The 144,179-nt window shown below is 45.4% G+C and overlaps 1 protein-coding gene across 3 annotated transcripts; it reads right to left on the bottom strand.

The window, feature by feature from the left end:
- Positions 1-40,804: 40,804 nt before the first annotated feature.
- LOC138260182 (alpha-1-antitrypsin-like) lies at positions 40,805-119,660 on the bottom strand. Of its 3 annotated transcripts, none has more exons than XM_069208427.1 (5): positions 119,550-119,660; positions 87,610-88,296; positions 56,543-56,813; positions 53,754-53,901; positions 40,805-41,076 (listed from the first exon to the last, which is right to left on the bottom strand). In XM_069208427.1, exons 2-5 carry the CDS (start codon positions 88,277-88,279, stop codon positions 40,885-40,887), a joined length of 1,281 nt encoding a protein of 426 aa, XP_069064528.1. In that variant the 5' UTR covers positions 88,280-88,296; positions 119,550-119,660; the 3' UTR covers positions 40,805-40,884. The 3 variants fall into 3 exon arrangements, with proteins under 3 accessions (XP_069064528.1, XP_069064527.1, XP_069064529.1); XM_069208426.1 differs by lacking the exon at positions 119,550-119,660 and adding an exon at positions 113,093-113,137; XM_069208428.1 differs by lacking the exon at positions 119,550-119,660 and adding an exon at positions 110,013-110,131.
- Between the last annotated feature and the right edge of the window lie 24,519 nt (positions 119,661-144,179).

Here is a 144,179-nt window from a genome sequence, read left to right as displayed (position 1 = left end):
TTACTATCATTGGATTCACAAGGTCAAACCCCCTTCTATGGTAAAGGCAATTTTGTCAGTGATGCTCTAGAAATACCACTTCTAAGAAGTGGAAATTTCTATGTTCTAAAAACTCTCTTTTGCTGTCTTTTCATTCCAACTTCATTTCACTGGTGGCTGGGGAAAGCACATCCATGCATTTCTCAGCAACAGCCATAAAACTTGGGTACTCGGAACAACAGACCTCTGCCAGTTCTGGACCTGACTGGATAGACTGGAGATTTGACACTTGGGCGGTCATTCTGACCGCAGCGGTCGCCGCCCGCCAAGCGGTTCCCGCCGAAAGACCGCTCTGCGGTCAAAAGACCGCGGCGGCCATTCCGGCTTTCCCGCTGGGCCGGCGGGCGACCACCAGAAGACCGCCGGCCGGCCCAGCGGGACAGCCCCTTCAACAATGAAGCCGGCTCAGAATGGAGCCGGCGGAGTTGAAGGGGTGCGACGGGTGCAGTGGTACTCGTCGCGATTTTCACCGTCTGCACAGCAGACAGTGAAAATCTTTGTGGGTCCCTGTTAGGGGGCCCCTGCACTGCCCATGCCCATGCCCAGGGGCCCACGGCACCCGTTCCCGCCATCCTGGTTCTGGCGGTGGACACCGCCAGAAACAGGCTGGCGGGAAGGCGCTCGGAATCCCCATGGCGGTGCTGCAAGCAGCGCCGCCAAGGCGGGGTCCCTGGGCCAGCGGGAAACCGGCGGGAAACCGCCGGCTCCCCTTTTCCGACCGCGGCTTTACCGCGCGGTCAGAATCGCCCAGGAAGCACCGCCAGCCTGTTGGCGGTGCTTCCGCCACACTCCGCCATGGCGGTCATGGACCGCCAAGGTCAGAATGACCCCCTTGGTCTCTTGGAGCCAGATCATAGCCCACTAAACATAATGATATGCATTCCATGACCCCATGGCAGACTGGGCTGAAATGTAGGGGAGACATCTGTGGTACAGAGGGGAAAGGGGAAAGGTTCAAAGGATGGAAATGCATGCAATGGAGTATACCCTTTGGAGAACTCCTTAGGGGTAGACGCAATTGCATCAGCACTGAGGCCTACGAGAGGGAAGAGAGTACTATGTTATGTATATTTCAGGCAATTGGTTATCTTTGTAAAGTACTATTGGCAGCCAAAGAGAGAGTAAGTACGGTTTCTAGGAAGGATCTTTTTGCTAAGAAACCTAGGGCCATTAGAGATGAGGGGAAGGTGAGACTGGTTACTACTTATAATGCAGAATCAGATGAGATCAGGAGAATGATCTCCAAGCATTGGCATTTGTTTAAGTCTGACTCTATGATTGGACACAAAGGCCTTCATTCCGAGTAGACCACCACCGGGCCGGCGGTGAGGACCGCCGTATTATGACTGCGGCCAGACCGCCAGAATGCCGGCGATACGGCAGCAGCCGTAAGACCGCTGGTGGTATTTCGAATTGGCGCACAGCCAGGCTTTTCGTGGCTGTCGCACTGCCACAAAAAACCTGTTGGTAACGCACCCGGCAACAGGAATCCCTATTCCTGTTGGCGGCACTCACACCCCCACCCGTTCACACACTTGCAAAAAAAAAAACACCCATCCACACACTTGCAAACACCCCCCCACCTGACTGCGAACTTGTAAACACCCCCCACCTGATTGCACGCATACATACAAACACCCCCATTTGCTAACACACTGACATACGTGCACCTCCACTCGCTCTCACACTGACATACACCCCTCCACTCGCTCGCACGCACCCATACAAACACCCCTATTCGTATGCATCCCAGTTCCCCCTCCTCGCTCACACCCTGAAACATCCCCTTCGGCTTCCAATCAGACACACACATCCTCCGAGCACACACACATACACACACGCACTCACGCACACCCATACAGCTACACATGCACACAACACCCCCCCTCTTTCAGACGGCTCACCTACCTGTCTGGGCGAGGTGGTCGTCCGGGAGGGAATGGGTGTCGGCGTTGCCAGCGCCGCACCACCGTGCAGGAACCGCTGTGCTGTATTACATAGTCATTTTGGTGTGGTGGTGCTGGTGGTGGAATTGCCTCTCACCTGCATCGGTCAGGCCAATGGTGTTGGATTTCCACCCTTAAATGGGCAGAAATCCTTGGGTGACTCTAAATACAGCTGTCTTCGGACCACCAACACTGGCGGTCTTTGGGCGCCTGTGACTTCGGCGGTCTTTCAAAAGACTGCCGAAGTCGTAATGAGGGCCAAATTCTCACCATATCCTGTGATCACCTACCGAAAACTGAGGTCAGTAGGAGCCATGCTGGTGCACAGTGACATCAAAGTAGATTTCATGAGTGATGGCTGGCTATCGGAACAGAGTGGTTTCTACAAGTGTGGGAAAAGTAAAGCGTGCAGGAACAGTAAAAATATTGAAACCTATTTGTTGTCCAGTGGTCAATGGTGGAGGATAAATAAATTAATCACATGCAGCAGTGATTTCGGTGTTTATGTTCTACTGTACCCATGTGGTCTTCGTTATGTAGGAAGTACCATCTTTCCTGTCAAAAAACAGATTCTGGAGCATTTAAGGGCAATTAAGAATAGTGATCACAGTTACCCAGTGGCAAGGCATTCAAAACAAGTACACTCTCAAAATCCTGATACACTTTCATTTTTTGGGTATTGACAGGGTAGTTGCGATGGCGAGATGAGGCGACAGGGAGAGGAAACATCGGGCCGATGTGTCCAACTTTGATGAGGAACTTTCTGCGCATATTGGTTGAGGCTCATTTCCCTGGGACAAATATTGGACACCAGTTTTTCATGACCTGTCTTTTATGTTCTGTATTTTATGATACAGGATTACAAGGCTTTCTCTATTTGTTGATTTTAATGTTTTTTACATTTTTTGATTTGTGTAATTCACGATTAATAACCTTATTATTATTTACATATTTTTGTGTACTGTGTTTCACTATGTACATATATTTGCGAGTGCAGTGTGAGTTTACAATTAGATATTGGGGATGTTATAGGTAGATGTTTCTTTAAATTAAAACAAAATAAAATATTGAAGTATAAAGGAGGATTGAATGGCCACTGGGCCTTGACTTGGGAGTGTTCTGAATTAAGAATGTTTATGTCGAAATTAATGATATTCATTCCTTTGATATGATGCTGTGACTTATAGGACATGCAATCTGAAACTTGTTATTTGCTGCAGCAATTTATTTCTTCCATGAGACTGTGACATGAGTATAGTCTTTCCACTATCTTTGTTGTGTTGAGTTGTTTTTGTTTTTATAGGCGGTGGTGCACTTTGCTTTTGTACTGGCTGAGAAGAAGATCTCTTTTGAGATCGAAACGTGTTGCCATCAAACTTTTCTGCAAATAATAAGCCTTGGAGTGCGAGTCTTTCAGTGTCCGTGATCCGTGACACCTTACAGTTTTATTTTTACGGGTGGCCGCGACTCGTACCGACCTCGCTATGGTGGATGTGGCCGGGTAATGCCAGAATCGATGCTCAGTGATATATATATATATATATATATATATTCGAGAGACTCCTTCATGAGCGCCAATTTAAAAATAGAGGGCCTCATCTATTACGTTTTGGCACAGGGCAGCTCTTCAAGCATTCTTGCTGCTCTGCCCTGGGTCAAAACAAAAGGGCAGGAATGCGCTGTATCTACATGATACAGCGCATTCATGTGCTTGTCCCCTGTGCTGGTGCACTAATTGCTGATATACGCCAATGCAGGTAGTCTTGCATTACAGGGATGATTGTTTTTGTGCAGAAAGGGACACCTTCTTGCACAACAACAATCACAAGAGGTGTTTTCTTCTTTCTATGTGTGCTGAAAAATGCAGCACACATAGAAAGAGGAAAAAACAGGACGGAATAAAGTTATTTCTCATGGTAGCACCTCTCTTACACCACCCTGGGGTGGCGTTGGCTTTTGACACATTCCCAGGTTTACAACACCCTGTAAATCTGTGAATGCGTCAAAATCCATGGGTATTGCATGGGAACACCCACCACAACACCCATGGAACACCTCTTTGATGCAGTGTAAGGCAATGTAGTGACTTTCACTGCGTTGCATTTCACCACATCTACAAGGCCATGAAAAACCACACAAAGTGACTTTGCGTGGCCTTGTAGATATGGGACTGCAGCCTGCGCCATAGGTGCGTCAAAAAAAGTGGTGCCCCGGTGGCGCTTGCTGGCAGTGATTACAGGACTAGGGACTTAATAGCATAAGGGGACAGGGTAAGGATACCCTGCCACATGGAGGGGACCCAGTGTGACTCACACCCCCAGGCCAAACAGAAAATAAAATCTGCAAAGAATGCCCCGATCCCATGGGACTTCCTTGGCAACGAAAAACAAAATGGGAGCTTGGCTGTATTTTTTATCTGTAGGCCCGTGCCTTTAGAGCACGGTTCTCCAACCTTTTCTGTAGTGAGAGCTACTTCTGATCAGTGAAAATCATTGTGATCTACTATAGGCTAGAGCAACTTACACATTGTTACAAGGTGCCCCCACACCCATCTGAATTGACTTTAAGCCTAATGTCCATTGAACCAGATAATATGGTTTGAGCAAATACTTTGGATAGGGGCATTATGACAGGGCTGCCATGTGCGTCAGTGAGAGCATCGTACTTGGGCATGTATAAACATATGTGTGTATGAATGGGATATATGTATAAAGGTGGTTGAGACATTGTTGTATGTACTTGTGGCACAGGACATACCTTTCACCATTTATGGCACCGTTACATGTATAACACAGACATACAACGATTTTCTTTAAATGGGAGAAAATTAAAGTGCAGAAAATTTTCTGAAAATTTTTTCTGAATATGGAACATTTTTCTACACGTTAAATTTCTCCCACTTAAAATAATGTCTGTATTTTTGACTTATAAATATGACACTGTAGCGAGAAAATTAAACTGAAGAGTTAACTTTGTTTATATGGATTCCATAAAACTCATCATTTTACTTTTTTCCTGATGTCACATTTACAAACCCCAGGCATCGTGCTACCAGTGGCTTGTAGATATGGCACCATATTTATAATAGAAAAATACATTTGTTTAAATTGGAGGAATTTTAAGAGCAGAAATATGCTTCATAAAATATTAAGAGATAATTGACTTGATTAAAATTGGATAAAGACTTAACGTTTCATAGCTAACGTTTTCTTCACTTTAAATTTCTCCCACTTAAAATAGTTATAAATGTGGCACAGTGTCTACTGGCCACTGGGATCAAAGGGCCTGCTGCTTGTAAATGTGACACTTTGGAATTGGAAAATTAAAATGAAGAATTAATCATTAAGGTAACTTTTCATTTAATGTTCTCCCTTTGGAAAGCATTCAGAATATCATTTTGTTCTCACACTCCAATATTGAGTCAAAAAATACTTTTATTTAAGAGTTAAATACTTCAGTGCTTCAGATCTTCACCTCTGTGACTCAGCCTGGCCCATAAATCTGACTGAGCACTGCTCATTATCAGACCCTGCTATCTGCAGCCTGTTGATAATAATGTAAAGTAAACACAACCTTCCCTTAACTTAATGAGAAAAACGTGACAATGTGCTTTGCTTATTTCAAAATCAACTCAAGGCGAGCTACTTTGAAGGTGTCTGGGAGCTACTGGTAGCTCGGGATCATCTGGTTGGAGGCATCTAGACTAGGGGCTCTATGACAAAGCTACCATGTGTCAGTGAAAGCGTAGTCTTTTGGGATGTATGCAACATGTGTGAATATAAATGAGATATATTCTTATGGGTGACAGAGACCCTTTTTCATATGTACTTGTAGTACCCTTCGCCATATGTAGCACTGTTACAGGTAAACATAAAAATACAATCTTTTTATTTTTTAAATGGGATCAATATAAAGTGCAGAAAAATGTTCTGCAAAAATGTTCATAATATGGAACTTTTTTTGCACTTTAAATTTCTCTCATTTAAAAAAAATTGCATTCATTTTAAATTATACTGACCACTGAGAGCACGAGGCCAGCTGTTTGCAAATGTGACCCTTTGAAAAGGGGCGTAAAATAAAATGAAGAGTTAACTTAAACATTAAGGTAACTTTTCATTTTCATTTTCTCCCATTTAAAAGCATTCAGAAACATCATTTTGTTCACAGCTCCAGTACTGAGTTGACAAGGGCCTTTATTTAACAGTTAAATACCTCAGTGCTTCTGTTGTTCCCCTCTGTGTGCCATCCCCAGACAGGGTCATAAATCTGACCGAGCACTGCTCATTATCAGGCCCTGCTATCTGCATCCTTCCCTTAACTTTAAAAAGGAAAATATGACCTTGGACTTATTTAAAAATGAACTCAAGGCTGTGAGCAAATCTTAAGATATCTGGGGGCTACTGGTAGCTCGTGATCCACTGGTGAGAGACACGTGCTCTAGAGACTTCGAGTACCCCTTCCCTTGGGCCCTATTGCTTTAATAAAGGGGAGGGGTCGCCCCCACCTTCCACAAGCCTCTAAAGGCCCCAGGAGCCCATCCCTGGGGTTGAAATTTCTTGAAAGGGGAGAGGGCCCCCCAGCCCCACATCCCTAGCCTCTAAAGGCCCTTAGAAGCCCACCCTTGGGCTGAAGTTATTGAAAGTGGGGAGGAGGGGCCGTGTGCACCCCCTCCCCAGCCTCTAAAGGCCCTGGGAACCCATCCCCAGGACCCAAATTATTGAAAATGGGGATGGGCCTGCTGTTTTCTGGGACTTAAGAGGCTTGTGGAGGGTGGCTGCGCAGCCCCACTCCCCTTTTAACTTGTATATATGGCTCTGGGGTAAGGGGTCACTAGGGCCAAATAAGACTCAGGGAGGAGGGCAGTGTCTCCCCTCACCTTCAATTAAAAAAAAAGGCCCTAGAGGATTGGGTCCCCAGGCCTAAAGAAGCTCAGGACGGGGACTGCATGGCCCTCCTCCTTTTATTTTTAGTAATGGCCCTGGGAGATGGGGTCCCAAGGGCCTAACAAGACTCTGGGAGAAAGGCCATGTGACCTCCCCTTTCTTTAAAAGAAAAAAGGCCCTGGGTGATACGGTCCCTAGGGCCTAAAAGGTACAGGAACCAGGGCTGCATGGCCTTACTCCCATGTTAACTTAAATGTAGGGCCCTGGATGGTTGGGGTTCCCAGGGCCTAAAGAGGCTAGGGGAAGGGGCCCCCACAACAGAGTGGCTCCCCCCCAAATTTAATTTAAATACAAGGAAGGGGGGGTCGCCAGACCTAAAGAGGCTGGGAGGTGGCAGGCCTTCCTTTTTATTTGAAGAAGTGGCCCTGAGGTATGGGGTCCCCGGGCCTAACAAGGCTTGGGGAGAGAGGCCATACCACTTCCTCCTTAATTACAAAAACATCCACGGGGATGCGGTCCCCAGGACCTAATAAGGCTTGGGAGACGCATAGCCCCTTTCCCCTTTAATAAAAAAAAAGGCCCTGTAGAATCGGATCTCCAGGGCATAATAAGGCTTGGGGAGGGGGGGCACGTGTCCCCCTCTTCTTTCATTACAAAATAAGAGGCACTGGGGGGATACAGTCCCCAGTGCCTAATAAGGATCGAGGGGGCCATTGGCCTCCCTCCCCTTTATAAACATAAGCTCATGTGGCCAAATCCCTGCTGCACAAGGCCAAAGGCCGTTCACGGTGGGGGGTTAGCTTTACATATGCTAATATATTACTTTATATTAAAAAAAATCGAAATTCACTGAAAGAAACAAAGGTTAGGAGAATTTGACAGTGACAATGTTAATATTCTGAACTACAAAAACCACAGAAATTCACAGGTTATATTTAGCAGACCTAACTATAACTTGCGCCCGTGATTCACTGTTTATGACCTCCCATATTACATCACCCATGACATGATCGGTGACCTAATTTATGATATTACTGATGACACCTCAAATGACAACATTGATGACATAATCCAAGCTTCTTTTCGCCACATTGCTCCATAAAACGGAATACCATTAGTGCTTTGAAACTAGATAAAAAATAGCTCAGAAGAATATGAGGCATCATTAATGCCATCACTGTCTGGGGTCCAGCAGGGAACTAGCTGGGTGATCGGTCAGAGGACTAGCTGGATGAGACTGGGACAAGACTGGATGCTGAGTTTGTGTATGGTCTCTGATGGGAAATCAAACAAGAAAGTACCAGAAGGCTGGAAAGAAAGTAGGACAGAAGCTGAGAACTGAAGCAGGTTGGGACAGGCTTTGAGTAAGGCACTGGAAGTCTGCAGGAAAAACACAAGTACACACAGCAGAAATGTAAATCAGGGAGACGATAAACAAACCATCATAAATTATAGTTTAGCTGCTCCTTGGAAATGATCTCCCTGTGAGGCGAAAAGATCTTATACAAAAGCAGGGAGCAGATTAATCTTTCAGAGTTATGGGAGACACCCAGCAGCTCCTATTGAGAAGGTGTACTGGGTAGTTCTCTGTGCCAAAGGCACAAACCTTGAGATCTAACTGGCACCCTTGGAAGCTAATAATCAGAATTACAATATAACTACAAGACAGAACAACAGGGAACAGAACCAGAAACACCAAAACAGAAACTGGGCTCAGGCAAAAGTAGTACTGGAATCAGGGCCAGGAACAGGACTGAAATTCTGAGAACAAGGCTAAGAAAGAGCTGCACTCAAACAAGGCAAGACAGAAATATGTAGACAAACAGGAACCCAGAATACAAGTCAGGAAGTCTGCATATAACATGACAGGTCAATAAGAGTGCAGACACAAGACTATGAACTATAGATAACAAAGGAACTGAGATGCAGGAAACCTAGGGACAAAAACAGATAATACAAATAGCCAAAAGCAGGACAAATGGGTACAGGGAAAAAAGGAAATAGAATCAAAGGACAAGTCTGTAATAACAGGAACACAGAGCACAAGGACACCCAACAGAAGTCAGTTACAAGCCGGCACACTGTTCTCACAGGGCTAAATTAGCTGGAGGATCAGGTTATAAGCACAGGTGCAGGGAGAGAGCCAGGTGAAAGAAATAAACCAGGTGCAAGGGGCTTGTAGGAAGGAAGACCAAGAAAACCAGGAGGCACAAGACAGGACACAGGAGAGCCTGGAACAGAGTGTGGATGAGAGCAAACATAGAGACGGGTCTAGAAAACAGACATGAAGGGTTCAAAATAACTGTGGAATCCAGGAACAAATCTAGCAAACAAGAAACCACCACCAGGAAGTGATCTAGGAGGGGTTTGAAGACAGAGCGAACCACAAGGGCCATGATGCATCAAGACAGTAGAGTGACAGAATCAGACTATCACAGAAACAACACCATTAGGTATAAAAAGCATGGGTTTTGTGCTACATTGACTTGATACAATACACTTCAAGGATAGCGTAGTTCACATTAACAATCAACCACGGATATATGAAATGCCCTAATATGGACAGCTTTTATCTGTATCAAACCCTGACAGTCACAGAACCTACATTGAGAAATGAAGTTGATATGAGTAGTGATGTGGGTACTCTAAACAGTATTCACTGTGTGGAGAGAGGTAACCCTGTATCTGACAGTGGACAAACAGTGTATTTCTCAGGAGAAATCCACTACATAGAATTAAAAAGTATCTACTAAGAACAGTGTGCACTCTAAGTAACACCTGGGCAAAAAAGACACCATTCACTTAAAATAAGCAGCGCCTGAATGTACTAAAAATGATACTACCGGCAGCCTTCATACTGTGTTCAAAACTGTGAAAACAGATAGTCAATTATCTGAAGCAAAACAAACACATGTACGTAGCTTAATATCTGGTGGACACAGTCTTATGTTAAGTAGAAATTGCCATGCTGAGACGATTCTGTCTAATAACTCAAGGCTGCTTACAATACTTAGTATGTAATATTTGCTCTGCTGAAAACGTATTCTGCAGTACCAAAAATACTTATGTGGATCATAATGAACACAAATCTTCATTTGTCACGTGCCCACAGAGCTACTCTTCATTACAAAGATTTATAGCGTGTTCAATACTTCTACACACATTTCAAGATGGAGACCAGATGGACAAAAGATATTTGATCTTGAATGCTGGACATGTTATAGTGGGGGGTTACTGCCCCACGGTCTGGGGGTGCTGATAATACCACATGGTTCAACATGTGGTAGTTTTCACTGGGAGGAACTTCTCCATTGGTAACAGGTCCTGTACTGTAGCTATTCAAGTTCACATCACAAGATAGTGACCGATCTGCACACATTTCTTCGTGTCTATGAGGGGGAAGCATTGGTCCTTTTTCATTGTTGATTGTGGCTCTTTTTTGTCCGGGACTGTTTGAATGCTGCTTCGTATGTTTTGAATTTTGGCCTGCTGTGGTCTCCAGTTGGGAAGTTGTACATTGGAGGTAAGTGCACCTATACTTCAGATTCAGCTACTTTTTAATGCTCAACAGGATTGTGAATACTGTACAATTAGTAGCACAGTGGTATACCTGTTAGGCACTGGTATTGTCCTTTTCTTTTGAATGATTTTTATGATTCTTGTTTGCATTATTTTAGCACCTGTATTGTCTTGGGTTCATTTTAGCTCCTTACTTGGACACGCTTATTTTAGCTTATGGCAGTGCCCAGTGCCCTTTTACCTGGTTAAGTACTTTATTTCATTTATTCATTTTCATTCATTTTAGCATAGCTTGTTTTAAGCGGGGATCTTTTGTTTTTGTAATCAGCTGCTATTCTGCGAATGCAGTTTTGTTAAGTTGCTTTGCACGACATTTCATGCTGTGCCTCTGCTCAGGGCTGTACCTGATAGTGTATCTAATATTACCACCAGAAGAGAGCCATGCACATTTTTTTCTTCAATAATTGAACTTATAATGTTTCATTGATATTTTTATTGACATAATAAAAGTTGTCATGAGTGCTGTTATATCTGGGTTAATTAACAGTGCATGGTGAAGGCACATGTTATAGTTACCTTACACCTCGAGTTATAGTTACTTGAAACAACTCTAATTATAACTACTGAATTTCGATGGTTTTGTGCGAGTAAATTCAGAACCTAACTATAACTTCTCTGTAACCTTTGGTTTTTTAAGTCGATTACTAAGTTTTTTAAATTCTATTTCTGAATTATAATGTCTTTGTAACCTTTGTTTTTTTTAGTGAATTTCATGTTTTTTTTAACATAAAGTATTTTTTATTACTATACATTAATCCAACCGCCGCTGTGCACAGCCTTCAGCCGTGTGAGACGTAGGTTGGCCCCTAGGCCTGAACTGCAAGCAAGCCCAGTGGCCAACAACCTATGTCGACCCAACGCAGGGCCTGGCCTGCAGCCAGTCCCTGTGGCCCACTACCCCCAAACCACCCAACCCTATGATGTGCACGGCCTTTGGCCATGAGCAGCAGTAGCTTGCCACAGGGCCTGTCTCTCTGGGTGTGAGAATAGGTGTGAGAGGGTGTCTCTGGGTGTGAGAGTGGCTGTGAGAGTGTCTGCCTGGATGTGAGCGTGGGTGTTAGAGGGTCTATGTGGGTGTGAGAGTGCCTGATTGTGCTCCAATAGATGAAAGATGCATTCACCTCCACAAAGAATTTCAGTTCATTTTTCAATATGGAATCGCAGATTAAACTCACTTGCTTTGCCTTCACCAAGCCCAGGAGTTAGGATCATTTGTCTTTTCCAAAAGTCGAGCTTCAACTGGGGCACCTGCTATTTATGTATTTGTAAGTGCTTCCTGTTGAGGTTTCATTTCTGTGAAATGAGCATCATGCCCAGAACGTAAGCTCACTTGCTTGTTTATACAAGAGTCCACAGTTTGCACAAAATGTCTATCCAACGGGAGCACTTTATAATGGTTAATTAGTAAATGCTACCCCATTGGATTAATAGCCTGTGTGGGGGAGGGGGACAATTCCATGGGGCGGGGCTGTTCTCGGCTTGGGGGGCCCAATCCCCCTGGGACCGGCCTTCAATAATTGGAGGAGGGGGCCGCGTAGCCCACCCTCCACTGGCAGATTTCGGCTTCGTGGTCCCCGTCCACCGAGGCCCAACCTTAATATAATAATTGTTTTTGCGAGGTGTGCTGCGCAGCCCCCCTCTCCGGGCTGAGCTTGGCCCTGGGGATCCCATCCCCTGGGTCCCAGCCTTCAAAAAATGGAAGAGGGGGGCACACAGCCTCCCTCCCCAGCCAATTTCGGCCCCAAGGATCCCATCTCCGGGACCTAGCCTTAATATATTTTTTTGAGGAGGGAGGGAGCCATGTGGCCCCCACTCCCCAGCTGATTTCAGCCCCAGGGACCCCATCCTCTAGGGCCCAGCCATCTGTCCTGGGTGCCCCACAGGGCATCCCATGTGGAATGGGACCACGGGGCTGCCTCAAGACCCCTGTAGTCGCAGCCGGCTCCCATCCTCCTGCAGGAGCCAGCATTGCTGTCACAGACAGGGAGCTGATAAAGATGCAGCTCCCTGTCTGTGAGAGCAATTGTTTCCTCTGTTTCCTTGTTCGCATCTCTGTAGGCAGGGAAACAGAGGAAATCTCTGCTTCCAGCAAGTGAGAGATCTTTGGCAGCTCCCATCCCAGGACATAGCGGGAGCCGGCCCTTGTGGGTGGTGGTCCCCAGGGCCATCCGTTGCCCGGCTCCAATGTTGTATTTGCCCCTTTGAGGTGGTGGTCCCCAGGTCAAGGGTATGCAAATGAACCCCTACATTCTTTTATTTCAGACCCAGGGAAGTGGCAGTCCCCCGGGCTGCGCAGCACCCCCTTTTATTTAAATAAATAGCCCTGGGGAGGTGGCAGTCCCCGGAGCCGCAGGGGGTGGGGGCGCTGGATGCCCACATTAATTTCCCATTTAGTCTCAGGGAGGTGGCGGTCCCCTATGCTGTGGGAAAGGCCGTACGGGCCACCCCCATTTGAAATGAATGTTTTCTCTAGAAAGGTGGTGGTCCCGGGGGTGTGTGGGCACGTGCCCCCCCCAATATTTATTTGTCATCGCCCCGGGAAGGGGCTCCCTAATCTTCTTGTTTACTGCAGTAGTCTCAGTAAAAAATGCTTTCCACTTTGATTCCATCAAGATGATCACCAGAGAGTTAATTGGCAGTCTGCTGCTGGTGTTGAAATTGCATGTTTCAGTCAACATGTCAGATTTTTTTAATGAAGTAGAAGAGGAAGACACTTGAGAACTCACTTAAAATGTGTTCTAATTTTATTTCTAGAGCACTACCCATAATTTCTAAGACAAAATGAACCCCCTCATTTTGTGCCTTTCTAAATTAAATGTTTCAGGTTTTACAAGTTTGATTCAATCAAGATGGCTTCAGGTATGCCACACTTTTGTCATAACAAAGACTGTTAGTGCTCTAGTTGTTCTTTAGAACACTCTGGGATGCTGCAGTAGAACACAAGGTATTCAGCTGATAGACTGTTCCTATTGGAAGTACATGTTTTACTGAGAATGTCAGACTTCCTTATCATATGGATGAGAAAGATAATGCGAATTTACAGAAAATATGCTCTCATTTTAGCTTCTATTGCACCTTCCTTAACGTCTATGGGAAAAGCATGAGAAAACAGTTTTCCCTCAAACATGATTCATGAAGTCCCAGAGGAAGGTTTTTTTTACAGGGTAAAATCACCTTAGCAACAAATTATTTATATTGTAACTAAAATCTGTTATCACCCTTTATACATTCTCCTTTTTGTGACCCTCAAAACCTGCTACTCACTACAATGCATTATAGTGGGTGCTATCATGTATATTGGTCCCATGTTGGTTGCCATCGCTTTCTGGCGGTCACCAGTAGATAGTTATAGTTAGGACTAGTGTCCATAGGAAAAGCGTTTTTTTGACTTGCCTATAACTTTGACGCCAATTGACAAATCTTCACAAAATTTTCCGAAAAAGGTGTCCTACTATGTCTTATTGTGCATGGTAAGTTTCAGGGTGTTTCATCAAGTGGGGCTGAGAAAAAGGGGAGTCAAAAAAGTATGTTTCCCATTTAATTCCTATAGGGATTTTGAACACAACTACAGCCCGAAACACTGGATGGAATTACACCAAATTCGACAGAAAGCTAGCTTTTGGTCCAAAAAGCATGCTGTTTGTGATTTGGTATAAATCTATTCAGTAGTTTTAGAGATATTAAAGGAAAAAGAAATATAGATATTTAGGGACGCGGATGCTCTGCAGATCCCGGAGATCTTGTGCTGATATCTGATTGGCTGCCAACACTTCAACCAAAAAGTGTTGGAAGCCGTTTTGGACTCCACTTCAGTTGAGCCCCAAAAGAAAACATAAAAAAAGAAAAGGGGCAGGTTAGGAATACCTTAACCACCTACCTTTGGTGCTGGGGCCCCCCTGGGATCCTACCAGGGCAAAAAAGCACTTTTTTAAACTTTTGGCAAAATTCACGAATCCCCTGGAAAAAAAGAAAAAAAGTGCAGTCTCCCATGCTTGTTCTTAATTCAGCCCCTGGCTAGGCCAGGTCCCGGGGACATACCAATTGAAAAATAAAAGGAGGCAGATGCACAGAGCCCCCTCCTAGGGCTCTTAAGAGCCCTGGGTACCACCACCTACCCTGGCCTTCATTATTCTTTTTGGAGGGGAACCGCATGGACCTTCCTTCATGGTCTCAATTTAGCCCTGAGGACCACCACCTCCCTAGGGCTTCATGTGTTCTATGGAAGGGGGGGTAACATGAAACCGCCTCCTGAGGCTGTTTAAAGCCCTTAGAATTACCACCTCCCCAGAGCTACATAAAAATTAATGTGGGGGCACATGGACCCTCCACGCCCAGGGTCCCACCACGTCCCCAAGGCCAGTTACGATTTGTAATGAAGGAGGGAGGCTGTTCGGCCCCTCTCCCAGGCCACATATGGCACTAGAGACGACCACCTCCCCCGGGTAGGCCTGTGCCAGTTAAAGGAGGGGGACCGCATGGAGCCATTACTGACCCTGGGTATCATTACCCCCCTAGGGTAGGGCCGGCTCATGCCTCCTCCTGAGGTGCCCACCTTCGGGAGATAGTTGTTTGCTTTTGCTTAACAGGAGCTGTGACAGCCCCCACTAAGCAACAGCAAACACCAAATCTGTTGTCAGCAGGTGGGAGCATAAAAACTGCTCCTGCTTGCTGGGAACAGAGTTTTAATCTACTTCCCTGCCCACTGTCATGCAGGCAGGGAAACAGATTAAATATTGCTCCTGCACTCAGGACCTGCATATTTAGCAACTCCCTGCGTGCAGGAGCAATTCGGGCTCTCGCACGAGGCGGGGAGCCAGATGAGACTGTGGGGGCCTTGAGGCACCCCCGCGGTACCCGATATAGAAATGCCTTCTTCATGCACAGGAATATGATCACATCTACATCAGACAAAGAAGCACTTACTTCTCCAAAGTACAAATCATCCAAAATTCTTGTGCATGGCCAGGGCAAGGCAAATGTGTAGTTGGATTAAAGTAATTAATTTAAAAAACACAGAAATTCACTGAAAAAAACAAAGGTTACAGGGACATTATAGTTAGGATATAGAATTTTTTAAAAACATAGAAATTCGGCGGAAAAAAACAAAGGTTACATTGACAATCTAGTTAAGCTCACATTTTAAGCATACAAACCCATAGAAATTCAGCAGTTATAGTTAGAGTTATTTCAAGTAACTATAACTTGTGCCCTAAGGTAACTATAACTTGTGCTCACAAAATGCCCTAGTTATTGCCCCAGGTATTACATCACTCATGACATCTTCTGTAACATTATTGAAATATCAATATAACATTTGCAGTAAAATGAATGATGAGATAACTGTTGAAATAACTTTAACAATAACTGCTGAATTTCAATGGTTTTGTGCGTTTAGAATGTGAGCCTAACTATAATGTCACTGTAACCTTTGGTTTTTTAAGTAAATATACACACACACACACACGTACATCAGCAAGTTTATTCCATTGAAAGATTTTGCTGTGTCTCCCAACACATTTCGGCCTAAGCCTTGGTCACCGAAAAATGGATATACATTCAACAGCAATACATATTCCAGCCATATAGAGAAAGGGCAACGAAAGCTGAAGAGCAGTCTAGTTGTACAAACATCATCATAAAGTGGCAAAGAACTTGTATACAAATGCAAGCATTAGTAGTATAAAATATATAATTCATGTGTTCTAATCTCAGATTGTGTCCCAAAGAAAAGATTAAACTCAATATACATAATTATTGTTCAGCGTATAGAAGGTTACGTAAAGTGCAATAATAATTAAATATGGACTGCCATCTTGAGGCAAGCATTATAGAAGGCATTACACACAATACGACTAAATATGCCTGAAAATAAAGATACAGGGAGATGTCTAGAAGCAATCATACCTCTGTGGGCTACATTCCATTTGCCCTTCAAATGATTATTCAGGATATCTAGTGTAATGCTCATTAATGAAAGAAAGAAATAGCATAGGAGCAGAGACAGAAATGAAAAAGTGACAATGGGAAATTAAATTCATATCACAAAAGACCACAGAAACAAGTCAATTGTTACGCTCAGTCATTAAATCACAACGGTCTATTCCAAGTAGGACAGTACAAGACTAGACTACAGAGCGTCATTTTAGGTATCAATTACCAAGATAGTTGTAGTGTGTATGGCAGCTGATAGTGTACACACTTCCAGTGACCAAGGCTTAGGCTGAAACACACTGGGGCATAGCCCATTCTTGCACTGAACTTGAGCTGCTGACGATATTCCTACTTAGAACCAAGTTCGTGCTAATATGGGGTATTATTTTGATTCCCCACTGCCATTATGTTCTTTGTGAGTGTGTTGCAGTACCTGTGAATGGCAATGTGTGGTGCTTGACTTACTCCAATGTTGAGTTGGACTACATTTACTACTGTTTTCTCACAGTTAGTGCTGTAGTAACTTTAGAAAGTAGTTTGTGAATAGCAACGGGGTTACTCTTTGGTGGGCTGGTGTTTGTAGTAGCCTGTACCTTCCTAAACCCTCCTTAGTTTTTCCTAGAGCCCACCCATTTTGTAATATTATATTCCCCATTTTTGCACCACTTCTCCTCGTCCCTCCCACATTTACTACTAAGTAATAATCTTACATGTGTGTCAATCTCTCTACAGAAAAAAAACCAGGAGGGATGGAGATTCCCACCCATAGGTTTGTTAGTTCCATTTTGTAACAAGTAAAAATTTGACCAAGAGGCAAGAAACAGCAGGCAAAACAGGTAAGGAGAAAATGAATGGAGAGAGGGTATGATATAGGTAGGGAGGGAGGTACTAGGGTATATTCTTGGTAGATGTATAGGCTGGAATAGAGATGCTAGGGTATTAAGTACGGTTAAAGGTGCTAAAGAACTGGTGGGATAACAGTATTAGTGTATAGGAGTTGCAGTGGTATAAGTAAAGATACTAAAATATAGCTAGTGGTAGATATACAATGGTACAGGTAGGGATGCAGATGAGGTAGGGGAAGAGCAATTATAGTAGATGTTTTAGGGCATAGATTGGGCAGAGTTACTAGGATATAGGCAGGGACAGCGTATTAGTTTGGAAGTACCTGTAGAGGTTTTATGTAGTGTTAGAGGTCTAGAGTATAGGTAGGCACAGAGATCACAGATAAAGACAAACATACTCGAGGGAGAAGTGTGGAGGAACTGGTGGAGTACCGGAAAAGTCACCAAGAGTTAATAAATGGGAGGCATGGACCCACAGAATTACCAAGCCAAAGAGTGTAGACATCTGTGGGAAGGACGTGTGGGGCAGGTTATTGTCGCCAAAAAAGCTTTCATAAAAAGCTTTCATTTGAATGCAACCTGTCTTGGCAATGCCATTCATTTGTAAACATCGGAGGAACACGTTTTTCTAGAACAAGTTTCCTTAAGTATTTTTTTCTCAAGAATCACATACAAACATCCATTCTTCTCTCTTTGTTCCCCTGCCTCTCTGCAGTTATCTTTTTGTTTTTACAATCGTGCCTTCCTCTTTGCAGTTGTCCTCTCCTCTCTGTAGTTCTCTCTTCTCTGCAGTCCGTACTGCCTTTTGCAGTTGCCCCTTCCTCTGTGCAGTTATCCTTTCCTGGCTACACATTTGCCTTCCTCTCTGCAGACATTTGTTCCTTTTTGCATTTATCGATTTCCCTCTGTAGTTATCCTCGCCTTCCAAGAGGTATCCCTTCCTCGTTTTACTTTTCCTTTCTGTACCTGGTTATCTTTTCCTCGCTTAATCCATCTCTTCATCCCTTGTGATTTCCATCCCTTTCAGCATCAGCCTATCTGTTCCCTCCCTATGCCCCTCTCCTCCCAGCTCCGAAAATACCTTCCTCTTTCTGTCCCTTCCACGCTGTCTTCATCTATATCCCTTCCTCTTTCTGCCTTCCTCTCCCTTTCTTCACCCAGCTCTTCCTCCTCTGCGCACCCCTTACTTTCTGCAGCCCTCTATTTCTTGCTTTGATTTTTCGTTTCAGAAAGTAGTACAGCGGCTCCGAAATTGACAATATACAATTAAGTATTATGCCAGAAATTAAACTATTTACCTATAGTTAGATGTTACTAACTAGTAGCAAACAAATATTTTCCTAATCAGAAATTAGATCAGAAGGGTGGCAAGCAAGAGTAAACAGCAAAAAGTAGGGTTTATCATGGTCTTCCAGCAGCTCATATAGGAAGGGAAAAATAGAAAGTGAAGAAGATATGCCTGCGTTACGGATGCTGCCAAAACAGTTGGATGGCCTAATTTAAGTGATGGTATCTGGACATAGTCAGTCTTTGCGCGCTGGCTACGAGTGAATGGATCAATGGCCCCGAGATCTACAGCTCATGGACGAGAAGACAGGCGCCTTTATTGTTGCAGATGCAGCACACCTTGAATAGATCTGGTAGCGTTGCGGCAAACAGAGTAAATGAATCAAAGTGACAGTGATAGGTTCAAACTTTCAGGTGCCAGTAATCAGATGGACAGCTGTGAGAAGTATGGGGAGCAGATAACCTGGTTGCCCGACTATGATTACATTTCTACTGTCGGCCTAGATAAAACAAGGGTTCGGTGGCAGGTAGAAAGTCTGAAGGAAGCGGAAAAGATTTGCAATATTTTTACGTAAGAAAGTTAGAAATGCAAGGTTTACACTGCTTTGAGATATGCGACTCAGAATTCAGATTTGAATTTAGGAAAAACCTCTTGGTGTAGGCTAAGACGCAAGTCAGGGAGCAATACGAAGAGTGAACTGTGTGGAAAGCCACCTTTGAGCCTGTTCCTTCTTTTCTCCCTCTCCTATCCCTGCCAATTTCTTACCTTACTGTCCTGTCCTTATCTGTTGGCATCTACAGCCACACCTTCATCTTACTCGCCTGCCTCTTCCACACCTTCATCTCACCCACCTGCCTCTTCCAAACCTTCATCTCACCCGCCTGCCTCTTCCACACCTTCATCTCACCCGCCTGCCTCTTCTTCCGAGACCTTTGCTTTTTCACACTTGCTAGTATGTCACAAAACAACCTGGCGCCCCACGTACCAGGAACTAGCAGGTGTCTAGAGATGACTCCTCCTTATGTATGATCTCTTACAAGCTACATAGGACACACCACCATGAGTGGATGATACTCCATCTCTGGTCCACCAATTGCCTGACCAGCACTCTTTCATTTCTTACCACAACACCACTTCTGCTGAGTATGAGCATCACATAAACATACCAGGAGAAAGGCAAAATGCCACACTCCTTTCCTATGCACAGTATACTCATACTGCCAATGAGAGATAGGGCATCCTACTGAAAAGAAGGCTCCCTCCTCCTCACCTGTCAAGCAGCCCAGTGTCCACTGAACTAAAGCCACAATCGAGCCCCACCATACTTCCACACACTGGAGTGGAGGGCTCTCAGCACCACTTCACAGGAGCATTGATCAGGCCTCCCACTGCCCAACAAAACACAAACACATTCCAGTCACTTTTGTCACACTGCAAAGAATTGTTCAGTTGTAAACTCATAACACACATTAAAGTATCTGTGTTTTGTAACAGGTAGTTCTGTATTGAATACATATCTGAGGGGCATAGGAGAGAGAGCAAATCGCTTGTAGTGTAGCCAATTTTAATATAGCTTCATGCACGTTAGTTTAACATACTAGGCCACTGTGCACTTTGCCCTAGATACATTTTATTCAGCTTCGCAATGTTATTTTACAAATAACCAGTTTTACGGTCTTGTTTTAATTTCCTTCTATCACACTGTTTAGCTTAGTTCAGCACTGTGTTCTCAAATAATGCATTCTTGATCGCCCTGTGCTTCAGTCAAGGCTACAGTCTGGTACATTGCATGTAAACGTAGTAGAAGGCACTGCACTGCACAGGGTGCCGCCTTGGTTGACACTGGGGCTCTGGAACACACCTGCTCCTTTGTAGTTTTTGGTTTGGATTTAACGGTTTTGTCATCTGCCGAGGAGGAGAATCTCCTGCTTTCCACGACTGATGCTTGATTTGGAACTATCATAAATTGAAATTTTCCTTTGAATTCGTCATTTGGCCGCATGCTCAATTTTAAATTTGCAAATTAGTAGGCTTGTGTGTCCTCTTAACTTGTTAAAATTTGAATAGGGTTTTAAATACATTTTAGCTTCGGCTTAAACCACTTTCTACTGACAAGGGGAGGGTGTAGTATAGCCATTTTTAATATAGCTTCATGCACGTTAGTTTAACATACTAGGCCGCTGTGCACTTTGCCCTAGATACATTTTATTCAGCTTCACAATGTTATTTTACAAATTACCAGTTTTACGGTCTTGTTTTAATTTCCTTCTATCAAACTGTTTAGCTTAGTTCAGCACTGTGTTCTCAAATAATGCATTCTTGATCGCCCTGTGCTTCAGTCAAGGCTACAGTCTGGTACATTGCCGGTAAACGTAGTAGAAGTTTAGTCTCCAGTATTCGTAGAAAATACACATCCTTACGTAGGGACATTTTCTTAGAACATCTGCGTGTTAGTTATAAAAACACTTTCTAGTCCTATTACACGTCAGAGGGAGATTCCGGCCAGGAACCTACAACTAGATGCTGACTGCCCGTTGCAGATGCTGATGCAGATTACAGGCCTTTGCTCAGGTATGAGGGTTGATGTCCTCCCGGGGGAACCTGAAAGGCAGGCTGAGAGCTTAACATGCTGTGCTCGAAATATTAACTTAGAGAGAACATAACCTAGCGGCACTATGATAGCTTTATTCTTGTGCTTCACTCTCATCGTTACTATTTTAATCCTACTGTGTTGTGTAGTTCTGGTTATTGCAGCTCACGCTTTGTTATCTAAAATGCAGTTGTTTTATCAAACCAATCTTTAAAACTTAAACTGCCTTTCTCATTTCTATGTGAGACCGCACTGTGAATGAGAGAACCGGTTGGGACCTGAGTGACCACGACTTCCCTGGGAAATGCTAAGATGTCATGCGCTCGGCTGCCCAATTGTCTCTTCCCTTTGGGAGAGAAAAGGCACTGCTAGTTAGCCGGAGCAAAACCCAGATTTAGAGTGACAAGGGTCCTTCACCGTGGGTCAGACTTAGTCCCCCATACTGTGAACAATCTTGCCGCTCAAAATCCAGTAGTCTCATTAGGATAATGAGAGCCTACGCGACAAGCTAGTGTGCAGGACGTGTACAAAATTTATCTAGCGTCCAATAAAACGTACATACATGTTCATGTCTCCCACCTTGACCATAAACAGGGCCTTTTTAGCGCAAGTCAACATATAAAGTAAAAAAACAACAAAAAATGCGGATTTGATCAGGCAGCCCTCATGTACATTACTGTTGATCCCTCCAAGTACTCCGGCATTAGCCCTAGCCCTTCCCGATCAGCCCCTAAGTAGTGGGGGCGCTACATGGGCTGGGTATGTTCGGGTAGCTCTTATGTGCAGCCTATTGGGGCATGCTCTGCCCCTGTTCAAATTGGTATGCAGAGTCCAGTGGGGGAAGGAGGGGTGACTTTGCAGTGTTATCCATACCTCATCTCAAGTTGGTGTGTGCTTGCCCCCCCAGCTCTTTCTTCGCCTAGTTCTTAAGCCTCACCCCCATCACCGTGTTCCACTGCCACCCAAGCAGGGGGCGGGGATGTTCAGGGTGGCATCTCAAGTATTTCCAGATTTTGCAACTACATACCAATATATGTGTCCCAGGCATCTCTAGGGCCACCCCTGACTCCCTGTGTGTGTAGGGAACACCATGAAGTGATCTCAGCAGCAGGCCATATGGAAAGGTCAAGCATTGGTATTAAAGTGGGGCTGGAGGGTATTTCCACGTCATTGCTGTCCTTCTGTTAGTAAGGACATATGTTAAATCTATAAATCTCATTATTCTATTTAGTACATGGCATTATCCCTAGCAAACATGCAAGGGGATCCGCCATCAGCGACTTACCGGTTATGCCCACTGTTGCAGCTACCATATTTCAGTGGTGTAACAAAGGCCCCTGCAGCCCCCTCAGTGCGAAGAGCCTTCAGGAGGGGCCCACAGTGGCAGGTCCCTGACTAGTTTCACAGAGGCGGCTCATCTGCAGTGGCAGAGGAGCGTCGCACCCCTGGCCAAGAGCAGGGAGATGAAAAATAAAACAATAGTGTAACTATCCTTTTATTATTCATCTGCTGGCTCAGCCAGCAGTGCAGGGAGGGGCTGGGCTGGGCCACAAGAGGGGGGAGGAGGAGACACTGCAGCTAAGTGCGCATGTGTGTTTGGCCAGCTGGCCAAACACACATGGCCACTTAAGTTTCTCCAGCACAGCTGTGTTGAACAGCTGGCCTGGAGAAACTGCACAGACCCCAGGGTTGTGTTTGAGCAGCAGTCCAAGCCACTCAAAAAAAATCCTGATGATGCTTTCATGCTAAATTTAGCATGAAAGCAATGCCCAGATTGCTGGGGAGCCTGTGCTGGTGTCTAAGTGAATGCTGTGAATGCTGGAACACCACAAGAAGAGGAGCGACAAGCAAGGTGGTAGGAATGGCGGGAAAGAGACTTTTTTTAATTTTATTTTTTATTGTTTTCCTCCGTCCCCATTGTCGTCCTCCCCGGATCCCATCTTGACATTTGCGGTGGCCACCACTGGTCCAGGGGGGAGGGAGCACCCTCAAGGTACTCTGCAGTGGGGCCCCTCAGGTTTTGTTACTCTATTGCCGTATTTCACCATAAGTGCACGACCTCCAGTTTTGTCCACACCATATGATAGAAGTCATCTTCTACACTTGGACACCTAGGACACTCAGGCGTAGCTTCTGGGAACATACAGTTAATCCACATGGGTGTTAAGTATGTTTGGTAACCATAATTGAACTGGGTGTATTTGAGGAGGAGGTTCCTCGAAACTCTTGATGTATTCCAAGGAGAACATCTATTGTTTGTCGGTCAGTTCCTGACCAATACAGAGGGCCCACCTCTCCCTAAGTCAGATATATGTGACCCCAGAAGAGTGCCATATATCACAGTGGCCACTTTCCTGTTGTTACCATGACTTAGAAGTAGGTGAGTGTATCAGATAAGAGGGTGCCCAGACCTCCCTTCTCTGAGGGGTTGTGCAGTTTTTGCAGAGCCACTCTTTTTCTGCTCAATCCCCATATTAGATCTGATAGGATACTGTTTAAGCCAGTGAAGAAGCTCCAAGACAGTATCACCGAGAGTGCAGAGAATTGTTATATCAAACTTGGCAACACCAGCATCTTGGCAATGGCCACTCTCCTCATTGTCGAAAGAGGAAGGGACCTCTAGAAGGCCAGGGAATGATATACACCCACCAGTGCTGCACCCAGGTTACCATGGTGGAGTTTGTCATCTTTGTCGTATACTTTGAGTTCCATATATTTAAACATGTCATATCGCATTCAGGGCCTATGGTCGGTGATGCCTCCTGATCGACCTCCATCAGATGCCGCCCAGGAAACAAACAGGCTTTCGCTCTATCAAGTATCAGTCCAGATTCCTTGCCAGACCGGTTCAACATCTCCATCATTTGTGGGAGATCCCATCGAACATTTCTCATATACACTAATGCATCATCTGCATAGAGCAAGACCACATCCCAGGAGTCTCCATTCAGTAATACCCAGTTCCGGTCCTTCCTGCCAGAAAAGGCCTGCTAGGGGCTCCATGGCCAAAGCGAAGATGATCTGCTAGAGACTTCTAGCTGAAAATTCCTTACCTTAGAATATTCCCCAGGCATCAGACCAGATCTGTAAAATTTCCAAGCAGTACCTCTGCACACTGGTAGGTGGCATTGATTGGCTCTGAGTCAGAATCACCACATTGTTGGCACTAGAAATGATTTGCATGCTGCCTATATAGGCGCCACCCAAGCACACTGACATCAGTTCTTTTCTCACTGCACCATTAGAGTAAATCTGGAGAAAGCTACCTCTGTCCATTTTTTGGACAACTTTTTCAATGTTTTGCTGGATCTTTTAAAAATTAGTTGCCCAGTCCGTTAGGGGTGCCCCCCCAAAAATGGTCGGGTTTAAACCCTGTGGTTCCTGTCACAGACATCCCCATCTGGTTTGTCTTTGGTGCTTGGAGCAGGACCACAACTCCAAGGTCTGTGAGGACTGCTGTGCAATTAACTCCACGGTGCTCCGGGAGCATTTCTTAAAGCTCTTTATCACCCAATGCCGGTCGCCTCCATGACGTTTTAGGTCCCAGTCTTGAGGCATGTCTCTGGCCCATTCGCAGAGCCGTTCCAGGCATGCCTGATCATGCTCTAGGTTGTCGGGTAAGTCCCACAAGAAGTCAAAGAAGTTGAAGCACTCTTTAACTTTGCCGCCGGTCCAAATCATTGGACGAGGTGTGGGAACAATAGTACTATAGGCTCCTCTCCCACACGAAGCCTCTGTGTCCACTCTGCACCTCCTTGAGTGTTCCAGAGCCGGAGAAATCCCCACCCAACTACATGAACTTTATAAGGCCAGGCTCCTCATTTTTGGGTGGGCCTACCTCTCCGGAGTGCCTTCAAGCCCTTGGGGTTCAACGGCTGCCCCCTCTGGATTCCCCCCAGTGGTCTGCCCTAGGTCCAAGTGGGGCCGCCTGGATCCAATTCTGGATCCGGAATGGTTCTGATAGTGAGACGATGACCTTTCATGAAGCTCGTTCCAGTGACATAATTCCAGATGACGCCTACGCCCCACAATGTTACCGACCGATCATCATATCCAAGTACGATATGGAGCTGGAGCAACATTGCCTGACATCAACTCCAGACGGAACTTGACTACAAGAAATTGGACTGTTGGTTGAGTGGGATATGAACCCTGGTAAAACAGCAACCACAATCCTTGTCAGGGTGAGGCACAAGTCAACCCTAAATTAATCCGAGTCCAACCCATTGGCAGCTTGGCACAGAGCAGTCAGGCTTAACTGAGAGGCAATTTGTAAAGTATTTGTGCAACACTTCAAACAGTAAAAAAGTGAAAGAAACTACACAAAAATGATCACATTCTAAGTTACAAAAATGTAGTCATTTATAATAAATAAAACAAGACCAAAACTGCAAAAATCCAAATGGAGTTATTTTTAATAAATAAAAAAAGACCAAAACTGCAAAACCCCAATCAGTAGAACCAGAGATATGCAAGTTTATAGATTTCAGTGAAAATAGCACCATAAAACACTCAGATGTGTGGATATCTGGTCGCACTGTATCGGGACTAAGTCACAAGTTCAGGCCAACCGCGATGTTAAAAGTCCCAGTTAGGCCAGCTGAACAAAGTAACCTAAATCCTGGTTTGTGGCGCGTTGCATGGGTCTGCATCAACAATGCGTTGTGCAACCGGAGAGATGTGTCGGTTCTGTGATGCAGTGAGGCTGCATTACAAGGGCCTGCATTGTCTTTGGAGATCCCGTTGACGAGGGTTTGGCACACAAAGTCCAACGTGGGGATGCATTGTACAGTCAGGGTGATATATCAGTTCTGAGGAGCTGCTAGGCTGCAATGTGGAGTCTGACATCTTCGTAGAGGCAGCAGACAATGAGGAATGCGAGGGCCAGTGCTGATGATGCATTGCACAATGGCAGGTCTGAAAAAGCATGCATCGTGATGCAGGTCTTTGCGAGGGGAATACCCATGCAGCGGTGGTGGTTCATCGGTTCTGCTCAAGGTTGCACCACGCAGTTGAGGATATGTATTGGTTCTGCTGGATCCACAGAGGGTGGCAGAGGCTGGTAGAACACCTTAGGCCCACTTCTAAGGGTCCAAGACTGAGGTGGCACTACGTGGCAGGGTAAACTCACAGATGGCAGAGTCCAGGTGTTGTGGTTGTTGGAACCTTCTGTCCCTGAGGCTGAAGTCATGAGGCAAGCCAACCAGCTCTTGGACTCTGGGGTCCTGGGTTCAACAGATGGAGGTCCAGTCCTTCTCATACAGGGAACAGGGCAGCAGGCAGAAGGTCAGCACAGCAGGGCAACAGGCCATCAGAGCATCAGTCCAGCAGATTGGCTGTCCTTTCAGTAGCACAGCAGTCCTTCCTTTTGGTAGAGTATCTACAGGTCCAGTAGTTTACAGGAGAGTTGGTGTCTGAGGTCCAATATTTATACCCAGTTCTGCCTTTGAAATGGGAGAAGCTTCAAGAGGCATGCCTTTCAAGTGCACAGGTGACCTGCCATGCTTGCCCTAGCTCCAGACTAATGAGAGGGGGTAAGTGGTGATGCACCCAGCTCCTCCCTCCCATCCTGCCCGTGATGGCCCATCCAGGCACACCTAAGCTCCTTATGGTATGTGACTGTCCAGGATGAATACACAAAGCCCAAATGTCAACTCCACCCAGTCATGTGACCTAGAGACAGACTGCAGGCACCAAATGGCTAAGGTGGAAGAATGTCAGCTTTCTAAAAGTGGCATTTTCATAATTCAAATCCAACTTCAACATAAGTTAGGACTTTTCATTACTATTCCAAAACATACTAAACAAGAAGGAGTTACCTGTTTCTATTGGGAATTTACAACTTATTAAATGTAATAAGGTAACCCAAATGTTATCCTTTGGGAGAGGTAGGCCTTGCTGTAGTGAAAAATGAATATTAACATTTTTTTACTACCAGGACATATAAAACGTAAAAAGTATATGTCCAACTTTTTAAATAAACTGCACCTCCTCCTCTGGGCTGTCTAGGGTCCACCCTAGGGATGACCTATATGTATTAAAAAGGAAGGTTTGGACCTGGCACAATATTTATTGTGCCAGGTTGAAATGGCAGTCTAAAACTGCACCCACAGGCTCTGCAATTGCAAGCTTGAAACATGTTTAAAGGGCTACCTACGTGGGTGGCACAATCGATGTTGCAAGCCCACAGTAGCATTGAATTATAGGCACTGGGCACATGTAGTGCACTTTACTAAGGACTTATAAGTAAAGTATGCCAATTGGGGATAAGCCAATTTTACCATGTTTAGGGGAGAAAGCGCTGGTTAGCAGTGGTAAAGTGTGAGGAGTCCTTAGGCCAGTAAAGTCAGCAAAGCAGGAAGTCTGAAGGCAAAACGTTAGGGGTATACCACCCCATGAATGCCAGGTCTTACATCAGCTTTCTGTGTCAGAGACAAGGCCTCCTTTCTTTGACAGGCCCTCTGAGGAGTGTGATTGAGGATGGATCTGAGGATCCTTATGGTTACTAGAACCCCTTAGAAGAGCCTGAGGATAACTGGTACGAGGAATTGGCAGATGCCAGTGGTCTGGACACCTCACCAGACATAGGCTTAGTCTCTCCTCGTAGTGTGGCTACAGAGGAAGGGACTTCCCTTGTTATGGCAGTGAAGAGGGCAGCTGAGGTCCTGGACCTTACGCTGCCCTCAGTAGGACTCAAGACAAACATCTTGACAGAGGTGCTTCACCTGGGAGTTGCCCATTCAGAACCTCTCTTCCCCTTTAATTAAGCCCTCACAGATGTCTTGGGGCATGGACCAAGCCCTGGACAGGAGCTTCTGTGAACAAGACAACTGTCTGCCGCCATTACCGCGCTCCTGGGGACCCAGCTTTCCTCATGTAGTACTCCACCCAAGAGAGTCTGGTTGTCCAGGCTTCCACCTCCAAAATTGACCCTGGCATGTTCCCTATCACACCACCAGATAGGGAATTTAAGAGGCTGGATACATTTGACCAGAGGCTGTTCTCTTCTGCCAGCCTAGCACTGTGGTCAGGGAGCATCACGTGCCTCTTGGGCTGATACACCCATACAGTTACGATTCATTTGTGCAAGTGCTGCCCATGATCTTGGAGGAGGCCCAAACCATACTGACCCAGGCCATTGCTGACAGCAGAGACACAGCCAAGTTAACCATCACTGCTGACTGGAAACAACTCACTAGTCAGAGCAATTGCATTGTCAGTGGCACTCAGATGCTACACCTGGCTGAGATCTACTGGCTTCTCGGGGATGTCCAAGCCTCCCTTATAAACATGTCTTTTGTTGGCACCCACCTCTTCAGCGATAAGGCATATTCGGTGCTGGACTGCTTCAATGGCAGCAGGGCCACTGCTTGGTCCCTGAGTCCCTCCATGGCCCCATTTAAGCCTCATTCTGCCTTTTGTCCCTTCCGTGGCTTTGGTAGGGGCTACCAGCCATGCCTATTCCTGTCCAGCCACCAAGGCCCACAGACTTTTCCATCCTTTCATGGTCACAGATGCAGCTCTCAAAAGCCTCGTGGGACACACAGCCAGAGGTCCACCCAGTATGCCACTCACCGGGCAGCTGTAGCCTCAAAACTCCTTTAGTTTCTCCTCTTACTATTACTGGAACCCAGTAGGCAGAAGGATCCACCATTACCTGCCCCGCTGGCAGTCCATTACATTAGGTAAGTGAGTACTTCAAATTGTTCACCAGTGTCACTCCACTCCTGTTTTAGAAGCCCCTCCACCCATGCCAGATCCCCAACCCAGCTGACGGGGGACCACCTCTCCCTGCACCATAAGGAAGTACAGGCCTTTTTGGCCAAAGAAGCGATCAAGAGAGTACTTGCATCAGAAGTAGGTTGTGGTTGCTATTTCCACTACTTTCTGGTGCCCAAAAAAAGACAGGTCGCCGCCCTATTTCAGAGCTGCACCCTGTCAATTTCTGCCTGAAGGAGGAGAAATTCAAGATGCTCATGTTGGCTCAGGTTTTGTGGCCCTGGATCCTAGATACTGGATGGTAGTTCTGGACTTGCAGGATGCCTAATTCCACAACCATGTCCTGCCTGATCACAGGTGTTACCTGCGTACATAGCAGACCACAAGCATTTTCAGTTTGCTGTGCTCCCTTTTGGCCCCACCAGCACCCCTTGGGTGTTCACCAAGGAGACTGCGGTGGTTGCAGCGCATCTACAGTGGTCAGGGTTTCCAGTCTTTCCTTACCGCAAAATTGGCTCTTGAAGGGGGGCTCACACCAGGCAAGCGTCTTCCACTTCCAGACTATGGCGGACCTCCTGCATTTGCTGGGGTTCACTATCAGCATGCCGAAGTCATACCTGACTACCTCTTAGATGCTTCCTTTCATCTGAGACATTCTGGACAATTTCCGGAGTGGCAAGTAAGACAATGATTCCAATGTTTCAGCCTCTATCTTGGATTTTGGTGAGACTGACTGAAGGCTGCTGGGTCTCATGGCCTCCTGCATCTTGCTGGTAACACATGCCCGATGGCATATGCATGCTCTGCAGTGGGACTGGAAGTCCCAGTGGACCCAGTATCAGGTGACCTGGTGCAGGTATTGGAGGGAACTGCTGTTAAGCAGAGGTGCTCCAAAAAGGAGGGGGTCCAAGCCACAAACTTCCTGTGTAAAATGCCTTGTCTGTAAACGTGGGAGCCTAAACAGGGAACATGGACCCTAGTCCCCCAAGAGAGATACACTAGTGAGAAAGAGGTAAGGCCCCACTGGATGAATCAGATAGTATCTGGTTATCATACAATCGGTGAAGTTCATTGAAGGAACTGCGAAGAGAGCCTTAATTGCTCTAAATCAATTTTTTATTTTGGAAAACAGGTAACTCCCAGTTGAAATGCAAACAAAGTGGGTCCCACAAGAAAGCGGAAGCTCAACCAACACGTGTTTCGCCCCACAGGCAAGTACGCCAGGGCTTTCTCAAGGCATACTGTATTGACAAGATTTGTTTTGCAAAAATTTACAGTTGTGTAAACGCTATTTACATTAGATAATCTAAAAAAAATAGGTCGAAGCCGGTCAAATATTCAGATAATCACATCCGTCGCCATAGTTTTGAACAGGGGGGAACTGCAAAAGATCTGCAGTGGTGGCTGATAAATCAAGATTGGGTCAGCGGCAGACTCCTCTCCTTTCCCCACCTAGAGCTGACTCTAGAGACAGATCCGTCACTCCTGGGTTGGACTGGCCATCTGGAAGAGGTGGAGATAGGAGGACTCTAGTTTCCAGCAGGAGCCTTGTCTCCACATCAACCTGTTAGAGTTCAGAGCGATTAACCTGGCATTGAAAGTATTTCTTTCTTCGATCAAGGAGAGGCAGATTGAGGTCTTCACCGACAACACCACCGCTATGTGGTATTGCAGTGAACAGGGCGAGGTGGGGTTGTAGACCCTGTGTCAAGAGGCCCTGCATCTCTGGACATTGCTGGAACGTCAGGAGATATTCCTTGTGGTTCAACATCTGGCAGTTTCTCTGAATGCCAGAGGGAACAAACTGACCCGTCCAGGCTTAGCCGATCACAAGTGACATCTCCATCCAGAGGTGATGCAAGGCCTCTTTCAAGAGTGGGGAGAACCTTTGTTAGATCTATTTGCCACTGCCAAGAATGCCCAATGTCAGCACTTTTATGCGCTGAAGTTTCCAAGGCGACTCTTGCTCAAAGACGCTTCTCACCTTGAGTGGAGCTCAGACCTCCTGTACGCCTTTCTTCACAATACTACTCCTGCCCAGATTTCTCCAGAAGATCAGGATTGACCGATCCTAAGTCATTCTTGTGACTCTGGATTGGGCCTGCTAACCTGAACTCTGAAGCATGAACATCATTCCTCTGATCACGCTGCCCCATTCAGAGGATCTGCTGTCACAACAACAAGGCAAGGTCCTGCACAAAACCTGAGAACACTCCACCTTCATGCATGGTAATTCAGCAGTGGCAGCTGACAGCTTTTGACCTCCCTACAGAAATCTGTGATGCTTTTTCTGGCAGCCAGGCATCCCTCAACCAATACAGTATACACCTGACTGTGGGGCAAATTTGTGACTTAGTGTGCTTCAAAAAATGTTGACCTCCTTTCAACTCCTTTATCTTAGCTTTTGTTGTTTATTCTCTCACTATCCCACCGAGGCATTGCTTTGGGCCCAGTTGAATTGTATCTTTTGGCCATATCGGCATTCCTGTGGTTGCCAGATCAGACCTCCCTCTTTAAATCAACAGTTGTGCCTTGTTTCCTCTAAGGGCTACACAATAATTTCCCTTCAAAATGCTTCATCATGCCCCAATGGGACTTGAATCTGGTGTTGACTTTCTTGATGTGCTCACCTTTTGAACCAATGAACAACTGTCCCTTATATGTTCTGACCCTCAAAAATGCCTTTCTAGTGGTCATTACATTGGCCAGTAGGGTTAGCGAACTGTAGGCTCCCTCCATGCACCCTCCATACACCACATTCTCCGAGACAACCAGGTTCTGAGAACACATGCCTATTTCTAGCTGAAAATAGTGACACCCTTCCATGTCGCACCCATTGCACACTTGGGCCTCAGATTAGCTGGATCCATTGATTGTTTTAAGGTCCCAGTCCCATTTTCTCTAGTACTTTCATTAGATAGGCCCAACCCAGGGTATCAAACGTTTTTTTGGTGTCAAGTGACAGCACTGGACAGGGGTCACCCATTTGCGGGGGTCTCTGCAATGAGGCAGATGACGCTTCTTAGGTTTAGGAACGTGTTCCTGCCTGTTATGAATCTATTCTGATCCTGTTGGGTCAAAGTGGTGAGGCACAGGATCAGTCTATTGGCTATAATCTTCCCAGAATTTTACAGTTCATTTTGAGGAGAGAGAGGGGCCTGTAGGACCGCACCTCCAGAGGATCCTGATCGAGTTTGGGTAGGACCACTATCAGTGCCTCACTCATGGTCGCAGGCATAGCTCCTGCTTCCCTCATCGCTTGAAACAGCTGGAGCAGTTTTGTAGTGATCCTCATTTTATATGTTGTGTAAAACTCCACCAGGAAGCCATCTGTCCTGGGAGTTTAGTTGCGTGAAATCTGGTCTATCCCAGCCTGAAATTAATCTATCCTGAGCATCTCTTCTAAGGCTTATCACTGGAGGGGATCTAGGCATGATATTGGTGTCCTCTCTAAGTAGCCTTGTAGTGGAGGGCCGCTGGTTCCTTCCACTCCTGCATATAGGGAGCTATAATAATTCCAGAAGAGCATGTTGATATCCACCTGCGAGTTAAGGAGGCCACCGTTTGGGGCTCTTGTAGCCTCTACTAGTCATAGTGGTGTTTTTCTGCAGAAGTCAGGCCAGTAACCACCTACCTTTGTTGTCTAGCTATCTATTCCTTATAGTCCAGCACCCCTAGTGTGTCCATCAGTGTCTCGTACTCCTTTCTAATGCTTGCGATGCTATTCTCATCCTCTGCAGTCGCACCTGCCCATACCTCCACCTCTTGGGTTGTGTGCTCCGGCTGCAGCAGCTGCACGCAGATCATGGCCTTCCCCCCTTATGCAGTTTTTATACACAGTCCCCAGATTACTGCCTTGAATGCATCCTATTCCACACGCCTGTCAGTCACTGTGCCGCTGTTCTCCTCTAGTAACTGATCAGTGTGAGTGCCTATTATGTCCCTAAGTATGGGATCTTGCAAAGCCCTGGCATGCAGTTTCTGAGTGGGTATTTGAGTACGCTGGCTGCCCCACAGCATCACTAGCTTAAGCACACTGTGGTCGGAGAGGGTGCAGCCCAAGTACTCTGCAGCCAAGTCATGGGAGACTATCTCAGAAATACAAAAGAGGAGCTATATTCTAGTAGGTAATTGATGCACCTGTGAGTAATATGAGTATTTGGTTGTCTGTGGGTTCAAGGTGCGCCACATATGCAGCAGTCTATCTCATATCAAAGCACTGAAGAAGCTTGTCGCCCTAATGCTTGTTGCGGCCTGCATGAGGTGATAGAGGGGTGGCCCTATCCAAGTTAACTTCATGTACACAGTTGAAGTCCCCACCCTAGATGCTCAGTCCCCACCCTAGATGCTCCGTGCAAACAGATCTTGCACTAATGTGGCTGTCCAGGAACTGTGCCTGTTTGCAGTTAGGTGTGCATAGTGCCACCAGTGATTAAGTACCTACGCAAAACCACAGACATGCATATGACATCTGTGTTATATGCAAGGTGTAGAAGGAAAAACCATGAATACATAGTCCCACCTCTTCCTAAAATCTTTAAACCTGTGAAACTCCATTTAATGCATTATTTAACCTTGAAATAACCAATATTCACTGTGTGCAGGAGGGCACGAAAACAGTCTCCCCCCTGTGCAGCACTCACACGATTCAGTGATGAAACCATACAGCAAAAACTAGAGAAGATCAAAATGCTGCTCACCAACACCTGAGTGCGGCTTCAGAGTCTTAGAACCTAGAATCGTCACAATAGTCCTTCCTTTATTTCCTCACCCTAAATGGTCTCACTCAGATGTACCTTCTTAGTGTTCCCCTGCCAAGCGCACCTGCAGAAGAGAAAACATTTCCAATCCTAATCTTGTACACGCTGGCTCATGCTACAGGCTAATAGCAAATATTTGTCACCGTTGCACACAGGACAGCATGCAAGACACCAATGGCTGTTATCTGTTACTACCTACTATGTACTCCAAACATTCTCTCAAACTCTTCCCTCCTTCATCCAATGTATCCAACTAACAGGTGCACATGCCCACCACTCCCAATAACACCTCAGGTCTTCCCGCTATTGATCCGCCTCAATCCGTCTATATCGGATTCCAATAAAGATTCAGTGGCGGTCCCCGGGCCCCAGTATTGATAAAGTGGGGGTCCACAAAGTCAAAAGGTTGGGAACCACTGTTCTAGAGCTTCTTCTGTCCCTGTAAATTGGTGCCCTGATAGCCAGAGGCTACTAGGGGGGCTCCCTCGCACTTTTCTTGAAGTGTGGATTGAAAATACAAAAACTAATCTCCTAGGCAGCATGAACCAGGCATGGCAGGGACACATGGGGACTGTTCGGTATTTACCTTTACTTACTGGGTATACCGGACAGCCCGTTAGGAGTGAAACCAGGTGAGAGCACATAGTCCGTACTACATATGCGCTGCTGCTGGGCTGGGCACTATGGACAAAACACACACTCTCACTCACTCTGCTACTAGCTATCTGTAATTCCTCCATGTATAGCCCTCCCTTTTCTCTCTCTCCCCTTTCTCCAGTCCTTCGTTTCTTTCACCACCTCTTCCCCTCTCTCACCATCAGCTTCTACCTTCTGACATCACTTACATATCCCAGCGCGCCTTTCCTCTATCTGTCACTCCTTCGCTCTCCGGTTCCCTAATAATGTTTCTGACCCTCTTCTGGACTCAGCACGATCCCTTCTTCTCTCCAGCCATGGTCCATCTACTTTCCCCAGCTGTTCCTTGCTCTCCCTCCTAGTCAGAGCCGATCCTTTCCGTCTACTATGTCTCCAGCCCTTCCTCTCTCCTAAGGCCGTCTCTTCCTCTCCGGTAATTGTCATCGATCTGACTCCCCTTCTTCTCTGTAGCCGCCCCTTCCTTTTCGAAGTTGTCCCCTCTCTAGCCCTATGAACATCAGTTTCTTTTTACGACCTTCCCCTTTCCCTGAATGTACTTTTTTTTTTTTTAAGCCAACCCTTCGTCTGTCCTGTGAGTGACCCTTCTTTTCTCTTTGCTGCTTACTTCTGTCTCTCACTCAGCTCTCGTTAACTCCTCCTCTCCAGGAGCAGAGTTCTACTCTCTCTGGGCATCCCTTATATCTGCAGCTGTCTCTGCCCTCTGCCATCCCTTATATCTGCAGCTGTCTGCCCTCTGCCTATCCCTTTCTATCTGCGGCCTTCTGATCTCTCACTATACCTGTATCTGTAAGCCTTTTTTCTGTAGCCATAAAGAACATAGCGTTTTCCTCTTGTTGGCTGCCCCTTTTCCTACATGGCCTTCGCCAATCTTTGATTATTCTTTTCTCTCTGCTGCCTTCTCTCTCATTGACAATTCTTTACACTTTGCATCCCTCCACTCTCTTTGAATATCCCTTTATGTCCACAGCTCTCTATCTTTGATTTTCCCTTTCTTTCTGCGAACACCTTCATCCTTTGAATTTCTTTTTTTCCCTCTACAGTTTCTGTTTCATATGGTTCTCCTTTTCTCTCAGTGACCCGACCCTCTCTCTGGGTACCCCTTTCTCTCAGCAGCTGTCTCTTCTTTCGCCTCTCTTTGGCAGTCCTTTTCTCTCTGCAACTTTCTTCTTGCTTTGATTATCCCTTTGTCTCTGCAACCTTCCCCTCTGTATATTTTTCTGCCTGTAACCTGCTTTTTGTCTCTCTCTGGCTAACTCTTTCTCTGCAGCCTTCTGCTTGTTTTAAATATCCTTTTCAGTCAGCGGCTTCTCCTTTCTGGGTGCACCTTTCTGTCTCTTACTTTCTTCTGTCTTTGACTGTCTCTTTCTCTCTGAGGCCTTCTCCTCTCTTGATGCACTGTGCATCCTAAATATCGAACCCACAATATCCATGGGACAAAATATCAAGGACAAAAGTATTAAAAGATTATCAATAGGTAAGTAAGTCTAGGTTTTCAATACCTAACTCAATAGATCTGTACATGTGCTATACATATTTCTTCAAAGTGCATAGATATGGAGTTAGAAATAGTAAACTTACACTTCTCTGTATACACTTTTCGATTTTTGGCCCTCTTTAATCTGTACTTGATAGCCTTGTATCTCGATATTATGGGTGTCAATAATCACTAGTCCAACCTTTATATACCCTTGTCTTTATGGCCTTCTTTCTGGCTGTACTTTTCTCTCTGGGGCCTTCTACGTTTGGCTGTCCCTACCCCTCTTCATCCTTCTCTCGCTACACCTTTGTCTCTGTAACTTTCTCATGTCTCGAGCTTCCCGTGGACTCGCCCTTTCTCTTGCTATCCGTTTATTCTCCTCTGCTGATTTCTCCTGCCTCAGACTGTCCCTCCCTCTGCTCTCTTGCCTTTGTCATGATTTATCCTCTTAGAGGATTTCTGCTTTTTGAGGTGGCGCTGGAGGATGATCCACCATACACACACGCCTGTTCCCTGACTCTCAGGGCCAGATGTAGCAAAGGTTTTTACCCATTCTGTGTCTATGGGAAAAAGTGTTCGTACATATGGCCCCTAATCCCGTAAACCCCCTGAAGTGGCACCACGTGCTGCAGCCACTGCTCCTAATCCCCCGCATCCCTTCACCGTTCTCAGCTGAGGGTATAATTCAATTACATGATGGAACACATCATTCCTTTCCCTTATTGTTGCGTGGGATCAGAGCTGGCAGCCGTGGTGTGTTGAAGCTGGCGTGTGAGCGGCGCCTGCAGCTACGAATCAACGTGAGGTGGAGCAGGAGGGACCCAAGAAGACCCAGGAGGGTTGGCTCTGTGCCTGATTTTCAGAACAACCCCTCACTATGCAAGAGGATCCTATTTGTGCTCACTGTGTGCACCTTTATTTTCAATGGATATCTGGAAATACTCCCACTGGTGTGAAGGGTGACAAGCAACCCTGGCCTGAGGATGGCCTCTCTCTGTCTTGACCCCTTGTGACCCCCTCAGACGTGCACCAGGGGAAAGAAAGGAAGTGGTTTTGGAATCCTGAGCTGAGGCTATCTACTGGACGCTGCTGGCATGGTGAGCGAAAGGGGAGACTACAAAGACATTGAACAAACTCTAGTAAAAGTAACTAAAGGCCTGAAATTGCTGCCCATTGTCCAATCTCTACTTCTCGACCCCCAGGGGACTATTTCAATGCAGTAGGTACTAGGCATGCAGAAGGAAGCCTTTTTAGCACTCAGTAGGTACAAATAGTTGAACCTGAGTTACTGTGTACCAACATTTAGAGCCCGCCCATAGTTCACCATTGGGTAGCTTCAGTGTGGCTCTCATTTCCTTCTTTTTAATTTGTCAGGGCATGCGTGCGTCATGTTACATCTTGAGTTTGGCCCTACCCTGGAGCAAGGACCTATTACTTGTGTCCTTCCACTGCTCCAATTTTTGGAGCTACTTTTTTTGTTTTCAAGCAGTCCATATGAGTGCTTGTGTTATCAGGCCGTCTCCCATATCCCTGTCAGTGTTGCTTCTTTTCCCTCTTTCCCTCACAATCCACTCCCCCTCCATCACTCCTGTTCATGCCTCCCAACCAAGCCCATCCCTGTTTCATCTCCCTTCACCCTCCCTCATGTCTGTTTCTTCTCACCATCCACTTGTCCCTGTTTGTTGTTTAGTCTTGCCGCTCACCACCCTTGCAACCACATTCATTCACACACACACATACAGACAAAACGTGCATACACATATAAATGGACACATACCGACATACAATGACACTTAAACATCCACAGATGTCATGCATCTTAGGCAGACACACACAATGCTCACACATAGCACTCATACACACAACTCTCAAAACACTGAGACATACATATCCACACACGCACAGACATACACAATGCCTCCACACAACATTCATACACATATGACACACAGACACATATACACAGCACTACAGGTGTATGAAGACATCTAGAGACACAAGCATTCGCTCAACCCCCTCCACTCACACATAAGATCCACACACATCCTCACGCAGAGATATGCACACAAACATGCTCAACACTGGGTAATACACAACCACACTAACTCATACACAAACATCTTTCCACATACACACACAAAATAACTACTCGCTCATTGACATACACACACATTTCTCACACACACATTCACAAACACACACTGATACATCCACGTTCACATGCACACCAAAGCAAATAGACATGGAACACTGACACACACAGCACTCACACACATCACTCAGAAAGAAACTCAGTATACCCATACTCACACAACACTGACATATATACATGCATTCACCCAGTCACCCAAACATACTCTCTCAACAGCCACACACACATATACATACACTAACACCCACCCATACACAAATTTTGATATACTTATGCAGATAAACACAAACATATACACACACATAGACGTACATAACAAACTAAGTTTTCTATTTTTGAACCAGTACATGCCGTATATGGAGTTCTAAAAAGAACCTTTTTGATTTAACTGGTTTTATAATATTTTGGATCATCTATTTTGAAGAGGCAACTAAAACACAGACATGAGCTTTGGAGAAGGGAGTTTTAATGGAGAAAAACATTTCTTCGGCTTGCATTGAGGATCATTTACAAGATTATTCCTAGTAGCAGTTCGTTTCTCTACATCTGTTACTCTACAGCTACTACTACCTTCAAGCACTGGCTTCAGTACATGAATATGTGCTTATAGGATGGAATCATGGGCCCCGCCTATAAGCATATCCATAGGCTGGGCTGTGGAAGGGCAGTGGACGAAGCATTGTCTCCAGCTTGAACTCCTGGTGCATAGCCTGATATTAAGGCCTCTTGTTTGACTTGCTGGGCTTGGTACTGCACTCTGCTTGGGCAAAGAGTCTGGGATGCATAGCCCACATATCTTTTCTCATCCCGGTTGTACATAGGGAATAGTTCTTGGCACTGCTCCTGCTAAATTGCCTGTGACAGATGTTGCATGTCACAGTTTTGGCATTAACTTTCTTTTGACCAGTTGGTATGATGAAGAATTGAGGAGTCATCCGGGGAGTGAGGGTCATTATAGGTTTTTCCTGGTGGTGATGAAATAAGACATTACAGTCCCCTCCCTAAATAGGGGCAGGTGATGTACAATTCTTACCCCAGCGACTCCTACTCCATCTGTCCATAAGAGGAAGTATTCAATCGACGGGGCCAAAGTGGTCTCTATTGACTGAATCCTTAAGGTTCGCCGATCTCTAAATGAGGTGAGAGGTCTGAGGGTTTGACAAAGTACCCTGGCCATCAAACTCTAAATAGGGCCCTACACCAAGACAAAATGACTTAGTGAATGCTTCTTTAATTTTTACATTTCATGCTGCTTTTTTTATCATGAGTGCTAATATTGTGTTTGGTTTTTGTGACCTCTGTATTGTATTGTATTGTAATAGTATTTAAATAGCGCTTACTACCCCTGACGAGGCGTCAAAGCGCTTTTCGGTGAGTAGCATGCTACTCTGGAACCCAGCAAGAATTAGTGATGGATTAGTATCAGGAAATATGCGTACAGTTTTAGTATTATTATGAGTTAATTTGAGCAGTGGATATAAGAGTTTGTTAGTTAGATTGACTGGAGAAATGGAGGGGTGGAGGAGGAAAGAAATCCAGAAGTGTTAATTGGGAGTATATCCCTCATTTACTCAACCCAAAGGCTTGTGATGAGTAAAGGGGGATGGAGGAGGGAAGAGTCTGTGGAAGGGTTATCGAGAGCATAGTAGCAGGGTGAGATAAATGAGGGAGAATTTAGTAGGGTTGTGTGGGAGGTCATGGTAGTAGAGTGAGGTTTGGTGAGTTAGATGTGGAAGCGGAGGGAAGAGCTTAGGCAGAGTTATTTAGGAGATGAAAGTAGTAGAAAGGATTTGGGATGAGTCAGAGTGGGAATGGAGGATAGTTTGATAGAGACATGACATATGGGTAGATAAGTTTGATAAGATGAGAGCAGGGATTCATAGATATCTAGTATAACAACCCACCCTGGAGCCATGCAATGACCCACGAACATGCCAAGCACAGAAACAACATATACACACACATACATATATATACATACACACACACACACATACAAACACACATGAATACACACACATATATGTGCATACACTACATTATTAGAACCATGGGTAAATATATAAGGTATAAGGTGTAAGTACCTAGGGTACCAACTACAAACCAGGCCAGCCTCCTACAACAGTACCTTCAGTTTGGTTCACAAAAGACTACCAAGAACACAGTTTTAGACAGAGGTTTAGTGAGCTTAGTTTAGAGTTTATGGGGTGCTTAAACATCAACTCCTGGCAAAAGATTTCAAAATTACAGCACATGGTGTGGGGTAGCAAATTTAGACATGCATACAGTTTACAGGACGGATGTGTAGAAGTGTGCAGATTATATTGGCAGTTCTCACATTTACAAGAGGCTCAGGGGACTGGAAAGTCTGATCAAATACCTCATACTAGATTATCAGCATTCCCCTTATAATTTTTATGTGGCTACCCATTCAAATTGTCGGCTTCAGCTTCTGGTAAGACTTGTGTAGACCAGAGTGACCTCAATCAGCTGAGTGCCAACATTTGCCCTAGTCATTCATTCATATATATTGCAGTTTTCTAGCATGCAGACAAGACTTAAATTGGGGGGCGTGAGTCAAATAGCTTTACACAGAACGTAATTACAAGTGAGAACCAACACATCAAAACGTTGGACTATTTTGTTTTATAAGGCCATTTCCATGGCTCTATATAGACTTATCACAGGTGAGTGTGATACAGAAGTAACTGATATTTTGATCCTCTTTAGAGGGTTTTGAAGAAATTCTTTTGGCACACACTCAGGCAAGGGTTGTCAAAGTGTTCTTTTCATTTGGAAAGCTGTAGCTCAGTAAGGAGGATACAATATGTTCAGTTTACCCAAGGCTAACATATAGGCTCATAATGCACTGGGAGAAAGATTGAGTCTGTAGAAGTTTTTTCAGCATTTTGTCGTGCAGTTTTCACATGCCAAAGAGAAACCACGGAGAAAAGTAATTTAAGATGATGTCATATTTTATTTTTATGCTGGTTAGTTGGTTACACAGCTGGTTTTAAATTAAACTTTGGTAGGGTTGATGACTTTTCCAATGAAGATGAGACTTTGGGTGTTACTATCAACAATTGAAAGCACAAAAGGTCTGTTAAATATTATCGGTCGGGGAATGAATCTTGGCTTGATTTCAATGGCGGTGGCTCCTGATGCCTCTGTGCCTTGTTCATCAATGCTCAGAACTGCTTTGTGGACAACCTAAATAGTAAACATAAACATCATTACAATACTGTAAGAGGTTATGGAAGCTACTGATATGCATTTGAGTGACTATGTCAGTTGCTATGAAACCAGAGATGTATGTTCCTATCATTCTCCCAGCACCCCAGATGCATTCTGTAACAAAACCAATGGGACTTAAGAACAGACTACCCCACAGTGATCACTGGAACCGAATTGTCAAGTAACTGAATAGTAAAACATGACGGGTTTCAGAAAAACCTTTCAATATGCAAATATACTCAACTGAAATAAATTCATTAAATGACCCTTTTTACTGCACGCTGTTTTTTGATGACCAGACATTCCGGTAGAGTGGTATTTAAAATCCCACTCTTACATAAAAGTTCAACTATTCGGGAGGACAGAAACATAAAAGACCTGGACAGAAGAAACATTTGGGAGCAGGAGAATGAAATGAAGACTGGAATGTACATGGACCTGAGCTGACTGGAACTACATACATGAATGCCACACCATGCCCCAAGGGAAATTGGCTAGCACAGGAAAACTGTGCAACTGTAGAGAACACTGCACTGCAAATACAAATAGACAAACAGAATATGGCAAGCCAATCCATTTTTTTTTTTTGTTTATTATATTTCCCTTTGCTCTTTCACGTTTACTCTTGCTGAACAGGGTGTGCATTAATGTCTCTTCTTTTTAAATCCATTTAACATTAATACAATCAGATATACACTGCCATTAACAGTCTGCTGTGTATTTTACCCACGTACATTTATGCAAGTCAAATGGGAAAGAAATAATAAGCATGCTTTATATTTAAAACAATATATCTATGTTATGGAGAAAGGAATACAAATTAAGCTGTAGAAACACAATTAAACACTAAAAAATATGAAAAAGAAGTCCTGAAGTTGGCCTGCCTCCCTTTGGAGAGGAAACATGCCCATCATGCACTCACCAGGACATCAGCTGCTGGTTTGAAAGTTTATGTTCCATGCAGTACACAACCCTGGGATTCCTTTGTGCCTATAAAAAAAACTAGACTAAAATCCTCAAAACAAGAAATAATCTATAGTTTTCCGAGAACTTCCTAAAACTAAACTAATTTTCTGCCAACTGGAAAGACAATGGAGCATATAATATACACAGGACTTGAACTAAACTATGTCCCCAAGGACAAAGAGCATCAATGACAAGTTAAGGGGGCAAAAATAATGTATTTCTGCCAACACCTACTAAAAGCCTGCTACATGCCAAAGGAGATCTTTAGAATAATTTACAAGCTACAATCTCCAGCAATCTGTCAATCTAATAAAACACTCTCTGTTCATCCAGAGAATGGCAAAACCATCATGGTAGAAATAATCATTAGCCAGATTGGACTGTATCTGAGCAGCAGAAGAAAGTTGTCATTAAAGCTTAACTAAAGAAACCCTCCTTGGATCTAACTGATTCCAACAATTTCCAAAATATCGCTCATCTTCCATATTTGTTGAAACGTTTATGAAAATTAGTCTTCAATCAATAGCAATAGTTTGTGAAACACCACAGCTTCCTGGACTCTTTCCAGGCTGGCTTCCACCTTGGCAGGAGTACATAAATGGTTTGGATGATTTGCGAATACTAACGGATGCCAAAAGGCACAAGGATACGTGTTCTTCTGGACTTCTCTGCAACCTTCAATGATATTGGCCAATTGGCCATTCTGTTCTTTTCTCAAGATTTGTACACACAGAGGTAAAGTTACAGCCTTGGCCTGGTTGTGTTTGTTTCTGTTGGAGCACTAACTATTGGTTTCAGTTCTTCCCTTCTCATCTCGATCAATTCAAATTAATTGCTACGTTCCTAGGGATCTATTCTTTCACAGCTAATCTTTGTTTCAAATCTTTTTATTGAGTTATATAATAATTCGACATAAACCAAACAATTATGTATATGATTGTGAGACGTGCAGAAGATGGGATCACATGTTATTTTAGCATCAACAAATCCCCATCCATCATAATGAAAAAGAAAGACAATAGCAAAGTAAAAATAAAATGAACATTAAACCCAGCCCCCTCTTCACTCCCACTACCATATAAACATAAAATCGTTTAAGGGAAAAATGGAATGAAAAGGAGGTGGAAGAGAAGGAGGGCTAGAAGACAACAACGAGGATAAGAGGGAGAATGTATGTTTCGTTGAGGGCAGGCAGGGAGGATAAATTTATGCAGACTGATAAGTCACTTGAGAGGGAGATTCAGAACGCATATCCAAAGAAATCAAGAAAGATCCAACCAGTGTCAAAAATATCTTGCAGACTTAGGTGATGAAGCAACGGTGTGTCTTCTCTAGTGAGAGTAGGGGAACAAAGTGGCAGAGTATGAATCATCTCTTTCAGGGGAGGGAGGTGTATAGCATGTATGTCGGTTCACTCAGGTCAATCAAAAAGGTGAAGTGCTCTAAGCCTCTGTGATATAAAATAATGATGTTCCACCTGGGACATATAGGGGGTGATTCCAACTTTGGCGGTCCCCATTCCAACATTCCCACTGGGCCGGCGGGCGCTAACCAAGTTAGCGCCCGCCGGCCCAGCGGGAATGAGGCCGCAACACAGGAGCCAGCTCCGAATGGAGCCGGCGGTGTTGCAGCGGTGCGACGGGTGCAGTTGCACCCGTCGCGCTTTTCACTGTCTGCTAGCCAGACAGTGAAAAGCTGGCCGGGGCCCTGTTAGGGGGCTCCTGCACTGCACAGGGGCCCCAGGACACCCCTTACCGCCAGCCTCTTCCTGGCAGTGAAAACCGCCAGAAACAGGCTGGCGGTACGGGGGTCAGAATCCCCAGGGCAGCGCTGCTTGCAGCGCTTCCCTCGCAGATTCTCCCAGCCGGGGCAAAAATGGCGGAATACCGCCGGCCCCGGCAGGGCGACCGCGGCTTTACCGCCTCGGTCAGAATGCCATTTGAAGCACCGCCAGCCTGTTGGCGGTGCTTCCGTCATTCGTGACCCTGGCGGTCCAAGACCGCCAGGGTCAGAATGACCCCCATAATCTAAGAGTGAGCCACCACTTATGGTTACATTTGTTTTCAGTATGCATTATATACGTGTTACTTTTTCCATAGCTAGTTTATACCATAGTGAGCTAGATGGGGGATCCTGTTTCTTCCAGAAGTCGTGTTTTGGTCTCTACTGCCATGTGTCTGGTAAGCAACCAGTTGGAGTCTGTTGTACCTGCCATGTCTGTTGGTCTCAGTCCAAGAATCGGATGCCCAGGTCCACCAGGATGGCCAGGTCCACCAAGGTGGGTAACCAAAAATCTATTTAATACAGTCTATTTTTTCCATCCAAAATGTTTGGCTCAGGCAACAAGACCCCTATAAAAGGAGAATTGCGCCTTTCTCCTGATTGCAACACCACTATAATGTTGAGACAGACGGATACATTTAATATTGTCGGATCTGGATTAGATACCATTGAACCATTACTTTGCATGCCAATTCTTTCCTGGGAGTGCTCTTGAGTGTTTTTTAAGTATATCCCTCTATTATTGTACTCAATTCTTAGTTTGTAATTTCTGTCCCAGACCATGTAGATGGTATAGGTGGATGGCAATGGGGTTTGAGTCTTAGATGATGCAGTAAGTTGTGGAGACCAGAGTCTTCATAACAGTGATTTGGATTTGGAAGTCTTGCTTACATTGTTCAAAAGGTTTAATTGGGGTACCATGGAATAGGCCTGTAAAGTTCAGCATTTTCCTACCACCAAATCAGTAAATAACATGGGATCCACAGCAGGAGTGAAATAAAGGTTCTGAATCATTGTTTTTTCAGGAGAGGGAAAAGTGGTAAGTCCTCTTTTGAAGACGCAATGGTCCCATATGCCAAGGTGCCAAGGACCATTTTAGGTGTGGTAGCTAAATCTATGCTTTTTGGTGTAGCATGTTGAGGGAGCCAGGCTAAGTCCCATAATAGATATATGCGGTCCAAATGAAACTAATGTTTCTTGCACTCATCTCCTCACCCATTTGAAAATGTATCAAAGGTGTGCTTCTCACTATTATTCTAGGGTATTTTGGGCATGCCAGACCTCTTTGTCTTTAGGAAGCATAAGTAGTTTGTTAAGTGTGTGTTTGCTACCCCATTTAAACAAGCATATTTGGGACTGTAGTTGGGTAATATCCAGTGAGGTAGGGGGTTGGCAAGCTCTTAAAAAAGACAAAGAAGTCTTTTTATTATATCCATTTTAATAATGTCAAGTACATCCCAGTCATAATAAATATACAGGCTCCATAACCTAATGTTTTTCAGAATGTTTTTACAAATTTCCACCCAGTTAGACCTAGTCCAACTCTCGACAAGTTTCATGGTATTAAGGTCCCTGTACCTGATTGAAGTGGTAGCCCATTAAGAGGTTACTAATGCCAGAAGGAGGGGGTGGTCAGCTGGGAGGCAGGTAGATTTAGGCTAAAGGATTTCCGTTTGTTAGGAACTGAATTTGCTCTGACTGAATTGAATTGAATTGAATCGCCAATTTACAAAGTGCTACAGCTGCTTCAAAAGTAAGCTTCCTGGCACTAGCCTGTGGGGCAAAGAATTTGCAGAATAAAACTTGTAAGTGAAAAGGAAGGTCTACAAACGTTTCTTGAATAGCACTTCTGTGTCAAGAATTCTGAGCTTGACTGGCAGCCCATTCCATAGCTTGGTAGCAAGTAGTGAAAAGGCTCAGCCTCCCAATCTGGATTTATTAAGTTTGGGAACATGGGCAAGACACCGATTGGCTGAATGAAGAGCGTTCGGAGGATACTATTTGCAAAACCTATTACTAAAGTAAACAGGAACTTTTTTATGAATTACATGGAACAATATTAACAGGGCTTTGAACTTAATCATCTCTTCAATAGGGAGCCAGCGCAGTTGCTTTAGACCAGCACAAATTAATTATGTCTTTGCAATACCATTAAGAATAGATGCCACATTTTGGACCAGTTGTAACTTCCTAATAAAGTAACCAGGGGCCCCCAAATAAAGGAAGTTTGCATAGTCCAATTTAGAGGTGACCACACTAGCACAATCGGCTTCCAAGTCTGAGGAGGCAATATAGTGAGAATCTTTCTTCAAGATTTTACAGTGCCAAACAGGTCCCCGTCCCAGCACTAATTTGGGCTTTGAAATGGAATTCTTGATCAAACTTTACTTCCAAATTCGTTTCCTCTTTGGCCGGAGCAGGATTTACACTAAAAGTGGTTGGCCATCCTCGTAGAAGGTTAAAAAGGTTGTTCTTCCCAAAGAAAGGAAACTTGGATTTTCCTGAGTTGAGTTTTAGACACTTAGCATGCGTCCAGTTTGACACCTCTGATAGGCCTGGCTGGAAGCTGTCAGTCATTTCTACATAGAGTTGTTCAAAGGAGAGCATAGGTTGCATGTCATCAGCATATGACACTAAGCTAAAAACCCTATCCTCAACTATTTTGGCCAGTGGTGCTAAATATATATTGTATAGAGTTGGTTTCAAGACTGAACCTTGAGGAACCCCATATTACAGTTCTTTATAGTCAGAACTGAACAGGAGTGAACAAAACAGCCTAAACTCGACTAGAGAGCTGTTTGTTTATCAGTTTTTCCAGCATTTTGCCTAATGGTTGGAGTAGCGAGCTAGGTCTACAACTGCTCACAAAGCAGGGTCAGCACCAGGTTTCTTCAAAAAAGATAGAGCTTGAGCTTTTTTCCCATCTGATGTGAACGTACCAGTGTTTAATGACCGATTGAACACATGATTACTTACTTGATTCACAGTAGAAGTTCGCTATTTTTAATACGTGAGGAGGACAAGGATCCAGAGAAGATCAGGAAGTTGCTGTCTACATCGCTATTTCAGACTCCATAGTAGAAATGAGTTTAAATTTTGACAGCACCGCCCCTATCAGATTCCTCTGAATACTAGAAGCCGGACCTAAAATTACTTCCTTCACCTGGATGTCAAAGGAGGTATAGATATGAGACACCTTTTTACAGAAGTAGTCAAGAAAAGCTATCACATAAGGTCTCAGGGGTAGCAAATGTCTGTCGGCTGGCAGCAGGTGATAAAATGGCTTGAGAATTTTGGAGATTACTAGAAGCCAGACCTAAAATGTCTTCCTTCACCTGAATGTCAAACGAGGTATAGATATCTGACACCTTTTTACAGAAGTAGTCAGAGAGGCTATCACATATGTTGTGGGAGGTAGCACATTTCTGTTGACTGGCAGCAGGTGATAAGAAGGCTTGGAGGATCTTGCAGGTGTCCTTAGATATATTCTTAGACATATCAGACACATCATCCAATTCCTTGGCTTTGCTGTCCTAGAGCCTGATTTAGAGTTTGGTGGATGAGGTTACTCCTTCACCAACGTGATGGATATCCTGTCTGCTGTATTATATCCTTTTGGAATCGTAATATGGAAGACGGGATATCCATCATGTTTTTGATGGAGTAACCTGTCTGTCAAACTCTAAATCAGGCCTTTAATCTTTTTATGGTAACCTTTAAATGCTGCTTCGTATACCTTCTTAGCCTCCTCATCCTAGAACTTTCACCATTTCCTTTCTAAGTTCTCACAATGTCTTTTACCTCCTGTAACAAGGGAGTACACCAAAAGGCAGTGAGTGTTGTCTTTTAATTGAATCCTTTCTTAAAGGAGGCAGTAGCTTGTAGTAAGGTTGTATTGAATATGGTCGCCTTAGTTTCTAAGCCCGCCATCTGGCTTAGCTCACTTGGATCTAAAGCATGCATTAATTCAGTCTCAGTAATTTTGCGCCAAAAGTTGTGTTGAAAGTGGAGGCTTGGAGTTTCTCTGCAATGATCCAGATAGCAACTATGAAAAAATCAGGAAGGAATGATCAGATCAAATAAGTGAGTGAGGCTTATCAACTTCTAACACTATGCAGTTGGAAAAAATATAATCTTTAGTATGCCCCCCTTTATAAGGGCCAGACACCCTCTGCTGAAGAGTAAGCTCTTCCATTGACTCTAGTAAATTGAGTGCAGCCTTACAAGAAGGGTCATTTACATGAACATTAAAGTCACCTAGAATTTGAAATTTGGAGAATTGCAGCACAAAAGTTACAACTACTTTGGTTGTGCTAGAGAATACTCTGCGCCTGATCACCTCTGATTGCCTGCAGAAGACCTTTGATAAAGCCCACAATATCTTCACTTTCAACATCCCTGGGAATGTCACAAAAGTGGATGTTGTTTCACCTGCTTTAGTTTTCCAGGTCTTGCTTTGGGTGCAGAATCAGCATTTTATTCTTTCAGCACTTGTACTCTTTGCCAGAGCATCTCTTGAGCCTCTTTTTGCGTGTCCACAGGATGTTCAGTGTTGTATACCCAGGTTCCTAGTTTGCTAATGTCTGTGTAGGCATGATGTGAAGTCTGACTTTAGGGAACCTATTTCAGATCGAATTTCAGTCAAAAAGCATTGCATGTATCCTTGGGTGATGGGTGTTGCCATAGTTCCACTGCTACCCTGGGCAGATAATCTCGTTTATGTGCCCCCTTACATGATGTTGTGCGATTCCACACGTCAACCTCCGTTTGACCTGTCAGCCTGATGGTGATCTTTCCCGAAACATTTTGCCTGCACTTGCCTCACATTTTGCTGTATATTTTTGTTGCCCTTAGGACTCTGAGCACTATACCACTGCTGCTCTGTGCTAAAGTGCATGCGCTTTTCTCCTAAACATGATAGCATTGGTGTATCCACAATTGATGCATTTAATTTACTTGTAAGTCCTTTGTAAAGTGCTGTACCATATACCCAGTGCCTGTAAATTAAATACTGCTACTGGGTCCAAACTGAGCGGACTGGCAAGCAAAATAACAATGGAATAAACCCAGATTTGTGACTGAGGGTGAGTGTTTGAAAAGTTGTAACGCTCTGTCCATCATCTTATTTGCTATGTGGGCCCTGAAGTGGCAAGGGCATGCCCAGACGTGGGTCACTTGCTCGCACCACCATTGGATTCAACTAGCCTTGCTGATGAGGGGTTATACCCCCAAACCGGTCCCAGGATGTCACGGGGGACCTGACTTTGCAGTATGGCTGGACTATTCTCATGAGGAGCAGGGTCAAGAGTGGTTTGCCTGGCTGCATCCAAACTAGGGTGGTGGGGCAAGCAAAATAAAAATGGATTAAAACCAGTTCTGTGACTGGGGCTGAGTGTTTGAAAAGTTTCAACATTTAGGCCCTAATTACAACCCTGGTGGTGAAATCCTGGGGATTACGACCGCGGAGGAAGCGCCGCGGTTGCACTGCCGGGACCGGTGGTTTCCCGCCACTTTTGTCGAGGCGGGAGTAATCCTCCAGGGAATTACGAGTCCCCCTCCCGCCAGCCTTTTCATGGCGGTTTTTACCGCCATGAAAAGGCTGGTGGAAAGGGGAGTAGCGGGGCCACCTGCCATGGCCCTGTGCAGCTTTTCACTGTGGAAAGTGCGACACCGCCGGCTCTTGTGTTGCGGCCGAGATCCCCGTTGGGCCGGCGGGGATCTCATAATGGCCCTGGCGCGAGTGTGGCCACATTGGCGGCCGCCCGGCGGTCAAACATTGGCGGGCGGCTGCGTAATGACCCCCTAAGTGTATTTTGTGGTGTTACTAGTGGGCCTGCAGAACTGATTTTGCCATCTCACCCCACACAAGTAGCCCTTCAAACATTTCTCAGTCCTGAAATTGCAGAGCCTGTGAGTGCAGTTTCACTGCTAGTTCGACTTGCCATTTACAATGTCTTTCCAAGCCTTACCCACCCCTTTTATTACATATGAGTCACCCTAAGGTAGGCCCTAGGTAGCCCATGGGGCAGGGTGCTATGTAACAAAAATGCTGGACATGTACTTTTAGGTTTTATATGTACGCGCATTCCTAAACACTATAAAGGTCAGATGCCACATACAGAAAGGAACACCTAGCCAGTCAGAAAACCGCACTCACTGTAATATGCAGTGATCACGCGTACCTCATGCTGGTCATCTGGAGACGTTATCCACTGGCCCACATTGTTTCCACACAAGGTCGAGGCTCACTTGCATTTGTTATCAGGACCTTATTTATGACCCCAAGACTACAGCTTGCATTCTTGACCATGAAAGGAATGTTTTAATGATGTTATGGCACTTATAGAAATGTACACCTCTCCAAAATAATGCATTTTGAGACAGTGCTCAGACCCCGGTTCTGTACCTGTTTTCTCGGCCAAAATGTATAATTAAGCAAACTTCTCGTCGTTTACCAACGCCTTTTGTCTTTTAATTTTTTCAAGGTAAATTCACATTTATGCAACAGTACTCAGTACAGTTGGTGGTGGAGGCTGCACTGATTACACACAGCGGGGAAACAACTCTGTTCATACGGCACTGGGTATTCCCTGGGATTAATTCTTGTGCTGCTATCGGATTAAGAGTTGAATCAGTGACTGTTTCAGGCTGATAAAAACATCTAATGTCACCTTTAAAGCAGCCTATGTGTTGCCATGAAACTAGGCAATTGCTTGGCCTATCTGCTGTGGTTCCTAGGAGATGTGGCTGAGTGGAGTGGGCCCTATAGACTTCTAGGCCCTGTAGGCACTATAGTCACACTAACATAATTGGTATTTTCCTCAGCAGTCAATAACGTTCAATTTCAGCAATGATGGCTAAGTACTTGGGTAGTGAAGTGCCTCCATTGAAAGTCTGTGCTGGGGCCATGGATGAGCAAGGCAGAGAGCTTAGACTTAGCGTTTCAGGCCGAGTGCCGCAATCAAAATGGTAGCCACTCTCGACAGAGCTCAAGGGCAGACACTGGCTAGTCAGCAGAGCAGACACAAGAGCCAAGTGCCATCCTCAGTCCAATGGCTGTCCACGCCTCACCCTTCTCAATCCACCACCAGCATATTAGCACTAAAGTTAGGATGCCTTATGGCAGTCATGCAGAAAGCTCATACAGCATCCTGGGCAGCCACATGATGATGAAAGTTTGACGCCACCTTCAAAATGGTGGTGGCAGATGCTACACCACCCAAGGCCTCTCAATAAAGCCCCTGTATGACCCAGAGTTCCAGCTCTGCGGGTGATGGCGAAGTTGATCTACAACAGCTGGGTGTGCTCCAGAGAGGGCCCAGGCTCCATGACGGAGTGCTTTGGATGTCTGATGAGCCGAGGTGGAGAGGAGTCAGAAAGCCTGCTCCCTACTCCATGCTCCGCTTGGCCATGCCCTCCACAGCTACTCTCTAATATATATATATATATATATATACCCCAACTCACCGGACTGAGAAAAACTTTTATATGTATACTGATGATACCCAATAAACTTTTGTTGTGGTATAGGAGGAGGAGAAGAGTATTGTTCCACATGCAAAAATATTTTGCCGATGAGTAAAACAGGAAATAAATTTGCAAGTTCATTGTCCCTTGCTTGATTTTTGTTGTGTGCCACAATGCACACACATCTGTTCTTGAAGGCAAAAGAAGTATGCACAAAACAATGCTAGGAGAATTCTTGGTAATCCGAAGCCAATGAATATGTCCAAGTTTAACCTCCAAAGTTTTATGAAGTCATGAAATTAGTAAATCTTTACCTATGTAAAGCCATTAAAGTACAGATATACGAATTTTTCAGAATCATGGCTAATGAGAATGAATAAGAATTAATAAACATGGAAAATGACTCCTTAAAAACTAGTATGTATCATCTTTGTAGACTAGTGATGGAAAGATTTGTGCTGTAACATTGCCAGTCTGGTCATAAATAAGACCCTTGAACCTGCTTTTTATTGATTACTCCTATAGAAAAGACCAAGGTGCAGATGTATGGCCATATTTTTTGTGACACGCAATTTGCGATTTTTTGCGAATCGCAAAACAAAAAGTACAACAGTGTCTTAGACACTGCTTGCAAATTGCAAATTAGTAGCAAGGGACCTGCCTCATTAATATTCATGAGGCAGGTTGCAATTTGCGACCCACTTGGGAATGGCCACACTCACAGGAATGGCGGCCCGCTGGGGTCAGCAGACCACCATGTCTGTGACTGTTTTTTAAAAAAAGCAGTTGTTTTTTTAAATGCAGACCATTTTCCTTAAAAAGGAAAACAGGATGCATTTCAAAAATAAAAATGAAACGTTTCAGTTTCATTTTTTTAGAGTAGGCAGTGGTCCATGGGACCACTGCCTACTCTGAAAAAACGTTGGCGCCCCCAATCCCAAAGGGGGATGGGTCCCTTAGGGACCCTTCCCATTTGTGAATGGGTCACCACCAATTTGAAATTGGTGGTAACTGTGATTGTTTTGTGACCGCACTCATGGTTATAAAAAAATCATACATGACCCTGCAAGTCGCTATTAGGAAGGGGCGTCTTGGGAACACCCCTTCCTAATAGCGAGTCGCAATCCCTATTTCGCGAGTTGGTAACAGCTTACCGACTCACAAAATAGGGATAGTACATCCTACAAGGCCATTTTGCAGTCGCAAAAGGTGATTTTCGCATTTTGCGACGGCAACATTGTGTCATACATCTGGCCCTAAGAGTGCACTTTATGCACAACCTTATACTCAAACTGCCAAGCCAGGTCCTCCCTGGACCGGAAACAAGCATAAGTCAGGCCAGTGGCTCAGTGAGCAGAGGACTCACGTCCTAAGCGGGAAGGGAATGCCCAGATGTGGGTCCCATGCTCACTGCGCCACTGAATTCAAGATAGCCTGGCTGATGAGGGGTGATACCCCGAAGCCGGTCCCAGGATGTTTCTTTCCGGTCCAGGGTGAACCTGGCCTGGCAGTTTGGGCTGGACTGTTCCCATGAGGAGCAAGGTTAAGACTGATTTGCATATGGCTGGGTAAAACTGGGGTGGCGTGGTGGACAAAAAACGATGGATTCAACCCAGATCTTTGTGACTGGAGTTGAATGTTTGCATTGCTCAGCATTCCATCCATCATCTGTTCTTTTTGCTTTTGAATAATATGTTACCACATCCAAATCAGATATCTCTGAGTAATCCTGGATCATACTTCAGAAATTACATTGGGCATGCCCCTCAGGTGAGTAAGACACTTCGTAAACATTTAAACTGTCTTTTCATAATGCACTTTGAGTTCACTTTTACTGCGATTATCACATTTCCACCTTCATGAAACTTAGGTAAGCGAGGGCCCACAATGGTCACAGATTTGTTTTTTTAAATATAATAATAGTACCTCACTTAAGGACATTTACTCACACCCATGTATCTATATGTTGTGAATTGTGACAAAAGCTCAATTATGTAGTCTTGTTTACAGCTTCAAATTGTAAAAGTGACTTTTTTGCATTTTTACACTTAAACTTGTGTTTTCCTTGAATAATTATTTGTGTTTAATAATACATATTTACATATTTTTCCTTTCTACCACTTTTATGTGCAGATTTGTATTGTGCACAATGTGCCTTTTTATCATCACCTTACCTAAAGATGCTTATGTAGCTTCCTCAGAAGGATTCTGAAAAGCTGAGGCAACATTGTTGGAATAACTACATGTGACTTGCAAATCATAGCAAAGTGTCACTTGTAAACCCTTTACTCTTCTCAGTGCCATTTGACCATCGTTTGAAGTATTTTATATTTAGAGTATTGACTGTGTCTTAACAAGTGCTAGGCATATATGACATGAAAATGTAAAAATAAAAAAGAATTTTTCCATGACAAGGGATAACTGTTGGAAAATCTTACTTTTGATGCCTTCAGATTATTATGTCCAGTAATTCCAGAAAGATTTGCCATGTCGGAGAAGACGTCAGTCATGCCAAGTTTTTCAAGCACCGCTCTTAGGTCAGTGGTTGCTGAGATTGAAAACTTTGGCAGGTGCAAGTTGAAAGTACTATTAAAAAATGAAAAAAAAGTTTAATTAAGTATGAGCTAATATAATTAACATCCACTGGAACTTTGGAGAACTTAAGCATCCGAAGGGTAAGGTTGAAAGGAGAACATTTTAAATTACCTTAAATATGTATTGCTGCATGTTAGTTGAAATGAGAATAATTGAAATATTTTTCAATAAAAATATGATTTAAATCACGTATGAAACTCTTACACAGACGTCATATTAAATTTCTTACAAAATACAATAGTTGATGTTCGATAAAATTAGTTGTAAATGCTCAAAGTACTGTATTCTAAACAAAAACTGTTGTGACTGACTGTAATGTAATGAAATGTCAGCTTTATCCCCTTCTTTTATTATTGCTTTTTCATTTTAACTTGTTGACACATTTGAGATAATCGGTGCCTACTATATTCTAAACAAATATGTATAACCATCATGGTTTGTGTAGTATTCACAGTGTTTTTCAGAAAGAGAGGAGCATAAACAAAATTCTTCAACATTTTGCTTAGCATCAGCGTTTTTCTTGCGATTTGCTACTGCTAAACACAAATATATATATTTTGATTCTAAGCAATCTGGTAGCGTTACAGGAGGTAAACTTAAAAGTGAAAATTTTCCGCAGCCCATGATGGCATGCCACTTCCCAATTAGCCTCCTTGAGGAAGACGACAAACGCATAAATGAGGAAATTCATGCGAATTGGGATTCAGCAATGCTGAATTAGGCCGGGGTGAAAAATGTAATTCCACTTGCAGAATTGGTGGAATTTGATGACTCCGTATTACTATTGTAATGTGGACTTCTGGACAAATTCTGCCAATCGCCCCATGGCATACTTTTTTCTCTCACGAGGCTCCAGAAATGCAAGCTAGCGAGCAAGAGCGAGTGAGATTTAAGACCCCCTAACGCAATTTCCGGTTCCTAGGAGGACTTCCAGTGAGAGTTTCTCATGTGGGCAGTCATGGTCATGATCAGAGGGCAGCGCTTCATGTCAATTTCTATTCGAGCAGCAGCAAAAATCAACTCAAATGGGTGTGAATTCTTGTGCACCACGTAGTGACGTTTGCGTGGATTTTTCAGTGTGGAACATGCTACTGCCACTAAATGGCAGCACGAGAAGTGCATAATTCCACCCACTGGCAGATCTTTCCAGAATCCCACAGATTATTTAGATAAATCTGCAAAATTCTGCGAGTTCTACCCACCCCTAGTCTGAAGTCTCTGAAAGGCTACATTTTGTTACGTCTCGTAGATATGCCTGAATCATGGGCACTACTCGTACTGAGCTATGTTCCCTGCAAGGTGCAAGCCTGCATGCCCATGCACACCCTACTCATTCCAGGCATGCAGGGATTCTGCTTGAGCGCACATCATGACAAAGACTTCCCAATGTTTTTAAAGCAGTAGCATGAAAGGAAGCTGTCTTTCTTTTTTACAGTTTTATATAACACAGACTCGACCTTAAGGTATTATAGCACTTTACATGAGCATCCGTTAAATTATACAAGGACACGTTCAATTATTTTTTTTTAGTCACAGTGAGGTGAAGTATTTTTCCCAGAATCACAGAATGTTGATCACTCACTGAGAGACTTTCACCTGTTTTGCCAGTTCCAAGGGTTGCAGCTCTGGCTGTAACATCACACCCGCTCTATTACACTAAGACCACGAGGTTTGGAATGTTGAGGACGCGAAGCTCCGCGAGAGAACTGTCCATAAGGACAACTGGTGAATGAGAAGACTTAACAGGTCCTCTGCTACTTGCAGTTATTATGTTTCATCTTTCATCTAGTAAAACAAGTCTTATCAAATCCACTAGATCTCACTTTCTGAAAAAACACGTCACATGTCATGACACAGTACCCATTTTAGCTTTTAGCCTCAGTGAGATTGTATACGTGCAGGTATTCAATACCATGCATATGGGGCTGATGATAGCAACTTGCATTGCAGCTGTTGTACCCTCCCAAAATCATAAAAAATACGGAAATAAAATAAACGGGACAGAGAGGAGTGGTGAACTGTGCAGTAGCAACGGGCGAGGGGAGGAAGTAAACACTGCATTCAAGAGAGGGCAGTGATGATGGAGAGGTGGGGAAGTATTTGAGGTAAATTGTAGAAAAATACGTTGGGTGGAACAAGGAAGCGTGGCTGAAGCACCCCGTGAACTGGGTGGAAGAGCAGCAGAGAGAAGGTTGGAGTGAGAGTGTGAGAAGGGGAAGCGGCAAACAGTAAAGAGCGAGAGAGAACAGCAAAGCGCAAACGTAAACAAGGAGTACCTTGAAGTTTTCAAATACAGGTCATCCAATCAAAAACAGTGGCAAGGAAGTTTTGCTCTAGGCGAAGGACAAACACGTGAAGACAATGGAACACCACTGAATTATAAGCAAGCAAATTAAATTACCATGAAAGTCAACCAATGGGCTGACCCCAAACCTAATCTATGTATATTGTATTGGAAACAATATGTCTTAGACAACAGCCATCTAATATAGTCTGCAAGCGAGACCTAAAAACTGCTCCTGTATAGCAAGGGTGTCTTGGTTTTATGTATTGGTTTTATGCACTGAAAACATTAGCATTTAGCACTACAGATTATCGTGTCGCTAGTACGTTATGAAATGGTGAAGAATACCGTTCACGGTGTGTGTGCCACCACTTTTGTAGTGTAGCAGATGAAAGTCCTTCCTCCACTTCGTTCATTTTTCCTTCATCAGGCAGGATGAAGAAGGCTGAAGCATTTCCACCATAGTTGAGACGCACAACGACGCAGGACAAATCATGATCTCGCCATGAATTATATACGCCTTCCCGTTCCATCATGGGTACTCTCACTGTTGTGTTCTTATCCACACTGAAAGTGGCTTCTTTGGTTAGGTTGGCATCAAAAACATGCTCCCACTTTCCTTCAAGGCAGAGAGAGAGGGTATTACCATAAAAGTAACCATATTTTTGTATTACTCATCAAAACTAATGCATTACTGAAGTTCGACTGAAACAGATGAAATCATAGATTTGATTTAAAAATGTTGCTAATGCACATTGTAAATCAAATGCTTCTTGAAGGATGAGGTAGAAATTGTTTAATTGGGACATACATGGCTAACACCACTAAGTAAAGTGTTTATTGGTTCTCCCAAACCGCCAAAATCATAATTTCACAGATAAACGATTTTCTAATACTAACATTTTCTATGTTTACAAATATTCCTTTTTCTATTCCTGAAAGATACAGGATCCTATAGATAGCATATCTTTGTCTAGAATTGACACTTTAATTACAAAAAATGCATATTGTCTAAAGAGGATCATTTACACTCTAGATCACCACTTCTCAGCACATAAATTGTGCTCAGGTAGCATGCTGTGGATGATGATTGATTTATGACAAACGATCCATGCTGAATTAACAGTTATTAGGATTTTATTGACTACACCATGCATTCTAGTTTTACAGTGGGCTTGAATGCCACTAGCTGAAAATCTTCGACCTGAGGCCTCTGAAGCCTTCTACACCTTCTACGCGTTGTATACTTGATAAAGCATATTGCAAGTTGACCTTCAAATTACAATTGTATGTCTTGCAATGTAGCAGGTAAATACAGGACATTCCCAGTCAACCTGAAGGATATGTTCAACTATGCCATGCCTGTTGAAAGGCCGTCTGCAGTGGCCTCAGAATACAGGGCCTAGCCTGCAATCAGGCCCAACATCAACCCCTAACACTCTGAGATGTCAAGATGGCGTCTACCCGACAGCTTGTCCTGTAGTAAGGCCATGTTACACCAAGCATTCTGTGCATGATATTTGGCTGTGTATTATGGGATCTGATACCAGTCCTATGGCACTGAATGTGCTACATAGAGCTTTTGGTCATTCGCAGCTGGCTCCCTGTGCAGGGCCTGCAGAAAACTCCATGGCACTGAAGAACGTGCACAGACCGTAAGCATTGGATTTTGGGCACATGCAGGACACAGCATGCTCTAATTATAAGGCCTGGACTGCAGTCACTTCACCAGTCCCTTTGCCACCGAGCCCACGTTTCAAGGCCTTCAACCATACCCAGTTAATTCTGCGTGTAGCCTGGTTCACACTAACGCCGTGCCACCAAGATAGCCTTCCATGGTTAGAGGAAATTTGCAGCAGGCTTTGTGCAAAGGGCCTGTCAATGATGAGGCGCTATGCTAGCCTCACCAACCCAGTGGTTACAATACTGTGCACCATAATGGGCTGTAGTATTTGTGTTTCTTTTCACATAATGTAAATACATTTGCTGCACATTTTGATCCTTCATGCCCCATAATCCTCCCAGACCTGACAATAAAAAAGCTCTGCAGTGTGGTATAGGAACGGTTTTATGATAATATAATACATATTTGACAGGTAATACTGAAATGCTTTGCATTGTCACGGTTCCTTGTGAAATATGGGTTGTTCTACCACGGCATTTTGAGCAATGAAATCCTCCAACAATGTAACGTGTGTTTCTGTGTGTGTGTGTGTTTGTGTATACATACGTGTGTATATACACACACACATACATATGTATATAGATACATATAGAATGCATAACAAACAATTATATAATGTAGTCCAACTTTACCCTAAATGGTTTCTGGGGACATTATAAACTGTCCCGAAAGCATGGTGCTACACATCAGGACATCGGCCATCTTCCTTGCTTATTAAACTATCACATGGGTTAATGTTACCCAACCATGTCATGGGTGTAGAACGGTTTAGGGGAAGAGAGAGCACCAATCTGCCCCTAAGGTGAATAGAACAGGTTGTTACTGAGGGAGATGCAAGTTTGTGAGATGGTACTGGGAAGTGACATGAAAAGAAGTCTATAGAGTTTTCATTTTCTGTGCCATGTGGGGAATTGGTGTGGGGTCACCCAACACAGGCTATTTGCTCTTCAGCACAAGTGCTAAACCAAAGCGAGGGGGGAAATGCCAAAGTGTTTAGGTGAGTCTGAGAATTGAAAATAATTGATTGGGGCTTGGGGTTTTCACGTCTTGGGTATCAGACTGCTGGGACCTTATTAGGAATAGGAATGTTAATAACTTCCCAGGCCCTAGAAAGCGAGGAGGGTGGGTGTGGGTAGATGTGTATCGATTTAATCCACTTCCACTTATTATTTCATATCTGAGAGGTTGTGATGGGATGTTGGCTCAGGCTGGAAGGGATTGTGCATCCCCAGCTTCGGAGATAGGCTCAAACTCCTAGAGTTTTAAACCCCTTGGGTCCTATTTTTTCAATAGTGCACCTGTTGAAGAGTTTGCCTGACTGAAGGATTCATTAAGGTTTCACTGAGACAAGCTGAAAACGAGAGAGGGAATTTTACATCTTTTTGGTTTCTTTGGTTTGCCTGAGAGCTCTAGAATCACTTTGTCTTTCAGCTTGTTTCGGTTTTTATAAAGATTGCAGATTGTACTTCATTGGCTTGTGCTCTGGTCCTCGTTGCAGTAGAATATGCTCATTTGCCTCATTTGGATACCGGATGCATTTTATTTACTGTACGTTTCAAAGCAGAATACAGCCGAAAGTTTTTTTATGATAGCTAATAACTAGTTCCATTTGACACACTAGTACTAAATTCCTACTCAAATGTTTTGCTACCTATGAACATGTTCCTCATGTTTCCAGTAAATTGGCAAAAGGAGGTGGTATATGTTATGGAGGGTGGTTAAAAAATATGTATCTCATTCTATTTCCGTCAGGAGTTTTTTGCTCGATTGCACAGCAAAAAGTCAGATTAACACCAAACTTTGGAAGACATGGGGGCATGGCTGGCCACCCAAGAAGATGGCTGCTGCCTAGAGCAGCTCCAATACCCGCAGCGATAATCCCCTAATATACATGCATTAATCCGGTCCCCACTGCTACTAATACACCGTGTTAGAAGTGGTGATTCCTGGGGATGCCGAAAAGCCATTTGCAGCCTTTTACCAAGCCCGGGGGGCAAAGAAACCGACCAAACTGCTGCAGGCTACGCTGTCGAGGCCTTGAGTGGGCAGCGTGGCTGCACTGAAGAGAGGAAAGACGAATCCGACAGCCCGCCTGGACTTGCCGCAGCTTTGAATGTAAGGCCTGAAGGTGCCCCGCTTGACCTGTGGCACCCTCCGCTACGACCCACCTGATTGCTACAGGCGATTGTGGAAGCGGTCTGGTGCATTGGTGAGTCCACATGGCGAGTTAGACTGCGGCCCCAACTGCACGAAACGGAGTGACTGATCTGTTTACAGGAAGCTGTGGACGATTGTGATGGAGATCCAGGGCACTGGTGAAATCGTCTAGTGAGACAGCCCGCGGCCCCACTAACAAGCAGCGGAGCAGCTGCACCGCTGGAGAATCACCACCCTAGCCAAGTAAGGCAAGCATGCCGCACTCCCCTTGCGCCTCCCTGACTTGTGGGCTAGAGACTGGACTGCACTGCACCTGGCTGGACTCATGGGGCCTGGGTCGCAGTGGGCACTGGGTAATCATGAGGGGCCTCTCCCCCAGTCGGGAGCAATACTGGGCAATAAGGGAGAAACATCTCGGCCACAACCAACCTGGTGAGTGCGGCTACTACCAGGCGTGAGAGACTGTGGAGACTCCCCGGCAGCTCTACTGCACACACGGGCAGTACCCCGATCGTGGGGCATGCCGCTCCCTTCAAGGCCTGTTTTTCAGCTCCGCCCACTACGTCCACTTAGCCTGCTGCCACCACGCCGCGGCATCACAGCGGCCCCGCGCGAGGCCTTTCTTCGGGCTAACCAGCCCCTACGCTCACCACACTCCTGCAAGCGTGACGCTCAGCACCCACGGCCTTCAAGCAAATCTGAACACTCTGCTAGGACTGTTTTGATGACTACACCAGGTTTGCTCCAGTACACAACCCTGCAAGTGGCGTTTTTGGTGTCCCATTAAGTGCAAAGACATTTCCTAACACTGATAAAGACTTACTGTAAAGCAGGTGTACTTACCCACTCACATCATGTCTGTCATTCCCCCTGTAGAACCCTTCATTGTCGAAGGAGCCCCTTCTGCCCAGGCTCCAAGGTGGAGAGACTGGGTGGAGAGGGTCCTACTATTTTTTGAAGCACCCAAGGTGGAGGACGCTCAGAAGCATGCCATGATTCTTCATTTAGGGTGTAAAGATATCTACAAAATTTTAAAAACCTCCTTGAAGACGCCCTCAAAATGCACACCACCTTGATAACTCCCCTAAATAGACACTTTGAGCCCATGGCCAACACTGATTATGAGCGTTTCGTCTTCAGACAGGCCCGACAACAAACAGAAGAATCAATAGACTCATTCCACATGAGATTGAAAGACCTGGCCAGCACGTGCAGATTAGCAGACGAAGCAGAAGAGATAAGAGGGCAAATAATAAAAGGGTGCACGTCGATAAAGCTCAGAGAGCGGATCCTTGAAGAGTCAGGAAGATCCCTGCCCGACATCCTGATGATGGGACACACAAAAGAGTTGTCCAAAGCCCGAGCATCTCATATGGAGGCAGCCCTACAAAGACCTATAAAAGAGGAGGTCATCAATGCAGTGGTCCCACCCACGAGCAAAGCAAAATATCGAACGTATAAACTACCGACAACAGTGTGGATACTGCGGCAGACCATCACACAGGCCATCTGAAAGCCCGGCAAGGGGAAACAAATGTGCAGGCTGTGGAAAGCTACACCATTTTGTAAAGGTGTGCAGGTCAAACAAGACGCGCACCGGCAGTGCATCCGTCAACACAACCACAAGCAAATCAGAACACGGCAGCGACATGGACGACGATGAGGATGGGGAGCACATCATTCTTTCCCTATTTACAATTGGAAACACTGTCCAGTCATCAAAGAAACTACCAAGATGCCAAGTCCCAGTAGGCACCCACGAAATTCTGGCAGTTGTCGACACCGGAGCGTCTATAAACATTCTTGCTGCCAATGAGTACTGTCAGATGACTCCAGTCCCTGTGTTGACCAAAGCCAAGATCAAAGTGTATGCCTATGGACAAAATACACCGCTGGCACTGAAAGGTGTCTTCCAAACCGCCATCACATATGAGTCCACAACCATCCACCCAAAAGTGTACGTAGCTGAGGAAAGACATGGAGGTTGCAAGACAGCGGAAGACCTAGGAGTAGTCACCTGCCCACTTGGCATACAACGGGAATCAGTGACAAAACTCCTCACCCAATACCAAGATGTGTTTGAAGGAATCGGGTGCTTGAGGGACAAAGAGGTGAAGTTACACATTGACAAGACCGTGCAACCGGTCGCACTTCGCCACCGGCGCATTGCGTTCCACCTCAGACCACAGGTGGAAAAGGAGCTAGATCACCTCGAAAAAGCTGGCATCATAGAGAGAGTGATAGGACCAATGCCCTGGATCTCACCAATCATAGTAGCGCGAAAACCCAAACAACCTGGAGAGGTCGGCATCTGCGTAGACATGCTCCTCCCAACGTCGCCATCATACGAGAGCGACACCTAACACCCACGATTGACGACATAATAGGTGAGCTCAGTGGGTCTTGCAGGTTCTCAAAGCTTGACCTACGGTCAGGATACCATCAGCTGATATTGTCAAAAGAGTTGCGTTACATCACAATGTTTACCACTCACGTAGGTTTGAGGAGATACAAGCATTTGAACTTCGGAATCTCCAGTGCAGCTGAAGTCTTCCAAAATGTGATACATGAACTATTGGCAGACCTGCCAGGCAAGATCAATGTCAGTGATGACATCCTGATCCACGCGCTGACCATAGCGGAACACCACTCACGGCTCAGAAGTGTTCTATGCAGAATCCAAGAGTCCGGCTTGACACTGCACCGCAGAAAATGTGAGTTCCTGACGAACCAAATACAATTCTTTGGGTACACGTTCTCAGCCGACAGAGTAGCACCTGATCCTGCTAAAGTGCGAGATGTCAAAGATGCGCCCCCTCCTACCTGCGTGATTGAGGTCAGAAGCTTTTTAGGCATGGTGAACTACTGTGGCCACTTTATTAAAGACTTGTCATCTCTCACTCAACCACTCCGAAACCCGACCAAATCGTCAGAACCATGGACCTGGAGTTTGGCCGAACAAGTGGCGTTCAAAGCTATCCAGTGATACGACTCTGCGATACTTTGACCCCTGCAAGGAAACCAAAGTCACAGTCGATGCCGGACCGAAAGGGTTAGGGTTTGTGTTATTCCAGAAGCAAAACGGCAATGACTGATCCCCGGTAGCCTTTGCAAGCAGGTCTTTAACCGAGACTGAGCAAAGGTACTCCCACATAGAGAAGGAAGCAATCGCTGTGCACTGGGGCTGTATGGTCGGCCATTCCTAGTAACAACCGACCACAAACCTCTCATACCCCTATTCTGCTGCACCGCTTCAAAACTCCCTCCTCGGATAGAGAAATGGATACTCCAGTTTTAGGACTATGGATGTCAGTTGGAATACCGTCCGGGGTCCGATAATCCTGCAGATTATCTGTCGAGACACCCCAGAGCAGCCTCAGACAGTGAAATACATGATGCACATGAAACAGAAGAGTATGTCAAATACATCTCAGACCGGTCCAGGCCACTGCCCCTATCCGTGGGCGAGATAGTCCAAGCTACGCCCAGTGACGAATGCCTTCAGAAGGCATTGAAGGTGATCCAGACCAACCAATGGTTCATAGTGAAGAAGCAGCTGCCAACTCTAACTTCTGTCTCCCAACAAATTCTAGGAAGTTTGTACCATGTACGGGATGAGCTAACGGTAGATGCGGATGGATGTCGCCTCAGAGGGTGCTGGCTAGTAATTCCATCATCACTCCCATACCGAGTAGTACAGCTGGCTCACAATGGCCACCAGGGCATGGTCAAGACCAAGAGCTGCCTGAGGTCCAAGGTATGGTTTCCCATCATGGATGAACAAGTAGAAAGTGTGGTAAGGTCGTGTGAGTGGTGCCAAGCATCTGGAGAACCTAGCCGACCAGCTCCAGTTGAAACTGAGCCCAGTCACGAGTTGCCATGGGTATCAGCTAGTCTTGACTTTGGGAGCCTCCCAGATGGCCGCCACATTATGGTCATGATCAACAACTTTTCAAAATACCCTGAAGTAGAGATCATACCTACTCTCACAGCCGAAGTGGTGATATCCCGCATTGAGAAGATCATGGCCACTCATGGTCTTATCTTAGAGATCAAGACTGACAACGGCCGCCTTTTCAGAGTCGAGAACTGGTGAGGTATTTTGAAAGTGCTGGTATCCGCAATCGGCGGATCACGCCACGGTGGCCACAGGCCAACGGCGAAATCGAGCACTTCATGAGAACCTTGAACAAGGTAATACGTATTGCCCATGTTAGTGGTCAATCCAGTGAGTATGCTGTGTATTCGTTCTTGCAAAACTATCGCCAGACGCCCCCACTCCACCACGAGTCGAGCCCCTGGGCATGTGGTATTTGGGAGGGCAGTGGCTGACTCCATCCCACATCACCGGTCCTGGGTCCCCACTTCCATAGATCTTGACCAAGTCCAAGAGCGACGATCTGCTACGAATCGCTACGCCAGTCGCCGACGACGGGCTTTTACGCCAGTCGCCGACGACGGGCTTTTACGCCAGTCGCCGACGACGGGATCTGCCATCAGACCTCAAAGTTGGTGATAAGGTGCTGCTAAGAGAACTGTCCGCAGGCAGTAAATTCTGCATGCCTTTTGATCCCGTTCCCAGGACAGTCATTTGTCGGAATGGATCTTCAGTGGTAGCCTAACGTGGCGCTGACATTGTGACCCGCAATTTATCTCTATTTAAGAGATTTCATTCCTCAACAGAGACCCTGCAAGAACCTAACATGCCAGTAGCGGATGATGATCTGTCATCGCTACCTGATTGTGATGGCTTTGATGTGCCAAGCCCCGAAGTGTCGATTGAAGCTTCGCAGGTTCCCGCTCAAGATGTTATGCCTTTGAGTAACTCGAGTCAAAGTACTGGCCCTGGAAGGTCCGAGGGCACGAGGTACCATCTGCATAGCAACCTGGCCCCATCAGTGAGGCTACGTGATCACCTGTTGGATGTGTGACTCGAGAGTCTGTGATATAAGTATTTTGTTTTGATTTTTAGGAGGAATGTAGTGGTGCGCCAGTGATGTAACTGGTCACTGGGCACTACCATTAACGACAAGACTGGAGGAGTGCCGAAGGGGAATTAGTCCTATGTTTCCCCCTCCCCCCTTTAGTTTACCAGCTATTCTCTGACCTGGTCATGTGGTATTGGTTATAAATAAAGGCGTGGTTTAGGGTGTGGCTAGAGGCGGCATTGAAGAGTAACAGGGGCCAGAATCGTAGAGTGCAGCCCGCTAGACACACCTTACCACGAGTGAACTGAATTTATGAGTGAGTTGCCTTTTGTTAATATTCATTGCTGGCAGCCGCCAACACTACAATTGGCACCCCCTCCAGAGTTACTGCTGCATAGGAGCTGGGTGCGATACGGATTGTGCAATCACCGGCCCCAACTAGACTTTTCCGTGGCCGCCCTTGGGAGCCCTGCCTTGGCATGCAACGCTTGGCCCCCTCTTGGGTGAGTGGAGAATGTCGGCCTAGACCATGGGCCAATATACTGACCAGTCTCAAGCAGAACTCGTCGTAGGCACCTACTTCTGTGACAGAGCGCTAATAGTATCCAGTCACAGAGGCCATAACTGTACCTAGCAGAGAGACATTGAGATCACTGACCACTCGTTCAAACGGACAACTCCACACCCAGCTCCTGATCTGCCCTTGATCTTGCTAATAATGATGGGGGTACAGAAGCCCGGCCTGCGCACCAAACAAAGCTGGAGAGGTATGCAATGCCTAGGGAGACTGTCGACTACACTGGGGGCAATGCAAGCCATCATGCAGGAAAGCACCCTCACACTCCAGGGCATTCTGTCAGCAATCACAGGAGTTCGTACCTCCCTCAAAAGTAAGATAGACTCATTCTCTTTAGAAGTTTCATTGCTCAGAACTGACCTCCATAACATAGGAGCTAAATTATCTGAGGTTGAGACAGTCCCCAATGAATGCTGGGACACCAGAAGAGGAGTGAGGCGGCAGGAGGCGGCAGCGACGAGAAAGGTAAGTGTTTTTAATTTTTTTTTTGTTTCCCCTGTCCCTTTTGCTTCCCGTCCTCCTTGACATTTGCGGTGTTCACCCCTGCATTGTACTTAGTTAACAAAATTGTAAATAAAAACTTTGGAAGACATATTAGCTTTCTTTATTGGTTATTACAGATCTTTGAAGATGCTATCAAAATATTTGCCACATTTAGAACATAGAGTGAAATTGGCTGTTTCAGGATTAATAGTTAATAGAACAATCCTGTGATTGGTCAATACTCAAATTCAATTCATGCACCATTAGGAGGTCTCAAAATTTTATGCTAAAAATATATGAAAACATATGCGGACATGTTGGGAACACCTGTCCACTACTTGGTCGATTCAATATCATGGATGTGTTAAAAAATTGCATTACTCATTTCAAACGAAATTGAATTTTTTTTTTCTAGGTTTGCAAACTGTCACTCCTGATTCATGAACCTCACACAATATACTTGAAAAAATATGTGTTGAAAAAAGCAGCCTTTTGTCAACACGGTTGGGCTATTCACAAAGGTAAATTACACTTGTGACTAATTTACACAAGTAATTTTAATTTTGCCCAGGGATTGCAGAAAGGAGGCCCCTTCTCTCCCCGTAGAGTACTGAGGGAGGCTTTTGAAGCTCTACTTCTGGCTACTTGCGGGTCACTATACAACAACGGTTGTTGTACAAGGAGGTTTATCTGCTATCTATTTGTGGAGTACATTCTGCTCTGCTCTGTTCGTCCATCCGCATATTCATCTGGAGATAAATGATATTATAGGAAGCGCATAGAAGGGCCACACTCGTACTAGAGCAGTTTGACTCTGTAATAATGGTTGCTTTAACTTTCACAGTCCTGAGGATGCCTTTAAAATAGATTGGCCAAAATGCGTAAAATGCGTCAACCTTTATTGGAAGCAATCTGAGGGAGTAAAAGTATCCTTAGATTAGACTAACTAGAGAGCATTTTACCCAATACTCCTGTGCTGATGGGACTATCTTCGGGTGGATTAAGGCCGGATGAGTTGGGCTAAACACCAGAGGAAGCATTAAGGATTAGACTGTGGAAATATTTCCCTGCATTGGAAATATATTCTGCGACCATGCAAAGGAGATGGATCTCATAATGATCTACAAGCTAACAGCTGGGGGTTTCGGTTGTTATAATTTTCAATATATAAATAAATGTTTTAAACAATTCATGGTTTTTTTGGTCAGAGTTCTTTATATATGATCGTGTTGTAGCGAAATCAATACGGTAGTGGGGGCATTGTGCAATATATTGAACTGTCAGGATTAAGTGTGACTCAATGATGATTGAAAGTTTCACTGAGCTTGGTGCCATGATGTGTTGATTTGTTCCCTCTGTTTTCTGCTGTATATGTCTTTTATTCACAAAATCCAAGCATAAAGTTTCTCAAAAGTGTAGACTTACATATCTCCACCTTCTGACAAAGGGGTGGACCCAAATTTACACTTGTAAGTTACTTCTAAAAAGCACCAAACATGGACAACCACTGGTACTACAACACCTTCCCATAATAAAATATTGGGGGCAGGGACTAAAATGTAAAGCCCATAGAAAATAATATTAATTTGAATTAAATATTTAAAAAAGTTAAAAATATCAACAAATATAATTTCATGTTAAAACATTAATAAATATAGGACATAATGGTAATCAAAATATATTTAAATATCTTTTAATTAAAAAAGAAAGTAATACATTTCATAAAATATTATTAAATTACTTAATACTAATTGTATACACCACTTGTAAGAATTTTCATGCATATTTTAAAACTTTACAAAATGTATTATTTATATCATTTTAATTAAAAGTTAGTTAATAGTGCTGTAGCAATTTTCTTTAGTTGTGTGTTTCAAATAAATATATCAAATTAATTGACATTAATAGTTAAAATAAAAATATTTTTCCAATCTCTCTCCAAGTTTAATAAAAGATTTTACTTTTCCCTACACACAACCTTGTGGAAACGGGGGTATATATATGTATACCTTCCCACCAGGAAAGAGGTGCTCGAATCTCCTGTATGTGCAAAAGTGAGTTTATTTGGGCCTCTCCCGATGTGTTTTATTCCCAATTGACCTTTGTCTGCGGCCCCCCTCCAAAGGCCGATTTCAGCCCCTGGGACCTCATCCCCGGGGCCTGACCAGGTGACCTGGGTGCTTCCCGCTGCCTGCAAGAGCCTGCGTTAATGTCACAGTGAGGGAGCTGCTAAAGCATCTTCCTCTCTATGAGAGCAATGTTTCCTCTGTCTCCCTGCCTGCATTTCTGTGGGCAGGGAGATAGAGGAAACCTCTGCTCTCAGAGAGGGAGAGCTATTTTGACAGCTCTCCCTCGCTGCAAGCAGAGTGTTTGCTGTGGCTTGGAAGCAACTGTAAAGCTGCAGCCAAGCCACAGCAAACAGCTGCGTCCTGGGGGTGGGCACCCCGGGACATAACAAGAGCCCACCCTGTGAGGTGGCGGTATCCAGGGCAATCAGTGGCTTCACGAAGGGGGCCACACGGCCCCCCCCCTACATAAATAGCCCCTGGAAGGTGGTGGTCCCTGGGACTGAGGGGTTCTGAAATGGACACACTCTTCTTTTTTTAATGGTTGCTCCGTGGAGGTAGTGGTCTCCGTGGCTGCAGGGGGGCAGTGCAGCCCCCCACTTACAATTACATGAATGCACCGGGGAGGTGGCGGTCTGGGCTGCAAGGGGGGCTGCGCAGCCTCCCACATACAATTGCATGATTGCCCCAGGAGGTGGCAGTCCCCAGGGCTATGGGGGAGGCCATTGGGCCCCCTCACATATTGAAAGCATTTTGCCCCAGGGGTGGGGGTCCCTAGGGTGCGGGGATTGTGCGCCCCCCCACATATATTTAAATAATCACTTGGGGAGGTGGTGGTCCCTGGGGCTGTGGCGGAGGCCGACAGGCCCCCATGGGCTACAGGGGGGCTCCGCGGCACCCCCGCAGGCCCAAGGATCACCACCTCCCTGGTGCAAATACTAAAGAATGTAAAGGGGATCTATTTTGGACCCAAGCCCTGGGGACCGCCACCTCCCCGGGGCTACCTCCACGTTGGAGAGTGGCCGCGCGCCCCCCCTTGAGGAGCCACTGATGGCCCTGGGGACCACCACCACCCAGGGCTTGCTCCTGCTACTACGTCCCGTGGTCAAGTTGCACTTTCCTAAAAGGAAATAAATATATATATATATATATATATATATATAGTTATATAGCCTGCTGGCGGTTGCCAGTACGTATAGTTAGGACCATGTTTACATAGAAAAAGCATTTTTTGACTTGCCTACGTCTTTGCCGCTGTTTGACGAATCTTCACAAAATGTTCCCAAAAAAGTGTTCCCATGAATCGTGTTGTACATGAGAAGTTTCGGGGTGATCCATCAAGCGGGGGCCAAGTAAAAGGGGTGGTGGGGGCTAAAAAAAAGTGTGTTTCCCATTTAAATTTCCATAGGGCTATTGAAAACAACTGCAGTCTAAACAGCTGGACAAAATTACACCAAATGTGGCAGAACAATAGCTTTTGGTCCAGAAAGAAGTCTTGTTTTTGTTTGGAGGAAATCTGTTCAGTAGTTTTTGAGATATTAAAAGAAAACTAAATATAGGTATCTGGATGCATGAAGACTTTGCTAATACTCACGATCTCATGCAACGATCTGTTTATCTGACAACACTTCAGCCAGGAAGTACTGGCAGCCATCGTGGGACTCAGCTTCAGCTAAGTCTCTTAAAAAAGATTTAAAAAAAAGAAAAGGGGACACCCTGATCCTCTAGCTCTGGTGCTGAGGTCCCCAGTGCAAAAAAGTAGTTATTTAAAAAAAATGTTTGCCACAAATTTGTGATGAATTTGCTAATTCACTGCAAAGATGTTTTTAAAAAGAAACAAGCAGGGGCTCCCGTGGTTGTTTTGAACAGAGCCTCCAGGTGGGGCAGATCCCAGGGGCATTTTTTAGACAAAGGAGGAGGGAGCATGGGGCCCATATGGCCTCCCCCGTGGCCCCAGGGTCCACCATCTCCTTGGGGATGACTATTATATTTATGCAGGGGGTCCTGCACAGCCCTTCCTAAGCCTTGGGGACCGCCACCTCCCTGGGGCTGAAAGAAAATGATGAAGGGGGTCCGTTGCAGACCCCCGGCTCTGGGGACCACCAACTCCCCAGGGCAATTAATTGCTTATTAGGGGGGCTGCGTGGCCCCCCACATCCCCAGGGATTGCCAACTCCCCGGGGATGAAATAAGATAATGAAAGGCATCCATTGCGGACCTCCGGCCCCGGAACCACCACCTCCCTGGGTCAGAGTTAAAGGTTGCAGTCACCAATAACTGCCTTGAGGCCACCACCTGCCAGCGCCAGCTTCTGCTGTGTCTGGGGGTGCCCACCCCCGGGGCATAGCTATTTGCTCTGACTTGGCGGGAGCTAACAACTCCTGCCAAGTCAGAGCAAACACTCTGGTTCCAGTGGGTAGGAACTATTAAAGTGCTCCCACCAGCTGGAAGCAGAGGTTTCCTCTGTTTCTCTGGTGTATGGTTGGGTGGTTATAGTGGTTGGCTGGTGTGGGTTTGGGTGGTTATAGGGCTTGGCTGCAGGGCCTGGCCACAGGTCAGGCCCTGTGTCCAACCCCTGTCGCACGTGACTGAAGGCCGTGCACGGTTGGGTGGTTATAGAGACTGGCCGCAGGGCCTATAATTAGGTTCTGAATTTACTCATACAAAACCATAGAAATTCGGCATACCTGGTAAAAGCATCAAAAAATGAATGTGTGGTAAATGCATGCATGGTAAAAACTGCATGGTAAGGACACTGCATGGTTAAAACATCGCTAAAGATCTTCCAATGGAGATCCCCACCCCAACTGTGGAGTATGGTAAAGTATAGGGAAAAATAAAACAGTTGATTAAACTTTGAAAAAGTTTGGGGTATCAGAGAGCCGGTGGCCAAGATTGTTGCATTCATGTGAGGCTCCTGCAGTCAAGGAGCATATTCAGATATTTTCAGCTAATTTATGCTACCATATGGCTTTTACAGGGACTGAAACATGCATGATGCATGCCACTTTGCTCTGCACCATTGAAAATTGCAGCTGGATAGGATGCTGCAGAGCGGATACTTGTAAAAAGACATATCTCCTTGCCAAGACAGTGCCTGGCAGCAGTGAGCCATAAGACTGCAAATCCAACTGCGGATGTCTGTGCAGAGTGGTGGTGTGACGGGGTCTTTTATCCCGAGTCGAGGGGATATTGGAAGAAGGTGACAGACGCAGCACTTAAGGGTGTAGTACGTTTATTTTCTTGTTCGTTGGGATTGTAGCACTAGCTTTTCCGCCAAACTGTTATATTCCAAGTCCAAAACTAATATAAATCCCTTTTCTTTTCAGGGTTCCTTGGTGTTCCCGGGACGGCCTGGTCCGGTTCGGAGGGAGAGGTCTTGTTCACCCGGCTCTCATGGCCCCAGGATTTCCCAAAACAAAGAAGGAGAAAGGAACAGGTAAGTGGGGAACATTATTTATATACGGTTAATTGGGGTTTGTAAGGAGTGAGGGGGGGGGGTTCTGTGGAGGTGGAGGAATGTGGGGTTACTTTCCTCTTGCGACTTCCTTTCGTTGTGCCCTTTCTGTGACCCCCTTACAGTTTTATTCACTGGTCTGGGTACGGTCCTTGTGTGGTTATTCTTCAGTTAACTGTGGTCCTGTTCAAATTGGCTCCCCTTCCCTACACGACCTCAGCCCTCCCTTCTTAGCCCCCTTAAACCCAGCCAACCACCCAGAACCCCAGTCCCAGCCCCGGTACGCTCGTACCTGACTTGGCCACGCCCCTCCAGGGACGCGGCCGGCTTGTAGGGGATCTCCCGACTTCGTCTCGGCAGGGGCGGGAGGCGCCCAAGGGTTTCCGCTCTCCGTCCGTTGTTCCTCGTCCACGGCGGGGTTTCCCTTCTCTCTTGGCGGTCCGTGGCGTTCGTCTCTCCGGCTCTCCCTGACGTCGGCGTCTCTCTCTGGGTCGCGCGGCGCTTCTCCTCCGTCGGCCGTCCATCCTGTTTTTGTCTGACGGATGACGTTGGACGTCATCACGTCAGGAATCCCTCGGGTGCCCCCGGGGTATCCCCCGGCGGTCGTTCGCTCCGACAAAGAACCGGCGTCCGGAGGCGCCCGGTTACACATCCCCTCACATGAATGGGGCTGATCGAGCCCCAGCAGATCCGGAAACCGGGACAAATAGTCAGCCTGACCCATAAGGTCACCAGGGAGGTGGCAAACCTGGAAGGAGAAAGGTTGGAGTTCTATGAACCATCTCAATATACGGTTGTTGGTATTCTTGTATCTTGAGAGCCACGTAAGGGGTGCATGGTCCGTATACAGTAGGAAAGGTCTGCCCAAAAGATAGTATTGGAGACTTTCGATAGCCCACTTAATGGCAAGACATTCCCGCTCTATAATGGGGTATCTTTGCTCCCTGGGAAATAGCTTACGGCTAATAAAGACGACGGGATGGCTCACTCCGTCTTCATCCTTTTGAAAAAGAACGGCCCCTACCCCCACATCGGAGGCATCCGTTTGAAGATGAAAGGGTTTGTCAAACTCAGGACATTTCAATATCGGTTGAGTGGTGAGACACCTTTGCAAGGTATGATAACTATGAAGTTGAGTCGGGTCTAGTTGTGGGATGTTGTTGGGCTGTCCTTTTCTTAAAAGATTGGTTAGGGGGGCATCCAAACTGGAATAGTGGGGAATGAACCTTCGATAGTACCCCACTAGACCTAAAAAGGAACGAACTCCCTTCTTCGTGGTGGGAGCATTGGTGTGTAGGATGGCTTCGATTTTATTCTTTTGGGGTCGAAGTATACCGTTGCCAATGTGATAACCCAGGTAGGAGATCTCACTAAAAGCCAGTCGGCTCTTGGCGGGGTTGGCTGTCAGTCCAGCCTTCCCTAAAGCCGAGAAGATGTGGTCTATGTGGACCAGATGGTCTTCCCAGGTCTCGCTGAAAATAACGATGTCATCCAGATAGGCCGCCGCGTATCTGGTATGAGGTCGTAATATGGTGTCAATGAGACGTTGGAAGGTGGCGGGGGCGCCATGTAACCCGAAAGGGAGAACCTTAAAGTGATACAATCCTGAGGGAGTAGCGAAAGCCGTCTTTTCCTTGTCTTCGGGACCCAACGGGATCTGCCAATATCCCTTGGTCAAGTCAAGGGTAGACATGTATTTCGCTTTCCCCAATCTTTCTAAGAGCTCGTCTATCCTTGGAAGAGGATATGTGTCAAATTGTGATATGGAATTGACCTGTCTAAAGTCAATACAAAAACGTATAGACCCATCAGGTTTGGGCACCAATACCACGGGCGAACACCAGGGGCTGTGGGAAGGTTCTATGATGTCCAGATCCAACATCTTCTCGATTTCGTTTTCTACGAGGGTTTTCCTAGCTTCAGGGATACAATAAGGTTTTAGTCGTACGGTCTTCCCAGGTGGTGTGAGGATTTGATGATGTACCAATCGTGTCCTACCGGGTATCAAGGAGAACACCCGAACGTGTTTATCGAAGAGATTCTTCAATTGTCTATTTTGTTGAATCGAGATCTCTGTATTAATGATAGGAACCTCCCTCTCGCCAGGGGGATCAGTGGGGCACCACCCTATCTCTAGCTCCTTAACGGTATTAACTAGGCAGCCGTGCCTTGGGTCGTTCGGAGGTTCTTCCCATCTTTTTAATAAGTTAACATGGAAGATCTGTGACCTAGGGGGAGTATCGTTAAGCTGAATTTTATAAGTTACGGGGGTTACTAGTCCTGTTACGGTGTAGGGTCCCTGCCACTTGGCCAACAATTTGTTGTCTGAACTGGGAAGAAGAACTAGCACTTTATCTCCTAGGGAAAAGGACCTCAATTGGGTATTCCGATCATAATTCCTTTTCTGCTTGTCTTGGGCCCTCTCCATGTGTTCCCTAACGCTTTCCCATACTGTATGCAGGTGGGTTTTTAACTCACGGGCGTATTTTAGAATGGTTTTTTCCCCGTCTTCTTCTTCCCACATCTCAGCGGCCATATCTAGTAGGGTCCGTGGTTGTCACCCAAACAACAGCTCAAACGGACTATGGCCCGTAGAGGCTTGTTCGTGTGTCCTGATTGCGTATAATACTAAGGGGAGTTTCCTATCCCAGTCCTTACCTGTCTCTGAGATAGCTTTCTTTAGTAGTGTTTTGAGGGTACGGTTGTATCTCTCCACCAAACCATCGGTTTGTGGATGATAGACCGACGTCCGTAACTGTTTAATCCCCAATAGCTGACATATTTGTGTCATCAGGTTGGACATAAATTGGGTACCTTGGTCCGTTAGGATTTCTCGAGGAAACCCAACTCGGGAAAAGAACCCTATCATGGCGTGTGCAACACTCTTGGTGTTAATACTAGAGAGGGGAATAGCCTCAGGGTATCTCGTGGCGTAATCCACTAATACCAATATATAACGATAGCCTCTCGACGAGGGCAGAAGAGGGCCAACGAGGTCCATCCCTATTCTGGAGAAGGGGACATCAATGATGGGGAGGGGTTGTAAAGGGGCCTTTCTCCGTGAGCCTGGGTCAATCAATTGGCATTTTGGACATTGTTGACAGAACTTCCTAATCTGGGAAAATACCCCCGGCCAGTAAAACTTCCTCAACAAATACTCCTCTGTTTTCTCCCTCCCATAGTGTCCACCCCCTGGCTGGCTGTGTGCTAAGTGTAGAACTTGTTGTCTATAAGGTTCTGGAACTATCAACTGTTTCTTTTCGTCTTGGTCTTTGTAAGTGACTCGGTATAATAGGTCCTTAACTATGGTGAACGAGGGACCCTTATCCTGGGGGTTCCGTGGCCGTGCACTTTTCCATGCATGAATTAAACTGGGGTCTTCTCTTTGAGAAGTCCGGAAGCTGGGAAGAGCAGTGAGGGCGAGGACCTTTGTAATTACCAGGGGCCTGCTGGAGTGGTCTTGGGTATAGGCTTTCTTAATTATTCTTTTCTCCTTCCGGGAGAGTTTAGGTCGTACTCTCGGAGGTGATAGAGGCATATTGGAGAAAGGAGCGTCCTTCCACCAGTTGTTAGTTTCTTCGAGCTGTCTAAGGCTGTCTAGGAGTTGCGGGAATTCCGAAAAGTCAGTTCCTATAATAGCTTCTTCAACCAGTTGCTCTACTAAACCCACTCTTATGGGTATTTCTTTTCCTCCCCAGGTGAGGGTTGTCCAGATTAGGGGATATTCTCTGGTTTCTCCATGGATACAACAGATTGATACCGTGAGTCCCGAAGTATAGTAATGTGCGTCGAACAACCCGGCCCTGACCACAGATTGGCTGCACCCTGAATCGATGAGGGCCACTGTACTTTTCCCATTGATAATCAGTCTCTTTTTATAAAGGGTGTCTCTTCTCCCTGTATAAAAGACTCTTCCCCTAGTGACCCCTATTTCCATGGGTTCCGGTTTTTCTGTTTTCAGGGGGCAACCTCGAGCTATGTGGCCCCATTCCCCGCAACTGAAACACTGAGGTTGTTGTATATAGGGCCTATCCAGTCCCCGGGTTTTCCCTATGTCCTCATTGATTCTTTGTCCCACTGTCGAGGATGTTCCGGAACCCAGACGCAGGGGACTAGGTGTTGATCGGGGGGGGGTTACTTTGAACTCAAGGGAACGATGAAAGGCGCAGGCCAACTCGATGGTAGTATTGGCATCCGGGTTTGGATGTTGTTTGATACAGTTGCGTGTAGACGGAGGCAGAGCGTCCAGGTATTGCTCTAAGAGCACGATCTCAATAATGTCTTCCCGATTTGTCCCTATGGGGCCCAACCATTTGAGACCCAGATCTTTGATCCTAAAATATAGGGCCCGGGGATTTTCGTTGGGCCCCCACTTAGCTTTTCTAAACCGGACGCGATAATGTTCAGAATCAAAACCCACCCGTTCTAAGATGCTCTTTTTAATATCCTTATAGGGGGTTATTCCACCGGGGTTTACCGCTTGATAGGCGGCTTGGAGAGTCCCCGTCAATAAGGGGGCGATATATTGGCCCCATCGCTCCTGAGGCCAAGTAGCGGAAGTAGCAACTCGTTCAAAATTGGTGAAAAAGGCATCGGGGTCTTCACCTTCTTGATATCGTTGTAAGACCGAACTGGGCACATTCGGGTGTACGCGGGTAGCAGCGATGGTATCTGTGAGATTCTTAATGGCGGTTTCATGAACCAACTGGTTGTTGGCCATTATGGTGGCCTGACTCTTAAGGGCATTTTGTAGTGCCTCTCTTTCCAACTTGGCCTCTTTTTGTTGCTCTTCCCACACTAATTGTAGGTGTCTTTGTCCGGAGGCCAACTGTTGCATCATATCGGATATGGTACACTTCTCCTCCATGGTTGGGAAGTCTCTGTCGCCTATTCCAATATCCCACTTCTGACACCACTGTGACGGGGTCTTTTATCCCGAGTCGAGGGGATATTGGAAGAAGGTGACAGACGCGGCACTTAAGGGTGTAGTACGTTTATTTTCTTGTTCGTTGGGATTGTAGCACTAGCTTTTCCGCCAAACTGTTATATTCCAAGTCCAAAACTAATATAAATCCCTTTTCTTTTCAGGGTTCCTTGGTGTTCCCGGGACGGCCTGGTCCGGTTCGGAGGGAGAGGTCTTGTTCACCCGGCTCTCATGGCCCCAGGATTTCCCAAAACAAAGAAGGAGAAAGGAACAGGTAAGTGGGGAACATTATTTATATACGGTTAATTGGGGTTAGTAAGGAGTGAGAGGGGGGGGGGTTCTGTGGAGGTGGAGGAATGTGGGGTTACTTTCCTCTTGTGACTTCCTTTCGTTGTGCCCTTTCTGTGACCCCCTTACAGTTTTATTCACTGGTCTGGGTACGGTCCTTGTGTGGTTATTCTTCAGTTAACTGTGGTCCTGTTCAAATTGGCTCCCCTTCCCTACACGACCTCAGCCCTCCCTTCTTAGCCCCCTTAAACCCAGCCAACCACCCAGAACCCCATTCCCAGCCCCGGTACGCTCGTACCTGACTTGGCCACGCCCCTCCAGGGACGCGGCCGGCTTGTAGGGGATCTCCCGACTTCGTCTCGGCAGGGGCGGGAGGCGCCCAAGGGTTTCCGCTCTCCGTCCGTTGTTCCTCGTCCACGGCGGGGTTTCCCTTCTCTCTTGGCGGTCCGTGGCGTTCGTCTCTCCGGCTCTCCCTGACGTCGGCGTCTCTCTCTGGGTCGCGCGGCGCTTCTCCTCCGTCGGCCGTCCTTCCTGTTTTTGTCTGACGGATGACGTTGGACGTCATCACGTCAGGAATCCCTCGGGTGCCCCCGGGGTATCCCCCGGCGGTCGTTCGCTCCGACAAAGAACCGGCGTCCGGAGGCGCCCGGTTACAGGTGGTGTGCCTATAATGGGAGATGGTTTGACGGCATACTTCCTCATCAAGGGATTAGCGAGTGTGAGGCGGGGGTTGCCCTTGAGATTGCGGACCTACCAGAAAGTTTTGGACTGCCAGACTGTGGAGTCAGGGATGAGTGAAGCCGCTGGGGGGTCCTGCAGATGACAGGATCCTAGTCCTGGTGAGGTAGCCAGGGAGCACTGATTACTATCCATGCTGGTCGGATTAACTGCTTGGGCCATTGTGCAGTGGGAGTATGTGGGGAGAGTATCAAGATCGTTGTACTCGCCTCTGTAAACTAGAGTTACCCCCCTACTTTATCGATCAGGTCCTGTGCATGAGGGTGCCCTGCAGACACTGCTTGCCTTGGGAACCCAGATTGCCCGTGCCCCACCCCATGCTGGAGCAGTGACAGGTGGAGGTGAAGGCAGGATCGTCGGCAACACGCTTAGGGTCACCCAGAGGCATCTTCTCCCTCCCTGGGCCTGCCCCTGAGCCCTTCAGGATTCTTGAGCCTTTTTTTAACTAAGAGGTGCACCTCTCTAAATGTCGAGCCTGCTCTGTAAGGTATTATTACTGCTGGAGGGGTCAGATACCCTGCCTCCACAACCCCTGGAGGGCCTCTTCCTGCCCCACCCATACTTTGTGAATACATGCTTTCTCGCAGGGACTGATTGCATTGGGAACCGGAACTGCTTGTGCTTTACCCTTTCTATTGTGGGTGTGGGATGACAGTGAAGGTGGGATGGATTACAGTATGCCTGCCTGACTCCTGGGGCACCATATATAATCCCCACTAATGCATACCCCTAGGACCTCACCTCCACAAGAACTTCGATTGTGCCTGGCTGAATGCAGCATCCATAGGGCCGACTGGCTTTCTTTTGCATTTTCAAGGGGTGCTAGGGCTGCTAGTGGAAGTGCAAACCGGGCCATGCAGGAGAGTGCTGCACTTGTGGCTGATTGAGAGGGTGGGGTGGTTCTGCCCTATTCACCATGGCTGCAGCTGGGCCATGAATGTTAGGCTGAGTGGGTTGCCTATTTAAAGATGGGAAATGCTGATAACCAGCAGTAAAGACTATCTTTTGAGCCTAGAAGAGGCTCCAGAGTGGTGTCCCAGGGACCACCACCTATCAATGAGACTGACATGGCCCCTGACTCAGGGGCAGATTGGTAGCAAACAAAGTTGTTGTTGAAAGCCATGCAAGGCAGCTTAGCTTCAATCAGAACTAAAAATCCACGAAACTAGACAAGCATGAAGACTGTCTCACAAAGATGGAATCTCCCATCTCAACCGCAGGGGACACACTCACAACCAAGGGTGCAACTCTACAAAATATGGAAAAGATCCTCCACGTCATTGCCTCCAAAAATGAAGACTAAGAAGCTAGGTCCCAATCATAATAAACTTGGTATTCTGGGCATCCCAGAGTTGGCCAACACTGGCCGAATGGAGGGCTGTATTTAAGGCTACTTTTTGAATGCTTCAGCACAGATGCATTCTCACTGCTACTGGTGGTGGGAAGAGCTCACAGATTGGCCCATTATAGTTTGTCTATTAAACTTCCACCATAGGGGTACAGCAGTACAAGAAGACAGAAGAAAGTTTCTGCTCATCAAGCAGCAGCGGCTCAAGGCAAATCTGCATTACACCTGTGCTTTACTGTTTACTTTGCATGTTGAGGGTGACGTATAGAGACAAGACATTTTTCAGACCCCCAGCAGCCAGTAGACTTTCATAAAAAAACGTTATCGCAGATCCTAGTTGAACATCACCAGTCATGACCACAAGGACTCACTACTACGCCAGATTTACTCCGACTGATTTGCAAGTCTTTGATCTCAACCACTGCACTTCAATACTTACTTAATATATTCTCATTTCACTCTCCCCTCTACTCATGTATGGATCTAATTCCCTTTATGTATTTTCACCAGTTGAGGTTGGCTGACACCACCCCTTTATTGATTGCTCTGTTAGATACCTCACAGAAGTAACAGATACCTCACCCTTGACACCCATGCCTTAGGTTTGCAAGGAACACCATTGGCTTCTGCGGTGACTGCTGGGGTATTTTCCTACTTGTTCTTTTGCTTACAATTTCACTTTGTTACTTGTATTTTCTATATGTTCAGCATGAAGATGCTCCTTTGTGTGGGGAACAGGATGGGATGTGTCCTGATGGGATTGGGTCATCAGGGTGGGTGGGCTAGGTTGGGAATGGGTTATTTTATAGACACGCATAAATTACAACACAGACCTGCAACCAGCTACGATACACTCAGTAACATACTGAAACTACTAGATTTAGAAGCAAGAGAGGCCAGCTTTGCTAGCCTGCTCCCCACTATACCCACACCTGATAATACTGGTAGAATGTCTATCCTCCACTGTAGAGGGGCTAAAAACTCCTTGAAAAAAGCGACAATAATATCCTTCTTGGATAGGCACCAAAGATAGTGCACTTTCAGTGTGCCTCCTAAAAGCAGTTCTCTGTGGGTGAAAAAGGGGGTCCCATGGTCTCCCTGTTAACCCTATACCGGCGGGTGCAGTCACTGCCCCCACCTGCAAAGGGGTCTCTAATCCCCCTTGAAAGTGCAGGAAAGTTGACGCCCTCACTGTGAAAATAAGAGCAGCTCTGTATTTCACTTGAATGCACATCCCCCAAGGCAGCGGAAGTTCATGGCTGCCCTGAGAGCAGCACATTTTCTGTAATACAGTGCACTCTCCATGTTTACACTTGGCGCACATTTTGAAATGTGCGCTGTGGCGTAAACAAGGAAAGTACGCCGTGTTCATAAAATGGCTCCCAGTTGGCAAGCTCAAACTCTATTCATGCAGGTGAAGCCACAGGCACAGTCAGGTAGAGCAGGAATGGATTTTAAAAACCAAAGAGGCCAATCAGGGAGAATTTAAAACTCAAATTGGTCCTAGATGTGGGATGGTAGTGTACACAAAAGCACTGTATGGCACTGGACAAACACAAGTCCTAGCCTCACTGCTGATCACCAGTGTGAGAAATCGGGTTGTTGGTTGAGTGGGGTGAGAGCTCTGGTCAAGCAGCAAGCACAATCCTTGTCAGGGTGAGGTAGAAGCTAACCCTAAATTAACCTGTGCTCAACCCCTTATAGCTCGGCATAGAGCATTCAGGCTCAACTTAAAGGCAACGTGTAAAGTATGTGTGCAACACTTCAGACAATAATAAACTGAAAAACACCACACAAAAAAGATCCCACACCACGTTAGAAACAGAGTAAAATGTAATAAATAAAACAAGACCAAAATGACAAAAATCCAATCAGTAGGACAGGAGTTATGAATTGTTAAAGGTTAAAGTGCAAACACCATCAAAAAGCATAAAGCGCTGCATTGGGTCAAAGTTATGCTTTGAGGCCAACTGCTATAGAGCACAGGTCAGATATGCTCACCAGGTTAGGCTACAGAAGTTTTACCTTCCCAAGTTCATGTCAAGAGTCCTGTTTGTGTTGAAGAGGACAGTGAGGAGCAGGAAGAACGTCATGGGAGGCTGTCGGCAAAGTGTGAGAAGCCAGCCAGTGTCGTGAGTGGGTATTGCTGGAGCTTCATGGTGGGAGTCCCCACAAGTGGTCAATACTGCAGTGTGAAGAGTCGGGCTGATGGAGTTTTGTGCTGATTTGTGGTGTGAGCAGCGGGGCCTCAGTGCAAATGGGCCCATTCGTGGTTGCAAAGAGCCCAAAAGCTTGATTTCAGCACCCCTGAGCCACACCCAGGGTCCAGGACATAGGAGGCACCAATTTGGGTGTCAGGAACTCACTGCAACTGGGTCCAGGGGCTGGTGCAGAATGTTGAGGAGCCTTTAATGTCCCCAAGGCTCAGATCAGGATGCCAGTAGACTAGCCCTTGAAGTCATTCTGGTGACCTGCAGGTCTAATTTCTCCTCCCCAGGCAGGAGGGCAGCAGGCCAGCGCATCATGGCAGCAGTGGCTTCAGAGCAGCATTCCAGCAGAATGGCAGTCCTTCCTGCGGCACAGCAGTCCTTCTTCCTGGCAGAGAATCTACAGGTGCAAAAATGTTCTGAGGATATGGTGTCTGGGGTCTTTCTTCTATACACAACTGTGCCTTTGAAGTGGGGAGAAGCTTCTAGAGGCATGCTTTTAAAGTGCACAGACAATTTTCTAAAAGTGGCAGTTTCAGAATTGCAATTTAAAATCCAACTTCACCATAAGTTATGATTTTAAATTGTGATTCTAGAGACACCAAATGAAATTGTTACTTGGTCGCATTTGGAAATTACACTTATAAAATGTAATACGGCATCTCCAATGATATCCTATGGGAGCGGTAGGCCTTGCAGAAGTGAAAAGCGAATTTTAGAGTTTTTCACTACTACGAGATGTAAAACTTAAAAGTGCATGTCCAACTTTCTAAATACATTGCACCCTGCCATCTGGGCTGTCCAGAGCCTAACCGAGGGGGGACTTATACTTATTAAAAAGGACGTTTTGAGCCTGGCAAAAGGTCTTTGCCAGATCAACATGGCAGTTTAAAACTGCACACACATGCTCTGCAATGGCAGGCCTGAGCCAAATTTAGCATGCTACTTAAGTGGATGATACAATCAGTGTTGCAGGCTGACTAGTAGTATTTAATTTAGAGGCCCTGGACACATGTAGTGTGCCACTTTACTTGGGGCTTACAAGTAAATTAAATTTGCTAATTGGATATAAGCCAATGTTGCAGTGGAGAAGTGTGGTCCATATTTAAGAAAAAGTGGCACATCAGAGCTGATGCACCACTTTTTCTGCGTCCCCCCTTACTGGCACCTAACGACACCATGGTTGTGCAGTATTTATGGTACGGTGCACCATGGCGGGTGTTAGCACAATAGTGTCAACATTTTTGTGGTGCTTTGCTAAACTAACGTCAAATATTTTAACGTTAGTGTAGCAAAGTGCAAGGAGGCCATAGGTTTCTATGCTAGCGTCATTTTAACACTTGCTCTGAGCAGGTGTTAAAAATGATGGCGAAAGTGGCGCTGTGAAATCTCCTAAACTTCACTGTGCCATTTGTGCGGACCTCCTAGCACCAGAATGCACCCCATACATACATTATGCCTGGCGCAGGCATAGTGTAGCGCAAGGGTTTGCAAAGTGGCAGAATGCAAGCATTGCTCCACTTTGTAAATATGGCGCATGGAAAAAGCCACTTTAGAGCCGCCTTCGCATCAAATAATGACACTATGGCGGTGCTAAGGTGGTGCTAGGGGCTCTTAAATATGTCCATAAGTCCATAAAAACAGGAGATCGGAAGGCGAAAAGTTAGGGGGAAACCACACCAAGGATGCTAGGTTTATTACTAGGCATATGATGCTGAACCTGGAAATAGGATTATAATGCTTAGTTATTTGAGGCTATTTTGGGCCTAACATTGATGGGTGTATTTGGCATATGAAATTGACCTCTGCCTTATGAGCCTGTCATGGAATATGGGGTTGTCACGATGTATCTAAGCGATGTGATTGATGCAGCTAAGTATTTGAGGCTACACCTGGCTTAAATTGGTGGCACCACTGCAGATGAGTAGACACCTGACATAGTACACCAGACTGCGTAAAGGATATCTATTTGGGGGTATACAATGGATCTAATGGTGCATATTAGACTTTACCTTTGGAAAGTCAGTGCGTACCTGGGATCTGAGGCTGCATGTTGAATATTTTGATGTACCTGCCTGTTGCAAGCTATAAAAACCTAGGGTAACATATATATTTGTACCTGCCTGGTCTCTAGTATACTCTTTATGAATCCAATTCTTTGCAGTTATGGAGTTTCCCGCTGATATTTTAAATGCCTCAAAGATGGTTTTGGAAAGGTAAAATTATTTTATCATGTATAATTCTTTTTGTACGCCAGGGCACTGAACAGACCCGCATATATTAAAAATGCTAAGCGTTATAGCTAGTCATGAGGACACAGAGATATTGCAACATTCAGACGAAGGCACATCCAATACAGTGGGTTAGATACGCATTACATTTTGACAGTGGCGGTTTCTCTTCAAGGGCGTCGGGGCTCCGCCCCCTTTACATTCTCGGTGAAAAATAATGCATGGAAGCAAAGCTGAAACTGCTTCCTTAAAACAACTTCATGAACACAGTGTATATACATGTTGAATTCTCTTTCTGAGGCTGCTCTAGACTACGGAATGACCGTACTCCTTGCAGTGGTGACAGTGGAGTGACGCTTTCCTGGGCAGGCACAAAGTCTAGAAAATTTTGCTGGGCCGACAATCTCACAGCCCTGAGGCCTGTGAGGTCACAACTCGGCAAAGACACTAAATCAAAGGTTCAGTCTCCACCCCGTGATGACGTGGAGGTAGAGTTAGCTCTGGGCGTTTCAGATTCAAGCCCTGCAGCTCTCGGCCTCCACGTCAATCAGTGAGAGGAGACCATTGTCACCACACCCTTTTCCAACTCGTCACAGGGTGGGGTGGTACCAGACCCTGTGACGAGTGGGGTAGAGACTACAAGCAGGAAGCCACAAAATCGAGTGTGCGCAGTGTGTGAGCTGGACTTTTGAAGACACACTGCGCAGACTCGAGGTGCTGCTTCCCACGCTGCAGTTCATGCTGGATGCCTTTTGAGCTCTGGTATGCCTTATATTTACTGCCAGCAAGCAGACTCGTGGGGACAGTGAAGCAAAGAGCAAGTTGTTGCACATTGCATGTGCTTGTGTTTATTTGAATTAGTCAGCATCCCTGAGTCCCGACTCGCCTGGCTTGAAGCTTCCCTCCATGTCACCAGGTGAGGCAACAAAAATGTCAGCTGGGGGTCATAAATAACGTGAAAGGGTGAATGGGTGTATGTGTGAGTGAATGGATGGATGGCTGATGGATGGATGTGTGAGTGAAAGGGTGGGTGGATGGATGTATGAGTGAAAGGGTGGATAGATGGGTGAGTAAAACAGTTGGTGGGTAAAAGTGAAAGGATGGATGTAGGATGGATGAGTAAAAGAATGGATGGATGAGTGAAAGAGAGGATGGATGGATGAGTAAAAGGGCAGATGGATGATTAAGTTCAAGAATGGATGATGGATGGATGAATGAAAGAGAGGGTGAAAGGGTAGGAGGATAGATGAGTGAAAGTGTGGATTGATGATGAGAGAAATTATGGATGCTTGAGTGAGTGAAAGTATGGATGGTTGAGTGAAAAGTCAGATGGATGGATGTGTGAGTGAAAGGGAGGATGGATGGATGGATGAATGAAAGGGTGGATGGATGGGTGAATAAAAGGGTGGGTGGGTATATGAGTGAAAGGATGGATGTAGGATGGGTGAGTAAAAGAATGGATTGGTGAGTAAAGAAAGGATGAATGAGTGAAAGAGAGGGTGGATGGGTGGATGGATGGATAAAATGGTGGATGGATGAATACGTGAAAAAATGGATAGATGCATGAAAGAGAGGGTGAAAGGGTAAATGTATGGATGGGTGGATGAGTGAAAGGGTGGATGGATGATGAGAGAAAGTATGGATGGGTGAATGAAAGGGTGGATGGATGATGAGAGAAGGTATGGATGGTTGAGTGATGGTATGGATAGATGGAGTGAAAGTGTGGATAGATGGATGAACGAAGGAATGCACGGATGAGTGAAAGGATGGATGAGTAGACAAATGAATTGATGAGTGAAAGTGGGTTGATGCATAGATTAAAGGGTGGATGGGTGGATGAGTGAAAAAATGGATAGATGATTGAAAGGGAGGGTAGATAGATGGATTAAAGAGTGAATTGATGGGTGAGTGAAAGGTGGATGGATAGGTGGATGAGGGATGGATGGAAAGATTATGAGAGATAAAATGATGGATGGATGAGTGAAAGGATGGCTGAGTGAAAGTATGGATGGATGAGTGAAAGGGAAGGTGGATTGATAAATGGATTAAAGGATGGATAAATGGATGAGGGAAATAACGGATGGATGAGTGAAAGGTAGGGTCGATGGATTGATGAAAGGGTGGATGGATCAATGAGTGAGTGACTGAAAAGATGGATGTGTGAAAGGATGGATGAATGATAGGTGCGTGGATGGATAGGTTAGATGGCTACATATTGAGATGAATGGATAGACTGGAAATGTATGGGTGGACAGACAGAATGGTGAAAGACTGAATGATGGATGAAAGAATGAATAAATGACAGAATGAAATGGTGGATATCAGCAGGCGAATGGAAGGAGGAAATGGGGAATGGATACAATTAAAACAGGAGCGCTCTTTTGGGAAGGGATGTGATGACTTGCTTTGTTTGCTTGGTGCCATATAGTAAGAGCTTTTGTTCGAAGTGCGTGGTGTTTCAATTTTCTGGCTTCTCCCTTGAACCAGCCACAGAGCAGATATAGTTAACGCTGGGCCAGAAGTCCCCAAAGGGCATGCAAACCCATTAAAACTCCTGCAGGGGAAGGTGCCAAGTGTGCGCACAGTTGTGACCGAAACGCATGCCAAACACGGTATATGTTGAAACTGCCCATTAACATGTTTAGGGGGCAGTGATGGATTCATCTGTTAGTGCAAACATGTTGTGTGGCCAGGGAGACAGATTCTCTCCAGACACCATCTTAGTGTTGGTGTAAAAACAGACAGTACAATTAACATGATATATGTGATTTAAAACCATGCTAGCCACTGTAGTGCACATAATACGCTATACGATAACATGTAGGGGATGTGGGGGTGGAGAAGGACTCAACCACTAAAGTAATCACGTAATATTGCAAAGGAAGGCTAATTCTTCACTAGTCCCCATCTGCTGATCAATGTTAAGTAGCCCACAATAATGTGGAAATAACATGGATTGTACTTAGAAAAATGGGTTGGTGCCACATTGAAAACACTGAAATGGTGTCTAGCATCCCAAAAATTGCCATGCTCCCTCCCCCCAAAATGTAATCCTCTTCCTCCCCCAACCCCGGGCCAAGCCCAGCCCCACCACTCTCAAACTTCACCAACCGCCACTGCATTTTGATGTGTCGTGCACCGACGTCAACGCATCGAATGGAGAAATTAAAAAAACGTAAACATGCGGCTTTTGCACGTGCCTAAAATATGAATGCTTGCAGCTAAAAAAACTTTCATGCAAAAATGTAGGGATTCTCTATGAACAAAACGGCAACCAGTAATTGAGCATGCAAATGCCATGTGGGCATGAGTTTGCCTGGATTTCGATGCACGTAAGGAAGCAGTTATCTGACGTTAATCTCTCAGATTTACACATTTCATGCGCGCGGGACCGTTACATAGATTTATGGAACACTCATTAGACCGAATCAGATCCAATGTTTATACATTGCAATTCTAATTTTACAATTTGTCGAGCTGTGGTGTTGATTCCTTTTTTTAATTGATAATTTTGTTATTTTCCGGAGGGCTTGTCTCTTGCCACTACCGCCTCCCCTTTATTCCTCCGTATCCTAACTTGTTTCGACTTAAGACGTTTTTTCATGAATCTTTTACGGTGCACCTTGGTTTAGTACTTCTATTCCTGTTTGCAATTTTTGCCAGTCCCTGCAACCATAGTTTGGTGTAAAAGGTTTGTACATGCTCTTATATAATTAGTGGACTTTTCCACTGCAAAATATTGTAGATCCAAAGGCCACATTTAGCGGTAAGGCAACAGTTAGGTTTCCAACAGCAAAACCTCAGATGGCTTTGCCTTCAGAAACCCTTTATCTGATGATCCAACTGCCAATGAGTTGCCAAGTCATAGTGATAGTTGCTGCTCCCTGTCAATACATTTCCCTCCCTAGGACCACTATATGAGGCATAGTGGGCCTGGGTAGAGAAATCTGTCAATGACCATTGGCCGATCAAACATAGCATCTGCATGGAATACTGCTGTGTGTTCTGTTCTTTCACGGCACCAATAGATGCACTAAAGGCTGTGAGATTCCCTCCAGGCAGGCGGATCTCAAAATATGGCACCACCAGAGTGGGGGGGAGTCAGGATCTTTTATGATCTGGTGGACTGGTGGTTCACTCGCTTGGGTCTAAATGTCACCATGTGTCTCTTTCTTCTATTCCTACTATATTTCCCTTTAAGCGTAACAATTTGTAGAACTATGCAACTTCAGTGATAAAAATGCAAGTTTCTGGGACTTTGTGCACATAATGAAACCAGTAGTTACATTGTGTCTACTTACATAACTAAGAAATACTTATATTTTACCTTTAAAGAAAATGCAGTTAACAAGAACCATTTGCGTGCTGTGATCAAGACTCTGCAGCAAATCCACAATTTTTCCATTGGTGTGTTTCTCGACATAATCATTAATCTGCTTCTTTGCTTCTTCACTTTGGGTGAAATCCGAAGAGAATGCTTCGGAGTCATAATATTTTTTGACATCCTCTGTAAATTTTGGCAGTACTTTCAGATTGTTGTCTATGAAGAGGGCATTGGCTATGTTCAGCTGCAGTTCACTGTTAGGATTGTTCAACACATGGAGGAGATGCTGGAAGCCTAAATATATTTCTTCCTTTGAGGTATCAGTAAGATTAAATCCTAGACCTGCAATGATCTGATCGAAAGTCAAAGACTTGGCACCAAGAGACAGCATGCTGATGACAGTGGAGATGGACACCGGTGAAAAAAAGACATTATCGGAGCTTCCGCCTTTACTGATTTGCTTGTACAGATTAAATGCAAATTCCGCATTTCTGGATGCTATTTTGTGGCAAGCCATGCTTTGCTTTCCTGGTTGTTCGTGTTCAATGGGATCATGTCCATGGTGATTTTTATGATGGTGGTGATCTTTCTCATCGTGGTCCTGATGATGATCACAGAGGATCATGCCATGAAGCACACTGATCACCAAATACAAATAAATGGCAGGTTTCATTTTCCTTTTAGATGTGTCTGCAGATAAAAGAAAAATGGATGTCAGTTAGTTGTGTCAACTTTCCAAACAAAACAGTTGCCTCTTGGCATATTCAAATATTCTTTATGTAACTATACTGTGTAAAGAAAAACATATCTTTCCCCAGCCCTGCATCGCTAACAATCACCAACAATAGGGCTTATATAATGTTGCTTTGTTTGATGATGTCTGCTTGGGTTTTGAGATGTATTGTGATATAATTGACAGAAGGCTCTTTTAATCTCTTTTCAATTCATTTAAGACAAGTATGCATACTTTTTGTGGTTATATAGGGCCTTCTCCCACCTATGTCATCTTAAACAGACTGAAAAGAATAATAAGATTAAGGACCTGATTTAGAGCTTGACGGATGGGTTACTCTGTCACAAACATGACAGATATCTTGCCCGCTGCATTACGATCTCCATAGGCTATTATGGTATTGCAATACGGCAGATGGGATATCCGTCACATTTGTGACTGAGTAACCCCCTCCGCCAAACTCGAAGATAGGCCCTGAGTTATTAAACAATGTGGATCCAGGAATGACTTTTCCAAACAATGTTTTTTTTCTTTATTGAAGTCCATTGAATCATGAAGGGTAATGCTTTTTGGTTACTGAAAGATCTTTACATTTTATCACTCCAGATAGACGAGGAAGATGCCTATTGAAGTGTGACAGGTTTTATTCATTCATGCTGTTTTCCCCAGAAAAGTTGACTTATTAAAATATTGAATATTAGAAAGTGTGACATCTGGACAGAACATGGTATCAAGGATAAACTTTTATAATAAATCCGTTCCAGGGTTCCTGGAGAACCTTTTTCGTTGGTCACCAGAATATTCTGGTCTGTGCTGTCTGTTTTGCCATTATGAATCTCTATTTTCATAGGATCTGTTTTTGATGTATTCTGGGACCTCAGGCATGTTTTGTACAGGTCTCAGACATTATGTGCGTCCTCTAAAATGTATATCCCTTCTCTTAAGGCCCAGAAATTGTTAACATTGGACTCGCCTAGTACTTGGCAGGCCACTACATTGTCACTGTTCAATTGAACTTTTATTAAACAGGGCATTCTAAATTATCTGCATATGTACAGGGTTATTCCAATTTGCTCATATGTATATTTGTCTTATGATGCTTGAGGAGAAGGTAAAGTATTCCTCATCTCTACTTGCCTTTCATCGATTAGCGAGATGTGGGTCAACTAGCACCAGTCGAATTCTCTCATAAAACATTTGTCAAACATGTCCAGTTTCTAAAAATTGGTAAAAACTAATTTATTTTTTTAAAGCATTGTGGATTCAAGAATGGTACTACCTAGACACGAAAGTAAATAAAATTAAAGAATTATAAAAACCTGTTGAGAGTTTCATTTTTTGTAAACTTTCTGCAGTCACAGTTTGTAAACTGTATTCGATCACACTGAAGATCAAATATGCATCTGATGAAAACCAAAATATGCAGATCCCTTCCTGCAGTGGGCAACAGCCTCTCTCTCCAGTTGTATGATTAAAGACAAGGACCTTTTTCTCAAGAGATAGGTATGATTTTGCTGAGCTCTCTAGTTCGACAGGAAAAATGGTGAACCAATATTCCCGAAAGAAACATGAGTAATTATAATGTGCAATTGTACAGTGGTTCAATATAGACTCAGGTGATATTTACGTTGATACTTCCTGGACATGTCAATTACCAGAGCCATATTAAATATAACAAATAACCAAACTCTAGGTCACGAAGTACTATAAAATATTTCCACACAGCTTTTATTATGTGTTTAACACTGATTCACAAAACGGTATGTGCCCTAAATCAGAGGTTCTTAATCTTTAGAGTTCCATTGACCTCACTTAATCATTACTATAACCCGGGGACTGCCACTGAATCATTATTGGAATCCAGGCCCCCCCCACTGTGGCCTTATTAGAAGCCGTGGACCACAAGTTAAGCATTTTCAATGAATTCAACTGCAAAACAATATAGAAAAAATACAGACAAAGACACTCATTATATAAATACAAACATTCTGAGATATTTTATTTAATTCACAAACAAATGTAAAAAAATCTAATTTTCAATTTTAATGGAAATTATGAAGCTTTTTTAAATTTAATTTAGGTATATTCAGTTTCATGCACTTGCTCCCATTAATCAATCTGAGGATACTATCTTTATTTTTGAGCCTCCAATTTCAAATTACTTCACACTTGGAGAACGTTTTAAAATATTCAAGCTTGCATTTTGCTTCTTAATTTCTATACATTTTATTAATCTGTTAATATTATTTAGTTGTCTAAGCAGTTGAGGACCAACTGAGTAGGCTTTGTGGATCCCAAGGTGACCCCTGACCACAGGTTAAGAACCACTGCTTTAAAGTCATAACGTGGAAAAGTGACACAAAATACTTTATCAATGTGAAAAGTATCACTAAAGGAGGACTCGTTCATGTACTCTTACACACCATTGTTAATCGTCTGTGAAATGCTTAACACTCTATTAGTAAAAGTAGAAAAAAGGCACAGTAATTCTTTATTGTTAGAAATGGGGTCTTTCGTTGACAGTCAGGTTACCCCCCTGTTCAAGCAAGGACCCACACTCTAGTCAGGATAAAAGAGAATCACCCTTAGCTAACCCCTGCTCACCCCCATGGTATATTGGCAGAGCAGTATGCTTAACTTCAGAGTGCTAGGTGTAAAGTATTTGTACCAACACACACAGTAACTCAATGAAAACACTACAAAATGAAACAACACAGGTTTAGAAAAATAGGAAATATTTATCTAAACAAAAAAAGACCAAAACAACAAAAATCCACAATACACAAGTCAAGTTATCATTTAAAAAGCAAAAACAGTCTTTATGTAGTTTAAAACACACACAAACACTGTTACCATGAGAATGTACCTTGGGTGCGTCAAAAATAACCCCGCACGGGTGCATGTGTGTCAAAAAGGGCTTGCGATGCATCGATTCAACTCACGAGCGGGACCTTGCGTCGTTTCTCCTTTCGTCGGGTTGGGGCACGTCGTTTCTTTTCTCAGGTCTGGGCAGGCCTTGCGTTGTTTTTACACGCCCAGCAGTACTTGAGTTGGAAATCCAGCCGCATGATGATCTGAAAACCACACAGCCCGGGCTGCAATTTCCCAGCCTCCATCAGCAATGCTGCACGTCGTTTCTCCCACTCCGTGCGTCGTTTCTTCGGTCACGTTTCCGGCGAGCATCGATTTTCAGCCTCAGAGCCGCCGGCGCGTCGTTTCTTCAGCCGGAGATCGGAGTCGCATCAATCTTTTCCCCGCACGGCGCTCTGTGCGTGGATTTCTTTTTCATTAGGCTGCCAGCTTCTCCTTTCAGGGTCCCAGGAACTGGATGAGCACCACAGGGCAGAGTAGGAGTCTCTCCAGAGACTCAAGGTGCTGGCAGAGAGAAGTCTTTGCTGTCCCTGAGACTTCAAACAACAGGAGGCAAGCTCTAAATCAAGCCCTTGGAGATTTCTTCTCAAGATGGAAGCCACACAAAGTCCAGTCTTTGCCCTCTTACTCTGGCAGAAGCAGCAACTTCAGGATAGCTCCACAAAGCACAGTTACAGGCAGGGCAGCTCTTCGTCCTCAGCTCTTCAGCTCTTCTCCAGGCAGAGGTTCCTCTTGTTTCCAGAAGTGTTTCTAAAGTCTGTGGTTTTGGGTGCCCTTCTTATACCCAATTTCTCCTTTGAAGTAGGCCTATTTCAAAGTAAAGTCTCTTGTGAATGTGAATTCCTGCCTTGCCCAGGCCAGGCCCCAGACACTCACCAGGGGGTTGGAGACTGCATTGTGTGAGGACAGGCACAGCCCTTTCAGGTGTAAGCCCACTCCTCCCCTCCCTCCTAGCACAGATGGCTCATCAGGCTATGCAGGCTACACTCCAGCTCGCTTTGTGTCACTGTCTAGTGTGAGGTGCAACCAGCCCAACTGTCAAACTGACCGAGACAGGGAATCCACAAACAGGCAGAGTCACAGAAATGGTATAAGCAAGAAAATGCTCACTTTCTAAAAGTGGCATTTTCAAACACACAATCTTAAAATCAACTTTACTAAAAGATGTATTTTTAAATTGTGAGCTCAGAGACCCCAAACTCCACACGTCCATCCGCTCCCAAAGGGAATCTACACTTTAATCAGATTTAAAGGTAGTCCCCATGTTAACCTATTAGAGGGACAGGCCTTGCAACAGTGAAAAACGAATTTAGCCATATTTCACTGTCAGGACATATAAAACACATTACTAAATGTCCTACCTTAACCATACACTGCACCCTGCCCTTGGGGCTACCTAGGGCCTACCTTAGGGGTGTCTGACATGTAAGAAAAGGGAAGGTTTGGGCCTGGCAAGTGGGTACACTTGCCAAGTCGCATTTACAGTTAAAACTGCACACACAGACACTGCAGTGGCAGGTCTGAGACATGATTACAGAGCTACTTATGTGGGTGGCACAACCAGTGCTGCAGGCCCACTAGTAGCATTTGATTTACAGGCCTGGCACCTCTAGTGCACTTTACTAGGGGCTTACTAGTAAATCAAATATGCCAATCATGGATAAACCAATTACATACAATTTACACAGAAAGCATATGCACTTTAGCAGTGGGTAGCTGTGGTAGAAGGCAGGAGGCAAAAAGATTGGGGATGACCCAGCATAAGCAAAAAAAAGTCCAACACGACCCCCTACCAGCTTAAAGCCAGAGGAGAACCATCAATACCTTGACGTACTTTCCTGATTGGGGCGAGAGAACAAGGACCCAGGCCCACAACAGCAGGGGCATGTTCCAGTTCTATGCCTTCCTGACTCCAGCTGGATCCCTTTGCCCATACTCTCAGGGCCCACTAAGCTAACCCATCGGGAACCCTTCTCCTCATCTGCAGATACCATCTGTGCAGCACCTAACTTTACTTTGCTCACAGAGGTATCCCAGGGGGTAGATAGCACCACCAAGGCCAACACAGTGGTGTTGCCCACTCCACCCCCGGGGTGTGACACTCGTTCCCCCCCCCAGGGGTGACTCTGTCCACCAGGACAGCAAGCCACGGTGATCCCTGACAACTGTCAGGGATGAGAGCCCGACCTCAGGCCTCTCCAACCACTGTGACTGTAGAGAGTTAGGGGCGGTAGCCCAAGGTGCCTGGCACCCTTTGATCACTCTCTCTTCCACCAGGTCAGGGATGACAACCTGACCTTGGTCCTCCCTCTGGGGCATTGTACCCTTACTTACAAACACATCTTGTGGAGCATACCAATAGTATAAAAAGTAGTCAAAAAAAATGTAATGGATTCACAAGCGCTCCATAGTCAAGCCATCCAATACCCAAACAATATTATCCAGTAATTTGTATGTGGCGAGCAAAAAATGTAAACAAAATATATTTAATGAGTACAAACATACATATTAAAAACTAAATCCCATTTTTGGCGAACCTATTCATTACATCAATGCAAAGACCAATCATTGATATAGCAATTTAAACCTGGACCCAATATTTTGAGTGATTACAAAAAGAAACAATATCCAACACAACATCAAGTAATGTGGTCCAGGATAAGTCCATCCAAAGATTCCTTCAGCCTGTGAGATATGGAATACAGCCGACACGTGTTTCGTCCTATTACGGACTTTATCAAGTCTGTTTAAACAATAACATAGATTGCATATTATTGTAAAATACACAATCGAAAATACAAATATGACAAATACATTCCTCACAATGTGTATACCCTATGTACCCAGTCCACTTGTTAGAATAATCACCTCAAAAAGTCTTGAAAAAGAAAACAAGAAAAGGCAAGCCACATACCATAAGCCAACACCATGCACAATATACTGAACAAAAGTCTCTAACCCAATTAATCCAATGAAAAATCCCCATTAGAGAAAGAAAAAGAGGACAGAGACCACAGGTCAAACAAAAAATAAGAAGACCCAAAGAGTGTCTATATAAGTTAGCAAGCAATTTTGTGAATAACCGATTTCCAGAATGACATAGACATGGATCAATACCTCCTTAAATATGGTCTTCATCCGTATAGTTCTAAGAAGCCATTAAGGATATAAAAGCAGAGGTTAGAGCCTGTCTAAAAAATTTTTTTAAAAAAGGTTATAAAGCTGCCAAATATTAGACCCAACGTATCAACTGACCTGTCTGAATTGTCATATCTACATGAAGAATAATCCTTGATGGGTATACCCAAATTTTAGAACCATAAGGGATACGAAACAACCATTTCCAATGTTCCTCAAGTTTGTCACAGGAAATAACTCTAAAATAAAACCAAATTATAGTCACATACCTGAGTGATACATTCCAAAACTTGTTCAGACAAAATCTCTCAACCTTACTCTATATTTGAATTAGACTGTATAATTTTAAACTCTTCATAGTTGTACATAATGTACCCAAATGCGGTATAAGTCACATCAAATAGCATGTTGCTTTCGAAAACGTTTCACCCGATCACATAATTCTATGTCGCGCCATCAAACTATAACAGTCACCCCTGTATTCACCTATACCACTTATCATGCCCCGAAATCACAAAAAGTTCCTCTTAGTTACCATATTTTATCTTGAAAAGATCACCGGAATCCAGGGCAGCATGTCCCGACCAAGTCGAACGCGAATCTTAGCTTTCCTCCACCGCCCTCTTATACACAGTAGAAATAGAAAGGGGACGCCGCGATCCCGTCTGAATATATCCGTGCCATTTCTCATCACATAGTGATTCGGCGCGCCATCTTAGAATAGAAACTCCACATCTCCAATCCATGTACACCTGTTGGCATCATTGGTCAAGGATCAACTTAAGACTCGCAATGTTCAGTGTGAGCAACTCCAAATCAGCTGAAGAATATATGTTTAATGGCTCATCACCGTATAACAGCATTTATAAATTTCGATAAAGAGTTTTTTTTTACATAACCGACCTATGACAGTAGTTGGAACAGCCTACAAAAAATAGTGAAAAGCCAAAGAAAAGATTCCAAATAACCTACTATTTGTTCAGTCCCCCATACCCATTCTACAAAGTGTCTACAATGCTCAACATCAACATTAAGACATACTTATAGTAAGGTAGAAAGCAAAGATGGACAATACTTTTCCATACATGTGTATGTACGTGTCCCCCTCGTATCATGATTAAGACACCGTCTGCCAGCCATTCATGCCAACTCAAATACCGTTCCAAATAGGTTACCAACAAATTACTAAATCCGTGAGCAATGCTGTTAGAAGAGAAAAGCATCTATTTTTCAAGGCCAAAGTCTGAACACTCAAATAGCCAAGATAACAAATTCTCATTTGTCTATGTCTATATGGAAAACAATCTGCATGAGACAGAAGGAACATTTAAAAGGACCATAAAAGGAAATGCATTTCAGAAAGTCAGAACGATAGGAACACCCAGTGCTCATGTTATGTTAGTGATCAGATAATTTCCTAATTTTCAAAATATTGACATTTTCCAATAAGCACATCAATTATTTCAAGGGTATCAATCACATTATGCATGTTTATAAAAATATATCAATCACATTATACATGCTTATAAGACCTGCCTACCACTTTAATCTACCTCCAATCATCCCATCATAAAAAGTAATGCATTTCATGATCTAAATTCATGACTAGTTCTATACTCTTAAGTCTCATTATCCATTTTGCCTCATTCATTCTAAGTTCTAACTCACGATTACCACCCCTGGGATGCGCCCTAGTCTGACTGATCCCCATGAATCTAATCTCAGGGACCTCTGTTGAGGGATGTTCTTTGTTTACATGGCGAACTATAGGAGATGATGGATCATTACTTCTTAACGCACGCATGTGTTCCTGAATCCTTTCTTTTAAGGGTCGGATGGTACTACCTATGTAGATTTTCTTACATTCACATATCAATATGTAAACTACAAATTTGGTGTTGCAGTTGATAAAGTCCAAAATCATATACGTTTTACTACCATTGCAATTGAACGTAGAAGTTTTATGTACAGCTATATTACACATATTACACTTGCTGCAATTGAAAAAAACACTTGGCTTGGCAGGAAGCCTTGTTTCAGGTTTCTCCCTAATTGGAGGCAAGAAACTACTACAAGGGGCGACACCCCCAGAGTCCAAAATTGTCAGGGTGCTTGTAGAAGCAGTCCTGCACAATTCTCCTACCAGTGCAGGGATGTTAGCCTACAACTGGTCCTCCAACCTGGGGTCTGTACCTTCAGGTTGGATTAGGGCCAGGGGTGAGGCTTCCCTCCCCCACCCCTCCCTTCCTGGTCCTGCACCCCCAACTATGAGTGGCCCCCCAGAAGATAACATGGTAGGGGCACTGTTAGCAGTAGCCCCTTCCTCCAGGTCAGGGGGGAAAACCCTGAATCTGGCCCTCCAGTACAGGGTCTGTACCCACAGACTGGACCACCGCATGGCAACCCAGGACTTCCTGGGGGCATACCTACCCCCCACCAGGTCAGAGTTTACCCTCTGAACCTGGTCATCAAACCCAGAGTCACCACCCTGCGGTTGAACCACTGCCTGGCGCACCAGGACTTCCTTGGGAACACACCTACCCCCCATCAGGTCAGAGTTTACCCCCTGAACCTGATCATTCAACCCAGAGTCACCACCCTGTGGTTGAACCATTGCCTGGCACACCAGGACTTCCAGGGGGGCACACTTACCCCCCTCAAGGGACACACCGTACCGAAGGGCCACACAAGATTCTGGCTGGTGCAGGTCTCCTGACCTCTGCCCATCTGACAGAGTCTGGATTCCCCCAAACCCAGAAAGGGTCTCCCCAAGGACATTCCTGGGAGGCTGTGCTCTCAGAGCTGACCCCTAACACTCCAGGTTCTCCACTGGGGTCTGCAACCCCCTCGCAACCCTCTGGCTGGACTTTTGCACCCCATCACTAGGAGTGGTACTGCCAGACACCAGAACTGGTGGGACGCTGGTTACAGCCACCCCCACCCAATTTCTCCTGACACTGTGGGGTCTCCCTCAACAGATGGCCCTACGGTACAGGCTAGGCTCCCCTCCTGGTGTTTCCTCATGGAACCCTCCAGGACCTGGGACCGGATCTTTGGCACCTTGGGCCTCAAACCATCCCCATTCCCTCTCCTCTGAGACTGGACATGGGGTCCCTCGCCCATCCCACTACTCTGGCCCTACCTGGGACACTGCAATCCTTCCCTACCTTACCTGGTTAGGAAATACCTAGACCACTCCTCTCAGGAGCACCCCAAATGCCTCTTCAGACTCTCTGGTACTCACCCAGAGGTCTGCCTCCCGTGTAAGTTCCCTGCGGTCAGAAAACTCACATTCCACCTGGTGTTGTAATAGCTCTGGAAAATAAGGACTAGACATATTTTCTCCAGCAATTACATCACACAGCCCCTCACATGAATTAACCAAAGTACCCTTCACCCAACCATCCAGTGACTCAGCCTTAAAAAAGCACCCAACATCACCCTCCTGAGACTGGTGAGACAGTACCTGACTGTCCCTGACACTCAACCCCCACTCTTCTGGCATGTCTTCACACTCCATAACTAGGATTACTTCCTGGGGGGAACCCCTCTCCCTGTCACTCTCACCTAGAGCCACTAGAGTGTCCCTCCCATCAGTAGGAATTTGACTCCCTATGCCAGTTCCCCAATCCACCTCAGGGAAGCTGTGCATTACTGGAGCTACCTCATACCCCTGAACCTCCTGGTGTGTGTTAACTCCCTCCTTCAAGTAGGGCACCACATCTCTGGGCATGTGCACTTTTTCATCTGCACTGGATACAATATTTTTGCTGCCACCATCTGAACTGGTCTCAGCCCTCATGGCTTCCAGCTTCAGCTCTTCACTACTCAGCTCTTGAGCTGCCAACCTTTTTTTTTCCAGGGCTAAGGCTCTCTTCTCCTCAGCCCTCTCAAGCTCTGCCTCTACCTCTTCCAGACTCAGGATTTGAGCTAGGAGCCAATCATCTCTTTCTGTTCCCTCCTCAGTGCCACTGCCCTCCTCCTCAGAGTAGTCCTCCTCCTCAGACTCATCTGCTGGTGTTGCCTGACAACGTTTCAACTCATACTGAAACGGCTTACTCAAGATCCTCCCTTCTGGATTTCTTATTCACAGCCAGTCCCCTTTCCATGCAGAATGCCTTAAGCTGCCACTTTTTATAGATAAATAGGTGCCAGAAATTGACTTCCATTCTGCAAAGGCTTCACAACCAAAAACCAGAGTTAAAAAATATTAGCAATATTTCCAGGAGGACATCAGAGAACAAAAAGCAGAATCACAAGACAAGTAGTATGTGGTCACGTAGTGGTCTGAACTCAAACAGTAGTGTACACCTAATTACTGTATGTCAAGTACAAATACAAGTCCAAATCCCAACCGCTGATCACCAATGTTAGAAATGGGGTCTTTGGTTGACAGTCGGGTTACCCCCTGTTCAATCAAGGACCCTCACTCTAGTCAGGGTAAAAGAGAATCACCCTCAGCTAACCCCTGCTTACCCCCTTGGTAGCCTGGCAGAGTAGTAGGCTTAACTTCAGAGTGCTAGGTGTAAAGTATTTGTACCAACACACACAGTAACTCAATGAAAACACTACAAAATGACACAACACAGGTTTAGAAAAATATGAAAAATGTATCTAAACAAAACAAGACCAAAATGACAAAAATCCACAATACACAAGTCAAGTTATCAATTAAAAAGCAAAAAGAGTCTTTATGTAGTTTAAAACACACACTAACACTATTAGTGTGAAAATATACCTTTGGTGCATCAAAAATAATCCCGCACGGGTGGGTGTGCATCAAAAAGGGCTTGCGATGCGTCAATTTCACTCACGAGCAGGACCTTGCGTTGTTCTCCTTTCGTCAGGTCGAGGCGCATTGTTTCTTATCTCCGCAGGAGAGCGATGCGTCGATTCGGTCAGCACTCTCGGATCCGGGCAGGCCTTGCGTTGTTTTTACACGCCCAGTGATGGCCCCTTCAGTTTTTATTTCAGATTCTTTAGCAAGACTGCCAATGCCAGCCCTTTCTTTTTTATTACCTCTCTCTGTCTCAAAAAGTTACCTACTTCATCTCAAATCATCCCTAGATATTTGTATTCTGTTGCCATCTAGATTCACATCTTGCCCCTGAACAAGGCCAGTGGCATTTTCCTATTGCAGTCAGTCGTCATAGTGCAAGTTTTGTAAGGGTTGATATTCAATCCATTTTTATTGGAGTATTCCTGTGTTGTGTTTAGGAGATGCTGTAGGCCTACATATGTGTGGCTGACTAAAACTAGAGCTACCACTCATTAGCTAGAGCATAGAGGAAACTTGAGAGCGCCAGGCCCCCCAGCCTCTGGGCCTGGGAGTTACAGATCTTGAGTGCCTGGGTCAGATCGGCCAGGAAAAGGTTGGATAAGGTAGGAGCCAGAACACACCTTGGCTTCAGCCCTTTGCTCGTAGGTACTCATCTTGAGAGGTGCGTTCCTTCTCCCACCCTCACTTGCACCCATATGTCTGGGTGAAGGTTGATTAGCACATCCAGCAGAGCCTTGGGTATCCCCTTTGTGAAAGCTTCCCCCCAAGCCTGGCCCTTCCACATGGTCGAAACTGGCCCTATAATCAATAAAGCAATAAAGCAAAAACGAAGAAGCTGTTTCAACTTCACATTAGCTACCAGCGGAGACACGGCTTAGATATTTGTTGTCATTCCTGAAGACTTTGAAAACCCAGTTGGGTTACGTGTTATTATTGCTATCTCCGTTGTCCATGCCAGTAACTCCTCTAGTTGTGTTCCAGCAAAATATATTGCCTCATTGTCAATAAGGGCAACTATGCAATAGTGTTTTGGAAAGGACTTGTACCCGCTTTTGAGTATTGGAGATATTATTGATTCTCTGCAAGAGGGCTGGATAAAGCCACAAAGTCTGATTTTGAGGAAGAGTGGCTCTAAAGATTCAGCTCAGAATTCTGTGTTCTTTTTTGGAAATTGCGGGGGGATGCCATAGGGGCCAGGAGCCCCTTCTCTTCTGCCTTTGCCAATTTGCTGTCTGATTAAATTCATTCAGGGTTTGCAACAGAGATTTTCAAATGAGTTGTATCCTCATTAAGAGTCTTTTATTGAAATGGCTTATCAGCTCCTTGGCTTTTTACTACTAAAAGTGTAACTTGCGGGACGTGAACACGCTTTCAGCAAAATCCTATTTCAAATTTCTTCACAATCAAATATCTGTTGATATTTATAAAAGAATAATCTAAAACAAGTTCCTATTCCTTGATGATCCAGTCGGCCTAGCTGATGTATCCCCCCCGTACCTAGTCATTGATCATTCTCATACTGAGACAAACAAACAATTAAAAATTAATTATCCACATAAATAAAACATGGGTAAACTGAACTGCGTTTTTTTTAGGATGCTCTTAATGTTCTTTGTTGGCAGGAAGTAAATATTGGCCACACATAACCATGCACAGTAGCATAATTTAACATTATTTATGTTCATGAATGACCTTATCCTAGAGGTTCAGAGTTCTAAAGACACCACTGTTATTAAACACAACAAGGGTTTTTCCATGCACCTTTTTAACATTCTTCTGAATGTACTTTATCCTGGGAAATACTGTGGTGGCTTGCAACGTTAAGATCTGACACTTTTCCAGATAAGAAAGAGTATCAAATCGTTCTAACATGTGCATGCCTGAAGCAATATTCCAGGAGATAACAGTAAGAATTCAGGCTATTGGTTGGGGAGGAGGATGGAGCCGTTCTCTACCAACAACCACAATCCTTGTCAGGATGAACCACACAGTCACTAAATTAACCTTGTCTTAACCCTCTGGTAGCTTGACACAAAGACCATCAGGTTTACCTTAGAGGCACTGTGCTAAGTATTTATGCAGCACATCAACAGTAATAAAGTGAAAATACAACACAAGAGATATCTCACACAACTTAGAATAATAGAGTAAAATGTAATAAATAACATTTTATCACAAAGCCCAGCTCAAGTAGATTTGGGTGCCATAAACATCACCAGAATATACCAATTCCTCCCCGATGGTTCAACAGCCAATTAGGATGCCAAGTAGCCTCCCATCGTAATTTGCCACTTTCACATGTTGCACTCCATAAGCACAATCTAGGTGAATCATTGCTCCAAGGATAGAAGGGGCATTACGACAGGAGGATACTCAGGGGCTCATTCTGCCTGGAGGGAGCCGCCAAATGGCCGCTCCGCGGTCGAAAGACCGCGGAGGCCATTCTGGCTTTCCCGCTGGGCTGGCGGGCGACCGCCAGAGGGCCGCCCGCCAGCCCAGCGGGAAACCCCTCCCCACGAGGAAGCCGGCTCCGAATGGAGCCGGCGGAGTGGGTATGTGCGACGGGTGCAGTGGCACCCGTCGCGTATTTCAGTGTCTGCAAAGCAGACACTGAAATACAAAGTGGGGCCCTCTTACAGGGGCCCCTGCAGTGCCCATGCCATTGGCATGGGCACTGCAGGGGCCCCCAGGGGCCCCACGACACCCCTCACCGCCATCCTGTTCCTGGTGGTCGGAGCCGCCAGGAACAGGATGGCGGTGAGGGGGTCGGAATCCCCCATGGCGGCGCAGCAAGCTGCGCCGCCATGGGGGATTCCCAGGGCAGCGGAAAACCGGCGGGAGACCGCCGGTTTTCCTTGTCTGACCGCGGCCAAACCGCCGCGGTCAGAATGCCCTGCGGGGCACCGCCAGCCTGTTGGCGGTGCTCCCGCATCCCCGGCGGAATGACCCCCTCAGAGTCCTAATCAGCCATTGAAGGATATAGGAGGACCCCATACCAGAAGTCAGGTAGTCAGAGAGGGTTCCTTATTTTGTGCCCCTATAATCTAAAAAGAAATTAAAAAGAAATTTGCGGCCAATTGGCAGATAGGTTTTTAAATGTATTATATTCTTGTTTACTGTCCCGAGGAAGCCCTGTTGCTGTAGGCCGAAATGCATTGACTTTTATAACAAGAGGAGGTCCAACCCCTAAAAAAAACAATACCAAGATTCATTCGTACAAAACATGGGACAGTTAAGAGATGGTCTCTGATATTTCCATATGAAGATTGAACTGTGCTCAGGGTGTACTACGGACATTGAATAAGTGCAGACACCCTTTGGAGAAATTAATTACAAGTATTGCGTATCAAAGAAATTAACCGCAAAATCACAAATCTTCTGTTTATTGTGTTGAAATAAAATGTTTAATTACCAACTCTGATATAGTTTCATCGCAGTGAATCTCAGCTATAAGGCTGTCCAATATATAATAATTATTGAACATTTTAAATATGCTTATCATATTGATTGATTTTCATTAGTGACTAAACCACTATTGTTGACTTTAATAGAGTAGTTATTAGAATCTACAACTGATGTGGTGGAGTCACTCCCTATTTGTTGCCATTAATATGGAATATACTCTGTAACACATTGTTGAATAAAATATATTCAGTATATGAGCCAGTATGTAAAGGAAATTGCAGTTTAAAACTTTTTCAGCAGTTGAGAAGCATCAGGCGGGGAATACCTATAGTCCTAAATGATCTGAAGTTTACATCTTTTTATACTAACAGTTTTTCAGGAATGAGTCAATGCACAAGAAGGCCATTGAGACTCTATTGTTTCCGGTGACTTTGACGTATACTAAACTGTTTAAACATTTGCTAACTAAATGGCTTATAATAGGCATTGTTACTAGTACCCTGGGCATGCTCCTAGTAGGTCTTCATTCTCTGAGTTAATGTTAGAGGGGATCTCATGAACCCCATAGATCTGGAGTTAATGGATATTCTGAGTGGAACTCTGATGTTCCCCTGAGAAAGGAAAATGACTATGTGAATTGGATATTCACCGAGTAAGTTTCCATTAACACTCATTAAAATGGTACTCCAACTAGAAGATGCTTTACAAGGCACTCCCACTGACAAATCTGAATAAGCCACAGTTTTTTTAACATCACATATTTTATATTTGTACGTTACCAAGGAAGCAGTGGTGGCTGCTAAACTTTAACGTTGGTGCGGCGTCAATACCTCACTCAAATGTGGCACAGCAAGTAGGCCCCACTTCTACTTGGAGGGTCAGTAGGGATCGCCAGAGAAAATTCTGAAAATGACGGCTAAATGGCGTATTTCATAGCACTATTTGCATGTAATTGCTTACTTTTTTACCAGTGCTTTACAACAAATTAATTGTTTGTGAGAGGGGCTATGGAGAGTTGAAGGGCACTTCTGCACTGTGGTAGTGAGGGAATCTGAGGAGGAGGTCACAGGGGGAGTGGGGTGGGTGGAATGTTTGTCGACCTTGGTACCACCAGCTCTGCAAAAACTATGCACCCATAAACATTGCTCAATTTGAGTCTGTGGTTTCTGGTGCAGAGCACCGTCACTTCTTTTTGAGCGCCGGCACTTATTTTTCTGCCTCAAGCTTTTACTGTGAGCAAAAGGCACATGTGGGAAAGATGAGGAAAAGAAAGTGAGAAAAGCGCCATAAAGAGAGAAAGCAGAAAGCTGCAAGAGTGAGCTGAAGGGGCAGAGTGGCTGTAAATGGATTAAAGAGGCCGAGATGGCTTTAGGATTACTCTGTCCCAGTATTATGTGCTGGCACATTGAATTGCAGCAGCCGCGTGTTTCAGAGGAGAGCTTTAGCACTGACACATTTTTATTTGCAAATTATGCACTGCCCAGAAAGGGTATACAAACATCCACTTTCAAAAGGTCAAATTGGCATATTCACCCATCTACACTGATCCACAAAAATACAGGTATCAATGCACACAGACCAAGAGTCTTACAAGACGCAGTGCAGAAGAGAGAGCAGAGTGAAGTCGCAGTAGCAGAGGTTGATGGATAGCCGGAGAGACCAGGTTGTGGGCGTCTAGGAGTCATGGAGTGATGTATAACAGTGGACCACACACAGACTTGCACTAGGGGATCACAGGATAATGTGCACGAGATGAGAATTCGTTCTGTGTTTGTGGGGAGCAAAAACTGGTACATCACCTGGGAGCACTGTAAGCCATGATGTGCCTAGGATGAGTATTGCAACTGTGGAATACTGATGTGTATGAGGGGAGCACTGGCCATTGTGCATCAGGAAAGCCTGAGTGATGAAGTGTTAGTGGGTACAGGGCTGTGATCGTTGTGGGGGTACATGGTGATAAGAAGCAAGGAATGTAGGGAAAGGTTCAATGGAGGTGCATGCCACTGACTGTTAAAACAGGTCTACTAGAATGTAAAAGGAAAATAACTATTTGGAATGGATGAACCACTCACATTTGACTTTTTGGAAGATAAACAATAGCATTTGTCTGTTTTTCTTGCATTTGGATGATTTCTTCTGATGGGGAAGGACGTGATTTGTGGTAAGATGTCTTTAAATACCCTTATTTAGGAAAGGCACTCGCGTACACACACACACTTCACACACAGGAACACTTACGTAGCTGCAGGACACCCCGTCTCATGTGCAAAACCATCGACCAGTAGCAAAACTGCAAAACTAAATGTCGCAAAAATAAAAACGTTTTGTGGCTAAAAAGTAATCTCTTAATGAAGTTGAATATGTCTCTTTTCTGTGTGTGCTGTTTTAGAGTCTTCTACTTTTTTCAGTGCCATACACTCGGAATGAAAAGGGTTCAACCTCCCCCTCAAATATTTTTACTGCCAGTGCTTACATTTCAATGCAGTCATCAACTGGACGTTTGTATTTCCATGTTCACAAGAAAATATTGGCCTTCATTACGACCTTGGTGGGCGGCATTAGCCGCCCGCCACGATCGGACCGCCGGGCAGCCACCAATGCGGCCGCACTCCCGCCACGGCCATTTGGAGATCCCCGCTGGGCCGCCCGCCGGCCCAGCGGGGATCTCGGCCGCAACACAATAGCCGGCTCCAAATGGAGCCGGCGGTGTTGCGGCTGTGCGACGGGTGCAGTTGCACCCGTCACGCTTTTCACTGTCAGCTATGCAGACAGTGAAAAGCTCCATGGGGCCCTGTCAGGGGGCCCCGCGACTCCCCTTTCCGCCAGCCTTTTCCTGGCGGTTGGCTGGTGGGAGGGGGACTCGTAATCCCCTGGGCAGCGCTGCAAGCAGCGCTGCCCTGGCGGATTACAACCGCCGGGGCCATTGTGGCTGAAAACCGCCGGCCCCGGCGGTGCGACTGCGGCGCTACTGCCGTGGTCATAATACACCAGGAAGCACAGCCAGCCTGTTGGCGGTGCTTCCGTCAAAACAGCCCTGGCGGTCTTGGACCGTCAGGGTTGTAATGAGGGCCATAATCTTTTCGTCCTTCCTTCTTCCTCTCCCTCAATCCCTCCTTCGTTTTCAAAAGGAAATCCCAAGCATAACATTAAGCCCCAATTCAATACTGACAGAGCCATTGTTCGGAGCTGCTCCGAAACAGATAACAGACAATCATTGCTGGTATCTGACGTCTGCAGCCCTTTTTTGTGATTGCGCATCGCATTAGATAAGATGTTCCGTGAAGAGCTCATCCAATCCCAATACCTATCCATAGCATTTCCGGAACTCTGGCAGTCACCTAGACACATAGGACCCTCTCATAGACTCTGCTGGAGTTTGGGTTTTTCTGCCTTTCTTCGTTTATATCCAGTTTGTACTAAAGGTAGAGCTGTTCACCTTCAGGGTTTAACCACAGGATGGGTCTCATGTGGTGATTGGAGATGGTGGTGGAAGGCACTTTGTGCCAAGTTGACCACTGATTCAGCCATGGCTCCCTTTGCTCCTGTCTCTCCTCTGTTACACAGGTGCATCCCCCCATATTGATCAATGTGATCCTTCCCTGCCACTGTCTCTAGGCCCCTCCATCCTTTCCTAGCTTTTAGCTCTTTGCATTTTGCCTCTCTCCATGATGCATTCCCTGAGTCATATATTTTTTATCTTCTCCCTCCCGTTTCTGCCTCTCCCCCTTCTGAAGTAGTCCGAAGCCCAGTATGATCTTCTCCTCTTCCCTTACTGAAAGAGGCAGAAATGATCTCCATTTCTGGCCAGTCTTGACTTCATGTATGATGTGTGCATGGGAACTTTTTTGGCTAATGCTGTCCCCTCAACACGTGTGTTTCCCATGCCTCCAAAACCTGTTAGGTCTGAACATATGTAGCATGTCCCTTCATTTCACACCCGTACACCTGGCCATTATGTTTCTTCAACCCACCCCGGTCCCTAGGAGGGTGAGAACTCAGTTGTTTGTTCCTTTTACGTCTTACCTACACTCTTTCCCTAGCAGTTTCCTCCTATCTCTTTCATAGTGTTATTCTCTGCACATTCGCTTCCCTGTTCCATTTCCTACCTGTCCCTACCAAGCCTAAGAGTATTCCCCTACAATACTGAACATTAAGGTGGTCATTCTGACCCTGGCGGTCTTTGACCGCCAGGGCGGAGGACCGCGGGAGCACCGCCGACAGGCCGGCGGTGCTCCAATGGGGATTCCGACCGCGGCGGTAAAGCCGCGGTCGGACCGGCACCACTGGCGGGGTCCCGCCAGTGTACCGCGGCCCCATTGAATCCTCCGCGGCGGCGCAGCTTGCTGCACCGCCGCGGGGATTCCGACCCCCCCTACCGCCATCCAGATCCCGGCGGTCGGACCGCCGAGATCCGGATGGCGGTAGGGGGGGTCGCGGGGCCCCTGGGGGCCCCTGCAGTGCCCATGCCACTGGCATGGGCATTGCAGGGGCCCCCGTAAGAGGGCCCCTACATGTATTTCACTGTCTGCTGTGCAGACAGTGAAATACGCGACGGGTGCAACTGCACCCGTCGCACAGCTTCCACTCCGCCGGCTCGATTCCGAGCCGGCATCATCGTGGAAGCCTCTTTCCCGCTGGGCTGGCTGGCGGTCTGAAGGAGACCGCCCGCCAGCCCAGCGGGAAAGTCAGAATTACCGCCGCGGTCTTTCGACCGCGGAACGGTAACCTGACGGCGGGACTTTGGCGGGCGGCCTCCGCCGCCCGCCAAGGTCAGAATGAGGGCCTAAATATTGTCTTGCCAGAATAACAGGACTAATATATCAACGATCATACTATCATGAATGTATGTATTATAGGTATGTATAGATTTAGTTTACATATTTCCACCCTTACTTACCTTGATGATATGTATATATACAAGGTATGTAAATATGGAGCTAAGAACAGTAAATGTATACTTCATAAAAACATTTGCTGTCACAGTAATATGTTGGTAAAGGTTTTGGCATGATATTCTGTCTGGAGCTTTGTCACTCAATATTGGTAAATACAACCAGCCTTAAAACCTTTCCTCTGTTTTCTCAGGTCCCCTTGAACCTAAACGTCACTTTGCTGTCCCTTCATGCCCTTATCCCATGACTTCTTGTGCAACAATGATTCATATTCAAATGCTATATGTCATGCATGAGGCCTCCTACAGCCGAAGGGCCTTTTATGTGTAAAAGCTGATCATATACAACCCGCTCCTAAGAGATGTAAGGCCAAATAATGCATCCATATCAACCTATACGATTCCAGATGACTGGAACATGGAGGAAAGTCTCTGAAGGCCATGAGAGCCCACCTTTGAAATGGGAAAAACCTCACTCTACAAACTCAGCCTAACAACCTAAATTTAAAAAAAAACATCTAAAAACGCGTCCTTTAAACTCACTACAGGATGCTCTCAAGACTTAGAGCCTGTTCACAGGATGTGTAAGAAGTGTCTTACCTATGGAACTCCTGTATTGAACTGAACTGTATTGACCATAATCACTGCTCCTAAAACATCATCTAGGGTTCTGAAGTAACTACCTAGCAACACGTTTTATAATAAAAATAAATCGACTCCCAGCAACAGAAAATAATTAGAGCTCAGTTTCATTGCTCTTCATTCAACACTTTGAGGACGTTCTTAAGTGTTGTGATGGGAGAGGCTCAATCGTGAAAGAATATTCTTTGTAGCATCTTTCCCTGCAGCCGAATCAACATGCGGAGAAGGGCCCTGCAATTCATGGTCCGCCTTATTCATCAATCCAGAAACAAAATGAAATAATTGTATGGTGCAAGGATGCAATTATCATACAGTGCACTGTCCGACTCTTAATTAGGGCTTTACTCCTAGGCACTTAGAAACAGAAGGAAAAGTGGAAAAAATAAAATCAAAACAAGAGAACCAGAAAAGAAACATTGATATCTTCATGCATGTAGGTTTTCTTTTTAACTATGGCCAGGATGTTAACTGTTTTGACTAAATGTAAAGAAGTATAAGCGTGGTCTAAGCCCGAAATGTGCAGAGGCTAGACTGTCTGAGGTTAGCAGAAGGCATCCCCATTTCTGTGAACAGGGGGGGCAATCTCATCAGAGGCAGAAAGCAACTTCAATTCTCATCAATGTATTTACTCAGAGAGGAGTTGCTCATTAAAGTGCAACAGCCTCATTTTTTCTTAGTGTCTGGAAACGGTCCTTCAGATAGTAAGCACCTCTAAGTGAATGTGTTTCACCTCTGGGCTCTAAATGACATCATAGACAACTCAAGCTCCCCACTTGTTGTCTATTTGATGCCACTCAGAACTACTCGGTGAAAAACAACCCCATTATTCACTGTTACTCATCTATAATTCCGTGTGTTTTCCAGTTGCAAAGCAATCACAAGTATCTGAATATCCGAAGTCATAGACCTCAATTCAATATGGACAATACACAATGACTTTTGTATGTACATCAATAAGTGAACAAAGCAGGGCTCAGAATTTGAGGGCAGAGAGATGGCGTCAGCAATACTTTCTTCAGGACATATACTGTAACCAGTTATACTGGTTTGTTAATGTCTAGCTTTCCCACTCTAACTGGTCTGCTTTTTCTATGTGAAGCTTGGACTAGTGAAAATAGCTTAGCCATGTAGTCAAAAGGTCCAGATGGCTGCCAGCCAACTCGTTAGTGGGGTTTCTGTAAATGGTAACTGAATCTATTTTCTCTGCAACCCACTATTAAGCTCATTTACAAGGAATCAAGAATTTGAATAGCGGTAGACCAAAATGTAATAACAACTGCAAAAAACAAATCTAATGAAACCAATCCGTTTTGTGCTTGGCCATGGCACAATTGGTATGAGTCAATTGATTTCAATTTTGGAGCAAAGTTACTTGGATTCATCAGCAAAAAATTATTTAAGTCCACCACATTTTTGGCCTCGTAGGGAGCCTTTTAGTGAACACTAAAAGCCCTTTTTTTAATATATTAAACCTTTCTGACGATTTGGAAAACCTTTTCTGAATCATTAAATGAGTTTAGGAACCTTTAAAGAATCACCATTTGGAAGCAAGTATTTAGTGCGTCTTTATCAAATATTGATACCTTATTCTATCTATGAATGTTTTGCAACTGTTGTAAGTGTTGTAACATTTCACCTCCTACTCAAATACGATAGCAGGCCATTCAAAAGGGACCCCTTCCCCTCTGTGAATGTTGACGAGAACATTTTTGCTTGGAAAATGGTTGGCATCCAAAGTTTAAAGACAGAAAGTCACATTCAAAGTTTCTCAAGTTTTTTGTGAACTTGTCTGCCATCAGCCTTCTTGACGCACACCAAAATGGTTCTTGATATTTTCGAATGAGTAACCAACATACACACTCGTCTCCGCAGAGTACTTGTTATGTCTTTCAGTTAGAGTAGTGGAAGCACACGCTGTTACATCAATTGTAAGAATTAAAAATTACCTTTAATGCGTCCTCTCCAGAAAGCTCTCGTTAGAGACCAAAGCTTTTGCTAATAACGTTTTTGCTACTCATACTCGTTGCTCCTGTGGTCTTGGTGTACTTTTCTACATAACACCCACTGCCTAAAGTAGTAATTAACTGCATCAACAAAGTGGGCCAAGATAACAGGAACAAACATTGAGGAAATGTAACATTCTGGGTATGCTATCTGTTGTTTACCTAAGCTTCTGCTGAGCTGCAAACCTTTGAGGCGTTGTGACACGTGTGCTTTACTATTTAAACTTTCTTTAACCACTTCACTACCATATGTTCTCCCCCTGGTAGTGCTAAAGGCATTTTTGACGTTTGTCAATGGTTATGTGAAGCCTTCATAACATGTTTTCTTCTACTCGTGATTTATAACTTGAGCCCCGTGAAGGGTGGCTCAGCAAGTAGCCAAAATATTAATTAGTGTTTCTTTTTTTTAACATTAAGAAATGAATGTTGTGCAAGAGAATGTGGCCAATGTTTACTATAACTTAGATCTGATGCTTGCATTGTGCAAACATTAAAATTGATTAACCTTTGCCGTCCAAAACTCAACAAGCAGCGCTCTACAAGTATTTGAATGAACATTCAGAGCCAACACAGAAGTTCCAGAGCAGTGGTTCCCAACATTTTCACTTCTGTAGATCCCGACTTTATCAATACTAGAACCCGAGGACCCCCACTGAATCATTATTGGAATCTGGGGACCACCCACTTAGTCCTTAGTGAAAACTGGGGACCTAATCTGTTAATATTATTGAATTTTCTCAGCAGTCACAGACCCCCTGAGGAGGTTTTGCTGACTCCCAGGTGTCCCCGGACCACAGTTTGGGAACCACTCTTCCAGGGAGACAAGGTTGTTATAGCCATGTTTACACAAACGTGAAGCTGCGAATCATGCTGTGTCTGGCGGCGCATTCTTAGACTGTCTCATATCAGAAAATAGTTTTATGCAAATAGTAGAATTAAGGCTTCCCCTCTGACCGTCGGCCCCTGCTCCACTGGCTTGTCTTTTACCCAGAGAGCAGAGGAGTTTGTGCTCACAGGTCATGAGCTCATTTTGGTTAGAACTGATTAAAACAAACACTTGGTATAGCAAGCAATTATCTCTCTCAGTAGGGCTCCAGTTTGTTTTTTAAGTGTATTGCTTGCTTTACAGAATGAGTGAATTCAGCGTGCCAGTGCCTGGATACTTGGTAAGCTTTTTTTTGCATACTGAGTCGCTTGATACTGTGGTCCAATCACAGAGCTGGGGGCTATACTAGGGAACCAGCGGGACTATCACTGCTCCTCAGCTCCTGGCTGCCAGTGCGGGCCCAGTGAAACACAGATATCACCGGAGCTGGAGCTAAAATAATGGCATCTACACAATCCTGCATTAACTGCAGCGCGGGAAGCAGACAACTCAAGTCTGCACTTTGTGTCTTCAGAAGTCCTGATGACAAACTGCACAAACTCGATTTCTCACCTTCCCACCTGCCTGCAACCTCTAACCCATCCTTTACCAACTTGTCACAGGTTGGGACCCATTCCCCTGTGACTACTTGGGAAAGGGTGGGGTGACCATCCTCTCCACTTCCTGACTGACAGGAAGCCCCTGGCACAACAGGGCTTCAGCTGGAAGCGCCCAGGGCTAATTTTACAGCCACCTCATCAGTGGGTGGAGACGGGTCCTGCAGGCTATGTCTTTGCCGAGCTGATGATCTCACAGGCCTCATGGCTATGACCTCATGAGCCTGGCAAGGATATCAGGCAGCAGGTTTAGGCATTGGCATGCATCTGCATCGCTGGCTGGCAGTGTCTGATGAGAGTCTCTGAGACTATTAATCACAGCAAAAACAAACAGCCCGGGCCCCAAGAAAGATGTGTGCAATGTGCCAATTTCTTTAGCACAGATTAAAGAGTTTGTTTTTTAACTTTAGCAAAGGGCAACCTTGGGGGGCGAAAGTAAAGGGGCAAAGCCCGACTCCCTGGCTCAGCCACCGCACCTGCATGTCTGACAGTCGTTCCAGGTGTAGGCATGAAAATGCGGCCATTGCCCTCCTCCCTTTGTTGCAATTGCATGTGGAGGAAGAAATCAGCCACAGTTTTCTTGTGTGTCTTTGTGTGTGTGTGTGTCTGTATCTGTGTGCATGTGTTTGATTTTTGGGTCTTGCTGCAATGTGTTGTGATGTATATCTGAGTGCATCTAGATTATTGTTAAATGTATAACAAGTCGTGCTTTATGTAATTCAATAAAAATGTAAATATTTGGGATTTCAATACATGTGCATCCATTAAGTTTACATTTTTCATTATTATTTGTACAGTGCCTAAAGTGTCAAAAGTTATATCACATTGTTTTCCTTTAATTCATGTACTTTAAATTTGAAAGTTCATTTGCTAGTAGTGTTATACCCTGACTACATTGACTTCTATGTGATACCCGAAGTGCCTACGTGTAGTCATCTGTAGTGTCTAACTTATTCCAAAAATTAGCTGGAGTAGATTTGAGACTGCTTGGGCTCTGAGTATATGTGAGTGTAACTTTAGCAAGAGTTTCTGACTTGTTCTTTTGTAGTTTTGTTTTTGTACCGCTTGGTGTTGTGCCTTGATTTTCCCTGCCCACCTCCCATTCCCATGATGTTCTTCATATTCCCAGTTTTGTAACCTATCTCTAAAACATAAACTACTTGGGTATATTTCTACTCACTTTTGGCAGGGAACATAAGCAATAGGGCTACAGTGGACTGAGATCTATGCTCATACCTTTGGAAAGTGCAATTGTGAGAACAGGAAGGAGTACTAAAAGAGTCTACATTACACACACGTAAACTACGTTCTGAATTGCCCCTGCAGTGTGCATGCTGGAAAACAATTTTTCTTTTCCAATCAATTTACCATAGTCTTCTACATTCTTGGTTAAGTATATCTACTTCTATCTGGACTCTAGTCTCTGAAGACCTTAGAACGAGAGCACCAAACATAGACAGAGAGAGGCTGAGAGAGACAGAAAGGGGGAGAAAGAGAAAGGGCTCCATTGACTCCACCAGCCCAGTGGTTCAATTACTTACCAGTAATCTTCATTGCCCTGATTAGTCCTCCTCATCCACGGCCACTACCCCCCAGCCCTTCCTTTGCCCCTCCAATTTGTACTTGGGTGTGTACAGGAAGTGAGAGAGGAGGGGCATTATAGTGGGAGGTGTAGAAAGAGAGGAAGGTTGTGAGATCTTCGATGTGTTTGCATGGGATAACTTCCTTTCGGAGGCGGGGCCACCTCATGTTGTTCTGGGAAGAGGAGGACGTAGAATGAGGGGGTAATAGGATGTAGCTGCAGCTCTTAAAAGAATGCTTGACTAGGGAACATATTAGTCACTTAAGGAAATAGGTAAACATGAACAGAATCATACACTTAGCGCAATCACTGTCAGGAGTCTGAATTAATATTTATCTCTAGAGGTGACAGCCTTAGTAAGCTGTCCTGTGGCATCCAGTAGTACGTTTACAGGATGAAACTGTTATGCTTTTTCCAATCAGCTTGAATAATTATATATTAGTATGATTTCAAAAGTGTTTTTTAAAACGTTAATGATGCGAAGTACACAACGCACACGCCTTTTAGTCCTAAAAAAAACTTCACAGATAATAGAACCAATGAATGTTGACACTAATGAGATTGAAAGAGTTTGTATTTGCAACAACATGTTCTCAATACTCAAAATTTGTCATGTTTATAATGTGTGCTTGGTGGGGCCAGGAAGTAATGGCATAATGTTTTGATGCCTGATAGGCAATTTTCAACACACATGTAAAGGCAAAGTAGGTTTGGCTTTTATAAAAGGCATGCATATGAAAGCACAGAACAAACAGGCACAAATGTATACAAAGATTCAGGGCTGGCTTTAGGGCAGTGTGATTGGTGCAGCCGAACTGGGCGCTGACCTGCAGAGGGGGATGCTGACCCCAGGGGGGTGCTGTGTTTAGGAATACTTTAGGATTTAAAAACACCTGCTGCAGAGTTTCTTCTGCATTCAGCTTTCAGGCAGCAACAAAAATGTCAAGATACCTCTTGTGATTAATGTTCCTGCTAAAGAGAGATTTCAGAGTTTTGTCTAGTGTCACTTTTGACTCACTATAAAGTAGCACAGAGGGTTAATATGCCTGCTCAAAGATTGGTACTATGCAAATCACAGATCTGTATTTTATGTGCATAGCTGAGTGGATTACTGCTTTCGTCACAGAGATTCTTGTGTTACTGCTGTTCATAAGAACCAACCCCAATATAGAACAGTGACTGTTACTAACTGGCATCAAAGAGCTGCATGTAAACTGTATAAAATAGGTCATGACATTATGGGGCTCACTATGACATTGGTGGTAAATACCGCTTACCGCCACGGTGACCGCCACCAAAATACCGCCACGGTGGCTACCATCCGTCCTCCATATTATGAGCACTGCCTGGCTTCCACCACAATAAGGGCGGAAATCCGGCAGTGCTCATGGTGGTGGACGGTGGTAAACTGGCACTGCTAACACCAGCACTGCCCCGCCAGAAGGACTCCGCCAGCCGTATTATGACCAGTAATACTGCCTGGTGGTGTTCTGCTGGCAGTAGCAGCACCCTTTCCCGTTCTCTGCCGGATGACCTCCTTGCCGTACAAAGTAAGTTGGGTGTCCGACAGGGGAGGGTGGTGGGAGGGTGGAGGGTGTAGTGTTTTTGTGTCTGAGTGTGTGCATGAATGTGTGAGTGTGTGTGTGAATGAGGCTGTGTGTGTTGTGTTGTTTGCATGGTTGTATGCATGTGAGTTTATGTGTTTAAGAATGGTGAAGTGAGTGCGTGTCTGCATGTCAGTGTGATTGTGTGTAAGAATGTGTGTGAGTATGTCTGGAAGTATGCATGTATGAATGCGTGTATGCCAGTGTGTGTATGAATGCATGTATGCCAGTGTAAGTGAATGGGTGTATGCGTGGTGCTTGTGAGTGTCTGTATGCGGGGAGGGGGATGTGGGGTGAGGGGTGCTGTGACTGTAGTGGGGGTGGGGGGCGGCAGGGTGATATGTGCGTGTGTGGCTGTGGGGGGTGGGGTCAGTTGTGTGGTGTGTGCGTGTATTGGTGGTGGGGGTGTGAATGTATCGGAGGGGGTGGGGGTGAGTGAGTGGATCAAGGGGAGTGGGGGTTAGTTTGGATGGAGGGGGGTGTCAGGTGAGTGTTGGGGGCATGGGGGAGCCACCTACCGGTGACAGGGATGGAATTCCCTGTCACCGGTAGGGCCTACCACCATGGTTTTCGTGGCGTTGCTAAACCTTGGTGGTAGGCCGGCTCATAATGCCATGGGAGGTACTATGTCGGCTGTCAGGCTGGAGATAGACATCTCCAGCCCGGTGGCTCATACCACCATGGCGGTATGAGTGGAGAAGTGGCGGGTTAGCTGCAGCCAACCCGCCAATCTCATAATTTGGTGGTATGCACCGCTACCCTCATTAACACTGTTTTTTTCCCACTTTTTCATTTTCTATTCTTAATGTTGCTAAAAGGAGTTAATTTAGTCAGATGTACATTCTTATTAGTAAAGCGAGCTTTTACCAGTGCTTTAAAACAAATTAAATGTATGTGAGAGAGGGGCTCTGGAGAGGTAAGGGGTACTTTTGCAATGTGGTAGTGAGAGAGTCTGAGGAGGAGGTCATGAGAGGGCGCCAAAAATGATTGTCGCACTTGGCACCACCAGCGCTAAAGCAGGCCCTGCAAAGACTTCTCACTGAAAACAGGTACACAGACATTCATTTTCAAAAGGTCAAACTGGCATATTCACCCATCTACACTGATCCACAAAAATACAAGCAAAAATACAGGTATCAATGCACACAGACCAAGAGTCATAAAAGACGCAGTACAGCAAAGGGGAGCAGAGTGAAGACGCAGGAGCAGAGGTTGATGGATAACCGGAGAGACCAGGTTGTGCGTGTCTAGGAGTCATGGAGTGATGTATAACAGGGGACCACACACAGACTTGCACTAGGGGATCACAGAATAATGTGCACGAGATGAGAATTCGTCCTGTGTTTGTGGGGAGCAAAAACTGGTACATCACCTGGGAGCACTGTAATCTATGATGTGGCTAGGATGAGTATTGCAACTGTGGAATACTGATGTGTATGAGGGGAGCATGGGCCATTGTGCATCAGGAAAGCCTGAGTGATGAACTGTTCTAGGGTACAGGGCTGTGATCGTTGTGGGGGTACATGGTGATTAGAAGCAAGGAATGTACGGAAAGGTTCAATGGAGGTGCATGCCACTGACTGTAAAAACAGGTCTACTAGAATGTAAAAGGAAAATAACTATTTGGAATGGATGAACCACTCACATTTGACTTTTTGGAAGATAAAGAATAGCATTTGTCTGTTTTTCTTGCATTTGAATGACTTCTTCAGATGCGAAGGAAGTGATTTGTTGGAAGATACCCTCTTTAAATATCCTTATTTAGGATAGGAACTCATGGACACAGGTCTTCTAGCTTACACACACACCTCACACTCAGGCACATTTACATACCTATTGGACACCCCGTGTCACGTGTGGGTGTCCGCAGAAACTTTTTGAGGGGGAGCATAATTTTAAGGTAATCCATTCTGAGGTAGTGTAACACTACGGCAGTGTTATGCGGCACTGTGAGCATGCACACCAGGCTGTACCTAAATCCAGCGGGGGGAAAAAGTGCCCCCGCCTTGCCCCCCCCCGAGGACGCCCATGGTGTCATGTGTGAAATCATCGATCAGTACTAAAACCGCAAAAATAAACGTTGCAAAATGAAAAGTTTTGTGGCTAAAAAGTATTTTCCTCTTAATGAATTTGAATATTTCTCTTTTTTGTGTGCGCTGTTTTAGAGCTTTCTACTTTTTTTCAGTGCCATACACTCGCAATGGAAAGGGTTCAACCTCCCCCTCAAATATTTCTACTGCCAGTGCTTACATTTCAATGCAGTCACCAACTGGATGTGTGTACTTGCATGTTCAAAAGAACATATATTCCTTCCTTCTTTCCTTCCCAGTAGCAAACAGAAACAGGTAAAATCACAAGCGGTAACATTAAACACTGATTCAATACTGACAGAGCCATTGTTAGGTGCTGCTCCGAAACAATTACAGACAATCTCATATTTCTTGCAATTTTTAACACATCTGTTTGTCAGTATATCAAGTCTTCCATGCATATACCTTTGAGTATGTCTAACCTTGCACAAATAAAACATCAGATGCAGATGCTGCTGCATGGATGTCTACTTCAATTTACTTGTAAAATCATTGGCTAGTATCTGATGTCTGTAGCCCTTTTTTTATGATCGCCATTAGAGAAGATGTTTCCTGAAAAGCTCATCCAATCCCTATCATAGGATTTCCTGAGCCCTGCAGTCATCTAGACACATAGGACTCTCTCACAGACTCTGCTGGAGTTTGGCGTTCTCTGTCTTTCCTCGTTTACCTCCAGTTTGAGCTAAAGGTAGAGCTGTTTAAGCAGGGGTGGCTCTCCTGTGGTGGCTTGAGATGGTGGTGGAAGGCACCTTGCATCAAGCTGACCACTGGTTCAGTCTTGGCTCCCTCTGCTCCTGTCTCTCCTCCGTTACACAGGTGCATTGCCACATATTGATCAATTTGATCCTTTCCTCCCCCGCCACTGTCTCAAGGCACCTCCATCCATTTTCTAGAGGCCGCTCCATCCCTTCCCACATTATTCATCAATCCAGGGACAAAATTAAGTAATTATATGGTGCAGGGGTGCAATTATCATACAGTGCACTGTCCAACTCTTAGGGCCAGATGTAGCAAAGGTTTTTACCCATTCTGTGTCTATGGGAAAAAGTGTTCGTACATATGGCCCTTAATTAGGGATTTACTCCTAGGCACTTAGAAACAAAAGGAAGATTGAAAAAAATAAAATCAAAACAAGAGAACCAGAAAAGAAACATTGATATCTCCATGCATGCAGGTTTTCTTATTAACTATGGCCAGAATGCTAACTATTTAACCTAAATGTAAAGAAGTATAACTTCGGTCTAACCTTGAAATGTGCAGAGGCTAGACTGTCTGAGGTTAGCAGAAGGCAACCACATTTCTGTGAACATGATGACAATCTCATCAGAGACAGAAAGGAACTTCAGTTTTCATCAATGTATTTACTCAGAGAGGAGTTGCTGATTAAAGTGCAACAGCCTCATTTTTTCTTAGTGTCTGGAAACGGTCCTCCAGATAATAAGCCCCTCTAAGTGAATGTGTTTCACCTCTGGGCTCTAAATGACATCATAGACAACTCAAGCTCCCCACTTCTTGTCTATTTGATGCCACTCAGAACTACTCGGTGAAAAACAACCCCATTAATCACTGTCACCCATCTATAATTCTATATGTTTTCCAGTTGCAAAGCAATCACAAGTATCTGATTATCAGAAGTCGTGGACTGCAATTCAATATGGACAATACACAATGACTTTTGTATGTACATCAATAAGTGAACAAAGCAGGGCTCAGACTTTGAGGGCAGAGAGATGGCGTCAGCAATACTTTCTTCAGGACATATACTGTAACCAGTTATACTGGTTTGTTAATGTCTAGCTTTCCCACTCTAACTGGTCTGCTTTTTCTATGTGAAACTTGGACTAGTGAAAATAGCTTAGCCATGTAGTCAAAAGGTCCAGATGGCTGCCAGCCACATGAATTAGTCCGAGACACAATTCGTTAGTGGGGTTTCTGTAAATGGCAACAGGATCTATTTACTGGCAACCCACAATTAAGCTTATTTACAAGGTATCACGAATTTGAATAGCGGTAGACCAAAGTGTAATAACAACGCAAAAAGCAAATCTAATGAAACCAATCCGTTTTGCACTTGGCCAAAATTGGCACATGATTGCTATGATTTTAATAAACAGCCTGCAGGAGCTTGATTTCAATTTTGGGGAAAAGTTACTTGGATTAATCAGCAAAAAACTAAGTCCCCCACATTCTGGGCCTCATAAGGAGCATTTTAGTGAACACTAAAAGGCTTTTTTTAAATGTATTAAACCCATTTAACGATTTGGAAAACCTTTTACGAATCATTAAACGAGGTTAGGAAACTTTAAAGAATCACTGTCTGGAAAGAAGTATTTGAGTCGTCTCTGTCAAATATGGATACCTTATTCTATCTATTAATGTTTTGCATTTTCTGTAAGTGTTGTAACATTTCACCTCTAACTCAAAGTTGGTCGTAAGACATTCAAAAGGGACTCCCTTCCCCTCTGGGAATGTTGACGAAAACATTTTTGCTCGGAAAATGGTTGGCACCCAAAGTTTAAACACAGAAAGTCACATTCAAAGTTTCTCAAGTTTTTTGTGAAATTGTCTGCCTTCAGCCTACATGACGCACCCCAAAATGGTTCTTGATATTTTCCAATGAGTAACCAACATACTGACCACTCATCTCCTCACTTGTTATGTCTTTCAGATATAATAATGAAAGGGCACGCTGTTACATCAATTGTAAGAATTAAAAAATTACCTTTAATGCGTCCTCTCCAGAAAGCACTCGTTAGAGACCAAAGTTTTTGCTATTAAAGTTTTTTCTATTTATACTCGTTTCTCCTGTGGTCTTGGTGTACTTTTCTACAATACACCCACCCCCTGAAGTAGACATGAACTGGATCAATCAAAGTGGGCCAAGATAACAGGAACAAACATTGAGGAAATGTAACATTCTGGGTATGCTATCTGTTGTTTACCTAAGCTTCTGCTGCGCTGGAAACCTTTGAGGCGTTGTGACACGTGTGCTTTTCTATTTAAACTTTATTTAACCACTTAACTACCATAGGCTCTTTCCCTGGTAGTGCTAAAGCCCTTTTTGACATTTGTCAATGGTTATGGCAAGCGTTCATAACATTTGTTCTTTCTCTAATGATTATAACTTGGCCCTCATCCGAGGGGGCTGAGCAAGTACCTAGAATATGAGCTAGTTTTTTTTGTTTAATTTAGAAATGAATGTTGTGCAAGAAAATGTGGCCAATGTTTACTATAACTTAGTTCTGATGCTTGCACAGTGCAACTTTTGCCCTCCAAAAGTTAACGCAAGTATGCAGCGCTAATCAACTTTATATCTGTAGCCCCAAACCTTCAATTGAGTAAGGTAGATATAATGGCGGTGGCAGGGGTGGCGCTCCATAAAATCACATAGCACCTAATTACGACTTAAGAGGTAAATTCCATTCCCATTCCCTGTGCTAAAACGCCTTTAACACCCTGTTTCAGTTTTTCCCTGATACATTTTGGCAGACGTTATCTGCCAAAATTAATCAGAGGAAAATCCTGGAAAAAGGGTAAATCAGCCAGAATTTGACGTGTTAAAATACTATTCCACACTTTTAGAGTGTAGCTTTTATAATCAAAATTAACATGAAATGTATACGAACTAATGCATAATGATGCCACTTAGAAAATGCATTAATGTGTTTTACTAAACGTGTGTTCGAAATGTGCCCACGGGGAGTGGCCATCACTGTATACGATGATTAATGAAATTGACTAATGATGAAATATTAATGCACTAATGTATGATTTTGTACTAGTATTAAGAGTTATATGTTAAGGTTTTGCTAATTAATTCACTAGGCCTTAGTTAGCATGAGTTGGGGCCTAGCTTCCCGGTTTCATATTAAATGTGTTTTTCTATTGTGCAGTGAAGGACATGTAACCGTATTTTTCCAGAAGCTAGAAAATGAGTGTAACCGTAGTAGATTCATTCTCATGAAGACTTGACTTGCTCAAGGAGACATTCTTGCTGAATGCAACAGTGTAAATTTGCAACAGGTACAAGGTCGCCTAAACAGGTATAGACAATGGAACTACTGACTGGGTCCGTGAGAGGACCACGAGAACATGAAATAATACCGGACATTTTACCCGATGGAGATGTCAATCACAGGAGCCAATAAACTACGTGAGAACTATTATGAGGTGACAAATTTGATGGTACGAGCAGTAAACTATTGGATGGAGATGATGGTGCTTCAAAACTTGCCCAATTGGAAATTAGGGGACTGTACAACAGAAAAGGGATAAAATCCCTTGACACAAGGAGAAATCAGCCATTAGGTGCCATTGCGAGCCATTCTTGCTATACCCAGCCACTTTGTCACTCTGCCTAAAGACTTTTCTGTCTGACTTTTCAAACCATCCTCACCCTTACCTTGCCCGTTCTATACTTCTCCTCCTCATGAGGGAAGTGTCTCTTCTTACCCCGTCTTGATGAACTGTGCTGTGTTTCCTGGCTGATGGCGAATCAACTGATGTCCTGAGGACGAAGACTGACTCTGTATGCTGACCCATTACGGAGGGTAACTATATGATGATGAAATTGTAATTGTCTGTTTGCGTTTTCTTCTAGGTACCAAATGCTTCTTTTGATAGAGGCCATAGTTCAGATGTTTTCTAAATTTGTGTTGCTAAATTGTTTTGTATGAAGCCCAACATGCGAATGCTAATTCAAGGTTAGTTAAGGAGTTCACTAAACTGTCGCAAATAGACAAATGACTGAATCTATGCTTTGTTGAATAATGCACTAATGATACTCTGCTAAAGGTTAACCCATGTTGACGTTGTGCTATGTTCTAATGTTTATGATATTTTCTTTGATGAAATCTTATTCGAGTTGCCATATTCTTACTGTGCTGATGTGTTTTATGGTTTTGAGACTAATAAACTTGCTAGTAGAATTGTAATCAATAGGGAATAAATATCACAAATTTATACTAAACTGGTGTGATTATTCATGACTGAAAGGTCATGGTGGTTTCCTAGTCTTATTGATGCCATTGATTAATCTGATTGATTTGCTATTGTGATTATTGATTGGATTATTGATCTATTGATTGCCATGGTGATTAGTGATCTCGTCCAAAGGTGTCTTCAATCAGGGTCAAAAGGTTCATCGGCCTAAAACGAGTCCCAGAGTGAATAAATTATCTAGATTGGGGCGCGTTAGCAGTTCTTGTAGCAGAGGACGGTTTAGGCCCTTTGGGGGCCTAGGACGAGGAACCATTGACTTTCCCGGAATCTCAGAGCTTCCCTAAGTGAGTTGGATATGTTCTTGGCATTCTAGTGATAGTTTAAGTGGTGTAGAATTTGTGCTTGCTCCGCTTATGCACATCGCAGGTGAATTGTGAGGTTTGTGAGAATTTAGGCCAGGTAATGTTTTAGTAGGAGTGTGCGTACTCCGCAGTATGAGAGTAGGGAAGTCGGCGAACTTCATGTGAATGTGGCGCTTTGTGCTCAAAAATTGTCCACGTGGTTGTTGGTGATGTACGGACCCGTCGTGGTCTAAGACTCCGGAGTATATTGATAAGTGTATGAGACACTTGGTTTATGTTGTAATTTGTGCGGCTTAATAGGTCAATCGGGCGTGGTTGACAAGTCGAGTTTGAGTCAAACTGTGTGAGTGAAACCTTCGATGGAGATTTGGCAAGTTCTAAAGTGCACTAGAATGAGCCATTGGCAAGTCAAGAGTAGGATTTGCGGGTCGAATTCTGCTTGTGAGTGCGGGATCTGAGAAGGAGAGAGTAGTGGCTGAGGCTTCAAGTGAAATCTCTGTAAAGTTCTGAAGCAATTGTGTTACCCTTCCTGTAGTAAACCGGCAAATTTGAGTCTTATTGTTGAAGTGCTCGCAATATATTGCATTCGTTTGTGTGGAATTAGAGTGAGGAAGACAAGCCGCAAGGCTTTGTCAGCTGCAGTATGTGTGAGTGTGACGTCATTTGAGCCGCGCTGGGATAGGTCAGTTACCGAGAGGGGTCGCGCACGGATTGGCAGCTGTCCGTGAGAGGCAATTGGGTGAGAGGGTAGGCGAAGAGTGTTTTGGGAATTAAAGTCACTTCCTGATTAGATTCTAAACAAAATAAAAGATTCAAAAATGAAGTTTTTCAAGGCTTTAAAGAGTGCTTTGAGGGGAGATACGTACATTACAGCGAGTGTGGGGGAGCCTACACCACCAGAGAATACTTCGGCTTATGCAGGCATGGAAGAGAAGGGAGTCGCGCCTTGTTTTTGGCTAAAGCAGTGGTGCAAAATGACAGAAAAGGAGGTATGTTTGGCGTTTCCGGAACACGGAACGTTCAATATAAGGATTTTGGAAAATTTACAGAGGGTGTTAAGTGAGCAGAAGCTGCCTCCGAGACCAGTTCAGTTTGAGGCGTTAGCAATTTGGGAACTGGCGGCAATTCAGAAAGCGCGGCAGAAATTTGAGAGGAGGATGAAGAAGGCAGAGAAGACTAGTGGAGACTAGATGGGATAGTGAGACCAGGATGTGGAGAAGGGAAATAATAGACGGAGTTAGGATGTGTCTGGCAATAACTCAAGAAGCCGAAACACAGGGGAAAAAGGCAACTTGTAAAACAGATAAGGGATCTAGTAAGCAAAAGGAGACTCAAAGGTCTTGGGCAGATGCAGATGACTCTGATGATGATGAGTTTCTTAATCAGTTGTTACATGATCGACCGCCACCCTATGCCATAATTGACAATAGACCGAGTACTAGTGAAGGTCCTGTAAATCCGGCACAAAATCAGGGAGCCACGAGTGTAGCACAGGCAAATAATGTTACCACATCAGCTCCAATACAGAATGGTGCTAGCGTACCCACCGCACCAGACACACAGATACAGATGCAGCCACCACCAATTCAGAGGCTCTATCCCGATGTCCCAGTGTTAGAGACAACTACGAGTTTGATGGTGCCGCCTGATCCAGTATACACGAGACCAAAGTTAGTGCAGATTGAGCCAACTCCACAATTTCTGCCCCAGCCGCAGCAACAGGTGGTCCCGAATTACAATTCTGTCGCAGGATGGAAGTCGGTTACAGCACCTGTAATGAATCAAGCTGTGGGAGTTAATGCTCCACTGGGAGTAGGAAATGGACAGGCAACAGCCGCTATATCATTGCCTATTACTGTTGGTCCGCCAGTACCGCTATATGCGCAGGCAAAACCTACTGTATGCGATCAAGGAGTAATGACTCAAGATGTGATAAGAGGAGGGTTCACAGGAAGTTCTCAGGTGATGACACAGGGAGGACAGACAGCTGAGGGGTCGAGGTCCTTGTTAGACTTCAGTCCGATTGGGGTTCCTCTAGAAACCATGAGGTAAGCAGGTTTGGGTATGTTGACTCCACAGGTAGTGAGTGCAAATACGTCACAGACACCAACGATGCAGGCTGGAAATATCTAATTGCAAGGCTTAATGGCGCAACAGTTGACTGAGTGGTTAGACAAGCTTAACACTCCACAGACTACTCCTGTGACAACCGAGCGGTCAGAGAGAGAGGAATACCTGAATTTTATAAGGTTGGGTGTGGAAGCAGCGGAGTTAGTTGAAGGAACGATGGAGGTGAACAGATTAGAGTCATACACTGAAGCGGAATTGAGGCTTCTATGCCCTAAAATAACCAAAGAAGTGAGTAAGGTACACCAGAGGTTAGCGAACGCAGCGGACAAATACAGCATAGACTTGGATAATACTAAGCATTTGAAAAGGAGTTATAGGTTAGACTTCGAACCTAAAGATTTTGACCATATGAGGACTACTGGGTTGAAGGCACACCTCAAAGAGATACTACAGAGTGTGCAGATTTGGGGAGCAGCAGAGAAGTGGGAAGGCAGATGGGCAAAAAAGAGAGATAAAGAGAAAGGTGACTGCCGGAACCGAAGCAGGCGAAAGCTGCACCAGACACAGGAACATTAAAATTTTTACCAATGAGAGAAACAGCTGGAGGGGTTTTAGTCCATGTGCCATGATCTAGAGGTGACATTCTGTCGTTCACAAATGATTATCCCAGGTTGAGGGAGAAGCCAATAGAGTGGCATCAGCAGACGGACAGGTTTGTGAAGCTTACGAAGTGTCTTTGGGAGGACTTGAACACATTGTTTGAAATTATAGTTCCAGCTGATTTGTGGCTTGAATGCAAGAGGGGTGTGGATTGGCCAACAGAGGAACCGGCAAGGGATAAGATTACTGGAGCACCGTCTCCTGACGTGATGAGGTATTACCATAAGGTGACTGAGTTCTTAAAACAAAAGGTGTCGCCGAAAGTCACTGTTTGGCAGAAAATTGATCGAACAGCACAAGAAGGCAAAGAGTCGATACATGCTTACTATGAGAGGTTGTTGAAGGCGTTCAAACACTATAGTGGCACGGAGGTCATAGAACCGAAAGACATGAATCACCTTGTGTTCAGGTTCGTTGAAGGATTGAGACCAGAGATTAGCCAGATGACTAAGAATCATTTGATCTGTTGGCAAGCGAAACCGATTGATGAGGTATTGCAGTATGCGAAATACTGTACGATAAGCTTGAATTGAAGCAGAAAAAGTTGAAAGAGAAGGTGATGGTGATGCAAATTAAGGCAGCTCAGGCAGGGATGCAAGGAAATGGAGTACAGCAGATGGTACAGCAGCAACCTCAAGGAAACGGAATGTTTCAGGCGCAGCCAAGAGGCAGAGGTCGGGGAGGTTTTGTGAACCGTGGTCCAGATTTGAATACCGTTGTGGTTCAAAACGATGTGCAAGGGATGAAAAAGATGTTACCATGCCATGCGTGCTGGGCGTGGGGCACTGGAAGTGGGAGTGCCCAATGATGGTGCAGGATGGTGTTGTTCAACAAAGCAATGATCCAATGGTCCAAGATTGGGGGGTTCAAATCCGAACTTCCAGAACAATATGGTACAGATGCAGGGTCTTCAGCCCATGGAACAAATGCAAATGCCACGTATGCAGCCAGCACAGATGCAGCAGGTGCAACAGCAGGTTCCCATGGTACCTAGACAGCAAATGCAGTTACCACTAGCTGCAATGGGACAGCAACAGGTGATGCTTCCTCAACAGGTCACAGGTCAAACAATGAGTCAAAATAATACAGTACAACAGTTCCCATTGCGTGGTGAGGATGGAATAAACAATGAATGGTCGGATGATTGTTCAGATAGTGAGGAGTGCAGACTTGCAGCGTCCCTAGAAGTAGATCAGAGGGGACCCTGTGTACAGGGAAAGGTGATGGGTCACAAGGTTTCGTTCCTAGTTGACACAGGAGCTACACATTCTACAGTCAGAAGTGCAGAGGTTCCAAAATTGCCGCTTTCGGGGCGTACCATAAGGGTGGTAGGAGTAGCAAATCAGCTCTTGACTAAACCCATTACAGATCCGGTCCAAGTTGAGATTGGTACCTTCCAGGGGTTACATAGGTTTGTAGTCTGCGATTCAAGTCCCGTATCCCTACTGGGAAGAGACTTACTGTGTAAGACGAGGTGTTCAATCACCTGTTCCAATGAGGGGATTGAGGTGCAGACAAACAGTGATGATGAAGGGGATGATGGGCAGATCTCAGTGCCAGAGACGGAGACCACAGATGAGGAGTACCCTTTGATAATGTTCTTCCCGTTGTTCACAATGACCGATTTGCCAACCAAGATACAGGAAACAGTGACAGAGAAAGTGTGGGACTTGACAGGAAAAGAAGTGGGACTATTAAAGGAGTAGAACCAGTCAAAGTAGAGGTGAAGCCAAATGCTGTGTTTCCCCAGGTGCCGCAGTACCATATGGCACAAGGTGTTCTCATACAAGTGACACAGATAATTGCAGACTTCGTGAAGCAAGGGGTCTTAAAAGAAGTGATGAGCAGCCCATGTAATTTGCCAATAATGGGATTGAGAAAGCCTTGTGGGAAAGTTCGAATTGTTCAAGACCTGAGAAAAATTAATGAGATAGTGGTAAAGTGTTGCCCTATAGTGCCAAATCCAGCCGTGATTATGTTTCAGGTTCCATGTGATGCAGAGTGGTTCTCAGTCGTGGGCCTGTCTCAAGCATTCTTTTCGGTGCCTCTTCATGAGGACAGCCAATTTCTCTTCAGTTTCAAATTCTTGGACAAGGTTTACAGTTGGTGTCGAATTCCTCATGGGTTTTCGGAATCACCATCCATCTTCAATCAGATATTGAAGAAGGACTTGGAATCACTGGAACTGCCTTTTAATTTGACTCTAGTGCAGTATATTGATGACTTGTTGATTGCGTCCAAAATGAAAGATGACTGCAGTTATGATAGTATTGCCTTACTGAATCCTTTGGGAAAGAACGGACATAAAGTGTCCCCAAAGAAGCTACAGTACTGTCAGAAAGAGGTGAAGTACTTAGGCCATTTAATTGAGAAAGGGTCGAGGAAAATATCCAAAGAGAGGGTGACAGCTATATTGCAGATGAATCCCCCGACATCCAAGAGAGAAGTGAGGATATTTTTGGGACTGGTGGGTTACTGTCGTCAGTGGATTCCCAACTTCTCGATTATATCTAAGCCTTTGGTGAGGTTGACTGTCAAGGAAGTTATAGATGGCCTGGGTGCCCTGACTATGTCCGAGAAAGAAATGAAGGCATTCATTGAACTAAGAGAGAGTATGTGCAGGGCTCCAGCTTTAGGTGTGCCTGACTACACAAAGCCTTTTGTACTGTTTTGTCATGAACGTGATGCTTGTTCTTTGTCTGTCTTGACGCAGGTGCATGGAGGTGCAAACCGCCCAGTAGCATATTTTTTGGCTATTTTGGACCCAGTCACAGCTGCCTTACCGGGTTGTTTGCGAGCAGTTGCAGCAGTTGGTCAAAGCCTCACCCAGTGTGAAGGTATAGTGATGGGACATCCCTTAACAGTAATGGTCCCACACTCAGTAGAGATACTGCTGACCCGTACAAAGACCCAGCATATGACAAATGCTCGCCTGACTAAGTATGAAACGATTATACTGGGGTCACCTAATGTGTCTTTGAAAAGATGTACTGTGTTGAACCCGGCAACTTTACTTCCAGATATTGATGATGCTGAGGACGTAGAACATGATTGTCTTGAGGTAACCGAACTGTGCACCAAACCAATACCTGACATTAAAGATACTCAATTAGAAGAAAATGATTACATTATCTTTGTTGATGGCTCATGCCTGAGAGACTCAGTAGGAGTACCGAGAGCCGGATACTCTGGTGGTCATTACAACCCTGGCGGATGGTGTTAAAGCGGCGGTAAGACCGCCAACAGGCCGGCGGTAAAAAATGTGCAATTACAACCGTGACGGAAACCGCCACTAAAGAAAGCCACTTTAACACTCCGACCGCCATGGCGGTACAAACAAACAGCGCGGCGGTCACCGCCAACAGACAGGCGGGAGACAATGTACCGCCCACACTATTACAACCCACCAATCCGCCAACTTTTCCGGGGCGGATTCACCGCGGATAAAAACACGGCAGAAACAGGAATTCCGAAGGGAAAACGCTCACCTCTACACACCCCACGAGGAACCAGGACACCATGGACCCGAAACTCCAAGTTCTACCTACGATAGTCTTCCTGCTCCTCTACCAGGAGCACGAACGCCGGCGGCGAAGACCACGGTGAGTACTGCACCTATGACACAGGGGAGGGGGGAGGGAAAAAACAGGGACACACACATGCAACACCCCCACCCCCACCCTCACCCACTACAACACACACACTAATACAGCATGACACATTACAGTTACACCCCCCAACCCCCCCGAAGAATGCAAAGACAATAGAAAATGAGTGTAACCATAGTAATATCTTAAAAATCAAGTAGGCAAAAATATATATATATATACACCATTTACAAAATATGTACCAAGCATAGTAGTCCAGGTAGTGCTCCAATTAAGTCAGTGGAACACTGGGCCCACACGGTATGGGCGAGGCCCACACAAGATCCCCGACCATGACAGAGAGAACACTGCAGGGGCATCAGAGAGCAACTAAACAGGCACCTCAGGGGGAGGGAAAGGGGGGGCACCTCAGCCGGTTGAGTGCACAACGCCAAATCCACGAGGGGGCCACATGCCCACATGCCCACTGTTCAATCCTGGGGAGCGCAAAGCCACAGTCTCTCAAGTCTCTACAGTGGGTGGCTTGCCCACTGTTCCATTCTGGGGAGTGCATAGCCACAGTCTCTCAAGTCTCTACAGTGGGTGGCTTGCCCACTGTTCCATTCTGGGGAGTGCAAAGCCACAGTCTCTCAAGTCTCTACAGTGGGTGGCTTGCCCACTGTTCCATCCTGGGGAGTGCAAAGCCACAGTCTCTCAAGTCTCTACAGAGGGTGGCTTGCCCACTGTTCCATCCTGGGGAGTGCAAAGCCACAGTCTCTCAAGTCTCTACAGTGGGTGGGTTGCCCACTGTTACATCCTGGGGAGTGCAAAGCCACAGTCTCTCAAGTGGATAACAGTCTCCACTGGTTCTGGAGGGGGCATGGTGCTCAGAGTGCTTCATCCTGCTAAGGAAAGAGGTAGTGGATGGATCTCTCCACTGGTTCTAGAGGGGGCATGGTGCCCAGAGTGCTTCATCCTGCTAAGGACAGAGGTAGTGGATGGATCTCTCCGCTGGTTCTGGAGGGCGCATGGTGCCCAGAGTGCTTCATTCTGCCCGTGATGGACTCAGTAGCATCAGTGCCCTTGGCGCTCATGGGCCAGCGGTGCTTGAGGCGGCGGTGCCCTGTTCATCGGTGCTTGAGACGGCGGTGCCCTGTTCAGCGGTGCTTGAGATGGCGGTGCCCTGTTCAGCGTGCTTGAGACGGCGATGCCCTGTTCAGTGGTGCTTGAGACGGCGGTGCCCTGTTCAGAGGTGCTTGAGGTGGCGGTGCCCTGTTCAGCGGTGCTTGAGACGGCAGTGCCCTGTTCAGCGTTGCTTGAGATGGTGGTGCCCTGTTCAGCAGTGCTTGAGACGGCGGACTCCATTGCAGGGACTCAGCTGCTTGCGGTCCTTCATAGCCCAGCGGGGCTTGTGCTGGTGGTCCTTCATGGCCCAGCGGGGCTTTTGCTGGCGGTCTTTCATGGCCCAGCGGGGCTTGTGCTGGCGGTGGCCTCCTGGGCAGCTGGGCTTGTGCTGGCGGTGGCCTCTTGGGCAGCTGGGCTGGTGCTGGCAGTGGCCTCCTGGGCAGCTGGGCTGGTGCTGGCGGTGGCCTCCTGGGCAGCTGGGCTGGTGCTGGCGGTGGCCTCCTGGGCAGCGGGGATGATGGCGGTCTTCTCCGCCGTGCTGCTCTTCCCAGACTTGCCGGGTTTCTTGTGGCCCTTCCCCACCTTGGAAGGTGTCACAGCTGACTCCACACTCCCACCGGGACCCCTGGGAGCGGCTTTGGTGGCTGGAGTCTTCCCCCTCTCCCGCCGGGCACTGGCCAACTTCTGATGCTTCACAGGTGGGGGACTGTCTGTGCTGTGGCTCCGTGCCACACTGGCTGCCCGGGTGGCCGGTGCACTCCAGATTCCGGTGACTACAGGCACCACTGGTCCCGGAGATGTTGTGGCTGAGATGCTAGTTCGGGCCCTATGAGACGGATGGGGTGGGGGAGGTGTGGGAAAGAGGTCAAGGTTGGACAGGAAAAGTTTTTTTGACACACTGGGATGGGTAGCTGGAGGGGGTTTGGGAGTGGAGGAAGAGGTTGTGGTTGTAGGAGGGGTTCGTTTGGTGACTTTGGGTAAAGGTGCATGCGCTGGAGGCTGTCGTGAGGTGGATGGCTGTTGGGTGGATGTGTGCCTGCGTTTGTGTATCTTTGGAGGGGGTGTCACAGACACACTGGAGAGGAAACAGGGGACGTGTGAATGGTAGTGGGGGAGTTGACTGCACATGAGCGGGGTGTGGTGGTGGGTGTGGTGGAGAGGGACGTAGTGGCTGTAGAGATAGTGCATGCAGGTGTGAGTGTGGACGAGACAGGGAGGGAGGAGGGAGACGAGGAGGAGGGGGACACAGTGGAGGCAGTGGATGTTGGTGTGTCTGCATGTGTGTGATGCTTGCAAGAGTGCCTGTGGGATGTGTGGTGCTTATGTTTGCCTGAGCTTCCCTTGTGTTTTGACGTGTGTGCATGCTGGTCTGTAGGTGTGCTTGGGATAGGCTGAGGTACAGGGGATTGGGTCGGGGTGAGGAAGTTGGAGGGGGGAGGCTAGACACAGGGACAATGGCTGCCATCAGTGCTGAGGCCAGAGTCTGAAAAGCTCGCTGAAGGGCTGCCTGACCAGAATGAATGCCCTCCAGGAATGCATTGGTTTGTTGCAACTGCCTTTCTACATCCTGGATGGCATTCAAAATGGTAGACTGCCCAACAGTGAGGGACCTGAGGAAGTCAATGGCCTCCTCACTGAGGGTTGCAGGGGTGACTGGGGCAGGGTCTGAGGTGCCTGGGGCGAAGGTGATGCCCACCCTCCCAGGTGAGCGGGCACGGGGCAAACGCTGAGGGGCTGCTGGGAGGGCGGTGCTGGAAGGGGGGGTGGCGGCTGTACCTGTAGATGGGGGTGGCACAGATGTTGCCACCACCACAAGAGAGCTCCCACCAGAGGACGAGTCCGTGTCACTGGTCACAGCTCCTATCCCTGCCGTGGAGCTCCCCTCGCCCTCCGTCCCACTGGTGAAGTCCGATTCCGTAGTGTGGCCCTCCATGGCCATGTGGGATGCAGCCCCCTGGTGCTCCAGTGCCACTGCTCCTCCGCCTGATGATGCTAATGCACACAAGAACAGGGAGACCACAAAAAGGGGGACGACGACAGAAGAAAGACATGTTGAGTGCATGCATTACCGCTACCGTTGGCGGACACGACAGACACATAAGCCCCCTGCACTATCTTGGGCTCCACTGTTCAATTCCTGGGAAATGGCCTACAAGGCTATGGACGACATCTGCACACATAGATGACAAAGGGGCATGACTAGGTGTAGATGTCACTCTACAGAGGTGGGGTGGGGTGCCACATGGCCTGCCTTACGGAGGGGCCTTGCCCTGGCCTAGGGAAACCCACAGCACACCTCCCCCACCCAGATCCCACCACTGCGCGCAAAGTCAGCAGAATGCGAGTGTACTCACCCCCTTGTGGCTGCTGTGATGCCCTCAAGCGCCCATCCAACTCCGGGTACGCCACCGCCAGGATTCTGAACATCAGGGGGGGGTCATGGTGCGACAGGCACCCCTCCCACGTTGGGAAGCCATCCCCAGCTGAGCCTCCGCCGTCTTCTTGCTCCAGTGGCGAATGTCCTCCCATCTTTTCCAGCAGTGGGTGCTCCGTCTGTGGTAGACCCCCAGAGTCTGGACATCCTTGGCGATGGCATGCCAAATATGTTTTTTCTGGTGGGCGCTGACCTGCATGATTTGTACAGGGAGAAGAGAAAGTTATTACCAACTGCACCGTCAAAGTGATTGGCCCCCATCCCTACCCTTGCCATGTGGCACATGCACTCACCGTCGTTTCATGCACGCCGCACTCTCCCTCCTTCCTTCTTACATCCACTCCTCTCCACACAGGCATAGCCCATACATCATGCTCCCAGTGTACTTACCTGTTTGTCTGGAGGACCATAGAGTAGCGTGTATTGGGGGAGGACCCCATCCTCGAGTTTTTCCAACTCCTCCGATGTGAAGGCAGGGGCCCTTTCCCCAGACACTCGAGCCATTGTCTCTTCCAGACCGAGGTCATAGCAGCACTTGCAGTGTAGGTCCTCTCCTGTCGAAGATCAGGTATTGAGTGATTGAACAGATAGAAAATGGCGGTCACGTCCGCGGCGGTGGGTACCGTCACCGCCGGCGTACATCGTCATTGGCTCCTGAGACCCATAGGGTCCAATGTTAACCAATGCAGCATTTTGCTGCGGTCTTCGACCGCCTACCGCAACGGTGTACAACGCCAGCGCTGTTACCTCACATCCCATTATCCCACTTTAGAGGTCAGGCAGCCGGCATTTCAGGGGCCCACATGGCTTCATTTTCAACTGCGTCACACATACCTAGGCCTAGACTCAACACACATACAGGCCACTTTTTGAGTATGAATGGTGTTCTGTGTAAGCTGTGGGTACGTACCTCTGAGTTGTTTGACTCTGTGCTCGCTGTTGTCCTTCATAGGCACCGTCCGCTGGGACATGTGAGGAGATGGCGGCATCCTCCGGTGTACCGACCATTGGTGGACCTGTCGACAATGGAGGAAAGACATGTGATAATCACATACAGGTTTGACCGTGCCACAATCCAGGAACTGTGTACCCAGTTGGAGCCAGACCTGATGTCAGCTATCAGCCATCCCACAGGAATCCCCCCTCAAGTGCAGGTGCTGCCAGAGCTCCATTTCCTTGCAAGTAGGTCATTTCAAACAACAGTGGCCATAGCATCAGGGATGTCCCAGCCTATGTTTTCCAACGTGTTGTCCAGAGTGTTGTCTGCCCTGCTGAAACACCTGCGGAGCTACATCGTTTTACCTCCGTTGGAGGATTTGCCTACAGTGAAAGGTGATTTCTATGCCCTGGGACATATCCCCAACATCATAGGTGCCATTGATGGAACCCATGTCGCTTTGGTACCCCCCCACAGGAGTGAACAGGTGTACAGAAACCGGAAGAGTTATCATTCGATGAATGTACAGATGGTATGTTTGGCAGACCAGTACATCTCCCATGTGAATGCCATGTTCCCTGACTCAGTGCATGATGCTTACATCCTGCGTAATAGCAGCATCCCTTATGTGATGGGTCAACTCCAGAGGCACCGTGTGTGGCTATTAGGTGAGCACCTGGAAGCTATTCAGTGGGAATGGTTGTGGGGGTCTGGGGATATCCCTCCAGGTTAGTGTGTGTCTAACAGTTGTCCCTCGCCATTTGCAGGTGACTCTGGTTACCCCAACCTGTCATGGCTTCTGACCCCAGTGAGGAATCCCAGGACAAGGGCAGAGGAATGCTACAATGAGGCCCATGGGCGAACTAGGAGGGTGATTGAGCGGACCACCGGCCTCCTAAAGGCCAGGTTCAGGTGCCTCCATATGACAGGTGGATCCCTATTCTACTCACCAAAGAAGGTGTGCCAGATCATCGTGGCCTGCTGTATGCTTCACAACTTGGCTTTGCGACGACAGGTGCCCTTTCTGCAGGAGGATGGTCCAGATGGCGGTGTTGTTGCAGCTGTGGAGCCTGTGGACAGTGAAGACGAGGAAGCAGAGGAAGAAGACATGGACAACAGGGACTCAGTGATCCAGCAATATTTCCAGTGAGACACAGGTAAGAATACAAACCTGCCTACTACATTTAGTTAAACACTACTACCTCTCTACTGTCTGTCGTTTTCACCCAGTGTATGGTCACTGAGTTGTCACTTTCGCTTACGATTTCACAGATGTGGGTCCCACTGTGTGACATCTGCTTTGATTCCTCATGGACTAGAGCTGTGTGACATAGGTATGTTGCCATTACCAATGAAAAAGCTTTTTGCCACAGTTATTGCTAATGCAGTATTCCGAAATCGCAGACAGACCCAGATTTGTTTGTGCTTTAAGGGTGTTTATTTAAGTGCTCAATATTGGAGGGGGTTGTAAAATGAAGAGGGGTGATGGCGGAGGAATGTCCATGTCAGAGTCCAGTCTATTAGTCTCACAGGTACATTGCCCAAATGGGCATAGGAGGTGGAGCTAGGGCAGTTTGGGGATGGACAGGGTGACAAAGTGGGACTGTAGGATGACTATCAGGGTGTTCTCATTTCTTGGCGGGGTCTTGGCATCATTCTCTGTCTTTGTCCTGGATCTCAGGGACCGTTTGCAAGGTGGTTCTCCATCTGCAGGGGTTGGGGTGCTGGTGTGGTGGTCCTGTGGCGGTGCCTCCTGTCCACTAGCGCCGGCAGAGGTGGTGGGCAGTTCATCGTCCAGGTTAGTGTCAGGGGCCCCTTGTAGTGCCACAGTGCCCCTCCTGGTGTTGAGTACTTCCTTCAGCACCCCTATGATGGTGCCCAGGGTAGAATTGATGGTTCTGAGTTCCTCCCTGAAGCCCATATACTGTTCCTCCTGCAGGCACTGGGTCTCCTGAAACTTTGCCAGTACCGTTGCCATCGTCTCCTGAGAGTGGTGGTAGGCTCCCATGATGGAGGAGAGGGCCTCATGGAGAGTGGGTTCCCTGGGCCTTTCCGCCCCCTGTCGCACAGCAGCCCTCCCAGTTCCCCTGTGTTCCTGGGCCTCCGTCCCCTGGACCGTGTGCCCACTACCACTGCCCCCAGGTCCCTGTTGTTGTTGGGGTGGTGGGTTAGCCTGGGTTCCCTCTAGTGGTGGACACACTGCTGATTGACGTGTCCTGGGGACGGAGGTATGGGCCCGCTGGGTGGGTGCTGGGCTAGTGTTTCCAGAGGGGGGAAGCTCTGTAGTGGCCTGTGACAGGGTGTGGGGAACCGACTGTCCCGAGGTCCCCGATGGGCCGGGCTGGTCATCTAGATCCAGTTGGACAGAGCTGCTGTCATCACTGTGGGCCTCTTCTGTTGGTGGCGTGGACATGTGTGGAACCTCCTGTCCGGTGACGTTGAGTAGGGGTCCTGCAGAGGTATAAAAGCATGATTATTGCATCTGTGTGTGTCAAGGTGTGCAATGGGTGGGTGACCGTGTACCCCAGTGCTAGCATTCCTGTGTGGGACCTTGTGTGATGATGGTTTAGGGGGGTGTATGGGTATGTGCAGTGGGCATGCTTTAGTAATGGGTGTCCATGCTTTGGTGTTGCTTGCAGGGCTTGATGTTGGGATGGGTGGTTTGTGATAGTGGGACATTTGTGAAGAGTAGGAGTGATGGGGTTGAGTGTGAGGGTGGGGGTATGTGCTGGCGTGCAGGTAGGGTGGGGGATGTAATAGTAAAGCTTTGACTTACCAGAGTCCATTCCTCCACCTACTCCTGCGAGGCCCTCAGGATGCAGAATCGCCAAGACCTGCTCCTCCCATGTTGTTAGTTGTGGGGGAGGAGGTGAGTGTCCGCCGCCAGTCCTCTGAACCGCCAGGTGGTGTCTGGAGACCACGGATCGCACCTTCCCCTGTAGGTCGTTCCACCTCTTCCTGATGTCCTCCCGATTTCTTGGGTGTTGTCCCACTGCGTTGAACCTGTCCACTATTCTTCGCCATAGCTCCATCTTCCTTGCAATGGAGGTGTGCTGCACCTGTGATCCGAATAGCTGTGGCTCTACCCAGAAGATTTCCTCCACCATGACCCTGAGCTCCTCCTCCGAGAACCTGGGGTGTCTTTGTTGTGCCATAGGGTGGTGTAGGTGATGTGTGGGGTGAAAAGTGTGCTGATATGTGGTGGGGTGTTGTGTGAGGTGCGTGGAATTTATGTGGGTGATGGTGTTGTGTGTCTGTGAATGCTAGTGTTGTTGATGGTGGTGTCTCTCTCTGGCTTTCGTTCGTGATTTGTGGTCGTAAGGGTTTGTGGGTGATGTGGGTGTGTGTTTTATATTGTATTGAGTGTGTGGGAGTGGTGTGTGTATGTGTATTAGGTGTGTGTATTTCGAATTGTCCAATGTGTCTGTGTTTTGGAGATGTGTGTGTATTAATGAGCGCGGCAGTGTGTACCGCCAATGGAATACCGCGGTTGAAAAACCACTGTGTGGATTCGTGGGTCGTGATAGTGTGGGCGTATTTCTGTTGGCGTGACGGTGGAGGTTTTGTTATCGCCAGTTTATCACTGACCTTTGGTGTGGCGGACTTGTGTGGGTGTCTGAATTTTGGCGGATTCAGAACTGTAGGTCATAATAGCTGTGGCGGAATTCCGCAGCCACGGCGGTGTGGTGGCGGTCTTCTGCACGGCAGTAAGCGGCTTTTACCGCCAATATCATAATGAGGGCCTCTGTGTGTACAATATCCAGTATCCTGGAGGCATCTTGGCTCGAACTAGTGTATTCTGCTCAAGTGGCTGAATTGATTGCTCTTACTAGAGCGTGCCATGCTGCTGAAAATTTAAAAGTGACCATCTATACTGACAGCAGATATGGATTTGGAATTGTTCATGATTTTGGCCAGCTATGGTCACAGAGGGGTTTCCTGACCTCTTCTGGATCTCCAGTGAAAAATGGTGAAAGAATTAAGGAATTGTTGTACGCGATTCAGTTACCTCTTGAAATTGCCGTGGTGAAATGCAATGCTCATCTTAAGTCGCAAGACTTTGTGTCAATGGGAAACGGATATGCAGATCAAGTCGCAAGGTTTTGTGCATTGAACTGTATATCGTTCAAAGATCAGTGGGAATTGTTATCAGAAACTGAAAATGAGACATGCACATGTTATGCATTAAGGGTGGTTGACACAATGGAAGAGTTAAAATTGCTGCAGGGACGTGCCAGCAAGGAAGAGAAACGTTCTTGGCTCAAATTGAAATGTGTACAAAGACCTGATGATTTGTGGGTTTCAGATGTGGGGAAAATGGTTTTGCCAAACAGTCTCTTGTCACAGTTTGTGAGGTTTTACCATGGACTAGCACATATTGGGAGAGATGCCATGATTAGGTTATTTAAAATCGACTGGTTTACTCCGAAGTTCAGACAAGCCGCGGAAGTAATCTGTCACAGGTGTATCACCTGTCAACAGATGAATGCGGGGAAAGGGACTGTGGTGAATTTGAGCCACATTGGGAGAGCAGGAGGTCCATTTAGCAGGATGCAGATGGATTTTATTGAGATGCCTGTGTGTGGAGGTCTGAGGTACGTGTTGGTAATTGTGTGCATTTTCAGTCACTGGATTGAAGCTTACCCTACACGTAGGAATGACAGTCTCACAGTAGCGAAGCTGCTGCTTAGGGAGTTAATACCACGTTTCGGGTTTCCAATCTCTTTAGAATCTGATAGGGGAAGTCACTTCAACAACGAGGTGGTTAAGCTCTTGTGTGCTGCACTGAATATTGAACAGAAGTTGCACTGCAGTTACCGCCCTGAAGCATCAGAACTAGTGGAGCAGATGAATGGTACTTTGAAGTCGAGAATGGCAAAAATGTGTGCAGCTACAAATTTGAAATGGCCAGACGCATTGCCTTAATGCTAATGTCAATGAGAAATACGCCCAACAAGAAAACAGGACTGTCTCCGCATGAAATTCTAATGGGCCTAGCTATGAGGTTACCCACAGTGCCTGCAAATGCTCTTGTGAATATCACGGATGATATGGTGTTGGACTACTGCAAGGGTCTGGCTGACGTGGTCTGCTCTTTCTCTCACCAGGGGGAAGCAACAACACTGCCACCGATAAATGATCCAGGTCACACTCTGAAAGCCGGTGACTGGGTTGTTATCAAGAAACACATGAGGCAGTCGTGATTGGAGCCACGTTGGAAGGGGCCGTATCAAGTGATACTGACTACTACAACTGCTGTGAAATGTGCGGGAGTTCCAAACTGGATACATGCCAGTCACACAAAGAAGGTGACATGTCCAACTGATGAGGAACTTGAGTTGTCGAGAATAACGGCTACAGAAAAGGAAGTCTCAGGGCCGGAGAGTAATCAAAGGGGAACTGAGACTGAAGGAGAGCCCGTCGAGGACGGCCTGGTCACTCAAACAGCAAACGAGATCCAGAGGGGTGACAGTGAGCCTATCTCAACTGGGGCACCAGGAGAACCAACAAGAAGAGAGGTTCTCCCAGAAGCAGACGGATACGGGTTTGAAGTTGAACCCCTGACAGACCCGGAAGGCGAAGGAGGTGAAACAGAGGGAAGTCGGAGTGCTCAGACTCCCCCTGAGTCGCTTGCAGAGCCATCCAGAGGAAACACCATAGCACAAGAGGAGGGCATTGAGCAGCAACCTGAAAAGGCAACCAGCAAAAGGAAACCACTGAAAGGAGATAAATGGCCAGAGCCACAAGCTGCAAAAGAGAAAGTGGTAATAGATGAAACAATAGAGGAAGAAGTTGTTACTACAAGGAAAGAAGATCTAAGTGAGGGAGAGGTGCAGGGTGATCGCAGACTGAAAAGAAAGAGAATTGCAAACAGGAGGTATGCAGGTCCTGAATGGGCGTATGCAACATACATCGGCTGAGTGGCAACAAGAATTCTTGGCATTCTGTTTTGATCGAGAGATTCCAGGTCAATAATACGGCACCTGAATTTGACCACAGAATAGAGAGAGAGTGAGTTAGAATTTGAATTAAGCTGAAAAGCTGAGAGAAAAAGAGACTGATAAATTACCGGATGTGACACTGTTAACCTGAATTGACTTTTGAAAAACCGATTTTGACAAGCTGCTAACCTGATTTGACAAGGATCCTGGGAGTGAGTGAAACACTGTAAATACTTACTAAAGAGAAACTTTGACCGAAGAAGAAAAAAAAAAAAAAAAGCTTTAGACCTTCCTCAGTTGATTGTTTGCTTCATATTGTTTTGATTCTTTACAGATCATGAGTAACACTAGAGATAATGACAATAATAGCAGTAGGATTCGTAGATGGTTGAGTATTATTTTGAGTGTTGTGTGTGCAGTGTAATAATAGGTGTGATTGTGAGAATGCCATTGGTGGATAAGAGTGCGACTAACAATGCTTCAATTCCTGAAACTGCTACACTAACACCACGGGAGAGGTTTGAGCAAGATACAAAATATTTGCATGAGGGAACTAACACAAAAAGGGAACTGTCTACTAATGTTTTCTATCGCTTGTTGAATGAGTATGTTGAGACAATGGATGCAAAGAATTGTTATGTGTGCACAAAAATTCCTTCGTCAGTACAAGAACGGGTTACTTATCATAGTTTGCCGCTAACGTACGGGATAAGTTGTAGTTTGCTATTAACAAGGCTTTATAATCAAGAATATATTCAATACTTCTATTCTAACCTAGATGTAGTGTTTTCTTTTGTGCCTATAAATGAATATTTGAGTAAGATAGCAAGAGATCATAGTACAAAAATAGTTAGAGGTTTCTTTGAGCCCACACTGACATTTGGTACAGCTTATGCACATCGCAATAATCTAACCTGCTTATTAACGCCTGTAGAAAAGAGCTTTTTCGATCACACAGATGGTAGAAGAAAAGCATTAAAGGAAAAGCTAGAAAAGGGATTAGAGAAGCTAACCTTTGCAAATGATTATGCTTATAGTGCGATAAAGACACAAGGCAAATTATCTATAGATGCATTACACGTAGGAAAGCTTTGTGTATATAGGCCAAAATCTTATCATGACACTTTATTTGTGGGAACGAGTGAGTGCAGACATGTGTTTTTGTCTCAGAGTAAGTGGACGTTCATGTTAAATGGACAGGATCCAGCGAACCCTGGGATCTATTACATATGTGGACTTAATGCTTATTACCGTCTTCCAAAGGGATGGGATGGGAGATGTTATTTGTGAATAGTTTTCCCAAAGATTTACCAATTTGATGACTTAAGGAAGTTTCCTAAAGTGTCTGAATTACATCGTACTAGACAGAAAAGAGAGACAGCGGCTGCTGTTGTGGGTGATACATTTTGAGCAATAATTCCTTCAGTGGGAGTTATCTTAAACTCTATAAACTCGATAAAAACATCGAAAGTTGTCTACTATTGTGGATAACATGCTGACGAACTTCACAGGGGCTATACTCCTAATGGATACTGAACTTGCTGCGGAGAGGGCTATGACTCTTCAAAACCGTCTTGCTTTAGACATTCTTTTAGCGAAAAGTGGCAGAGTCTGTAGGATGCTTAATGAGCACCACTGTTGTGCATTTATACCCGATAATAGTAATAAGATTAGAAGTATGCTTACTAACCTAACAAGAGATAGTACAGATTTCAAAGAATTGAAAGAATCTGGAGTTTGGGAAAAGGTTGGAAAGGGACTTGCTAAAGTGGGAAGTTGGTTTAGTAGTATTTGGCATGGGATATTTGCATAAATAATACAGGGAATATTGATTGTCTTAGCTTGTTTATTCGGACTATGGTTATCATGTCAAATTAGTAAAAGGATTACAGAAAAATTGGCAAAACGCAATATGAGGAGGGAAGAAAAGAAAAGGGAGAAAATATTCAAAGCAAAGTATGAAAAGTCGAACATGGGGGAGGAAATTGAATTGAAGGAGCTAAGGAAGTGAAAAGAAAAGTAAAGAATGGATTTGTGTGATGACAAGTGTCAGCAGAGGAGGGCTTGTTAGAGTGTAGCTTTTATAATCAAAATTAACATGAAATGTATACGAACTAATGCATAATAATGCCACTTAGAAAATGTATTAATGTGTTTTACTAAACGTGTGTTCAAAATGTGCCCACGGGGAGTGGCCACCAATGTATACGATGATTAATGAAATTGACTAATGATGAAATATTAATGAACTAATGTATGATTTTGTACTAGTATTAAGAGTTATATGTTAAGGTTTTGCTCATTAATTCACTAGGCCTTAGTTAGCATGAGTTGGGGCCTAGCTGCCCGGTTTCATATTAAATGTGTTTTTCTAATGTGCAGTGTGCTGACTTACTGAAGGACATGGAACTGTATTTTTCCAGAAGCTATAAAATGAGTGTAACCGTAGTAGATTCATTCTCATGAAGACTTGACTTGCTCAAGGAGACATTCTTGCTGAATGCAACAGTGTAAATGTGCAACAGGTACAAGGTCGCCTAAACTGGTATAGACAATGGAACTACTGACTGGGTCCGTGAGAGGACCACGAGAACATGAAATCATACCGGACATTTTACTCGATGGAGACGTCAATCACAGGAGCCAATAAACTACGTGAGAACTGTTATGAGGTGACAATTTTGATGGGACGAGCAGTAAACTATTGGATGGAGATGATGGTGCGCCAAAACTTGCCCAATTGGAAATTAGGGGACTGTACAACAGAAAAGGGATAAAATCCCTTGACACAAGGAGAAATCAGCCATTAGGTGCCATTGCAAGCCATTCTTGCTATACCCAGCCACTTTGTCACTCTGCCTAAAGACTTTGCTGTCTGACTTTTCAAACCATCCTCACCCTTACCTTGCCCGTTCTATACTTCTCCTCCTTATGAGGGAAGTGTCCCTTCTTACCCCGTCTAGATGAACTTTGCTGTGTTTCCTGGCCGATGGCGAATCAACTGATGTCCTGAGGTCAAAGACTGACTCTGTATGCTGACCCATTACGGAGGGTAACTATATGATGATGAAATTGTAATTGTCTGTTTGCCTTTTCTTCTAGGTACCAACTGCTTCTTTTGATAGAGGCCATAGTTCAGATGTTTTCTAAATTTGTGTTGCTAAATTGTTTTGCATGAAGCCCAACATGCGAATGCTAATTCGAGATTAGTTAAGGAGTTCACTAAACTGACGCAAATAGACAAATGACTGAATCTATGCTTTGTTGAATAATGCGCTAATGATACTCTGCTAAAGGTTAAACCATGTTGATGTTGTGCTATGTTCTAATGTTTATGATATTTGCTTTGATGAAATCTTATTCGAGTTGCCATATTCTTACCGTGCTGATGTGTTTTATGGTTTTGAGACTAATAAACTTGCTAGTAGAATTGTAATCAATAGGGAGTGTGCTCCCTCCCCCTTGTGTTTAAAAAGCTCCCTTGAGCCAACGAGCTGATGAGCTCACCTGGGATGCACATGTGTGGTGGTACTGTGACCTGTGAAGACTTGGGCAGCATACCCACAACCCCAGATGACTTTTCTCTGCTCTCCACTACTTCTGCTCTCTACTGATGAAGGGCCAAACCCAGAAACCTGTCTCTAGAGATAACAGCAATACCTGCACCAACTTTGGTGAAAAACTACAGCAACATTGAAGTAAGCATACTGCATTTACCAGGATGCAATGGGGTGAACTGTGCTGGGATGAGAGCCAGTGTGCTCCCTCCTCCCCTGTGTTTAAAAGGCCTTCTTGAGCCAATGAGCAGACAAGCTCACTTGGGATGCACCTGTGTGCCTGTGGAGTGGTACTGTGACCTCTGAATACTTGGGCAATATACCAGCAACCCCAGATGACTTTTCTCTTTTCTTCACTACTTCTGCTCTCCAGTGATAAAGGGCTAAACCAAGAAACACTTGTTTAGAGATAACAGCACTACCTGCACCAACTTCATTGAAAAACTATAGCAACATTGAAGTAAGCGTATTGCATTTACCAGGATGCACTGGGATAAACTGTGCTGGTGTGAGAGGCAATGTGCTCCCTTCCCCCTTGTGTTTAAAAGTCTCCCTTGAACCAATGAGCTGACAATCTCACCTGGGATGCACCTGTGTGCCTTTGGAGTGGTACTGTGACCTGGGAAGACTTGGGCAGCATACCCACAACCCCAGATGACTTTTCTCTGCTCTCCACTACTTCTGCTCTCTACTGATGAAGGGCTAAACCCAGAAACACATGTCTAGAGATAACAGCACTACCTGCACCAACTTTGGTGAAAAACTACTGCAACTTTGAAGTAAGCATACTGCATTTACAAGGATGCAATGGGGTGAACTGCTCTGGGATGAGAGGCAGTGTGCTCCCTCCCCCCTTGTGTTTAAAAGGCTCCTTTGAGCCAATGAGCTGACAATCTCACCTTGGATGCACCTGTGTGCCTCAGGAGTGGTACTGTGACCTCTGAATACTCGGGCACCATACCAGCAACCCCAGATGATGTTTCTCTGCTCTCCACTACTTCTGTTCTGTACTGACGAAGGGCTAAACCCAGAAACACGTCTAGAGAGAACAGCACTACCTGCACCAACTTTGGTGAAAAACGACAGTAACTTTGAAGTAAGCGTTCTGCATTTATCAGGATGCAATGGGGTGCTGGATGAGAGGTAGTGTGCTCCCTCCCCCTTTGTGAACTATAATAGCAACATTAGATAAAAATATTGATATAAACTACTGTAAATAAATAAACAAATACATAACAAATCCAAGAGATAAAAAGAAAGAAATCATATTGAATCTGATTGGCATTATGTAGTTATAATAAGCATTCCCAAAGATAGGAATTCCTCAGATATTAGCTCCCTAGTAACGTTCCACCCATTTGATAAATCACAACAAAACTTTCCAAACCTATAGATCTTCATTTTGAGATGATGTAAATTTTTGTGGAGAATCATTAAGGGGATGCAAAAATAAACAGGGTTCCAAAAATGGCTGTATGGATTTACTTGAAATTTGGCAGGATTATATATTATGGTACAGAGATGATGCATTTTGGGTACTGCAGTTAAGTAGGGTAAGTATTTTTTGAGTTATAAGGCATTTAAACTTAGTGATACCTGTCACTGTGTTACTTTTGTGTAAATATAAAAAAATGTGTGAACCTACTGCAATACATGGCTGTACACGTATTTAAAAATATATAAAAAATATATAAATACATTTCCCTACCTATTACCATTTGAACAAAGTGGTAATAG

This window comes from Pleurodeles waltl, chromosome 9 (assembly GCF_031143425.1).
Source record: "Pleurodeles waltl isolate 20211129_DDA chromosome 9, aPleWal1.hap1.20221129, whole genome shotgun sequence".
In the NCBI taxonomy this organism is placed as follows: domain Eukaryota; kingdom Metazoa; phylum Chordata; class Amphibia; order Caudata; family Salamandridae; genus Pleurodeles; species Pleurodeles waltl.
This window is presented reverse-complemented; position numbering and strand designations above follow the sequence as displayed.

Excerpts from the sequence above, each read along its gene's own strand:
- LOC138260182 (XM_069208426.1), bottom strand. Across the intron at positions 56,814-87,609 it reads TAACTGCATTTTCTTTAAAG|GAAAGTGGGAGCATGTTTTT; the intron begins GTAAAATATAAG and ends TCTGCCTTGAAG. Across the intron at positions 41,077-53,753 it reads ATAATCTGAAGGCATCAAAA|GTTGTCCACAAAGCAGTTCT; the intron begins GTAAGATTTTCC and ends TTTACTATTTAG.